Raw genomic sequence first — 144,179 nt, forward strand, 5'->3', positions numbered from 1 at the left:
ACCTACACTGTAACCACTTCTTGTAATCTGAACAGTATTTACAGTAATATTTTGTATGTGGTGCATACAGTATGTTATTGTAAATAGCAAAGCATATACAAAGGGGGCTTTTCCACTATGATTGACAGCCGTGACAGCCAATCTGTGTGCTCCCACTCAATGGAGCTGCTTGCGATTGGTTGGACAGGAGCTTTGGCCGTAAGTTCCCACACCGCAAATATCGCTACGGCTCTCAATGACATCACCCTCACAAGATGTACATGCCTGCATCTCGGATATTTTAACCTTGTTTCAGCACAGCGGGGGTCAGTGAGGGCGTGTCGTCCATCTTTGTATACAGTCTATGGTTTGTCCCAGTGAGCGAAGGGGACAGGCTTAGCAAGACGTAACTTATTCATCCTTCTTGATAAACTGAAGCAGAGTAGAAATGTAAGCATGTACGTACCATCTGCCATATGAGGTTCTTGAGCTTCTTGTTTTCCTTTTCACACCGAAGCTGTTGGTCCATGGCTGCCACGTCCTCTTCTCTCCTCTTCCTCAACTCCTCGGCCTGCTCTTGTAACCTGAACACAAAATCAACCACCACATGAAATACATGGGCCAACATAGCATGTCCACTTAACCCCTTGAAACTTGTTTAATGTCTTTGAAAAACATAGAAGACAACAAGCCAAAAAATTTATTTTCTAATAATACTCTGTTTTGCACTCTGTTTTAATCTTTTAAAAACATATTTTCCGTTGATGTTCTTTCAGCTTTTCCTTATTTTCTTGGACATCTCTTGTCACATTGTCTTTTTTAGCCATGTCATTTCAAGAAATCAAAACAATTTTTTTCAAAGGTTGAAATGCTTGTGAGAGGCAAGAAACATTTTGTTGATCTAGATTTCAAAGGGTTAAGAGAAGTATGAATGAATGTTATTCTCTTATTCACAGCGTGTATTCACTCAGTTGTCCTGATATGACAGAAAAACAGTTGTGATTAAGGTGGCATACCTCCTTAGTTTGATGGAGAGGAACTTGTTCTGAGCCTCCGTCTGGTTCAGCTCTGCCTCGCGGTTGTATCCGTGCTCTATATACTTTTGATGGAGCTCCCTCTGCTCTCGGTGCTTGATTTTCATCTTCTGCAGCGTCTTCCAGAGCTCTTCTCTCTCCCTACAGACACACCACAATGTTAAGTTTTCATATTGACGTGTCTTCATCACATATTACCAAACAACACTTAAAAACAATTTATATTTTGCCTTTGATTAACTTACTCGTTGTCTTCCTGCTCCTCTGGGCTTCTTTCAGACACGTCCACTATGTCCTCAAGACCTATAAACTTCACTCCCCCCATCTGTTTTCTGTCTATTGAGCCCTTTCTAATTTAAACATTTCCTGATGCTGATGATGATGCCCTGTTGCTGTGTGATACCTAATTTGATTTTTTTTTAAAATAAATGAATAAAATAAATCTTCCTTGTAAGAATCTAAGGTCTACCTACTGACTGACTGCATCCTGACACATTCCACTCTATTCTGCCTGACATTACACAGGGCAGCATTCATGGAACACACACACACACACACACGTCTACACACACACACACACACACACACACACACACACACACGCACACACACACACACAGTAAAACTGGCAGAACTGTTCTTCTATATTTGTGAGGACACTCATTGACATAATGCATTTCTTTGCTCCTTATCCTGAACCCTATCATCCTCAGCTAAAACCCTAACCCCAACCCCACCCCCCAATATAAAAAAAAATAAATAAATCTACTTGTCCTACTTTAACTCTTTGAAACCTGGATCAACCCCAGTTTTCTTGTGTTGAATTTAGACATCTTTTACAAGCTGTTTAACCCTATGAAACGTGAACAAATTCATTTCTTCTGAAATCATTTAATTTTCAGTTCTATTTTGGATTTTTGGTTTTTTTATTTTTGGGGGGTCTTATTTTCAGGAAATCTTGAAACCTTTTCAGGAATTTCTTGCTAATTTTTGGCCCATATCTTGCTCATTGCCTTCTCTCTGTGTTTTCATAGGAAATCAAACCCGCTCGAGTTACAAAGAGTTAAGTTTCAAAGGTAGGGATATATTCATATCAAGAAATCTGAATTTTAGCTGTATATTTAAATCTTCAGTCGTCCTGACATTCCTGCATGTTTTATTAGAACGGACCAGAAAGCTATTTGACATGGACCAGCTTTAATATCAACTAAAATTTAGTGCATCAAACACTTCATTTTCTAAATCCTGGATTTTTTTTTTGAATGAACTCTATTTTGATGCTTTTTATGCACTCTACCTTATTTAAAATTAGATGTTTTATTTTTTATTTCCAGATTAACCCTTTGAAACCTGAACAAGTTAGTTTGATTTCTTTTAAAATCAAGAAAAGAAGGCACTGAGAAAAAAGAAAATTACATGAAAAACGCATAAAAGAAAGTTAAAAAAAAAATAATAACACCATGGAAATAACCTGTTAAAAGTGCTTAAAATTACAATAATTTTGCAAAATACATAATTATTTATATATATAATATGTAATTATGATAATTCTATAGCTTTTCACTTGCTTTTGCCCCCGCTATATTTTTCACAAGCTTTTTCTAAATCTCATGTTTTTACTCCACTTTTTACACTCACTACATTTATTTGTCTGGTTTAGTTACTTTAAAGACTCAGAATAATAATGCAAAATATAACCAAATAATTAAATATGAAGCATTATCATAGGTTAACTATACTGCCTAAAGTCATTTAATGAGCAACTTGTGTCGCCTACAACATTTAAGTGATGAACACATCAATGCATTGATAATTGTAGCTTACTATGAATCTGGAACGGGCCAGTCTACATAATGAGTACTTTTATTTTGTATTTAAATTATATTTTGAGGCTTTACTTTAACTTATGTAATTAGTTGCTTACTTTTTCCACCACAGTAGCGTCATTAACATTAGTTTATTTGGCATACTTTATGGCTCTCTGTCACCCACAGACACTTTCCAGGCACGGCTTAAAGGGAGAGTGTTTTTCAGCCTGGACACTTATTTTTCCCCATGTTTTTGTGTCCTTTCAACTGACAAAAATAAGATTTTTATCTGTTGAAAGGACACAAAAACATGGGGAAAAATAAGTGTCCAGGCTGAAAAACACTCTCCCTTTAAGCCGATAAATTAACCTATTGCACCATGGTGAAAACCTATGTTTTAACTAATTCAAGCGTAGAGTTGATACTTTCTCTACTGCAGAGATATAAAACACAAATTTAAGAATACACATAAAAGTGAATGGATAAAAGAAGTATTTTCACCACTGGAAAGATGGTCTTTTTATAAAACGAGGCCCCTCTGCAGTACAGACATAAAATTAGTGAAACATGACTAAAGAAAAAAAAAAACAAATGACTAAAAGAGGCAGAAAACATACAACTACCACAATGCATTGCCCCGCAATAGACCAATAAATGCTCCCACAGGTGGATGAGACTAGGTAGCTTTACCACAGTTCAGTTACACATATTACCCAAACTGTTATGATATAGAGCTGGTTAAAAATTGTATCCCTTTGACATTGACTCTGCTAGCCGATACAGCAAAAATTAGATAAGTTAGCCACATTAGGCAAGTTTCCATTACAGATTTGCGCAAAACATAAGCTTTATTTTCAAAATATCGATAAAACACAGTTGTGAGATGAATGCGTTTCCACTGAGTGATGTTCTGTGACTTCTCTGGTGATAACATTCCAAGAAGCAAGATGATGGATGTTAAAACATTAGCAGCTTTATTTCTATCGCAGCCACCACACTAGCTGTCATTATTTCCAATCCAAGGCCACGTAGACCATAATGGAAAGGGGAGCCCCTTATGAGGGATTTCTGGGAGGTGATAGTCCACGATTTCACAGAGGAATTGAGATTTCAAAACAACCGATGATCTGCTCAACTTTCGAAGACCTAAGTGATGCAATAACACCTCTTGTAGCTGCTGCATCATGAGGGAGCCAGTTCCTACTGACAAGCACACAGCCATGGCATCATGTGACCTAGAAAAGACAAAAAAAAAGGTTTTCCATTGCAGTTCTGCAAAATATGGCTTTTTGAAATCGCCTGAAAGACCACCTCATGTGAGTGTATACATTTTTTTTAAATAAATATGTTTTTTCAAAATTGATATGTTTCCATTAGCCGTGTTTTATATTCGCAGCTTCAGTACGCACGTTTTGAAGCTTAATGGAAACCTGCCTGCTGTAATGTTACACACAGAGTGAACACTGTGGACAAACCCAAAGGTGCTCTTTTCCCTTGAATAACGGGTAATTTTATTATTTTTGGTTTATGCATGACCGCTGAAAACGTGGACACTTTTGCAATAAACTCAATTTAGTGGCATTTTTTCTTCCATGTGACTTTCGTATTATCGTATCACATGTAAAGTGTTCATTTGACTTTTTTTTTTTGAAAAGTCATTTTTAACTACTTTCCTCAGTAGCTTTAGTTAATCAAACTAGCTTTCTCCCTCGGGTAGTTATGCTGGAGTTCGACTTCTTCCACTGTGAAGCAGTTTGTAGTTTGCAGAGCAATGCTTTCAAAGCAGCTTCCCCAACATTGGTTGTAGATGTGTTTGGGTACGATGACGTATCCCTCTCCCAACGCTGCTGGCGTTTTGCGGCTGCTCCTTGGCGTCTCACATGCCGCCTTCAGCCTCTTGAGTTGTCTCTCCTGCCGCCGACACTTCTGCTGCGCCGTCTTCAGCCTCTTCTTCAGGCTCCCCAGCTGCTCCAGCAGCTGAGCGATGCGTTTCTTTTGCCGGGCAGAGTCCTCCGCTGTGTAGTTGTGGTCACAGGAGACCGCAGCATTGTCGCACTGGATGTCGGGCAGGCTCCTCCCGGGTTCCTCCTCTTCCTCCACCTCTTCCTCCTGCTGCTCCTCCACCGGGTCAGAGGTCAGAGGCAAAGAGAGAGGGAAGTGGATCTCTGAGGGGAAGTGATCCTCCAGGGACTCCGACTGTCAGACAGAAAACACACAACAGTTCTGATGCTGCTTTTTGAACTAATCCAGGATTACACCAATGTAAATCTGGAACCCAAAAAACCCTTTTCCCACAGACTTTCAATAAAAATAAACGTGACCTGCCTCCAATGCTGAAAGCGGGTCTCTTAATACATCCATGGTACCTGCTCCCTACAGACATTATTGGTTTAACTGTTCAAAAAACTCACTATTTGGTTAGGGGTGGAACAGAGATACCTCAGTTCAGTTCAATTTCGATACATCAGAAAAGTAAAAATGGTAGATATCTTTACTTGATTTTTAAATTGTTTAATTTTATTTTAATTTCTTTATTCATCGACACATTAAAACATCATAAAGCATAATCTTTTTTGACTTAAAGCAATGATGGAGCTATGCCTGAGTAACTCCTCTTCTCAAGTGTCTTCTTGGCAGCATAAAAAAACAAAAACAGCTCTCCTTATAAAATATTTAATGTAGTATTGTAGTTATAAACAAGTAAAATCAAAAGGCACAATTCTGTTTGTGAAATGTCAGAGAAATTTCCTTTTTTTATTTTAAACACATTAAAACTAACATTATTATTTGGACTTTTGTTTTCTGTTTTCATATATTGTCCTGTTTATAAGAACCAAACTCAGTCCTCTTAAAGCGGACCTCATGTGTGCCAGGGCAGCAGATAAATGTAGAATTACACTGAGGGAGAGAGGTGAGACATTTCGTGTTCTAAAGTACTTTTGACAGATTTTTTTGCACCCAACTGAAAAGTGGAGGAAAACCCTCACGTTTCTGTGCGTCGTAGACTGTTTCTGTTTGATGTGTTGATTATATCTGCAGTATCCTCTGCGGATCAAACTCCTCCTCGTCCTCTTCTTTGCTGGCGGTACCAGCCAACAAGGCACTGTCTGTTTGTTTCTTTCGAGCGTTCCAGCACATCTTCACAGAGACATGGTTAACCCCTAACATCCCGGATCAAGCCATTGCTCTGGATGAACGGACCTTGTTGGGAACCATAAGGACACAAGACTGATGCATATTTAAAAGATGCACTGCAGGAATTAAATGATGCCATCAGCAGCAACATGCCCAAACAACCGGATGAAATTAACCTCTCTCCAAAGGAACCATGGGAATCCAATATGGTGTGTAGCATCGATGCTAATCTACTTTTATCATCCAAATATGGATAAAATATAGACGGAAGACACCCAATATAGGATCTATCATTGTGGATTTACTGAACAAGGTCCCGTAAAACCATTTAAATTCCCAGAGTCATCCCTCTGAACGGCACAGTCGGCAGCTTTCACTGGCGAAAAAAGTAAGAAAATAATTAAGATTTTTCTAAATGCTTAAATATTCTGGGTGTTAAGAATAGACTATATTTAGTACATATAGTCTAATATCGATGTTTGGGATTTCTGAATCGATTCTGAATCGTTAAAAACGAGAATTTAGATTCTCCTGCGAATCGATTTTTTCCCACACCCCTAAGTAACATAGTAATAAAAAAAATTTCTGAACAAATTTAGGGGCTATTAATTCAAAATGACTTAATAACCATGTGCCCAAGGTATGTGAGCAGTTTCGGTGTGATCCCAACATGTCCCATGACTTCAGAGAGTTGAAAGTCAAAATGTATTGAAAAGACAAAGATGAAATACATTTCTAAAATTCACAAGATATCTTTATCTAATGAAAATTTCTGCTTCAACCCCATTAAAGCAGAAATAACTATTCCTACCCCTATTTGTTGGTGGTTTCCCTGAAAAAAAAAAGACATTTTCAGTGCAGTCTCTAAGTTTATTGTTCTCTGGCTCGCTGCGCACAGGAAAGACACGCACCTGTATTAACATGGCGATCTCTATAGAACTTTATTAAACTGCTTGTCTCTAAGACAGGCTACATACCAATGCATCACAGCACAAGGCGGCAGGGTTCGGTCTTCAATAATGAAATATTTTCATTATAAACCAAACTCTCAGTCAGCAGCTTTTCAGATGAAAGAATGGAGAAACTGTTCAATGGGCCAGAGAGCAGAGTCGCCCTGTTGCTTGTTTCAATCCAGTTAACAGTGAAAAAAAAACAGTGACGCGTGTTATTGGAAGAGTAATGTCTGAGGAGAAATGATATATGATATGAAGATTTTTTTTTGATTTGCTGTTAATTCATATTTCTTAGGATTTGGCTGGGTGTTCCATCTTCAGATTAAGGTGGTACAGGCACATCAGGGTGCAGCCACTGCTGCTTCTAGGACATTTTTACATTAATTTATAAAATAAGGTGGCTATTGTATCAAAAAACTCTTTACAAATAGTTTTGTTTTACACCAAAAAGAGTCAGATTTATTGTATGTGTAAATGAAATTTGCAATAAAACCCAATTCTGATTCTGGTATATATAGTTTGTTTATTTAAGATTGTTTAGGGTATAACACACCATAAGTCTAATACTAATAGCATGATGATCATGATCAAGATGATCATGATAGCATGATGAGCATGATCAAACATTATGAATAAATAACCATTGTGCACTTTTGCACACTGAAATTTCATACACTACATAGTATTTATTATTATTGGATATTTTTTAGAAGTTATTACTTTTTAATATTTATTATTTAGTATTTATTTTTAAGATTTTTATTTTTCTTTCCTGTGGATAATTACAGATGGGTTTCTATTTTATGTGTGGCTGTGTGCAGTTAACTGTGAATGAACTGCCATCACAAATGTAATTTTCTGTGAGGGATTAATAAAGTATCTATCTATCTATCTTTACTCACATTTGTTTTGCCTCCCCTCAATGTTGAACCAAATCAGCACCAGTGTTTATGTCTAACGTTTGACTTGGTCTGGATCACAATGTGTGTGGACTCTGCAAATAAAAAACACTGAGCTGCTGCACCTTGATGTTGAGGTTGAAGGTGAAGAGCGACGGCACGGCATTCTCCTTCAGCACCCTGTTGTTGCACTCTCTCTTGAAGCAGTCTTTGGTGAAGTGCTGTGAGCAGATGTTGCTGTACTTTGTCGGTTTGAAGTTGTTCCTCCTCATTGCCGCCACCCATTTGCCGCAAACATCTGGGCGTGCCAGAGGAAACCTGAGAAAAGTAAGAAATAAATGTAAAAGTGACCTTCTCTGGATTTGTTAATTTTGTAATCAATATTTTATTAACATCAGAGTTGTAATAATCAGTTACCAGTTTGTTTATCAGTAATCCATATAGGTTATAGGAAGTAAATGTGGTTGCAAATTAGTTAGCTAAAGGCTGGTCCTGTCAGAAATCATTTCCAAGTGAAACACTCGAGAACATGTTGTCCTATACAATGAACTCAGTCCAACACAACAGCAAGTTTACCAGCAGATTGGCCTATAAACTGTCACCTGGATCTCAGCTGGGATTAAAAGGGAACCTCTCACCTCAACAGTTTCAGTAATCAACAGGCTGCAGACTGCTAAATTAAACTAAACAAGTAAACTTCAACGAAATATTAATTGCTCTGTAAGTTAACTTATGTTGTTGTTACACTCAAGTTTGGTTCGTCTCACATGGCCAAACCCACAGGTCTCCACATGTCTGCCCTGTTCCAGAAACGGAGACTTCAGGCTAACCTTAGCCTTAGCTTGACAGCCAACAAGCGCGGATACGTGAGGAAGTGCGACCGAACTCCCATCAGAATTAACGCAGTTTAATATTCCCACATTTGTGCGTGAGGAAGACATGTTGGAGACTTTTATTGTTAGTGTTTTTGCCAGTAAATACAACGTCCTGCTAAATTCGGCATAACAGAATATGCGAACCAACCATTTTGTTAAGTTTTATTAACATCGAAACTGGAATGTTTGTGTATCACCACCATAACCACGCTGTGGGTTAACTTGTTACTTTCAAAGAGGAGGACTGTGCGATTGACAACAAACTTCACACAAGACTTTAAATGTATCAGTCTAAAGCTGTGCTTTGTGAATTCTTTGTGACCCGAATTTACCAGTAAAGCCTGACGACACAAGAAAGCGCTCGCTTTAAATTCTACCACCCGTGTATTATTGACAGCGACCGATTAAGCTTAAATTAGGCAAATAAGTAAATGTAGTCTGGCGAATTCTCTCTTGGTACTTCTAACCGGTACAACATAGTGCTTTTCTGTCATGTCGGGACACTAATGCTAATTAGCTCACACAAAACCTTCAACTGAACTTACTTGTGAAAAGAAATAGCTCTGTCCTTGTGGTAGCGGTTCTTACAGCCGTACGCTGAGCACGTCTGAACCATAGCTGCTGCCCGGACGACACTCACTGAGGCCCGGACTGATACTCCACGAAGCTCCGCTGGTGCTCCTCCTTACCTCCACAAAGGCTTCACTGCCACTAACAAACATGGCGGCGGGGATAGCGTCACGCGAGCTGAGATGTTGTATCTGATTGGCTGAACTCTCTTTCTGTAGTGTTTCACAATGTCCAGCAGGGGGGAGTAAAGGGTTCATTATCTCACAGCTGTCAGTTGATAAATTCAAAGGCTGCTTATTTGATTATTTTGATCATTAAAGGGATTCATATAATGGGCCGAAAACTAGGCCTACTGTAACTATGCTGAACAACAAGAAGCTGTAATTAATTGGATTTTGTATCAAAAACACTACAATAACATGCCTAAATAATAATAATAATAATAAAATAATAATAATAAATAATAATAATAGTAATAATAGCTTTCATTATTATTATTACTAAAACATTTCTTCAAATTGATATAGGGACAAAACATCTTGTTTTACTAGTGCATTTTTAGCAGGAAAATGTGTTTTAACACTGAGATTCTTTCTGAAGACATTAATGTGTAACATTTTGTAAAAACAAAAAATCCACACAACCTTGATGATTATCTATATGAATTTAATATTAATTAATCATTTTATTTTGTACATATACATTTTATATACATAATAAAATTTATATGGCTACTCTGCTTAAAAAAAAAAAAGATTTTAACTTCACTTTTTCTTTTCATAAGATATTTTCATGGATATAGCCATGGCCGGAGGCGGGTGATGAGGCACTGTGTTTCATAATGTCTCTTCATTATTGTCTCATCCTCGTAAACACAATATCTCAAGAACACCTTGAGGGAATTTCTTCAAATTTGGCAAAAATGTCTATTTAGATGCAACAATGAACTGATTACATATTTGTGGTCATAGTTCAAAGGTCAAGGTCACTGTGACTTTGTGTCCATCTCATTCTCAGGAATGCCATATCACGAGAACACCTTGAGGAAATTCCTTTAAATTGGGCACAAATAATCACTAACACTCAGTGATGAACCGGTTTTGGTGGTCAAAGGTCAAGGTCTCTGTGACCTCTGTCTCATTCTTGTGAACATGATTATCAAAAAATGAAGAATGAAAAGCGTGTGAAATGCGCCAAACAGTCCCTGAAGGATATTTATACATTGCGAATGGCATTATGTAGCGGTGTGTTCAAACATAACCTAAAAGAAGTGTCAGTATTCAAACTGGAAGAAATACACATGCATACCAATATATCTCTAATTTCAACAATCTTATGGAAGCAAAAAAATGTGGCACCATTTTTAAAATGTGCAAAAATGCTAATATTTTAAGATTAAGATCGCTGTATGAAGGTGCTGTCAAAGCATCATGGAAGATGTAGTTATGAACCAAACTTTATCATGTTTTTGTCAAATGAGGATTCAGCACTTGGTTTTATTACAGCCAGGGCATAGTGATTCATGGGAAATGTAATAATATACTAATAAAGTAAAGATGTGATGATTTCCAACAAAATTTTTTGGTCAAAAAAAGAAACTTTATTAATAAAAGAGGTGTTGTTAACAGGGTAGGTCGGTCTGCAGAGCTTTATACAGCAATAAAAGACCATGACAACTACGACAGATGTGCATTTAGCATCACTATTCTGTATAATATACTGCGACCACTAAATGACTGAAAAGCAGAAAAGGCCACAAGGCTCTTAAATTCTCTCGGTTCATTTTGAACAGCTGCAGACTGAAAACTGGATAAAAGAACATCTTTTTCAGTTCAGTTTCTCACCAGCTGCCAGCTTATATGCTGAGCTTATGATCAGGGAGTTCTGTTTTCCAGTCTGCACTTTAAACGCACCACTACACAAGAAGGAAGGAAAAAGGGAAGAAAAGTAGGAAATAAAGAAAGGCAACAAGGAATGAAGAATATTTAAAAAGGGCAAACTTTCGATAAGGGACATTATGTGACAAATGTATATATAAATGTAGCACATGAATGCAGCACTGTAACAGACTTTAGGGAGAAATAAATAAATAGAAAAGTACAAAATGAGGTGTTGGGAGGGCTGCCCAAATTAAATCTATATACAGGAAACACTTCTCCTGGTATTTATATGTTAATAACATTAACATAAATGCTTTCAGCAAGTGCAAAAAGCAAACTGCAATCCAGAGAAATGTCGAAAATCTCTGATGACGAGTAAGAAAAATTACTTTTCTTTCAGATCTAATATTATTTTGATAGTTCTGTCCATCTTTCCTGTCAGCTAATATTTCATTGGAAAATATTCAATTTACTGATGCAGACAAAAGTCTTGGGGTTTGTGAAATTGGGTAGTGGCAGCTGCAAAATCAAATGCAAGTTTGTTTTTTTAATAAAAACATGGTCTTTGGTATTTTTCAGAGCTGTCAGCTGCATCTCACTGTCTTTATTCACTAAATGGAACTGGCTCATGGTTTCCCACACATTCATTTGTTTTTGGCAGCCATCAATGTTTAAAACATCTGCTTCAAGGTATTGATTTTTGTTTTGTTAAAGCTGGACCGTTCATTGGCGGAAAATATAAAACCATTTGGTTGTGTATTGCACCACACTCTTGGAGCGCAGCGCGCACTCTGGGCACAGATGGAGCAGCAGAACGCTGGGAGAAGTGAAAATGAAACTTAACCATTCATTCTGCTGTGTCTCAAAGTTTGCATTCGCTCGCCTCCATTTTCCTCTTCTCATCCATCAATCTGATCTGATCAGATCGACTGATCCCAGACTCCTAAAGCTGCTGCTGCGGGAAAAAAAGGACTCATGAAGAGCTCCGCCAGCTCCATTATTAACCAAACTGAGAAGGAGCCAAAAGTAATCCACCAAGAGTCAGTGGACATTCACAAGAGACTTCCTCTCAACAATGACCACACTTAAATACTTACAGTAGGTCGCGCAATAACAACCAAACCAGCTCCATTCATTCAAGACTGTGAGATGCAGTAGAAAGCTCTGGATAAAAGAAATAAGTGGACCTTTAAGCTTCACTTTTTTTTACCATCTATTTCTATCAAAGCTTCAAGTCAAACACAGACCCTGGATGTTTATTCAGGGCAGTTTTTGTAATAACTAGGGTTGCAAATCGTTAGCATTATCCTTAATTGGTAATATGAACGTTATTTGAAAAGAAACATAAAAACTTATGCAAACTGCTTATTACAAACAATACCAATACATTTTTGCCTCAATCAAAGCTTACAGTAAGATATTGCATATATTTCAACAGCCTATCGATTGAGCAATTAAATTTCACATGTTCGATTAAACTCTTAACGACTGTTAAATCGATTGTGATTAATTATTATCATCTCTTGTAATAACATAAGCCTGCAACAAATGATTATTCTCTTGATCAATTCACCTACAAATTATTCTTTTAACAAACTGTTGCTACTAAATGTTAGAAAATAGTGAAAATGTCAATGATCCTATGTCCAAGGTGACATCTTCAAATATTGTCTTTTGTCCAACCAATAGTCCAAAACCCAAAGATACTCAGTGAACAATAATATAAGACACAGCTAAGCAGCAAATCCTTTCATTGCTGTGAGCGGCTAATATATCAGATGTACCTTTAACTTAGAAAAGAAAGGGACAAAACTACCAAAAAGTACAGACATCTCTGCAAACATCACCTTTTTAAAAAAATCAAATTAACTGTCTGCTTTGCAGGAAAAGAGTCGCATTTGAACTCATGTTTAAAATTTAAAGTAAAGGAAAGTGCAACAAAGAAGAAGTGTGCTGTCAGCTGGGTATAGTCAATGTCTCTGAATACTACAGTACCCAGAAGCCTCAGCAGCCACTGTCCATCCAGACCTGCGAAATCACTTTTAGCATTTTCAGGACACTTCACTGCAGTCAGGAAATAACCAAAAACCTGAATTGGATGGGTTTTTTTTACAGCAATGCTCTCTGGGACTTGTAGTGACTTCTCTCCCAGAAGTGTCACAGACACAGTCTGTTGCCTTTTGACTTTTTAACAATCAAAGGAAATCTCTTGAGCTCAGGGTTCTCAGATTTTGTACTGATATGTCAGCCTTCACGTCCCACCACTGACACTGATAAAGCAGAAACATAAGACACACTTCACACAAACCCTCTGCAGCAGCCCTGACATTAAAAAGTGAGCGCTGGCATGCCACTCGCATTTCAGTATCGTCTGAAAATTCAGTACCACGGTTGAGTATTAGAAGGTTCTGCTGATCTCCTGACACATACACCCACTTGTCCCTCCTTAACTCAAGGTCCACATATGAGCTGTCTGTGGAGCTTTCAGCCACAAATGTTTTGTAGTTCTCAATGTTTCCAAAACCATGAGATGAGGTACAAAGGTCCAGAAAGAGCCAGTAAGTGGACCTTGAGTTAAAATGATTTTATTCACACAAGTGATGAATGTCCACTGTGTTATAAAACCTCTTAGCACAATTTTAGAAGAATCATGATGTTAGAGTGAAATAAATACTGGATATTTGACACAATGCAGACATCTGGCTAGCATAAACCAAAAATATGCTGACATTCTGCTCATGTAAAGGGTAACTTCTGTATTTCCTAACCTGGACCCTATTTTCAATAGAGCATTGTGAATTCACGTCCATTAAAAAATATTGTTTTTGTCACTGACAGGCTCAGGAAGATCCCAACAGAGGTTAACCTCTTTGATTAAGACTGAGATTCTTTTTGTTAAACTAGAAACAGCCCTGAAATCACCATTTCCCAAATTACCAGACTTCATTATATAAATAGTGATTTTACATGTGTGGAGTCAGCATATTTTCACATTTAACCGGGTGAATTATAGGTTCATTTCAAAGTTGGTTAGTGTTCGACCACTGGAGAGACGAACCACGACAGCTTTTGTGAGTTTTATTTTTTTTTTCTTGGTATCATTTTGCTTCTGTTGACTTTGAATTAAAAGTGTTTTAAGGTGATAAAAATACAGTTTATTTAAATGGAGTCTGGCATGTTTGACGATCACGATTTTTGAGCTGTTTCTGGTTGAACAAAAAGGACCCTACTAAGTCTATCTCTATAGGGATCCTTCCCATCAGGTTTTCAGACACTTCAAAAAATTTGAGCCTGTTAGTGGCGAAAACACAGTTAGAGGACGTAAGTTGATGGTGCTCAATTGCCAGCAGGAATTACACTGCAGCCTGTTTTGTCTCTTTCAGGACTGGACTAATTTCTAATATAGTTGTTCCCATTAGTCAATTAGATGCAAAAACATGGGAAAATAAGGTCCCTTTGGGGAAAAAATACGTAAGTTACCTTTAACCCTTTGAAACCCAATCAAACTGATTTCTTTCAAAAAGATGGCAAGACAGCAACAAGAAACTTGCCCCAAAAAAGAAAACAAAAACAAAAAAGAAAATTTTTGCAATTTTTGAAAAGTTGCAAGAAAATTACCAGAAAATTAGTACAAAAAAGAAATCAAAAACCCCACAAAAAAATTGCTCAGAAAATTGAACAATATGTAAATATGTAATTTTTTTTGGAAGAATAATTATACAAATATATTTTTCTGGACATTTTTCACTTTTTGGATAATTTCTAATAAAACTAATGGGTAGGCAATTTCAGGGACATTTCTTGCCAAGTTGCCCTCCCATCCCTTCTTTTTTTTTTTTAAAGAAATCAAATCAATCTGCTCAGGTTTCAAAAGGACAAACATCTTGTGAAAGGCATCTTGAATGCAGCACAAGAAAACTTAACTTGCTCTAGGTCTCAAAGGGTTAACACTGCTGCTAAATTTTATTAAATAATACAGGTTAACACTTTCAGGGTTTTGCGGTTTAAATGATGTCCAATAGGCTGCACTTGCTATGCAAGCTGTGTGGGAATGAAACATTAAAACGACCAAATTCACATTATCACCTGTTTAACACCTGCAGATAGATCGCACCTGTCAGTGCAACATGGGTGTCACGACATCTAACTGGGATCACCAACTGGGATGATTTACTTTGGGATGTAAATAAAACTGACATGACATGCAGTACGTCAGCAGATCAGCAGGCGTGGACCAATCAGAATGATCATTTGACACTGAGTGACATATCAATGAGCCACTTTTCTCAGCATCCGTCTAAAGCTGTGCCCCAATTCAAGCTCCACCTCCTTCACCAAATTCCTAACGGGTCAGTGAGGTTGTCTAAATCATCTGAACATCTTTTTGTGTCATTTCACAAATGTCTGTTTCTATTGCGACAAAAAACCTGGAGAAAATGTTGTAACTCCAGGACTTAGTGTCTTTGTTTTCCACTTTAAATGCCGTGGGAGAAAGAAAAGCTGTACAAACTAACAGTTATGAGTCTGTTTCAGATGGTTTAAGGATTTAGTCCTTCACATTCAAACTCGTTCTCTGTTCTCCATCACTGAGTGGATCTACTTCTCCTCCTCCTCCTCCTCCTCCTCCTCGCCTTCTTTCTCCTCCTCTGTGTCTTTCTTCTCCTCCTGACCTCCCTCATCACCTTCTGCAGCCTGTTTATTGTCGCCGTTTTCTCCTCCGCCTCCTTCTTTCCCACCTCTGGCTTCGTCCTCACCGTCTTTGGACTCTTCCTCATCGACCACATCCTGAACATACAAACACATTTCAGACAATGACGTGATAGTCTAACAGAAAAATCAGACACAGAATAAATACTATCTGATGAAGGTTAAATAAACAGGTGAGGTGGTCAGAGAAAACCTTCAGAAAGAGCATTGGAGATTTGGGGTGTATGTTGTGTCTGTTGCTTAACTCTTTGAAACTTAAGCAAATTGGCTTAATTTCTTTCAAAAACATGGGCAAAGGGCAACAAGCAACTTAACAAAAAATTGCTGCAAAAAAAGCTAGAAATTAGCAAAAAGTTACAAGAGAGTTACCTGAAAATATGTTAAATAAAAAAAAGAAAGAAAACTTAAAAAAGAAAGGCAAAAAAACAAGGAAATTATCTGGAGGAAGTGCTAAAAAATTTTTTTTTCTTCTTTTTTTTCACCACAATTTTTAAGACATAAATAGGATAATTATAACTACAGTTTTCTGGACATTTTTCTCTCATTGAGAGATCGCAAATTAGCTTGATTTCTTTCAAAAAAATGGGAGGAGGTCAACGGGCAACTTAAAAAATAGTATAAAAATGAGCAAAACATTTGCGCAAAGTTACAAGAAAATAATATAAAACTAAAGTAAAAGTTTTAAAAAAGCAAAAAACAAGTCTTAATACCCTTTTATGAAAATGACCTTATGAAAGTGCTAAAAAATGTACATGTATATTTTCCTTTTCTGTAACACAACTTTAAAGACACAATTAACAGAATTATACAGATTTCTGAACATTTTCCTCTTGCTGAGAGAAAGCAAATTGGCGCGATTTCTTTCAAAAACAGGGGAAGAGGGCAACGAGCAACTTTACAAAAAATGCCCATAAAAGTAGCAAGAAATTAGTAAAACGTTACAAGAAAATTACCTGACATCAAGTTGTTTTTTTTTAAAGACAGAAAGTTAAAAACAAAAACACATACACAAAAAAAGACAATGACCTCAAGAAAGGGCTAATACACACACACACACACACACACATACACACCGTTAAAAATAATTATAAATACAGTTTAAGACATTTTTCTCAGTTTGCATACCATTTCTTTCCAAATTGCTTATTATGTTCCCATGTTACTGAAAGAAACCAAACCAATTTTCCTGCTAAAATTTCCTGTTAAAATAACAGGAAAAGGCATCTAAGCTTTGCTTTCAATCATTAAAAATCAATACCTATTATTATTTATTTGCCCAACCTTTGTTCAGAAAGTTCAAACCCTGCTGGATAATATCAGCGCATCATCACTATTGGCAGATATTGGTCTTTAAAATGACCTATCGAATCAGCCAATATTATGATTTCTGCTCATATTATGCACAATGTTGGATTTTTTGGTGATATCTGATATAATATGCTCTTATTATTGTGAAGGCCCACCAGCAGATGGAAACTTGAAATACAATGCTTTTCTGTGTATGTTTTATTTTCCGATATTAAAATCAATACTTATTGTGCAAAGCAAGAAAAATATTTCATCTTGTGTTTGATGTTTTGTACATGTTCATTTTGTCAGTGATAATAAAAGCATACGTTTGTCATATTGACAGGTGTCAACATGTTGGCCGATTCCTATATATCATTATAATCTATATCTATCCGATACCGATGACATGCCGATATTTTGTGAATACCTTTTTATTATGATTAATATATGCACATTTGATCTCATCGGGGGTCTTAAGTGTTAAAGGGCTGTGTGTGATGGGGGTCCTGCAGAGGTGCAGCTACCTGCTTGAGGCGGCTCCTCCTCCGGTTGGGGACCCGGGCCTTCATCCTCCGGGACAGCGCCAGCAGCTTGTTGTGTCTCTGCTTCCTCTTCGCCTTCTCCGCCTCCTCTGTCCGCTTCTCCTCCGCGTGTTCCGAGTCCGACTCGTCCGGCCGCTGCAGCCTGCTCCGCTTCCTCGGCTGCACCGTCCTCTTGGGCTGGCTCCTGTCCTTCTCCTCCTCATCGTTTGTCGAGTCCTCCTCCCCGGGACTGGAGGACGAGGAGCTGTCGTCGCCTCCCAGGAACGAGCGCTTTCTGCGTGTCACGGAGCGGCTGTCGTCGCTGGAAGTCGCCCCGGAGTCGCTCCGGTCTCGGTCCTCCTGCTCCTGCTCGCTGTCCTCTTCCGGGGAGCTCTGGAAGTCGGACTGGGATCCGGAGGAGGAGGAGGAGGAGGTGAAGGAGCCTTCGTCACTGTCGTCTAGGATTGAGGCGGGCAGGCCGATCTGCCGCTTCTTCGACGCGTCCACTTTGGTTTTCCGCATCGACGCGAACATTTTCCGCTTGTACAAGCTCTCCATGTCTGCGCGCGGAGTCGGATCCCAGTGACATTAACGGAGAGAGGAGCAGAGGAGCGGGCTGGCTGGAAACAAGCTAACGGAGCAGCTAGTTAGCTTCTGCTGCCTGCGCGTCACAACAGCCACAGCATGTTATTTCTGTTAACAACACAACGTGGAGCCTCAATTCACCTCCGTGCAGATGTATTTTTGATTACTCACGGAAACGTTCTGCGTATTGGTGTTAAAATTGAACTTACGAGCTAAAAACGGGACATTCAGCAGATGTTCTTGCCAGTGGTGCTAGCTGTGTGTTATTGTTGTGGCTCCCGCTTCTTCTTCGTTGACAGAAAGTACAGCACAGACTGTTAGAGCTCCCCCTGTGGTCGACGGCAGTTACTGCTGCTGCAGACCGAAATTGGAAGCCGGTCCCAGGCATGGGTGCAGGGGGACATTACAAGGGTTTTAGCACGTTTCTACAATTTTTGGGCATTTCTGGGATTTGAGGACGTTTCTACGATCTCTAGGATTTTAGCATGTTTCTAGGATTGCAGGACATTTCTAGCATTATAGCACATGTCTAGGATTTTAGCATGTTTCTAGGATTTCAGGACATTTGTAGGATTTTGGGACGTTTCTAGGATTTTAGCATGTTTCTAGGATTTTAGGACATCTTTTAAGCATTCTATGATTTTAGGACGTTTCCGGGATTTTAGGACATTGCTAGGATTTCAGGACATTCTATGATTTTAGGACATTTCTAAGGTTTAAGCCATTTCTAGGATTTTAGTACATATGTAGGATTTTAGCATGTTACTATGTTTCAGGACATTTGTAGGATTTTTGGGCGTTTCTATGACTTTAGGACATCTGCAGGATTTTAGCACATTTTTAGGAGAAAAATCAATTAATGCGGCTTTAAGAAAGACACTTGCTCTCCGACTGAATTTAAAGTGGGATTTTAATATGGTTTTATAACAAGTTGGTGAGTTTTAACTGCATGACATAATGAAACAGATGGCATATTGTGATTATCAGATTCTGGAATAATCTCCATCAGTGAGCAAAATGAATCAGTTTATTGTGACCTCTGACCCCTCATCAGTCAGGACTTCTGTGCCAGGAGCGTGCTCAGTTTAATCTTCCCATCCATGGAGGCGGTCAGACAGGTGCCGCAGTCCACCGCCGAGCACCAATCGACTGTCACCACCGGCGCTTTGTGCCCGCCCAGTGACAGCACGCTCTCCAGAGCTGGCTCTCCATTGGTCAGCTGAAAGAAGGGAGGAGAAAGAGAGACACGTTAGAAACTCAAAATAGAAAACATAATTTGAACAAAAATACTTATTTTGATTAAGTACAGGGAAACAAAACACAACAAAAACATTTCAATTAAATTGTCTTAATGAAAATATTCATGGTTTAACAAAGAGAAACTTCACTGATATGCAATCAACTTCTTATCTTAGAAAAGTTTGGTAAAAAAAAAACATCAAAATCATACAAAAAGATTCTTACAAAAAGTGAAATAATAAAAATAATGATACACATCAAATATTACACACAAATACCAACACTAAAAGTAAATACAAATTTGACAAAATTCATAATTATTAAAAATAACAAAACATAAAAAAATTAAAGAAAATTTCAAGAAGCTGAGATATAAATGTGAAAATGAATTTCATCTGCTGCACAGTAATTTCCCTCAGGACTAATGGAGTTACTGTTATCTTATGAAGTATATACCCTGTATATGAGTCCTCCGGTGCTGGAGCAGGTCAGGATGTGTTGGCCTTCAGAGTCAAAGGTAAAGAGTCGACCTCGAGGAACCTGAACCTGAAAAAGAGTCACACATTTAGACATCAATTTATCATTAAATTTATTTATTTTTAATCATTTCATTTTTTATTTTACAACTGTGATGTCATCTTGACTTTCTAGTGTTTTAGTAAGTGAGAAGTAAATGATGAAAACTACGATTGGTTAACAGATGAATATGACCCTGAGGCTGTCCACAGGGTCGTATGCCTCCTCAAACAAGTCAAGCTGCACTTAGAGTTTGCATCCATCTCTGTGAAAACACCTGATACATCTTCCTCCCGGCAGCACAGATGATCTATCAAATCAGTTTCAAGGTGGACACCTGAGATTAGTGTCACTGAATGTCTGAACAAATGTCTTCCCTTCTGTTCCTGAGTTATAATGTTGGAAATGGTCAGAAAAGTGTTGTTCTCTTTGCGGAAAATTATAATGTCACAGCAAATTGGACCTCTTGGAAATGCAGAACGTCATCACTTCACCATTATATCTCATTATGCCCGGTAAACACTGTGTGATTTTGGGCTGTCTCAGACGAAAGCTGACTAACATGAAAGAAACATGGTGATATCTTTGGTTGCGGCTCTAAAACAGTGGTCCCTCGTTGCACAGTGAGAGAGGTTCAAGGATGGCTGTTCTCACGGTCATGTGATCAAAGATAGCACAACACTGCTAAATGCTAACAGATACTAGTAAATACTTTGAGTTCTTGTTGCAAAACTGGCGTTCCAAGTTGGCCTCTTTTTTTCCAGCCACGACAGCGTCCACATCCTCCTCCTCTTCAGACTTTTCCCGACACACATAAATGCAACTATGGTGAGGGCTGGATTTGTTTGTTTACATTTCTTTCTGACCACTATCAGCATAGATTGATTACGCACGCCAGTAAGGTTTTGTTCTTGCATACTGACGGTGATGGACATAGGTCGTAGCCTGTGATTAAGTGGGTGATGTCACTGTACAATCTACACCAGCATTGGAAATAAGCACCAGCCACCAGTTGAACGCTGGTAAAATGTGCAAGTAGCTGCTGGATTTGCGTCACTCACAAGCCAAAAATAAAAAAAAGAAAATGGAAATTTATTGAGTGGCTGGTTAGATTTTTTGGCCTCCAAAAGCCACAATGGCAGGTGGACAAAAAAGTTAATTTCCAACCCTGGTCTGCGTACATCAAACCTGATGTCATATACAAGTATATTAAACTTGTAAGATTAGAAAAGTCTCACAGTCTGCAGCAGACTTTAGGCATTTGTGTGAAATTTGAGCGTATGAATTCTTGAGTTATGGCCAAAAACATATTATATGAGGTCACAGTGACCTTGGCCTTTGACCTTCAACCACCAGATTATAATTAGTACACTCTTGAGTCCAAGTGGACGCTTGTGCTAAATTTGAAGAAATTCCCACAAGGTGGTTGCGAGATGTCATACTCACGAAAACTGGACGTACAGGCAGAGGGTTGGTTGGATGGACAGAAAAATAATGCCTGCAACCTGTGCTATCAGTGTCACGGAGGCATAATAACTAAATAGACAAAAGGTGCTGTAGTCTGCTAGGTACACCTGTTTCCATGGTAACAGTGCTTACCTGCTTGTATCCACTGTACCCTGACAGGATGAAGGGCCCTGTGGCATCCTGAGGTAAAGCCTGCTCCGACTGCTTCACGCCACACCGATGGATGTTCCACTGGATGAACTGAACACACACATTTATTCAGTTACCTGAAAACTGTTCTGGCAGTGTCTGTCCTGACATGCAACATGCTCTGCAACATTAAAACTTGTTTTAAAACATCCAAGATTAGATTAAACAAAAAAACAACAGTTTGGCTTTTCCACAGAATCAACACCTTTCCGTCTTCTCCGATGCTGAAGACGGTGTTTTCATCGTAGCTGAACTCCACGCTGTAAACTTCTCCGTCGTGAGCTCTCCAGCTCATAGCGCTCTCATACCGCTGCATATCTACAGCACAGATTCATATGGAAGTGTTACAGAAAGTACCCCAAAAAGTAGAATTATGTTCACACACAGCAACTAAAGGTAACTACACATCATAATAGTGGACTGAACATGTGCTGTTTTCTGTATTCAGCTGGTTCAGTTAAGATATATAAGTGCTCAGGACTGATTTAAAAGTCTTTAACAAGGAGAATGAATCCAATCTCTGACTGTTATTTAGAAAAAGAAACATATCTTGAATGATGTCAAGCCATTAACCCTTTGAAACTTGAGCAACTTGGCTTGAAGTCTTTCAAGAACATGGGAAGAGGGTGACAAGCAACTTCAAAAGAAATGGCCAAAAAATTAGCAAGCAATGAGTAAAGTTACAAGAAAATTACAGGAAAATAAGAAAAAAAGATAAATAAAAAAGCTTAACAAGTAAAATAAAAAACAAACAAGAAAGTGATCCAAAAAAAGAATTTTTAAATATATAAGAATGACAAAAAATAGTTTTCTAGACATTTTTCTCTCGACATTCGTCTGCTAGTTTTTGAATTAATTCCTTCTCAACTATACAATTTTTTTGCAGTTTGCCGGACATTTCTTGCCAAGTTGCTCATTATGCTTTTCCCATGTTTATGAAATAAATCAATCCAATTTTCTCAGGTTTCAGAGGCAGCAGAATGCAACACGAGTGAACTGATGTCAATCCAGGTGTTAAAGGGTTAAGATCATCTGTCCTTATTTCTGAGGTCTGACACTGAAAGTGAATGTAAAATCTCATCAGAGGAATCTGCAGCGTAAATAGTCTTTAGTGGTGTCGCTGAGAAACACTGACCGAACAGTCTGATGACGCCGTCAGCAGCTCCCGTCACCAGCAGGTTTCCATTGTGGTTGAAGGCTGTGCAGTTAATGGCTACTGGTTCAGGCTCTAAAGAGAACTGGAGCTGAGAGACAGACAGAATACTGACTGACACCACACAGACATTTTAAGCCCTATGGAGTTATGATGGACACTTGTGAATCTGCTCCTGTGGAGCTTAAATGTGCACAGGTACAAGTCACCCTGTGTACAGATTAATGACATCTGTTCTATGTTTCTGCATCATGTTGTTTGTGCTTTATGTCAGAGTTCATACGTCTTTTCCAAGGTCAAATTCAAGCACATTTCAAGCACTTTCAAGATCTGTTTTCAAGCTTTTCCAGCATCCTACAGCTGTGATAAATGACACATTAATAAAATTGCATATATACTTAAAATTACTTTTTTTTTACTACTTTATCACATTTAAAGAGATGTTGTTGTGCTATAAACAACCAAATTGTGTCTGTATTAGCAGACGGATAAGAAATTAAAGGAAAACACAAGTTTTAGATTACAAAATGTGTCATCTGTCTGTGAGTATACTTTGATCGCTACCTAACCTGGATGAGTCAATATAAAACAGTCCCCCCCCCCCCCCCCAAAAAAATCACTTTAGAAGTAACTTCACTTTCAATAAATTATTTAATGAAAATATTAAAAACAAAAACATTTATCTTTGAGGTAGGCATTCAATCAGCTCATAGTCTGCACACTTACTGCAACACAAATTGCCCTCTGGGACAAATATTAAAATTGAATTGAACTGAACTGAACTGAACTGAACTGATTATATCACCAGTTGCTGGTTGCTGGGCTGATGGTGGCCTGTTGAAACATTTTAATATGTCATTCAGCCTCTGCAGGTGACAGACATTGACAAAGAAGAACCATGTGTGGGACTTTTTAAAACTGTTTTCAATCATTTTTGAATCTGTCCATTGTGAATCTGACAGTACTATTCAACCACTACAGAGTACTCTCTTAGCTGCTGCCATTGGCCTGATGCATCAGCTTATTAGCAAAATAACTGTTACTGAATGTGCTGCTCAATTACCTGTTGTTTGACGGTCTTCGTGTCCCAGAGCAGCAGCTGTCCCGACACTGGTATGGGAAGTCGAGGTGTGGATTCGACACTTCCAGATCGACTGAGAGCTGCAGCTGAACAGACGAACGAGGAACCGCTGGGACTGCAGGCTAAAGACAAGATACTGGGAGACAGAGGACGGTCAATCAGCATCACAATCTGTATCTCTGCATCAAACAGTCATTGCTAAGTGACAAAATATTATTAATATTTATAAATTTTCAGAATTGTAACCCTTTATATGCCAGGTTTTTGTCACGATGTCAGTATGTTATTGAGTAAAAAAAAAAAAAAAAATTTTTTTTAAATTCATTATTTTTAATGTACTCCAAAAAACAAGCAAAAAATGAATTATCTTCAATATACTACATGCAAAGTAGATTTTTTTGGACTATCACAGTCTGTGACAGTGCACCTAGTGGTAAAAGCATGTATTTTCTTCATATGCCAAATATGGTAAAAAAAAAATAAAAATAAAAAAATAACCACCATCGGGTGGAAAATAGAAAAAATGACAAATTCCAAGACAAAAGCCCAGAATGACACCCAAAAATAATACAATGCATGAGTTTATGCTTTGATGGCTGTGGGATCAAAAATTGTTTGGATGAGTTTCAATGGAGCATTTTTGCACTTAACAGTGCAATTTGAAAGAGTGAACTTAATATAGAAAAATGAGTGTTCACAGTATTAATAAAAAAACAAATTTAAAAAAACGTTTAATATACTTTTAATACAATACGTGTAATACAACACAGTGGACAGGAAAGCAGGTTTACCGTGGATGACTTTCATCAATGTTCATCTCATAAAGATTCTTCTTGGCGTCCGTATCGTACAGCCGCACTGTGCCAACGCCGCTGCCTAGCAACAACTGACCACACACACACACACACACACACACACACACACACACACACACACAAACACAAAGTTTGTCTCACTTAGAGGACTTAGACGGTATCTTTCACTAGCTGGGTTTCCATTAACCCTAAAACTGCGCAAACTGGAATTACGAATATAAAATACACCTAATGGAAACTTGCCAATTTTGAAAAACTCCCATTTAGTGCAAAAAAGTTGAAAAACTACAATGGAAAAACTTTTTGTCTTTTCTAGGTCACATGTTGCTATGGCTATGTGTTTGTCAGGAGAAACTGGCTCCATCATGATGCAGCAGGAGCTACAAGAGGTGTTATTGCATTGCATAACTCTTCAGAAGTTGAGCGGTTCATCCGGAAATTTTGAATCCACAAATCCTCTGTGAAATTGTGGACTATCATCTCCCAGAAATCCCTCATACGTGGCCACACCCACGTATAAGGGGCTCGCCTTTCCATTATGGCGCCATGACACACCTATGTCTAAGTGCGGTGGCTGCAATAGAAATAAAGCTGCTAATGTTTTGAACATCAATCACCATGGTTACTGGGATGTTATTACCAGAGAAGAAGTCACAGAATATCACTCAATGGAAATGCAGTCATCTCTTGTTTTTTATCAACATTTCAAAAATATCGCATACATTTTGCGCAAATCTGTGATGGAAACTTGCCTACTAACTTGCATACATTCTCCTGATCCTCATGCTAACCTCCACTATAATCTGCTACATGTCTAAACTAACCAAATCCAGCCCATAATGGCCTTATAATGTGACTTTTGTCCCCAAAATTGCACTTATTACACTAACTTAGTGTCTGTAACATTCAGTACCAATTTTCCATTACCAACGTTTCAACTGTATGTGTGGGATCTTGTGTGTTACATGGTATTTATACTCTTACTTCATTTGATCTTTCTGTCCTTGCATGTTGTTTATTGAGCTCAGCACTTTATTAATGACTGAATGTCATCAATGATCATATATACAGTAAGTATCAATAGAGACCTGATCCATGTTTTTAATGTAACGTTACTCAGTTTATGTGCAGTCTGTGTTCGTACCAGTCTGTCTGGTTTGGTGGCCCACTCCAAAGACAGCAGAGGAGACTTGGACATGATGGTGGCTTTCGTCTGCATGATGGGGTTGAATGACCACACCTGAGGAAAAAGAGAATTTTAACTACATTGTGTGTTTTTATGTAGTAATATGCATGTTTTTTTCCCCTCTTTTCTATGTTTGTACAGCCCCCCCCCCCCCCCCAAAAATGTTACATATTCACCTTAATGACTCCATCTACGTCCAAACTGGCAACCCGGCGACCAGAACAGTCAACTCTGGAAAACAGAAGGAGAAATGGATGAAAGAGAGAAGACTTAAGTTTCAGCGAGTGAGATTTGACCAGGTACACCAAACTGTGGTGTGTTGGAGGCCGACCTGCAGTGCATGATGGAGGAGTGGTGTTCTCCGTACTCCTCCTGGCTGAGTTTGATGAACGGCTGTTCGGCTGACAGTCCTCCTCCCTCTGTTCCTGCTCCTCCTCCACTCCGGCTGTTTGAGGAGGAGTCAGAAGGTTCGCTGGAGGTCTCAGCAGGAGGCTCTACCTCTCCCACTTCAGCTTTCTTCTCAGGTGTCTGAAGGTAACACATGGAAGGATGCTGTTAGTGTAAACAGATTCAATGTCATGTCCTAGGAAGCTTTTCCAGCAGCTAAACTTCAAACATAATGCGCTTCATTTGAATGGAGCAGCTGCTGTGTGTCATCAAGGCCGGGTAATATTCAGAATGCCATTCAGCACCAAATTCAGACGCTATGTGTCCTCATCGCAGTGGCTCCTGGTTTGAGTCCGACCAGCGGCCCATTGCTGCATGTTATGGGTTGAGCAGCTTTGACTTTTCTTTTTTAAATGACTAATAAATCTAGCCTCTTCTAAAGAGCTCAATGGAGTACAGAAAAAATCATACCTAATATAACACCTTTGTTTCAATCTCACTCGCTCTTGACTTGACTGCTTTCCTGACTTCCGTGTCTGTACTCATGCACTGAGCTGAACTGCCAATCACAGCTAGACTGAGTAAAAATATAGCAGAGTTCAAGATGAGACCTTCAGAAAATGGTCTTGAAACCAAGACCGATCTCGAGTACTACAACACTGATAATGTACGGAAAGGAGAGCTTTGTCATCCTCTCATCATCTTATTAGCAAGAATATGAATAGATGCTTTTCCCAACATGTCACAGTGTTCTTTCACAAAAAACTGACTGAACAAGGAAAGCAGATTTTGTCAAAAAATGCATCAGACGGCTGTGACCTGAGTTCTACTGCCAAACCTCCCTCAGTGACCCCTCTCAGGTACCTGCTGTGGTGGTGGTTTAGAGAAAAGCTCCTTCCTCTCTTTCTCGTGGTCCTGGATTCTCTTGTGTCTGTTGTGTGACGGCTGGTTTGTTGACTGGTTTGTTGACTGTTGGGACTGGGAGCTCGCAGGTTCATTGGTCGATACCTGGCTGGAAACTGGCTTCACCTCCTTAGCTTGGACTGCCTCTTTGGACTTTGTAGGCTAAAAAAGACAAATTGTTTGATACAGAAGATGATCTCAGTTCAGAATTCACGATGTTGAGGACCTACAAATACGTCTTCCAGAGTTTACAGCCATAATTTGTAGAAAATGATGACTGGAACATCTGTGTAGGACCCTAAAAGTCCTCAAATATTTTGAAGCGAAAGAGGTGTGATAGCAGTGTGATTAAGTGAGACATTCAAAACAAGGTAATTATCCAATAAGACCAGACTTGCAGAATAACAAGCAAAATGATCTCTTGGAAGATGAAGTTGTGCACAGTCTTCATATTTTGGTTTGAAAGTTAGTGGTTTTCCCATACAATTTAATACAATTAGTATTTTCTTGAAGCTGCAACTAGTGGACATCAGAGGAACTGCACCTGGACAAGCCTTAACACTGTGGGCATTGATGGTAAGGGTGGACAGATTACCTGTCATTTTGCAGATTATCTGTGTCAGCGTTGTATTTTAATGATCGCAGATAAAATTAATTAATTAAAAAGTACAAAGCAAGTGCCAGCATTGAAGGAACTTTTAATTTGGGAGCTATTTTTATTTATTTTCTTACTTAAATTTTCCCTTTAGAAAAAAGGGTTTTGATTAAACATTTGCTAAAGGCATTTAAACTAAATTTTGTGTTGGAGTTTGTTTTGTTCCAAATTCTAAATATTGACAGATTTTCATTTTTATTTTAAATGCACATGGGTTCCAAATATCTGTTTTAATCTGTATACATCCTGAAAAGAATAACTCGGCAGAACACCTGAACAGTATTTTTTCAAACATCTATCCAACTGTAGAGTCAAAGTTAGAAATTTTTGGTATTCAGCTGCTGTGGTCACCTGCTCTCAAATCCCACCAAACTTTTGAACTTTTCAAATCCTGCTCCGCTCTTACCTGATTGTTTGGTAGCTCCTTCCTGCCCACAGCTACCTGGCTTGGCGAGGACCCCGTGGTGGGCTGAGGAGGTTTCCCCGGAGTGCGTCTGCCCTGCGGCAGGAATGTAGAGAAGAAGTTTCTGGAGGGAGTGGTGGCGGTGCTGATAGGGCGCTGGCTCGACACCAAGTCCCTGATAGGGTGAGGGGAGAGGAAAAAAGTGACAAAGTTTAACTGCAAAGAACTAAACGAGTACAAAGAGAATCAAAGCTGTAATAAAGCAAAGCCATGTCCTATTAGCACTTTTATCTTCATTTTCATTTTCATTTTCAATATAATGTTCCAGTGTATGTCATTGATGAAGACTTTGTACGGTACATTTGCCAATATTTGACTATTGCCCAAATTCTATGCTAAAGACCAGCTGTTATGGATTTGTTTTGCCATTGACCAAATTTTCACAAAATCTACGAGAGAAAATGTGAATTACTGTGCATTTCCACTGACTTCACTGTTATGTGAATATTGTAAGTTGGCTGAGATAAACAGCTGGTGAGGTAATTCTCTAGTACAGTGCCATTAACCCTTTGACACCTGAGCAAATAGGCTTGATTTCTTTCAAACGGCTATGGGCAACCTAAGAAGAAACTAGCCCAAAATTTGCAGAAAAATAATTAAGAACTTAAAGAAAAATAACTAAAATTAAACAAAGAAAATGATATGGGAAAAGGGTGCTTGAAAAGAATTACAACTCTGCAAAATAATTTTAAATATAAAATTCTGATAATTATAAAAGCATTTGTGGAGATTTTTTCCTTACTTCAGTACACATAATATCTGTTCACAAATCTGTCTCCCTTGTACTGCACCTCAGCCAATCTTAAAAATGTTTTTGCAATATTTTGATTTTTTTTTTCCTTTTAATATCCAGTATTTCCATCCACCTGTCTCCATGTACCTTTTTGATTTGCAAACAGGTGTATAGAATTTAACCTACTGATGCTATTACTGTTACTGTTAAGTTCTGCTCACACCTGAAAGTGTGAAGCACAAAGAGAAGTTCAGATGATGTCGTGAACACCCTGAAATGCGTTCAGAGTGTTCACTACACCCTGAACACAAGGTGCAAGCTAATACGCGTTGGTGTATATTCAATGTTTGTAGTCCTATGAATTAAAGGTCTTTCATGCTTTAACAAAACTGGACCTGGATCTTTTAAGCCACAGTTTTTTGGTTATAAGTTCCTGTCTTTTTTTTTTTAAGTATTCCCTTCCAGGAGCATCAGTGGATTCAGGGACACCAAAAACGCTCCTGTTGTCTTCCTTTTTCACTTGAGTCAAGTTTTCAAGCTGTATTATGCTTGAAGAATGTTGTCTCTGTTATTTTAGGTCAGATCCTTCTCACACTTCCCAGAGGCTCGACTGAAAAGGTAGAGCAACTCTTTTGTTCATCAGTCTGTTAACCCATCAAATCATAGTATAACCTCTAAGCCCCCTCAGTGTACCCGGGTCAAACACTGAATGCAATAAAATGCTTGGTTGGTATTACAGTATTACAGTATACCAGGGTATTTAGAAATGCCATACATAATAAATAAATACAGGCACTCCTCTTTCTATTAAACTCAATGTATGTGGTGCACAGCATGCACCACTAGAGCTCAGTCTGTTTTCTACTGGTGGAACAGACAGCTGAGCTGAAAGGCACCATGACACCTAGTGGTGGAAGGAGAAGTTACAGGACTGTAAACTGCTGGTGGCAGAGAGACTGTGGGGAATAAAATGGGTTTTTTTGGGTTTTTTTTTACATCTAACTTGTGGAATTCACGATTTATTTCGACCAAACCGGAGCTGTAGATTGTTGAAACAGTGGACTTACTAACTAGATTACTAACAAGAGTAAACAAGACAGTTTGGATGAGTTTTATTTTGTTTCTGTCAAGTTTGACTGTGGTGTTTTATGATGAATTAATGATGCAATTAAGCCTCTTCAGTCTTCTGTGACTGAGAGAAAGTTGAATTCAAAAGATGAACAGTTGTATTTCCTCATTAGAGCTGAGGAAGGCAGGGTTGTGTTTAATGGAATTTCTGATTATCGTTTTGCTTGGATATACATAAAGTCAAGGTAATGTCATTGTGCATGTGAGAATCTGAGGTTGACTTTTTAAAAATCTCCCCCTCTAGATTTTTTTTAAGATTGGTTTGATGTTCAGTTCCAGATTTTTTATTTATTTTTAAAATGTATTTCTTGATCACTAAGAGTTTGATATTCAGTGATTCGGATTTATTGATTTATTTAGGGTTTATTACTTTGAATTAGACATTTAGTCTAACAGTTATCCCATTTCTAATGACGTCAGTTAACTGGCTATTGGCTTTTTGCTGTTCCACACTATCATTTATATCAGGTCTCAAAGTTGCTCTCCCCTCAATGACTTGTGCACAGCCTGAGGTCTTCACACAAGAACGTGCTGGCTGTTCCCATGACTACATTCAAGATTAAAACATGATCTATGAGGAGGCGGCAACCGTGCCGCTGCTGTCAGGAGCTACAGTTCTATCACTGTTCCTTTAAATCACTTCTTACAACTAACCTTTATTTATTTATTTATTTATTTATTTTAAGATTCATTCAAAACTGTGACATTCATAAGTGCAAAACCCATTCAAACTGCAATTATTCATCTCACGGCCATCAAAGCATAAAAACGTATTATATTGAAAACATTTCATTTTTTGTGTTTTTTTCATCTAGAAACATGGTGGCATCATGACAAAAAGCTGGCATTTAATGGGTTAAAATTCTGAAAATTAATGAATATTTGATATTTATGATTATGATTAATGTTGGTTAAAGTAAAAAATAATTTTAATGTGTACTATTTTTTTAAAGCTTGATTTTGAAAAGCGTATTTTGTGCGCAGAACAAAATACGTGTGATATTAACGTGGACCCTAAGGGTTCAAATTTCTCACTAGAGGCATTCATTTTAGAGTTTATATTTGTCAGCCCAGGAAACGATGAAAACATTAAGTAAGAATTTTTAAAAATGGATCGTATTGACAAGAAACAACAATTCATCAGGTGAATTGTTTATTTGGCAACATCAACTGCATCACAGCACACAGTGTAAAACAGCATAAATACTGTATCATTAACAATAAGTTAGTTAAAACTCTTTAAATATATATTTTATATGAATAAAAAGAAAATATTTCAGCAGTTTTGTCTGCTTTAAAGTGCCTCAAAATCCTTATAAAAGTGACTTACGATATATGAATAACAGCCTCTTACAACTTCACTTGTCTGAAAATTAAAACCTCTCACATTCCTCCATCCTCATCACATTTTATTATCATAACACCGCTGTTGTATGGAAGATATTTCATCCCCAAAACATTAGCAATTACGTTAATTTAAAACTTGTGATAATTAAGTAATTAATTATTTATTTTGTCACTATTTTAGTTCTGATTGTGACTTCTCTACCATTACACAGAATTTCACACTTATCCTAAAAAAATCTTTTATCCTCATATTTCGGAGATAAATCTAAAACCTCAAATCATACTTTTAAATTTTGAGTAGCACTGGCAAAAATCTTTAGCGCCCTTCATTTAGCAAGAGGTCGGACATGTTATGTTCTTAAGTTTAAAAAAAAAAACTTCACAATTAAAATATCAGACTTGGTAAAAATTTGAAATAAAATACCAGTAAAACAAATGCATTCACTCAACGCACTGAGGTAAAACTTAACAACAAGCTAGCATGCTAACATCAGAAACATTTCAAGTGTCTTTCCTGTGTTTGTAAGTTTGAAATAAAACAAAAGAAAAGAGTGAAAAATACAAAAGTGCGATGACGGAAGGACATTACAAAAAGAAAATTCAAGATGGCTGCCACCTGCAACAACACATCATACAGTTTTTTGTTTTTCATTCAACTGCTTAAACTGGTGCAAAAGCAGAACTTAGTTTATACCTATTAGTCTAGTTATTTTAAGCAATTTATACCCAGAGAAATGTCACAAAAATAATACTTTAATTTTATTTAAAGTATGGCAGCCATCTTGGATACTTTGGACAGTCCCTCTCGGGGTCAGCCGTGTTAAAAAAACAAATCGGCAAACAAATCGACCAATAAATGACTTTGGTTAAAAGCATTATACTGTCGACTGTGTTTTCCATCAACACGATGAACACTAACAAAACTGACAGAGTGGCAGCCATCTAAGTTGTGGTCAGTCATCAGTAAAGACAGTGATGTTAGTGTCTCACAGCTCTGTGTCTCCCAGGCGGTCCATGTTCTGGACGTACACCGGCAGCTTGTGGTGGATCATCTCGTCCCCGTCTCTATGGTCCCGACTCTCAGTCTGCAGGGCGAACAGCTGGACGAGACGAGACAGACAGGTCAGGTACATCATTACAAAAACGAATAAACAACACCATCATACAATACAAAGGCCTGCACGCTGACTCCACGAGAACAATTAATCCACCTGCTTTTTCAGTCCACAAGATACATTTTGATGCAATAAAAATATTGTGAGGAAAAAATAAAGTGAGAAACTTTATTTTATTTGACAAATGTTTTCACTAGGGACTTTATTTGCATTGAAAAAGGTAATAAATTGGAATATATCTACAAATATGTTTTATACTCAATATGTTGCAAAATTTTTAAAATGGAAATAAATAATGTGTTGTCACCTAAGTATCGTGATGATATAGGATCTTGGTGTCTGATTCCTACCCCAACTAAATTATGGAATTTTTTGAATGAATGATTTATGTTTTTTTTTTTTTAAATAAAGCAAAGTATGTTATTGTTTTACAGGTTCTGCATGCAACATTCAGAGCGCTGATTCAGCAACAAAAAACAATTTGCTATGTAACGATACAAGAAAGTAATGGCGTCCTAAACAGAGAATGAATGCTCTCTCTGGGTGTTGTAATATCAATTTTTTTTTGTTGTTTTTTTGTTCTTTGCCTTTGCAGATGTCATAATCATAAATATCAAATACTCACTAAGTGAGTAATTACCTCATTATGAAAAAAATATGAATGAAAAGCATGTAAAATGAGCCAAATAGTCTCTTAGGGTTAATAACTGATGGACCTTCTTAAACTGAGTGATGGGACATTTTTAATGGATGATGGGACTTTTTTGAAGCCAAATAGCAGAGTTAATGCTCGGCCTTTAATCTAATGAACTGGAGTTTCAACTAAATGATGAGATATTTTTAAAGCAAATGATGAGACTTTATTAACTGAATAAGGTGACGTTTTAACATACACTATGGACCTTTGAAAATTCCCATAAGGCCAATGTTGGGATTATCGGAATTTCACGACAATGTCCATGAAACTAATAACAGAAATATTTTCACTTAAAGAACTAATGGAACTTTTTGAACCACTTCAAGGAACTACTTAAACCACAACACTAGTAGTTTTTAGATTGTTTTTAGGTTTGGCTTCATAGTCTAGTGTTTTTATTACATATTTAAGATTCTGATTAGCACTGGGGAACTTTAATTGTTTTATCTTTTATCTTCTACCTACAGGTACAAATAAAGTAACCTGAACCTGAACCTGAACCAGACACATAAAGCATGATTACATTTTTTTAACTCAATTTTACAAAAATGTTAAGTGTTAAAACACTTTTTAGAAAGACTTTAATTATGTTTCTATGCTCACCAGCTGGCGGAGCTGTTCGTTCTCTTCTGTCAGGCTAGTCATCTTTTGGACTTCAGCATCAAAACTCAACAGGACCGGCTGGGGTGAAAACCAGTTAAGGACTAGAAACCAGCAAATCCAGAGTTTAAATGACAGACACAGTGGACCAGTGTGGGGCCCTTTGGACATGTGCAACAACATCTCTATGAAATCTAATGTACAGTTGATCTAAAGGGGACGTTACAGTGCAAACCTGAAACATCACGCCTGTGTTTTCAGCTGAAGGATATGCATGCACTGGAAGAGGACTGACAGGAAGTTGTGCAGTGACACCAGGAAGGTGTCGGCCCACTGGCGGGAGAAGTATGGAGCGAAGGCAGGGTTCTGCTCGGGGGTGGGGATAAATGGCAGAATGAACCAATCCCGCCACTCGACCTGACTCTGCAGCTCCAGCCCCTGCTTTTGGAAGAACTCCTGAGTCTTCTCCAGGTTTCCTTTCTATGGAGAGAAGAAACAACCAAGGCGTGGCTTTAGAAGAGAGATTTCTAACTGTACGTACAGTCTGGTGTGTTCGATTTCTCTGCGGGCTGTTACCTGGATAGTGTTGATGACGTAGTATCTGTACAGGCTGGTTCTCAGTTTATTCACTGTGGATCTGTAAACGTCCTCCAGTCTGCAAAACAGACGTCTGTCCAGGTACAGCCAGTACTCCTTCAGACCAAACAGGTCGAAGCTCTGGACGAACTGCTGCAGCTGATCAATAATCTTATCCACCTGCACACACAAGGTGCCTCAGATTAAAGACAAACTGAAAAAGAGTCTGCATCATTAAACAAACCCTCGAGACAAAAGTTTCTACATTTCCATTAGTCATACCCTGAAGCCTTTCTCTTTATCGGCCTTGATCTCGCTGTCCAAGTGTTTCAGAGTGCTGGTGAAACCGCGGTAGATCAGATACTCTCTCACGTGTTCGTCCGTCCTCTCAACCGCCGACCCCATGGTGACCTCTGACCCTGAAAGGTACAGTATAAAACATTACAGTTACACAATGCTGTTTTTCTGCTATTTTACAACACAAAAACACTCTTTTTTTTGTTTGTGACTCTGTGACTTCTGTAACAGTTCAGTTAAACTGTTTGGAACAAGTGTTGGTGATGATAAATGTCTGTAAAGTTTTATAAACCACTGGACAACAAAGATGTCTATTCTATTTAAATGTTTCTTTGTTTTGGGAGAGTTTATTCATGCAGTAAGATACATTTTAGAGGAACTGTATTATAAAGTCTCATCTGGAAAATTGGTTAGAATTTATTTCACTTTTAAAATAACGTCACATCAAGAGCAGCAAAACAGCAGAATTAAACTTGCACCGCAAAACTTGTCTCTCTGACCAAGTCTTTCCATCTTTTTCTGCAATTGATCCTTTATATTCCTTGTTTTCTGCAATACAGAGCAATAAGAATGGTTGTACATATACATTTTTTCCCAATGCAGTTTCTTTTTATCACTTCTATGAATGTATGGATAACTGAATGGATCTACAATGCACAGACCCCGGGGCCCAAAGTGTCAGGGGGCCTCAAGGCCTTCACCTTCAGTAAATGATTCTGAGTGAAAGCAAAGAGAACAAAAAAGGAGATGCAAAGGTACTGCAAAAGACTGCAAAAAGATATTAAATAACTACATAGAGGGGCAAAACAACAGCAAAGGGACACAAAATTACCTCAAAGAGACACCAAACAACTACAAAGGGACATGTAGTTATCCTAAAGAGACACAAAACAACTACGAAGGGACTAACAGTTATCTCAGAGACATAAAAACAACTACCAAGACATAAAAAACCTACAGACAAAACAACAACTACATAGAGACACAAAACAACTGCATAGAGATGCACAATTATCCCAAAAGAGATGCAAAACAACTACAAAGAGACACAAAAAACTACAGAGACAAAACAACAACTACATACAATTATCCCAAAGAGACATAAAACAACTGCAAAGGGACACACAATAATCTCAAACTGACATACTTATTGGGTATCGAAAGGCAGTCCAATTTGATAATCCGACTAGAATTTCTGTTTTTCCAGTTTCTGGCTGTGATTGATTTACTTTGGTTGATTCTTAAATAAAAAAGGCCTTTGAAACCCACTACCAACAAATTCTACCATCTTAAGTTGTAAGTCCCACCCTTAAAGCCAAAAATCAAAAACACAAGTCTCTCCCCAGTGCTTAAAAGTGTATTTGACATGTAGCCCCCTATTTTGCAGCACCCCACACCCCAGCACAAATAACACAGTCCCTTAGTGAGAAATGTGTAGCCCACTTGGTTCACCTGTACTGTTGATGGTGCCTTTTCTTTTGTAAAATATTTGTTGTAAACAATTGCTCTAACTATCAAAAGAAAATAATTCATTTAAAACATTACTAACAGAATAAATCATATATCAATTTATCATACCAACACTGATAATTAGTCAAAATTACAAAAAATTACATTGAAAATGTCATAAATAATCAACCACATAAACCATGTAAAAATACTTAAATTTGTCTATAAATCCTTTGAAACCTGGATCAACATCATTTTTTTTGCGCATACAAACATTTCACAAGTAACTGAACCTTTGAACCCAGAGCAAACTGCTTTGATTTCTCTCAAAAAGGTGAAAAAGCCAATGAGCAGCTTGGCAAGAAATGTCCTGTAAATTGCAAAAATAAAGTACATTTAGAAAATTATTTAAATGAGCGAGGGGAAAATGTCCAGAAAACTAAATTTAGAATGGTCATAAAATAGGAACTTTTTCCCTAATAATTTCCAAGTTCTTTTATATTTATTACTTCCCCCTTTCCCTCTCTTTTTCAGTTGATTTCCTTGTATCTTTGTGTAACTTTATTTTTACATTTTCATGGGGGTATTTGGTAATTATGTTATGGAATTATTATTTTTAGGCACTTTTGCCTAAAATTAATTTCCTTGTTTTTTACTTCACCTTTTTTTCTCTCTTTTTCAGTTACTTTTTTGTATCTTCAGGTAACTTCATTCTTCCTCTTCTTTTTTAAATTCATTTCTTTTTGGGGTAATTTTGGTAATTATGTTATGGAAATATTATTTCAGGCATTTTTCCCTATTATTTTCTTGTTGTTTTTTACTTTACCCTTTTTTTCTCTCTTTTTCAGTTACTTTTTTGTACCTTCGGGTAACTTTATTCTTCCTATTCTTCCTCTTTTAAATAATTTATTTTTGGGGGTAATTTCCTCTCAAGTTGCTCAGTGCCTTTTCCCATATTTTTAAAAGAAATCCACCAAATGAGCTTATGTTTCAAAGGATTACATCATCTTTTGATGTAATATTTTAGTCATATATACACAGCTAAAACACGCATTTTGTGGTAAAGTCTGGTGATGGAACATCCCAACACACTTCAGCGCGACTCTTAAATACATACTGTGCAAACACACTCGTCCTGCTGATAGATTAGCATTAGCCTTACATATACTGCAGTACAGCTTAAATTACGTTTTAACGATGCATGAGACTAGTCTAACTTCGTTAAAGGCGTGAAGTCTAAATTAAACTGTCAGTTTGAATGTAACAGTTTCTGTCATGCGTAATTTTGATTCCTTCCGCTCTGCTCAAGCCAAACTCCACTCAAAAATCTCATTTAACTCAACATATGTATAGTTAAGGCAACTATCGCATTCATTTTACACCCCAGCAAACAACAAACATTGGTAAGGGAACTAAAATACATAAATTCAAATTACTGGTACATTTGAAGTGTTCCACAAGCTCTAGTTAGTTCCTACCGACCACAGCGACGTGTGCCGCCATAACAGACGAGTTAGTTATTATTCTTTATATTCTGACGAATTTCAATCATGCTCGGACGGTTAAATATGTGCCGAAACAATGTACAGGGTTGTGTTTACACAAAAAAGGCACTGTCGTGTCTTTATATTAACATACCTTGGTTAGTAATCGAGATTATCTTCAATTAGGCAGGTTTTTAGTGGCGTTCTGTTTCTTCGTTGCAGGACAGCAGCGCGAGCCGCCGGGAAACAAAACCGTCGACCCGCGAAAACGGAATCAACTTTAATTAGATCTCAGTGACACCTGGAGCTCAGGGCTGCTCTTATGTCATCTTCTAAACGTAATTAAAAGTGAAATATTTACAACAACAACAAAGAGAAAACTCTCTTCCTGTTGTGTTTGCTCCTGACAGTCATGTGACGAGTTCATGTGACGCAGACAGCGAGGGGGAGCCCCACAGCGCCATCACGCGGCCAACATTTCACACTACACTGAGAAAAACACTGAGAAACGCTCACAGGTTTAACTTAAAGATCCCAAACTATTTTGCACTCAGTAGATATATTTCTGTAATTTTTGTCATATTAAAAAAAATTCCATGTAAGTGAGCACTTCTCCTTTTAGCTATATATCAACATGCTGATTAAACCATGTACCCCCGACTGCAGGCCGGAGACCGCCGTATGGGCGAGGTCAAATGTTTTACTCCGCCCACATTGCGATTTACAAGATACGCCCTCTTATTTTTAATAATAATTAAAAATAAAAATAATCTATCTATCTATCTATCTATCTATCTATCTCTCTCTCTCTCTCTCTCTCTCTCTATATATATCTCTCTCTCTCTTTCTCTCTCTCTCTCTCTCTCTATATATATATATATATACAGCAACTATTACTATTCCACAATTAATATGGCATTGGAAAACTAAATTATTTGAAAAAAAATATATAAAAAAATATAAATATACAGCAACTAATAAAATTTTTATCATGACAACCTAACCAATGTAAAATGAGTACCTCCATCTCCACCTTCACAGGAGTGACTGTGAGCAACTGTGTCAAACCAATGATGCCTGTAAATAAAGACAAGTCAAAATTTGCTTGTTTGGTTCATTTTATTAGAGTCTTTTTAAAAACTCCTTAGAAACCAAGGCTCTCTTGAGTTTTTCCTCGTAGTCCCTCAATCTTTGTTGTGCGTCTTCTCCCAAATTCTTGCTCAGGTAATGAGCAGTCAGTTCAGTTCCTTTTCACTGATGAGACAAAATAGTAAGAAGAAGTGATTAACAAGTAATTTAAGAAATTCACATGCATCAGGGGTTGCAAACTTTTATGTCAATTATATTAACACTCTCCTCATGTTTCCAACTAACCTCCAGCCGTACTCTGGTCCGCATTTATACAGTTCCTTGGCTTTTTCAAGGTAAATGGAGCACACAGCTGCAAGGGCGTGGACTGTTGCCTGTGTTATAGGTGATAACTTGGCAAGACCTGATATGAGTAAATGACATTCTACGATTCTACCGGATACTGACCATGTGTTTACGTGAGAGATATGATCCTAACTATGTAGACCACAAATCAAAAATGTAATGTGTCTCTATACATAACAAAGCATAAACATGATAGGTATGATGATTAAAAAGCCATACAATAACGAATGTGCATTCAATTTCATTCTTGTACTCAGACTCTTTAAATAACTTAGTATTATGTATCGTTATAGTGAATATACCACCACATGTACTGCATTATTAGTGCCTTGGTGTGAACAAGCGAGTGCACACAAACACGTGCCCAACATGTATAATTACGATGTTAGAATAGCTAGTTAGAATAGATTGCACGTGAACTAACACTGTTTGACTGTACACCCTTGCGTATGTATTAAGACATTAGTTTTAAAAGTATGTGAGCTCATGCAATTAATTCTCACATGTATAATCACAATATAGCATAGTTAAATAGAGATATATATAGTCAAACGTTTGACTCCGCCCACATTGCGGTCTCTGGTCTGCAGTCAGGGGCCTCGATTAAACAGCATCAGAGCCCTTTAAGAGATTATTCTAGTGCACTAAACAGCATCATTACTACACAGGTGTGCCTTTGGATATCCCCTCTCTCTCCCCCTTTCACCCAAGCATTTTGTTCTGTCAAATAAAGGCAAAATAACAAAAAACAAAAATGGTCACAATAAAAGGCCACTTTAAAATGCGCAGTTTGATCACACAGTTTGGACAGAAAGTCAAAAAGTCAAAAAGTTTAGAAGAATGTCCCAGCTTTATCTTAATGTTGTATGCAACATGCAAAATTTACTATTCATTTCCAGATTCTGTGAATAGTGTGGGTTATATGCTTTTATTACATTATTAATACACACACACACATATATATATATATATATATATATATATATATATATATATATATATATATATATATATATATATATATATATATATAATATATATATGTATATAAGAATCAAAAGCAAAAGCAATTTGCAATTTTATTATATTAAATGTATTGAAGTATAGTATTGAAAGTAAAAGTACAAAAATTCCCTACAAAACAGATTTCAGATGAGAAAAAATAAAAACAAAGCAGAGTCGCTATGGTAACAGGGTAAACAACACAGTGAAGAAAGAACTCAACTGCCATGCACACAGTTACCATAGTAACGGTAAACAAGACTCTCAGAGACTGGGAGATAACATGTCAGCTAGACGAAAAGAAAGAGCAGAGGAGGTGATGAGGGAGGTTTCCTCAGAGGAGGAGAGGAGGAGTGTTGAGGACAACTCTGAGGAGGTGATGAGGGAGGCTGCCTCCTTTTCTGCCTCCTGGAGATCACCTAGACCATCCAAACAACAAATCATCCCCAGAATCCCTGAGGCAGTGGACGACTTCCTGAGGAACTTCCTGCGTAGGGTCGGTCTGAGCCGGACTCTGAGCAGCTTTGAGGCAGAGTGGTTCAGCTCAGCGCAGAAACGCCTCACTGAGACTCTGAAGATGGCAGCGACGGGCGTCCTGTTCATTCCTGATGCTCTCACACACAGACAGCTCCTCCATAGTGAGCTGGAGACAGTCCGCAGAGAGACAGAGCAGCTGGGGCAGGAGGTGCTGGTAGCAGGGGAGAGCCTGGTGAGGATGCAGAGGGAGAGGGATTTCCATCGGCTGCAGTACAGACGAGTGGCTGAGGACAAAAACCGGCTGATCGAGGACTTCAAACAGCTCAAGAAACATCTGGAGTCCTACGAGCCAGCACTGAGACAGCTGGAGGACAAATATCAAGCAGCTCTGAGACACAAAATGCTTATCAGTTTAGAGAAAGAAAGAGCTCAAAACACCACAGATGCAAGACTAACTCAAGAAAACTCCCAAATGAAGAGAGAGACAAGCATCAAAAGGAGCGAGAGCACTGATGCATCATCAGCAAAAAGCAGCAGCAGACACCCAAAGGACACAGAGTTTCCTGTCTGCAGGCTGGTGAACCCTCAAACGGATCAGGTGAAATGTCAAAAATATAAAAGCCCCAGCTCCTTCAGCCTGTCCTACTCCATCAGAGCCCATAAACTTCCCATCAGCTGCATCCACCTCCACCCACAAAATCTGATCCTCGCTTCAGCCAGTGACGACCGCAGCTGGAGGCTGTGGATGCTGCACGCCAACGGAGAGAAGGTGAGAGTTAATTTCTGAGATGGATGAGGCCGGACAATAAATGAGATAAAATGGGTTGACATGTGACATGTGACATGTGACATGGGATGACGACATATTGTATGAGATGAGACATACAATGAGATGAAAGTAAATTGGGTGACATATAAGATAGACATCTTAACTAATATATGAATTCTTGAGTTAAAAAAAACATGTTTTGCATTTACCTTTGACCTTCAACCACACAATTCTAATAAGTTTATTTTTGAGTCCAAATGGACATTTGTACCAAATTTGAAGAAGGTCATCTGGGTGTTCTTGAGATATTACATTCATGAGAATAAGACAGATGTTAAGTCACAGTAACCTTGACCTTTGACAACCAAAATCTAATCAGTTCATTCTCGAGTCCCGAGTTGACATTTGTGCCAAATTCGGGGAAATTCCCTCAATGCTCGCTTTAGATATTGCATTCATGTGGATGAGACAGACATTTCACTTGGTACACAGGTTAAACAGACAAGATACACTGTGTGAGCAACAGCTTTAGTCTTGTTTCACTGCCTGGCTGACTTTCGGTCTATATGCTGTCTTTATGCTGTTTATGTTGACATTCAAATCCATCTTTTCATCTTACTCTGGCAGAGTGAATGTGTGTTTTTCCATGTCTATTTCTGTAAAATCTGTGGGATACAAAAAACAGTACCAAGGGATGTAAAATGCCACATACAATTGCCACCTTCACACAGTCTTCTGAAAGTCATTACAGTCAGATCTTCATTTTCTACTCGTCGTCAGCTTTGAGTCCAAGTTGACGTTTGTGCCAAATCTGAGGAAAGTCCCTCAATGACGTCTTGAGATATTGCACAGATAAGAATGAGGTGGATGCAAGGTCACACTGACGTTGACCTATGACCAAAAAATTGCTCATCATTGTCCAAGTGGATGTTTGTGCCAAATTTGAAGAGCTTGTCTTGAGGCATTCTTAAGATATTGTGTTCAGGAGAATGAGACAAATGGACAACCCAAAAACATATTGCGTCTGGCCACAGGCACGGAGGCATAAAACAGGGGTCAATTAAATCATGTAATATTGCTGATGGGTGAGGTTTGCTCTGATTAGCTGATGTACTGAGATGTAATGTCATGTAATGTGCGTTGTCAGGTAGGTGAGATGGTGCTGACAGGTGAGGGTCACTCTGATTGGCTGTCTGGCTGCTGCTTTCACCCTGACGGAGCAAAACTGGCAACAACCAGTGGAGACTCTACGGTGAGTTCATCTTTGTTACACTACGATACACGACAGCAGTAGCGTACAGTTGCTTTTCGGTTCTCTTGATCTTCTTCTGTGGTTAACTGTCTGATTGGCCATCCTGCAGGTGCGGCTCTGGGATTTCTCTCGTGGTTGCTGCGTGTTGGTGCTGTCCGGTCACAGCCAGCCCACCTGGGGCTGCTCCTTTCACTCGTGCGGTCATTTCCTGGCGTCCTGCTCTGCTGACAGAACCGCCAAGCTGTGGGACCTGAACAGCCAGCGCTGCAGGCACACACTACGTCGCCACACCGCCTCCGTCAACAGCGTCTGCTTCCTGCCCCTCTCCAACTTCCTTCTCACCTGCTCTGCTGACAAAACCCTTGCCATGTGGGACACCAGACTGGGAGTCTGCACCACGACCTTCCATGGACACCAGCACCCCTGTAACCATGCCACCTTCAGCCCGGCAGGCACCGCCCTGGCCTCCTGTGACACCCATGGCATCATCAGCCTGTGGGACTACAGGAATCCTGCACTGGCTCTGGCTACGGTAGATGCCGGACCACTGGCCGCCAACCAGGTGACGTTCAGCCCATCAGGGAAGACGCTGGCTGTTGCCTGCTCCGACGGTCTGGTCAGAATGGTGGAAATCGATTCTGGTGTGGTGAGCAGCCTGCTGGGGCACAGCGATGTTGTGCAGAGCGTCACATTCGACCGTGAGGGGGAGATGGTGATGTCAGCAGGGAGTGACGGGATGATTAATGTCTGGGCGTGACTGAATGTGAATGAGAGGCTGAAGTGACACCAGCTGATTATCACATTTTAAAATGTTTTCTTTTGGTAATTAAAAGAATTTAAATATTTTTTTATACTAGCACAGGTACAAGATCAGAGTTTTGATTTTATCGTAAAACTTTCTTTTGATAGCTTACCTCTATGTTGAGCACCTTTCATTGAACAAAAGAAGCCAAGATTCCTAAATGTAAAAACATTTAATATTTAGGAATCTTGGCTTCTTTTGTTCAATGATGAGTTGAATAACACTATGTGGGCTTCTCTTAAACATCAATTGCACAAATTGAAATTGTGAATATAAAATGTATGTCTAAAGGAAACATGTCAATTTTGAAGTTTTAAACTGGCCTCCGAATTCCCCCTAGATTATAATCGGATTGGCTCTGACCTGTTGAGGCATGGACGTAGGACCTCCAGGTGTCCTGTGGTATTTGGTATTGGGGATCTGGAGATTTTAGAGGCCAGGTTGATACCTTGAGCTCTTTGTCATGTTCATGAGGCCATTCCTAAGCAGTTTTTGTGGTCTGTTAGCGGTTTAAAAGTTTTTGCTGATCAATGTTTAAGACTTTTGTCTACATAAAAAATGGTAGATTTAAATCAGGACCTCTTTGACCCCACAAGGCAAAGTAAAAACTTAAGGCCGAGCAGCAATTCCACTGTTACATAACAAAATTACAAGTTGGCAGAGGTGGGACCAAGTCATTGTTTTACGAGTCCAAAGTCAAGTCCTAAACTTTGAGTTTCAAATCCGAAACAATTGATGATGTGCTCTTTACCAAACAGAAAACCACTTTTATAGCAGGGTCATGATATATATTACATTCACAAATATAATGGATGCTTTTTAAAAGGTGTATTTATCCATTAAACAACTTTGTTGGAAGTTTTTGGGTGTTCTGTAATTTTCAAACTGCACGTTTTGCATATTGCAATTTGCTTTTTGGTCACCGTATAGTTTCTGTACGTGAAGAAAACTGTCTCTGGCATAATTTCTCTAACTGGCACTCAGAAACTTAACTTCTCAGTTCTTTTCTGAAACTTTATCGTATACTGTCTTATTGGACTCGACTTACTGGAAACAAACATTATAGGTGCATCTCAAAAAATTTGAATATTGTGGAAAAATTTCAATATTTTCCATCAGTTATTTAAGAAAGTGAAAATTTAATATATTCTAGACACAATACATAAACTAAAATGTTTTAGACATTTTTCCTATTTAGTATTGATAATCATAGCCTTTAGCTAAAAAATGTAAAAAAAAAAATCCAAAAAAATCAAAACATATTTCAAAATATTAGAAACATCCGACCCAAAAATACAGATGAGCTAAAGGTCAAGTAGTATTAAGTATAATATTGAGTAAATAAAAAAAAAACACTTTTCAGAAGTAGGACATTTCTCTTCTGTAAATCATTTTTGAATACTCTTAGGCAATATTGTAATAATTTGAGACACTAGATTTCTGATTATCATGAGCTATAAGCCATAATCTTGGTCTAATATTTAAATTTAAGTGTAATAAATATACAACATATGAAAGTTAACCTTTTTGAATCAAATTTTGAAGAAAAATGAACTTTCTTCACAAATGTTTTTGAGATGCCCCTGTATGGTTAATTTGGGAAATGAATGGGGAATTAATTGATTCGTGGCACTTAGTAAAGTAACATACTTTATACTTTGGGGGTTTCAAATATTATCAAGTCAAAACGCTCACGTCCAAGTGAAGTCACGAGTCGTTGGTGAATCTGAGTCGAGTCTATGTCGAGTCATAACCACACTGACAGGAGATGCCTGTCCTCTTTCGCTTCCCTAAAATGACAAATATTTCCCCTCACTTCAAAAAGAAAAAACTCATCCTTTTGTTTTGGAATGTTTTTAAAGACACTAGTTTAAAGGGAATCTGTTAAAGAGGTCCAATTCCTGTTAATGTCTAAAAGATCGGAAAATAAAATTAAAAATGAGCTGACTCCATGAAGGTATAAACTAAAGAGCTGTTTTAATATGAACTGTTTGAGGACAAATCATCTCAGAGCAGCTGGACACAAAACTGCTACATAGAAACAAACACATTGTGTTAATAATTGAACACAGATCTGTTACAAAATAAATATCTGTTCATGTTCTGCTCAGCTGTCTGCATGAACGCTGAGTTGGCACTTGAATGGTTCCCACTATGAGGAAAGAGAGAAAACATTGACAGTCTGTCTTCATCAGCTGAAAGACAAAGAGTGAATAAAAATACTGCTGGATCAAAAAATGTGATTTTATGTTTTCCCTCCAAGCATATGAAGTAAATTTATGAAGAAGGACAAAACTGAAAGTCTGTAAGCAAACAAATGTGAGATGTTGTCATGTTGAGGTTTGTCCAGAGGATGGAGCTAAAAGAGCGTTTATGCTGCGTTCGCATCCTATTGGATGGATGGTAGAGATGGAAAAGATTCACATGTTTACTGACTGTAAATTATACAACAGTAAAAAAGAGCACTAACAATACTGCCATATTCAATTCAGCCTATTCTTTTTAGGTGTACTAATTTTGAACCACAGATTTTGGCTGACATGAGGCGCCCGTGTTAGTTTTTTCCAGGCACTTTTTCTGTGTTATTAAGCTCCAAATTATACATAACTAAGCTTTCAAAAAAATCTGACTACAAATTAGAAAGTCCCCCACAATGTGAACGCAGCCTAATCCTCTGCACAGTCAGCGTTTAGCAGCTCTCAGACTCCATTGTAACGCTGGGTTCAACATCCATCAGGCTAAACTGGACTTTGTAAGATTTATCTGAACTGGCTTCCAACACTGCTTTGGGCTTAATGCTAAATAGTATTGTGCTAATTATAGCTCATTTGCATGCCAGCACTTAGGAGAGCTGGGTACCGTTTGAAACTTAGGATACTGCTCTACTGCTCTAACCCTTGTTTTTGAAATGATTCAAGCCAATTTGCTCAGGTTTCAAAAAGCTGATTTCGGTCTCTCATCTGGTGGATAAAAACTGTGTTCAGTTTCACAGCTTCCTTCAATGGAACACTTCACGACTTCAACACACACTTCTCTGTTGGTGTTTAGACGAATTGCACCTTTTCATCTAAAATATAGCTCTAGAGTAGACTTCAACCCGAGCTGTTTTCTGTTTCTGCTGGATGTGACAGGAAACAGAAACAAGGGGACAGTGAGGACACTGACCGATGGCAGCGCTGACAGGATGTCTCTTTGCTCTGGTTAACAGGCCTTTAGCTTCAAGAGGGTTTCTGCTGAGCGCAGGTAAGTCCGTCAGTAGAAGAGGAGGAGTAGCGTCCTTCGTCTTCGTCCTTCTCCTCTTCTTCCTCTTTGTGTTTCTCTTTAGGTTCTTCCACCAGCACCTTCAGACGGCTCAGGTGATGCAGAGCTCTGAGGATTGAAACATTCATTGAATATAATTCTTAACTCCAGTCTACAGCCATGCTAGTGACTTTGTGAGGTTGCACAAAGGCAGAACAGTTAAGTCAAGCTTAACATCCGCATGCTAATATGCTCACAACGATGGTAGAAGGCTGATGTTTAGCTGGAATCATTTTTATCGTGTTCACCATCTAAGGGGCCGTTCTCAGTTCTCGTGCGTGCGTTTGCAATCATCTTGTTCTTTTATACTCGCTGCTCTGTAGAAGAATGCCTTTATGTGCAGGTGCATGGTGCATGTTCTTCTTTGATGTGTCATTTCAAAGTTACACCGCCAACTACTGGCCTGGCATGCATACTACAGCATTTTTAGTTGTTTATGCGGATCCATGTACATGAGGATCATTTTCACAATGTTATCATCTGAATGCAAACTTTTTTTTAAAACTCAAAGGAACAATTTCTCTGTTTTTAGTAGGCCATAATTATCTAAGCGTGGCCTTAGTTTATCAGTGCAGCTGGAACACAACAAAATATAGCGGAGGCTATACAGAAGTTTGGTGCTAATCCGTTTGAAATATGTCGAGATATATTTAGAAGTGACAACATCACAGAAACTCTCTCTGATGTTAATCCCAATGTGTGATGTGTTCAGTGTCAGTTACCTCTGTAGTGACGGTCCAGCAGGAAAACTCTCCAGCTCTGCCTCACCCTCAGGCCTCTGCAACACAAACACAACTCTGTTTGACCTGAGGCTCTTAAACCTTCCCGCCATAACACAGAGATAGGTTCATTTCTCACAGCACAGGTGAATGTTGACAGCAGAGTTTCAATGTGTGTTCAACAACTCTGTGTGAATGATGAACGCATGAAATAAGCCATATTCAGAGTGTGTTTAATCTCAAACACAAGCTATATTTTTCCATTAGCGCTTAGTGAGCACACTTGTACTAAGGCTGGTGAGCAGTGCTGGTTCAGACCTGTGCGACTGCAGCCTCCTCTGTCTGCAGCCCGTCAAGTTTTGGAGCTGCTGATGCCTGCTGTCGTCTCTGTATCTCTGCCTCCACCGCCTGCAGTCTGAACAGCATCTGTTTCAGAGCCTCCACTGGACCAGGCTGCTTAAGGACTCCGTCTCCATCTGATCTCCAAGCCTGTAACAGCAGACAGAAGGGGGCGCTGTCAGGGGATTACTGAGTAGTGGAGCACCATTTCATTAGCTGAACCTTGATATCAGTCGATATTCCCCTTGTTTACTGCCACTGACCCATCTAAAAATAAGATGACACTGATGGCAGTGGCCGATGTTTGTCTTTTGTGTTGCATCAATGTTGCGCCAGCTGTGGACTCGGAGAAGAGGCCACTTGCTAGATGCGACTCTGGCATGATGTAAGAGGGCAACAGGTGCTATTCTCATGTGTGGTTTGTTTTCAAATAAAATTTAAAGAAAATGACGGTTGTGTATAAGTATTACACAGGATCTTGGAGAAAGATCAGCAACACAGTTTGTGTGAGACATGTTTCTTTCTTTGCAGAGGCCTCATTCCAGAAAAGAGATTGCAATCAGCACTGGCACAAGAACCTCTGTGCTCCATGCACCAGCAGGGACAGCAGGTGGCTTGAGAGATGAGAAGACGGGCTTTGAAACAGCATCTAGCAATGTTTGCACCAAGCCCACCACAAAGTGCTCCAGGCTCTAAAGCAAAATTTACACAGTGGCCAAAAGTAGAATTACACCGTCCGGGTCAGTACGTGATGTCCACGGGCCCAGAAAGAACTTTTCCCATTGACTTACATTGAGAAAGAGGCGTCTGTAAATCAGTTAATAATTTTCAGTGAGCGTCAAAACTCCAACGAAATGACTTGTAACGCTATCTAGATTTAAGCCATCCAGTTCGATAACATTTGCAAAGTCTAAAAGAGACGCAAAATTGCATTTTTTAGACCACCATTCAAGCTAGTGAAGTGCTAAACTAGAGGTCAGTTGCTCCATTGGCGGAAGCTCCCTGCTGTATCCAGATGTTCTTAATACATCCATGGGTTGCACCAAAAGTAATGTGGCAATTTGCCGCTTTGTTAGCTTGCAGGTTGCAGTAGTATTAACCATAATATCTAGAAAAAACTTACAACACGGCTGAGCTATTCCAGTTTCCATGTGATGTGCCAAACTGTTTGTAGATTTGTGATTTGGTAGTTTTCTGTTGGCATATCTGACTCTCAAGTTTTTGGGGCCATCTTTGTAAAACTTGAAGTTTGCCTTTTTCAACAATTTGCCACCGCATCTGTCAAAGGTGGTCAAACTGCTAAGAGTCACAAAACTTGGCATTACTAATTTTAAAGGTTCTTGATATAATTAATTTTGATGCCTGATAAACTAGTTGGATTCCTTTTTCTTAATTTATGGGCTACTCGAGATTTTTGGGATAGTTGTATGAAAAATGGAGGACATGAATAATGATTTGGACATTGATTACCGTGGCAATGATCAAAGCTTCATGCCTGCAGGTCAGCCTGACTACATTTAACACCCAGCTGAGGTCTCCATTTAATGATCCACTGTTTGTATATCTGAACACAAAATTGTACACAAAACATGGATTATGCTACTGCACAGGCTAACCATGGCCCTGCAGCTTTATTTAAAGTCTGGAAAAGAGAAAAAATGTCAAGCTCTCCTAGAGGTGGTGATGTGTGGACCTTTTCAACCGCAGAAAATAAACCACCCTAAGCTTAACAGGCATCAAATTTGGGCACTGCTAAGGAGGTGGCACTAGATGTAAATAATACAACAAGCTAGTTTGACACAAGGAAGTGGAGAGAGTGGGACTTTGTGTGTCTTTGGGGCATGTCGGCAGGAGTGTGTTACTAGGTAAGTGTTTTACCTGAGCTCTTCTGTCAGTGAGGGTCTCTGTGGCCCCCCCACCTGTGGCCGCTGCTGCTGAGTCCCTGCAGGTTTAATTCCATCACATATCATTCAGAGTGTTTAGTCGTAGTACATCAGAATTGAGAATGGAGGGGGTGTAAGTAAGTCTTACCTAAAGAATGGACAACAGTGAGAGGAAGAGCAGCGCAGCAGCTCCTCAGTGCTCACTGGACTGACAGCTTCTTCAGCAACAAGCAGCTTTTCAGAAAATGTTACTGCTGCAAACAGACACATTAGGTGGAGATGGGATGGAGAACAAACTACAAGCAAACCTTTCTAGCAACCTGTTTGTGATTTATGCTGTCTGAGCTGAGTGTGTGCTCATTTAGTGCCACCTGTGTCTTTGTATCATGAACATTAGCTTTGCTGTTTACAACTACAGGAGGGGAAACTGAGAATTCTCATCTTTGTGTTGAGTCCTGGTCTCACCTGAAGGTGCAGCACTGTCTGCTCCTCCATAACTTTGAGACAGACGGTTCAACACCTGATCCGCCTTCTGGATCAGAGACTCAATCCTGTTGTCTGTCAGGAGGAAAACATAAACATAATTATGGGTCTATAAAACCCATTTCATGTAGTTTAACAACAGTGTGTCTTTTTACCTCTGAGCGGAGTTTCCATGACGTCAGAGCTGTTCCTCTCTGCAGCGAGGAGAGAAATCTGTTCAGCAAACTGAAGCCTCAGATCTCTGACAGTCTGCCAGCTGTCAACCTGATAACAAACAAACACATGCACACATGCACGCACGCACACACACACACACACACACACACACACACAGATAGTCTCTTTAATATCTGGACAAACATTGAAAGATCATTCTTGACCCTGGGAAAAGTATGCGTGGCAAAATAATTGTCTCAAACGTACTTCCTTGTCATTTCAGTCAGTACATTTATGCATTCGAAAAATTTCGAAATACTGTGTGAGTCCAACTAAAACTAGACTTGTTAACATGTTAGTCTGACTGAAATCTGACTAACACACCCAGATAATCTGATTGGAAGTTGAGCTATTCCTTCATGTAAACACCTTAGGCAAACTTTAACTAGACTAGGTGTTTTGCGTGTGCTCCTCATGGAGGCGCTGGCCTCCCTCTGTGTTTACGGATATGGACGGTTCATCACTTATGAGGGAGGAAGGATTGCTGCAAAAGGGGTCATGCAGTTTAGAAAAATGTAAGCGCTGAGGAGGGACTTGTGTTTTTAATTTCAGCACAGGTGAGGGACATACAATGTGAAAAGGTAGCATTTTAGATTTATTTGAAATAAAAAAGTCCTAAAAAAATCAATATCAGCTAAAGTGTACACTATATTTGAATACTTGCTCCTCTTTTTCTGAATCAGAAAACTGTAAAACCCATTTTCTGGTCTCAGGACCATTCTGCCATCCTTTTTCAGCTCAGATAGAGTTCATCAGACAGCATGAGCTGCTGGCTGATCACACTCAAAGCTCCAAAGCAGTTTGATTGGCTTCTCTCACCTGTGAAGGGGTTTGGTCAGGATCATCGTCCTCCAGCTCTGCCACCCAGGACGGAGCTCTGTGTCTGGGAGCTGACAGAGAAACACAGAATAACTTGTTGAAGCTGAGTAATATTCAACATCAGACTCTTTTATCAATTTATCTAGGTAATATTATGGTTTGTGGAGAAAACAAACTGTTTTTAATGATGATTTTATACTTGCATTAGACTGTTAGTTGAGCCCTTTGTCCTTATTTCTTGTTACACCTGTCAGGACTTTCTATTCTAGCACAGCTCATATGCAGTTAAGAAGATGAATTTACTTTACAGACATGTAATGTCATAAACAGATTGTGGGAAAATTCAATAAATGAAATCACTAAAATCTTTGGCACCTTCATACCAAAAACACACTGTGTTTACTTTTAGGGAAAATACCAGAAGAAATCGAAAGGAAAGAATCAAATTTACTTTTAATGATAAGGGTAGCAAAACTGGTTTAAAATGACAACTTATTATATCATCATATCAATCATAAATGTGAATAAAATATATATAACAAAATAGTTTGTTATTATGCATATCTATATATTTATTCTTATTTGTCTGTTAACCATTTTTTGAACATTATTGACTTTGTTTACTCAACTAAAATAAAGCTAAAAAAAGAAAAGATAATTTACTACCCACAATTCACAGTAATTAAAAAAATACATTCTTAATTTCAATCAGGAGACAAAAGCAGCTTTTCATTTCAGCCCTAAACAGTTCAAAATGTTTTTCAAACAAGCTTCAAAGAACCCAAAAATATCCAGACTCATGTCAACATCTGGATCTGAATAACTGGGTAGAAAGATGGTGGTAAGTTTTGTTTCTGTGGACTTTGAATGAAGTGTGTTGGAGAGACTAAAGAAGGAACATTGTAGAGAACACGCTAAGCAGCGGTGAGGACCAGCCTGCAGTGAGCTGCCATGCAATAACTGCAAAAAACTGCAGCTGCTACTCTAAGCTGTGTCTGTTTGATTCTGCAGCAAAATGCAGCCAAATTAAAAATTGGGCATCGTTTCACTTTTAGCAGAAAATTGCAGCCAGAGAGCACCAGCAGCTGAGTCCTGTGACTTGACCTGCAACATGCTGACCTATGAACTTCCTCCTGCCTGAAACACATTAACACACCTCCCTGCCACAGAAAAATTTAATTATTGCAGTGAGCTGATCTCGGCTGCTGCTGGGTGTTTTCGGTGCAATATACATGTGATATGTGTCATGGAGGAAATTAAACCGTGGAATCTGGCAGTGTTTGTGCTGTGCAGGCAGGTTTAATACCGTGGTCATCCCACAGCTCAGACTCTGCTGGCAGCGGCAGCTGGCTGAGATCACAGCGTTGTATCCAGGCTGGGTACTTCAGGTCCGGCACGCTGGTGATTCCAGAACAGTCCATGTCAGTCTTGTTACTGGTGAGCCAGTGAGGGAGGTGGAGGGACGAAGACGGCTCGGCCCACTCTGACCCTGCTGCTCTGTGTGCAGACTGCTGTGGACAGAAAGAGGGAACAGAGACTTTCACTACCATCTGACTCAGAGTCAGATCCAAAAACACTCAGTTTGTTTCCATGATGTTAGAAAAAGTTGAAATATTGTGTTTTTGATGTAACGATGTCAAGTTCTGATCAGTAAGGGCTGTTTCACAGCAAGCTAAAACGGCAAAAATATCCTAAATATAACAAAGGCTACTTTTAACCTGATATAGATATTTGAACATGGCTTAAACTAATCACGTAATACCCCAAAGTTATTGTAAATAAACAGTTATGATTGTGATTCCATTCCTTCCAACAATAGATGGATTCTCCCCTGCTGCTTGTATACTGGGACAGGGACAGTAGTCGAATTAAATGGCCTAATCGAGCTGTAACTGCAGCTCCACTAAACTGTGCATGAACATGTACTGACTGATAAAAATGTATAGTCACCCTGTAGCAGCTGACTGAGGGGATGTCAATATCTGGATTCAACACGGCTGCCTCGGGTCTTTCTCTGCACCTGGAGAAGAAGAGATAGTCATAAAATGTAAAATATGATGTAGACTTTCTAAAGAATAGAGCAAAGATCATGAGACAAAGAAGAGCAAACAGCATGAACCGGGAGCTCCTGTGCGTCCTGGTTGGATGAGAGTGGTGGTGGTTCAGTCGGGGGGCAGGAAGGCTGCTGCTGAGTCTGTCCCAGGTTCTGGGTGCTGGTCTAGATGAGGAGGTGCAGCGCTGGGAGGCTCCAGACTGAGACAGGAGGCCTGGATGAGCAGATGGGACGAGTCAAGAATTGAGACACACAGACTGACATAAGGCCTGGGGACTGAGGGGAAGATATGGCCGATGTATTTAAAGACATTTGATGAAGGCGGAGGCGGGTGTGACATGTTTAACCCTTTGAAGCCTGAGCTAAGTTGTTTGATTTTGTTCTAAAACATGGGGAGCAACTTGACAAGAAATGGCCCAAAAGTTAGCAAATAATTATTAAAAAAGTTCTTTTCTGTAGCATAATTTGAAATATAATATTATCATAATCAGAATTATTTTTTGGGACATTTTTATTATTATTATTTTTTGATTTTTTTAAAATTATCTTTCCTTTTAAAAAAATGTTTATGTAGTTTTCTTGTGACCTTTTACTAATTTCTTGCAACTTTTGGAACATTTCTTGCCAAGTTGGTCATTTCAAGAAATCAAAACAATTTGCTAGGCCTTCAAAAAGCTTGTGAAAGGCATCTGAACGCAGCACAAAAAAACTGATGTTGATCCAGGTTTCAAAGGGTTAAAAACTTCAGATGAAGGTATAGGTGTGAGTGTGTTTCTGAACCTTGGATGAAGGCGGATGTGTGAGTGATAGGCATCGAGCCGTCGTAGGGGATAGACAGCAGCTCGTCTGTTGTCATGGAGAGTCTGTCTCGGTTGCTGCGGTGATGAAGGGAGCTGACGGGGAGGTTCAGGAAGTCCAGCTCCCTGTCCGTCAAACGCTCCCTGAGAACTGGTAGACAAAAGCACATAAAGGCAATAATATAAATAGAAACTGATACAGATTTTCATGAAACTACTTAATGAATGTGGTGACCTACCATCTTTGTTTCTGAGTGTGCTCACTCGGGGTCTGCTTGGAGTGGAAGGAAGACCGTGCGGCAGAACCAGCCCTCCTGTTAACGACTCGCTGTTCGGACGACTCCTCTCAAAGTCTGCAATGTAGGCATCCAGCGCCGCCGAGGCGGAGTCATAGTCCTGCAATCAGTCGATCAACAAACATGGGTGATTTATTTTTGTAAGCCCAGCCAGCAGCTTGTCTTGAAATTTATACCTGACATTTACGGTGGCCATGAGGGTCAAAACACTACATTTTCTCAAACATTTCTCAAAACACTACAACATTAACCCAACCAGTACATACAGAAAACAAAATGGCATTTCCCAAAAAACTAAAACATTTCCCAAAACAAAACAAGTTGAGGTGTTTCTGAAATGGTGTGGTGTTTTGACCCTAAGGGGCCACTATAGATATCAGAAAGCAACACCTGAATCCTGGAGGAGTCCCTGCAGAGAGTTTTAATTCTGAAGCAGTTGGAGTCATTTTAACTTGAAGCACAGAAAGGATTCAGAAAAAAAATTGCTCAAAGATTTCCTGATTTAAAGAAAAACATATATGCTTATAAAATAAAATAAAAAGGTTTCTTCCACATACTGAGGAGGGGCAGGGGAAGGATCAGTTATGTAGCTCCTATGGCTCACCATTGTTTTAGTGTATTACTCAAAGTTATAGTGTTAAAAAGACTATCTAAAATAATATAGCCTATAATACAGCATATGATATAAAATATCTAATATTAACATTTCATTAAAAAAAAGAGGGAAGAGTGGAGAGAAATGGAAGAAATATTAAAAACATAAGCAAATAAAAATATAAATATAAATACAGAATAGATCAATACAAAATATAAATAATTTAGAACAGAATTATGTGAGTTGCTCAAGTAAAAAAAAAATGTGATAAAATCATTAAAATGTACTAAAACACACTTGGGTTTGTAATAAAACCACAAGTATCAAACCATAAAATACTAAGGCTTTGGGTATGGTTTAGAAAGGGGGAACACATATTGACGGGGGAAGCAGTCTTTGACTGTAGTCAATAGAAGCAGAGTGAACCTTGTGTCTGTATCTGAAGGTGGTGTTGTGTTTCGGAGTCAGCAGGCTGCTCCTCAGGTGACCTGAGCTCGACAGCAGGGAGGTCACCGTTGACTCAGGAGACAGAAATTCACCAACCAGGGACTCCATGCTGAAAAAAAACAACAATCAGGACATTCTGATGTTATACACAAATCACAAAGGCAATCCTGTAAGGGGTGTGTTTAAAATCGAAATGCATGGGTTTTTTCCACACGCAACATTTATAAAGCATAACATAAACATAACTAAACACAAGCAAATTGGAGATATATAGGGCCACAATATGGTGACTTTATCTATAGCCCCGAGTGATCAAAACTTACAACAAGGGACATTCCTGATCAGGTCAGACAGGCTGATGGGCAACAGATTTCTGTGTAGCTATACAGCTAGCATTAGCATCGAGAAGCATCTCTGTGATTTTAGCATTATTTATTTGGATGTTTGGATTGAAATTTAGACACAAAGTGGTATGCTAGCTAACCATAAACTGACAGCCACTCAGAGTAGGTCACGGTGTGTTATCAAGTGATTTGGGCCCGTTTGTTTGTGTATCAGTGTCGAGTTCATGTTGTTTTTATGTTAGAAAAACTTACTAACGTTCGTTTGCTAACTTAGCTTTAGCCTAGCCAGTAACTAACGTTAGCTAACGCTAGCTTCCTCAAAAAGGACCAAGATAGAAGCAAAGCAAACAATAACGTTACCGGAAAAAGACTAAACTAAAACCAGAAAATAGAAACAATAACTTTAATCGTTTCACGTGACGGAAATGTACCGTTAGTGTATATAAATGTTTATAAGACCTCCACAACTTTGCTAACTTTATTTACAAAATCTCAAAAGTTCACTTAGCAGCGCTGCGAGGCTAAAACAGGAATATGAATGTTTCTCTCAGACCCGAGATTCTACATCAAATGATAATAATTCACTTACATTTTTACTCCATAATGTTTCCTTCTTCCTTCAGTGATCTGTATTTCGTGTCCAGCTCTTTGTTTACATTGACAGTTCAAGTAGAAAATTCAAGACTCCCGGGGAACGTCAAAGCTAACTCAGTTAGCTGGTCTGGAATCAGTTTATCACAGAGGGCTTCCGCCAGAGACGTCACGGCCAAACACCATCCACATATCCGGCAATAAAGTATGTTAATATTTATCATCGGAGACACTCGCGGCTCTTACAGCAAGCGTACATGACGGACTTTTAACGTTACGATCTTCAAGAGCTTTCGAAGGATGTTCAGTTTCAACAGAGGTGACAGGTTAACTATTGCCCCCCATGGTATAGTATGGAAACATCATATGGGGAACAGAAAATAAAATTGAAATTGCATTAAAACGCATTATATTTCATGTATCTGACTCATACCGAATTAAAGAATGCTATTTACCGGATGAGAAAACAATAATATGTCTTGTTCTCAAACCAGTTTTATTTTCCAAACAGCACGCAAACTTTAGATTTTCATTTTTTAAAGAGAGCTTTGGCATGTGCAGAATCAAATCATTTTCCAAAGATGCCTTACAGAATACGACACAGAGCTGTGGTGTGACACACTGCTGTCAGCCAAGAGAGAATCATTTTGTTAACTGGAAAGCCATCCAGGAACTTTTAAGTGACACTGAGTAAAAATCCCACTTTTCCATGTTAAATGAAGAGCCACACTTTTTTGTTCCATCGTTTGATACATTTTGCTTTTGAAAAGTTACTTTTATTTTGAGTAGAGTTTTAGCCAAAACATGATCTTTGTGCTTAAACGGAACCACCCGTTCACAGCATTGTTGAAAGGTAAAGTTTCAAAGTATCCACTCCATGTACAAATGTAACATATATATGGGTTGCAGAAAGGTACAATTGCAATATATTCTCTGACAAATGGGTTGCTGCATTTCAACTTGAGAAATTGTTGTTTTGTAATTGTTTCTCTCCTTTGTCTGGCCATAATTTGGCACTATTGTTTATTATTATTATTATTATTATTATTATTATTATTATTATTATTATGATTACAGTACAGTAGCATCTTTCTCTTGCCACTCCTTTCAGGATTAGATTTGACCTAAAATGTTGCATTTATCATCTTTGGTATAATTGTAACCACTTTCTACATTTTTTTGTTGTGCTGCTGTGTGTACTTTGTTAATTTCTTCCTGCTGCTCTTTATAATAATAATAATAATAATAATAATTACTATTATTATTATTATTATTATTGTTATTATTGTCCAGGCGTCTGGGCTGCCTCTGGATCATAAAACCTTCACTCTCATCTTTCACACCTCCACCTCTCGTCTCAACACTTCACAGCATCACTGTTATCAGTATTAGAATCAGAATCGGGTTTTAATGTACACTTACATATACAAGAAATTTGACTTGGTGTCAAACTGTTTACACAGAGGGGAAAAAAGTAATTTTTAAATAGAATAAAATATAAAAGCAATATAAAAATATAAAATGAAAAATAGAATATACAGAACACAGAACATACAAAAAGTGCAATGGAGAATCAATCAATGGCCATGGCTAGTCTCAGCACCTCCTCCCACTCCCTCCCGCTCCTCTCTCATCCCTGCAGTTTCCCTCTGTCTCATTAAACTCCATGGTGATGCTGTCACCATCTGTTTCCTTCCTTGCTCCTGTCACAGTTTGTGAGGAACTGCAAGAGTACCCAGACCTATACAGACATCTGTTGATGTCACTACCAAGCGTTCCCTCAAAACACCCACTCCTATCACCATGAAGTCCCAATCCAAAGTCAAAGCCATTTAATCAATTTAAGCCTCACACAACAATTCAAACCATCCGCCATGATGACCACTTCCGCCACCCAAGGTCACTCCCTCCAGTGTTGATGAGTGCTGCAGGCCCCTTTAACTAACCGAGAGCCTGTGACGTCACTCGTAGATTGAAACAGAGCAGTATGAGGTGAAAAAAAGGAGGAGTGATCACTCTGTCTTATATTCATGCATCAAGAACACACGAGACACTATCACTGGAATTACACCCATCAGAGCAGCCTCCCTATAAAAAGCAACAATATACATGCACGTGTACCTTACATGTATTTTGGGACCACATTACAAAACTGGTTTGCAGCTGTCTGAAAAGTCAAAATTGCTGCTATCCACTGAATTAATTAATTTATAACTTATATACTTCTTTTTACATCAATAAATTATCAATTGACACAATCTTATATTTCAGTTTGTAAAATCCTATAGACATACAAGCTCTAACTGTTAAGTATATTTAAAATGAAAATATACTACTCTTGTAAAGTAGTTATACTCTGTTTATGTGGGACACTTTCTTATATTTTCTATGAGAAAATTGTTAGATTTTTTTTAACATTGGTTCATTTCAATAACATTTTGACTGAATAACAGTTTGCCTTAATGTGGCCATTTGTATATTTAAAAAATTAGGCCAAGCAATATAAAAACAAGATAGATCTACTTAACCTATGATCTCAACTGAAAATAACATTTGAGTATTTTTTTTTTGTTTTGTTTATTTTTATAATTTTTCATTTTTCATCAAAACCCAACTAAGTTAAGACATGAAATTGCTAAGTATCAAGTTAAAAGAAGCCCAAATTTAAAAGTAATTTTTGTACTTTGTTTATGTGGGCCATTTTTAATATTTTCTCTTCTATAAGTAAATTTGAGGCCTACTTTTTCCCCCATACTGGTCAATTTTAATAATATTTTGACTGAATTAATTTTGTTAAGTCAAGATGTTGTAGTGTTGTACTCTGTTTATGTGGGGCATTTTATTTATTATCTATATACATTAATTCACAGTTTACCTTTTCAATATTGGTTAATTAAAAAAAAAAATTTTGACTGGCTTAAATGTGTTTTGATTATCTAGTTTTTATATCTGAAATTTTATGTACAGCAATTTAAAACAAGGTAGGACTGCTTAAATTATAAATCTCAAGATATTAATGAATCTATTACTTCTATTTATAAATAAATGATCAATTTAATGGTCTTATAATTTAAATATCAGCCCAAATCAATATCGATAATACAATTGTTAATACATTTTTTCCTGAATTGAATTTGTTTAAATTTTCTGCTTTTTATAGTTCAAATTGTGTATGAATCAATTTAAGAACAAGACAAGACTATTTAACTTATAATCTCAAGATTAAATAAATAAATAAATAAATAAATAAATAAATAAATAAATAAATAAATAAATAAATAAATAAATAAATAAATAAATAAATAAATCATCCTCGACACCTTTCGCTCCCCTAAACTTGGAATTTGGGTTAGTTTTTCTCGGACCACCACTGAGTGAGTCATCTGTCATAGTAGACGATCTCTGGGAGCGTGTGAGCGCGTGTGTGAGTGCGTGCAGGGTGTCTGTGTGATATCGCAGACGTCACAGCCTGCCGTTGGTCCAGTTCACTTCAGATCTGATGAGCCTTTGGTCCTCTTTAGGGGTAAACTAAACTGAGTCCGGAACCGAAGAGTTGGCCCCGGGACCTCCCAGCGCTCACTCTGACCCGGGACACTTTTTATTTGGACTTAACCCAAAATAACCCGCACAAACAGCCGGGGCGGAGGGAGGGAGAGCCGCCGTTAACGTAACCTCTGTGACGTCGGTCCGCCCGGGCTGCTGCTCCGCTGGCTTTACTACCACGCCGTTTGTCTGGAGGCTCCTTATTGCTGTTTACGGAGTGATCGATCGATCTGATCGGAGCCTGATCGCAGGATACATCGGTGTGTGAGGATGGAGAGGAAGAGGACGGACTGTCCCGCACTGCCGCCCGGCTGGAAGAAAGAAGAAGTGATCAGGAAGTCCGGACTGAGCGCTGGGAAGAGCGACGTCTACTACTACAGGTATTCCGTCACACTCATCGATCATTCCCCGATCAGTCCGCGCCCACACTGAAACGGTGATCGATAAGTCAGCCGAAGTTTCCTGTTGCCATCTGTGGCTGTCATCGTCAGTTCCGAGCAAAGCGCAGCTCAGAAAAGTTGATGTGAAAGTGCAAAATGACAGTTTGTGTCAGAGAAGTTACAATGTAGCTTCCAATCTGTCATGTTGCAGTAGCAGTTTGTAGGGGGGCTCTGTGGTGCCAAACACAGTGTTAGCTAATATTTAATAACAACTCTACATTTTGAATATTTAAATTATATATCTGTAGATGTTTGCACAGTGGCTTGGTGGTTGTCAACAAGCTGTTCACTAATAGTTGATTCCGGGCCAGGCCTGGTTCCCTACATCACTTATTTCTGGTTGAAAAATGAATGAAATTGTAATTGAGAAGTGGCTCATGATTTGCATTTTCGTAGTGTGATATTCCAATTTTGAGTGGTTTATCACTGGCAGTGGCCTCATTAGGCCTGCACGTCTGAGACTTCAGCCCTGAATGCTTTATAAATAGCCCCAGATCTACGGTACGTCTATATCTATATTTACATCAAAGTCTCTATCTATCTATCTAGCTATCTATCTCTCTCTATTTCTGTTTATCTAAAGAGCAGTCTTAAGTGGCTGTTAATATAAAATTAATATAAAAAAACCCCTGAAAAAGTAAAGAAAAAAAATCTGAAAAAAATGTAAAAGAAAAGAAGTGCCCCAAACAAACAAACAAACAAAAATCATAATTTTTTAAACAAACAAATAAAAAAATTACAAAAAACAAATAAAAAACAAATAAAGTAAAAAAGTAAAGAAAAATGTAAAGAAAAAAATAGCAAAAAATTTAAAAGAAAAAAAAACATATGGATTTGGAAGGCATATTTTCCTTAAAAAAACCCAGCTATTTCTTTTTTTTTTTGTTCCAAGAAGTACAGGCTGAGCCCTGAGTCTCCTCTAATCCCAAAAATGCCCCTGGTCACTGGTATGCTGCTGCCAGTCTGTTAGCATATGCCACTCACTGATGGTATATCACTTAAATCTAATGACAGAAACCTTTTCACTGGTATATAGTGATGAAACGCTGCTGCAGTGTTAGTGTCACGTGCCAATATGAAGAGACTTTTTCAGCAGAATAAAATATTTATGAGGAACTTTAATAAAATGAGCTCAACTTTACCAGAGTCAACCTGCTGTCACTGTTAGCTGTTGCCCCTGATGGTATATTATGGGTATATTATGGTAACATAATGAGGGGAACAGAAAAGAAAATTAAAATTGTATTACATTTAGTGCACGTGATTAATGCCGAATTAAAGAATGCACTCCCCCAAATTAGGACACAATGATCGGTCCTGCTGTTTTACCAGTTTTATTTTCTAAACAGCAGGCAAACTGTACATTGCCTTTATGAAAGACAGCTTTGGCGCAGGGGTCGACAGATTATCGGCCCGGACAATTATTGGAGCCAATATTTGCTGATTACCTGTATTGACATTTTATTTATATATATTTTTTTTAAAACAAATTATTTTCAGAACACTAGGCTCACAGTGTTACAAAACAAATCCATTGTGTATATACATGAGTTAAAAAGTATTACCAGTCAGAGTAATAATTATGATGTTATAAAATAAAAAGAAGAAGAAAAAGGCAACATAAATAATAATAATAATAATAACAAAAATAAACAAATAAATGAAAATATTGACAATGACTGTATCCTGAGAGGAGTACATTGTCCTCTGACTCTCATCAGTAGCGTGCGGTAAAACATGGTCTCAGAAATCTCATGTGGCCCGTTTTGCTTTGTTTTATTTTAATTATCGCCGATAAAACAATTTCATTAAAAAGTGCAAGGAGAAAGCATGGGAGGCAGTTTTAGTTTGCAAAACCTCAGGAAGCCATTTTTATTTTTTTAAATTTTTTTATTGTTTTTAGCATTTAATATCATTCAATCTTTATTTTTTTATTTTTTTTATTTGTGAATTTTACAACCACATCTCAAAAATGCAGTCTTTTGCCACACTTACAATCATAAAACTGTACAATGCAGATGCAACATAATTTACAGGAAAATTGCACTTAGCTATTTTTATTAATTCATTTTTTTATTTAAATGTTCGCCTGACTTTATAAAAAAAGTGAGAACTTGCTGCATGTGATGTAGAAAGCCTCATTTTTGATTTGCTAAAGGCATTTAAACAAAGTTTTGTGTTGGAGTTTGTTCTATTCAAATTTCTAAATATTGACAGAAAGATTTTTCATTTTTATCGTAAATGCATATAGGCTCCAAATATTGGTTATCGGTCTCAATAAATACCAATAATTGGTATCGGCCCCGTATCGGTCGACCCCTGCTTTGGCGTGTGCAGAATCAGATTATTTTCCAAAGATTCCTCACAGAGTGCGACACAGAGCTGAAGTTATGTGAGACATCTCTGTGTTGTTTGCTCAGGTTTTAAAGGGTTAACCACCGTCTGTGCGTCTGTGCTTTTCTGCCTCAGTAACCATCATATTTCAGTTCTCTAAAGCAGATCAAAATTCGCTCTCAAGTCTCAGCTTTACATTTCTTCCGGTTCCGTCTCTGCGCTAACAGCTGCTGCGTTAGATCGCAGAGGAAACCGCGTCACTGCCAGAGCAGCTTTGTGGTGAGGCCGTGACGCTGCAGAGCCGCCGGCTGCTCGCTTCCTGTTGATCAGCGGCGACGGCGGAGGCATGGCTTGATCACATCAACAGCTCCGAGTCAGAAAACAGCCGTCACATCCTGAAGCGTCCACATGTAGGAGAGGAGAGCTGAGACTGGCCTTTACTTTCAGTTTGCTCTGTAATGTGACTCATCAGTTCCAGTAAGGAAACCAGTCAGCGACTCTGCTTTACTGGAAGAGCAGCACCACCCTGCTGGGCCCTCCGACAGCTCCGTCCTTACACTCATGTTATTTGTCAGCAGCTCTTCATTCAAAGCCACATTTTATTTTTCAGCTGGCACTCACACGATGTCAGCAGCCATGAAAACATAGTCTGAATATTTCCCTCAGTGTCAGCAGCATATAGCTGCATGAAAGAGCTACAGCGAGGTTAACCCTTTACAACCTGGGTGGACATCGGTTGTGTTGTGTTGCGTTCAGACGCCTTTAGCAAGCTTTAAAACTCCTGAGAGCTGACAAAACTGGTTTGATTTCTCCTGAAAACATAACTCGGCAAGAATATCCTGCAAAAATAGTTAAAGGTGACGAGAGAATTACTAGTTTATTAGATATTAAGAAACAAATACATATGAAATTTTATTTAATTTTTTTAAATTTAAGCTCTTTCTAAAAATTTTTGATTTTTAAAATAATTTTCAGGTGACTTTCTCGTAAATTTTTACTGATTACGTTTTCAAATTTTTGAGCTTTTTCTTATTAAGTTGCTCATTGCCTTCAAAATGTATTTGATACTCTGCATATTTGTTTTCCCATAAAAGTACATTTCAGGCTGCTTGTTCTGATGGAACCAATCAGACATCCAAAATTAACCAAATTCTGATTATACAAACACACACACACACACACACACACACACACACACACACACACACACTCAGAGCGTCTGATCTTTGCTTTGTGGCTGCTGACCTACATGTCAGACACAGCTGAGCGACTGTGTGTCTGCTCTTGTGTTTCTGTCTTTGTGAGGGTATTTGGTCCGTCCCTCGCTCTGTCTCAGGGCTGTCAGAGGCTTAGGGCTCAGTTTGAGAGTTTTGGTGTGTTAGTGCGGAGCAGATGAATGAGGAAGTGTTCCCGCTGGTGTCAGATGTGATGTCATAGCTCAGCCGTTGTCAACGCAGTGGACGCCAAGTTTGAACTGGCGCCCATGGGAGTTTAAAGTTGGCAAGCAGAGCGAGAACTTCCTGGAGTGTCCCCCTGGACGCCTGACATCTGCTCAGAGCCAAAAACTGGTGTGGTTGCACTTTGGTTTTTGCATGGAACGAACGAGAGAGAGTAGAATATGTTAATTAGTAAGCTTTAGAGATGCTTGTAGATACATTTTGCGATGGTCATACAGCGCCAGGCTGGCTGTCTCTTCTTGAATCTCATCTTTGTGCTAAGCTAAGCTAATCAGTTGACAGTAGGCTGGTTTCCATTTAAGATTTGTGCAAAACTTCAGCAATTTTTGAAATACAATTAAATAAAACATGAATAAAACACAATTTCGAGATAACTGTGTTTCCATTGAGCGATATTGTGCGACTCTTCGTCTGTGATAACATTCCAAGAAGCATGGTGATGGATGTTCAGAACATCAGCAGCTGTATTTCTATTGCAGCCACCACACTAGCCGTCATTATTTCCAATCCAAGGCCACATAGGCGTGTTATGGAGCCATAATGGAAAGACAAGCCCCTTATACCTGGGAGCGTCCTCGAGATCAACCCCCCCCCCCCCCCATCATGTAGTATATTGAAAATAATTCTTTTTTTTCATCTTAAAACATCATAACAAAAACCTGACATTTAAAGGGTTAAAATCCTGAAAAATCAATGAATATTTAATATTCAATATATTTCATATTTATTTAACAATTTAACCCAATTAAAGGAGAATATAATATGAATGTATAATATTTTTTATAGCCTGATTTTGAAAGTGCATTTTGTGTGCAGAGCACTATGAGTGTGTGTATTTGACACTTCTCAAGTATAAAACTCAATATTGCTGCAAATCATTGACATATCCCAGGCTGTGATAATAATAATAAAAAAAAAATCTGCTGAGCATGTTTTATATTAAATATATATATATTTTTTTAAAAGTTTTTTTTTCATCTAAAACATAGTGGCATCATGACAAAAACCTGACATGTAAAGGGTTAACAATTCTGAAAACTAATGAATATGTGATATTTTTGATAAGGACTGATGCTGGTTAAAAAAAGAACTCTGTTAAATTAGAAAATAATATTATTGTCTAATATTTTTTCATGCTTGATTTTGAAAAGCTCATTTTCTGCGCAGGGCAATATGAGTGTGTAATATTAATAGCGGCCCCTAAGGGTTCAAATCTGTAACCATATTATCCTTATCTGTCTGACTCTTCTCCTTCCTTCCTCTCGTTTCTCTCCTTCAGTCCCTCAGGGAAGAAGTTCAGGAGTAAGCCTCAGTTGTCCCGTTACCTTGGAAACAAAGTAGATCTGGGATGTTTCGACTTCCGGACAGGGAAGATGATGCCTGGAAAGCTGCAGAAGAGCAAACAAAGACTGCGACATGACCAGCTCAGCTTGGCTAAGGTAACGCGGCGGTCGTGTTGTCGCTTATCAGATTATCAGATTAACGCAGCTCTTCCTGCAACAGGTCGACAGTTCAGCAGGTCAGTTGACAAACACTAAACCATATCATTCACCGTGAGGGACTTGTCCAATTGACTCTGTCTTGTGTGTGTTTTGACCCTGACTTCTGTCCTTGTGGGTTTTCACTCATCGTTGTCTGACTGATGCTTTGACTCAGACTCGTCTCAGACTGTTTTCTGGCCATTTTGACTGTCTCAGATTTATGGGTGTTTTGAATAGAGTTTAGCAATATATTGACATTATATCGATATTGTGATATGAGACTAGAGGCCTCATGCAGCAATATTCTCTCAAATTTCTTTTAATGTTCTGGTAAGAGAAAAAATAAGAGAAGTCAACTCCAGACGCACCAAACATTCATAATCACCATTTGATTCGATTTCGATTTGATTCGATATTGATCCAGTTGCTTCGATATTGATTCAGTTATGTGTGTTGATGTCAGAAATACCCAGATAATTCATTCGAATACCTTCTGATATGTGTTCAATAAAGTGTGCATTATCTGTATTGATTTAGAACAAACGGACACCAAAACTTATTTTACCATTACATTATTATTTATTAAACAAAAATTAAAACTAAAATAAATTTTAAGTACAGAAAAGTGCACATTTTTGCCTGAGCTGAACTCAACAAAAGTAATAAACATTTATGCAGGATTTATCTACCTGCATTTGTGTGTGATCCACAGCCTCAGCGTTAGCAACAGGTTGCAAAACATCTGCGTGGTGTCGACTCAAATGGTTGCGTCGTCGTATTGTTGCAGTGTTTTAACACTGACTCACAAGGCTCACACAAGACGTAAATACTATCGTCTTCGTGTATCGGCTTTCAATGTTGTTGGTGCTGACTTTAACACACTGCTACCTCGCACCAATGTCAACATTTTAATGAATAAATAACAGACGTTGTTTGGGGGTTAAGTGGGGCCTCTGAACATGTCAACCACACTCTGGTGGCACACACTGCCCCCACAGGAGCGAGGCGTCATTACAATGCAAATAATCGTTTTCCGGATTTTATGAATCGATATTGAATTTGGAAAAAACATATTGCAATGCACTAATGAATTGATTTTTTTTACCCAGCCCTATTCTGCAAGTATAGTAGTATACCTTTAGCCCTGAAATGTAATAATTCAGTCATTATAATTACTCTGAATCATTATCTAAATTTGATTCAATGCTATTCATGCATTTTTTAAAAATGTTTCTCAGATATAAAACTTATTTTTCCTTGAGTTGGACAAAAACTTGTGGCCTGTAAAAATCGAGCTGTTTTGCTCTTACCTTGGTGCTCTGACCACTCGTAAACTTTTCTCTTACCTAGAGAAAAGCAAAAACAAGAAAACATCTGTACTAACAAAAAATAATTAAATTCATGGATACGAGCAAAAAATAGAGAAAATTTGTGTGTATACTGTTTCTTGCATGTCACCCTATTACTTTTTCCTAAAATTCTGCTGGTTCTGTGGTGTTTGCATTTAAATTCTGATATCAGCAGTGCGCATCAAGCATGCGCGTCTAATGAGGCTTGTCAATTATCGCTTTCAGAGACTTTGGGCCTCAGACTTGTCTTGTTGGTGGTTTGACGCCAACTTATCTCGGTCTCGTGGGTGTTTTGACTCTGACTTTCCTCTGTCTCCTGGCTGCTTGACTCAGACGTGTCTTGGTCTCGTCTTGGATGTGACTTCAGTGGTCTCGCCTTCAGCCCTGGGTGTTTTAGTCGTGAACATCTGTCTGCAGATTTTCAGTCTCCTGCGTCACACTTAGAATTTTCTGCTGAACTTTAACAACTTCTGCTAACAAACATTACTATGAGCAGAGCAGACTCATTTTTTTCCGTAGTCCTTTGAATTAAATTTGAATGATCATCCAACCTTTGGTCAGCTCACACACACACACACGCACGCACGCACGCACGCACACTCACACACACACACACACACACACACACACACACACAGAGAGAGAGAGTGGGGAAAATCCTGGATTTATCCTTTCAAAGTCAAGTGGTTGTGTGTGTGTGTGTGTGTGTGTGTGTGTGTGTGTGTGTGTGTGTGTGCGCGCGCGCCTCTGTACACTATATGTTTGTTTATGACTCCCAATCGGCCCAGATGGAAGACGTGGCTTGAATTGAAGCAAAGGGATCAACAAATCAAACAAGCATGCAGATTTCCTTGCCAAATTAAGCTGAAGTAAAAAAAAGAAAATTGTTATGTAGTTTATTAAACACTGTTTTTGTCTCTTTGCAGCCAAAGAAAGTCTTTGTGGTAAAGAAACACTCATTAGTTGAGAGAGTAGGGACAGACAGTTTCACTGCGGTATATGGAGGTCCCCTCTCGGATAGACACACGTCGTTCAAGGATGCAAGCCCCCTCTTGGCAATTTCTTTAAAAGATAAATAAAAAACACATTTTCAGTAATATTATGAAAGAATGCTTCAAAAGCATTATATATATATATATGTTTTTGCAAAATGACCACAAACGGACGTCCACACCTGGATAGGGTTCCAGGACAGTCCCCCGTTAGGGATATTGTAATGCCGTTCAGTGTGTGCGTGTGTGTGTGCGGTCAAGCGTGCGTGCTGGCATGCCTCTGTGCACGTATGCATGTTTGTGTTGTTCTGTGTTTGTGTGGTGCAGTGTTTGTACCACAGATAACAGCAGCACCGACTCCTCCCAAACAGCAGAGCGTAGAAAAACAGAAACTTCTCGGGGTTCCTTTTTGTAAGCACACACACACACTCACACACACACACACACACACACACACAGTTAAAAAACGGAGGTATAGCTTTCTGTTTAAAGATTCTCATGTGACCCTGATGACCTAAAGTAACCTGGAGAACCAGTGGAAAGTCCTGCTGGTGTCCCATAAAGGCTGCAGTGTTCATTACAGCCACAGTATGTTCATGTCAGCAGAAGAGCTAAAGATGTACAGTCCCTTCTGTTGCTGCTGCTAGAGGAGCGGTTCATCCTCTGGGGAGCAGGAAGAGGATCAGAGCTTGTGTGTGCCAAGTGTCACAGAGAGAGATATCAGGACAAAACGTCTCAGAGTGATGCTGTTGAGAGTAAGCACATTTTTTAGACTTTGGAAACCAGCGAAATGGTTCCTACATGTGCTGATATTTAGCTCCAGAGATTGATTGACTGACTTTTTGTAGGAGGAGAGATTTTTTTGGAATGCTTTATAAGAAATGAGCCTCTCTTTATATATGGACTCATTATCTAAAGCTATGCAGTTATGTTAATGTTTTCTGTTACAGCTGTTGCAAACGCTTTATTAAAGGAGGGACCATGTTAACCGAAGTGCTTTTCCTGAAGCCAGCGCATTTTTCAAATTCTTTGCAATTGGAGCGTCACGAATTTAAGCTACACTACAAACGGCAGCAGTGTGGCGAGGCGTTTATGCTGAATGTTGCCTGGTTGGCTTTTATTCAGAGCAGGGAGAGTTGAAAAATGTTCAGCTTTGGGTAAAACCATGCACTTATCGCTGTCACAATGGTGGAGGACGTGCGAGATAAATACACAAAGAGCAACAATTTACAGGTTCCAAGGCTGAACAAAAATTGGACTGGAGTAGGATTCACATATCAGCATTTACAACAGAAGGACTAAACAAAAAAGCAGCAAGTGGTTATTGCATGTTCTTCCGTTCTTCAGTTGTATAATATTGAATTAAATTATAATAATGAAGGCGCTGACTCAGGGCCCAGGTCTGTGTCCACACGTCCAGCTGACGGCACACCTGATGCCGTCTCTCCAATGATGGCCCCGACGGTCTAGGTCAGACAGGTCTTTGCCTGCTGTCCCCCCTCGAGCGCTCTGCATCTCTTGTTTGAAATTTGCAATGATTCTTTTGGTGTCAGATTTCAAATCAAACCACGTCTTTTTGACCTCATCAGTACTGCGCCCCTCTCCAGATACAGAACTCACAGAGTGTGTGAGTGCATTTTCTTTGTGTGTGATTTTATATCCAGACTTAACACGACGAAATATCACCACTCGTTTGCGGTTCACTTCCTGCAGCAGCACCCCCTCTTCACAAGTCTGCTAAAAGGTGTCAGAATGGGAGGAACTTTTACTTATTTTCAGTTTTCTTGTAAATTTTTTCTAATTTCTCTCTTTTTTTTGGTCCATTTCTTCTTAAGCTGCTCATTGCCTTGTTCTCATGTTTTTGAGAGAAAACCAATTTGCTCAGTTTACAAATGGTAAAGCATCAGTGTATGCTTTATTATTATGTTCTTGGATGTGCTTCGTGTTTTCCAGAGCTGTCTTACCCTCATCTTGTACATATGTGGAATGTATTTTATGGATGCAGATGGGTGGAAGCCCAGTCCAAATATTCCACAATGTGGGGCAATAAAGTGAACTTTGAATCTTTTGACAAAAAGAAAACATTCTTCCTACAAGTTAAAAGTTGGATTCCTCTTTGTCTGTGGACAGGTTGCCAGGATCTTTTAAGTTTGAATTCATGAGCAATAAAATGCATCCTTTGCTCAGTTCAGCACACACTTTGGCTGCTGCAGCCATACTTGACCTGTTGTGTCCCAGCATAATCTCTGTGGTTAAAAAGTTAGTAAAAGGCAAGTTTCCATTACAGATTCGCACAAAACCTCAGAGATATTTCCAGTATGTCAATAATACACAGTTGTAAGATGACTGCGTCTCCACTGAGAGATGTTCTGTGACTTCTCCTCTGATAACATTCCAAGAAGCATGATGATGGATGTTTAAAACATCAGCACCTTAATTACTATTGCAGCCACCACACTAGCCGTCATTATTTGAAATCCAAGGCGACGTAGTCTTGTTATGCAAGTGGTAATGGAAAAGCGAGACCATTATAAGTAGGATCATCCACATATGAGGGATTTCTGGGAGGTGATAGTCCACGATTTCACAGAGGAATTGTGAATTCAAAACTTCTGGATGATCCGCTCAACTTTTGAAGAGTTATGCGATGCAATACCACCTCTTGTAACTCCTGCTGCATCATGAGGGAGCCAGTTCCTATTGACAAGCACATAGCCATAGCATCATGTGACCTAGAAAAGACAAAAAAGTGTTTTCATTGCAGTTTTGCCAAATATGGCTTTTTTTAAATCACCTGAAATACCACCTTGTGCGAGCTAAAAACGTTTTTGCGATAAATGGATGTTTTTTTCAAAATTGACGCATTTCCATGAGGTGTATTTTATATTCGCAATTTCAATTTGTGCAATTTGAGGTTAATGGAAACGCACCTACTGATTCGAAGGTCCAGATTAAGTTTCCACGCTCAAGTGTTGTTCACTGACTTTCTGACTTTATGCCCATCTGTTACTCATATCACAGTTTTTAACTTGTTTGTTGGTACTTTCTTGTTATCACATTCCACTTAAGTTAAGCTGCTCAGTGATGATGTCTTTAAAGAATACGGTTCAAGAGAATCTTGGAAAAATTAGGGGAAATTCAAAGACTGTTCCCTAAATCACTATAGTCAGGTTTGGAAATGAACTCTTTAGTCCACTTGCCACTGTGGCTGCTGGACTCAAAAATCTATCAGCCTCTCAGTTGTTTTTTTTTGTCTGGTAAATGAAGCAAATCAAGCAGCCACTTGTATATTTTACCAACATGTAACTGGAGCTAATTCCCAACCATGTCATAGTACACTTGAATCATCCTCCACCCTTTTGTTTCTTAGTGTTAAAATTCTGAGTTTGAAATGTATACAGGTCCAGCACCCTAAAAATCCTGTGAAAATATAGTGGCTACTTTTTTACTAACATCTGCATCTAAGTGCTGACAGTAACCAGGCTTGTTTTCGGGTTGTTGTTTTTGCATGATATTTTTGCATGTATATCCTCAATCAGCGATTCCCAAGCTTTTTAGGCCACGCACCTTTCTACAGTCCGATCAGGTCGACGCACTCGAGTGTTGGGTCAGGTTTTGCCGGTCCTGTCTGAGCTGAAACTGGTTTGATTGTAGGAGCTGAACCAGCATTTGTCATGACATGTTCTGGCAAATTAAAAAATAGCCTTCATCAACAAGCAGTGCCGACAGCGTTACGCTGCTAAAGCCAACTTGTATTTCATAAGTAATAAGAAATAAGTGACAAACTTGATATTATGCCTGTTTATAGTATACTGACTAACAGAGCCGCTCGTATCTGACAGGTCCTGTGCAATTTACTGCCAAACGGAGGCCGCTGTTATTGCTGTTGTTTGATTCAGTAGGTAGTTACCTAACCTACCTTATTGATGATAGATCTGCAAAGTTTTCCCCCTAACTGCTGCAGCAATTTGAATTCATCCAACAAATGTTTATGCAAACAGATAAACACGGCGCGGCACACATGTGGATGGACAAAGGAGGCGGAGGGGCATTGAAACCCAACGTCCTGCCGCTCAGTAGGGGGTTGAGAGAGGGTGGAGTTCCTCAGTGTTTTTTGGACAGGTTGGTTCAACCATCAGTTGACACCCGCGCTTTTTCTGCTGTCACATGTCAAAATGTCCCCCCTGTGAAAAAGGCTCGTCCCAGGTCTGTGTGCAGCTGCGTCAAGTCTTTATTGTAAGGTAAATTAATGAAATCACTGTTTGGCACGGTGGCTGCGTGCTACTGGTGTGTTTTTTTCAGTACAGTCAACGAACATCAACATCCTTCAGCATGTAATAATGTGTGTGTGTGTGTGTGTGTGTGTGTGCATGCGTTCATGTGCGCTGCATTGTCATGGTTTGTAACTCTCTGCTGCAGCTCTTCACACATCATTACTTGGGAGTACACACACACACACACACACACACACACACACACACACATGCTTCCTGTTGTTGTCTGTGAAACCTCAACTTAGAATTAACCCTTTTGCAACCTGAGCAAATTTGCTTTATTTAGTTCAGAAACGCTGGCCGAAGGCAATGACCATCAAAATAAGATATGACTCAAAAATTTGAAAAAAAGTTAGAAAGTAAAAGAAAATTTTCCATAAATTAAAAAAAAGATGAGAAGAAAGTGGAAAAATAAGGAAATTACCTGGAAGAAGTCCTTTAAAAAAATGATAATACTGTAATTACAATTATGTCATTTTTATAAAAAATATAAATATAGTTTTTTCTTATCCCATAGTTTTTTTTTTTTTGTTTGTTTGGCTTTTTTTGTTTTGTTTTTTTTTGTTACAGTTTTTTTTCCTTTTTTCCTGAGACATTTTTCATTTAAAAAAAGTCTCCCCCTTTTTGGCAAGTATATATTTAAAGAAATGAATAATTCTAAACCCTCTGAGCAAATTAGCATGATTCTTATAAAAACATGGGGAGAAAGTGGTGACCAAAGACAAAAGAAATGACCCAAATTTTTTGCAAAATGTAAGTGAAAAGTAAAAGAAAATACCTGAAAATTAGGGAAAAAAATTAGTTTAAAAAACAACAAGGAAATGAGCTGTAAAAAATGCTTAAAAATAATTTTGCAACATAATTTTAATTAATCATTATAAATACAATTTTTAAGCTTTTCTCCCAAGACATTTTCCCTAGCTTTTTAAAAATAATTTGCTAAATCTGCTAAATTCTTGCAATTACCAAGTTGCTCACAGCCTTTTTTCCTGTTTCTGAAAGAAATCTCACCAGTTTGCTTCAAGGTCAAAGCTTTAAATGCTTGTTAAATGCATCTTACAGCAGCATGAAAAATGATGTCACTCCAGGTTTTTAAGGGTTAACCCTTTAAGCCCAGCTGACACACACATATGCACACACACGTGAACAAACACACAGGTTGCAGGTTAATTATAACTCTGTCTCACATTAAGGAAGATAAACCAGAATGAGATGAAGAATGATGAGAGGGAGGGAAGGTGGGAAAAAAGAGAGGAAAGAAGAAAGAAAAAGAACATGTGTCCATTAATACACTCTGTCTATCCAGGGAGGGAAACCAGACCTGAACACAGCACTGCCAATCAGACAGACGGCGTCCATCTTTAAACAGCCTGTTACCAAGGTTACAAATCATCCCGGCAACAAGGTGAAGACAGACCTGCAGCGAGCGAGCGAGCAGCCCAGACAGGTGAGGGGGTCACACACACACGCACACACACATTGTGGTGTCGCCATGGTAATGCCTGAGGGTGAGCCCTGGCTGGTACACAAGTGACGCTGGAGGAAACCAGGTTGTCAAGGTGACAGAGGCCACTAGAGGGTGCTGAGGTATCATGGTATAAAAGCAGCATGACACACAGGTTGTGTGCTCTGCAGTGAGAATGAAAGATGGTGTGATGACAGGCAGAGGAGGAGGGATGAAAGTGTAGGATAAGGAGGAGGAAAGTGATGAATGAGAAGAGAGGAAGAGAAATAAGGTGGGAGGAAGAGGAGCTGGATGCTGTGGGAAACAGTGAAACAAATTGAGAGAGGAGAGAAAGAAGCAAAATAGAAAACATGCGTGAGAGAAATGTTTAATTATCTAATTTGTTCTTGTATGTTTTTCGTTCATTACAGTGGACTATGTATTGATATGGTGTACAAAAAAAGGAGTATTGTGTATACAGTGGGGGTCGACTCAGTGGCCTGGACAATTATTGGGGCCGATATTTGTCATTTTGGCCTTTATCCGTATCAGCTTGTTATTTTAATGATTGCTGATGAAATCCATTCATTAAAAAGAGCAAAGAAAGTGTCAGCATGGGAGGAACTTTTACTTTGATAAGCCTCAGGGAAGCTATTTTCATTCATTTATTTGTTATTTATATTTTCTTGAGCTTTATATAAAAGTTGCTGGGAACTTGCTATATATGATGTTGAAAGTTTCAGTTGTGTGGGTGTTATTATTGGAGAGCTCATGAGTGTTTGGTTGGTGTGAACAGCATCTTAAACACAGCAGCAGCATCCAGCTCGGGTAAGAATCAGAAAACAGTGAGACTGAAATGAAGGAGACTAAACTGAAAGTACAGAGATCCTTCAGATATTCATCTCTGTGAGCTCTTCTTTGTCTCTCCGTCTGTCTGCAGCTGTTCTGGGAGCGGAGATTGAAAGGTCTGCGGTCATCAGACGTCACAGAGGAAGTCCTGCGCACTATGGACCTGCCTAAAGGCCTGCAGAGTGAGTCTCCATCATGAAGCTCAACACACACCATGCTCCGGTCTTGACCTTTGACCTCTGACCTCTCTCTCTCTCTCTCTCTGTCTCTCTCTGCAGGTGTGGGTCCAGACTCCAGCGATGACACTCTGCTGTCGGCCATCGCCAGCGCTCTGCACATGACGTCTGCTCCAATAACGGGACAGACGTCTGTGGCTGCAGAGAAGAATCCGGCCATCTGGCTCAACACGTCTCAGCCGCTGTGCAAGGCCTTCACCGTCACCGACGAACACATCCGGTGAGACACACTGCACTGCACATGAGCAGAGGCACTGAGCAAGGTTCAGGGTTTGTCTGGAAAGGTTTTGGAAAATTAAATATTCCATGAAAGTTCTGAAAAAGTCATGGAAAACTATTTTACAAACCGATTAAAACAACCAATGTGTCAGAGGACCATTGGAAATGTGAAAAACCAGACCATAATTTCTGTTTTTATAGTATTTGTCAAAGATAAAAATATTTTCTTCAAAAATCAGCAAAAATAAGAATAAAATAGTTGCTCAAATATTGTGTTTAAAAATGACCAAACATTTTTAAAGAAAAAGAAAAGCCAAAATGTTTCCTATAAAAAAATCGCCAGAAATTTGTAAAAAGAAAAATCACTAAACTGTTTTCTTTAAAAACACCTAAAAAAACTGCTGCGTAAATGTTTTCTTTAGAAATGTCCACAAAATAATAATAAAAATGTTGCTTAAATATTTTCTTTAAAAATCACCTTTTTTTAAAGATCAAAATCACCAAAATGCATCCTTAAAAAAATTGTTAGAAATAAAAAAAGGAAAAATTGCCAAAATGTTTTTTTGTAAAATGCCCAAAATATTTTCAAGAAAAGAAAACCTAAAATTAAAATTAGAAAAAGGCCAAAATGTTTTAAAGAAGCAAAACCAAAATACACCGTAATTGGACATTACTCCCCCTTTTTGCACCTCCTTCTCCCCCCTCATAAATAACCAACAGTCCCTACGTTATATTTAAATACTTCTGAATTCATTATTTTTTTAAATGATATATTTTCTAAAAAGCTATTGAATAGGAATGAAAAAGAACTGATAAGGAGTATCAGTGGTCATTTCAGAGAATGTATGGTCTTTAATTTGTCTCAAAGTCATGGAAATCTATATCTATAAACCCTGCAGGTTAAAAAAGGACAGACTCATGCTGATTATCTAATAGCAACAGGAAGTCTCACAAATAAACACAGACAGCTCGTCGAGCCAATTTAGGTACTTTAAGCCCTTAATGTCTGATTGCCCCAATTTGAGTCAAAATTTGCACTCTTTCTTTAGAATCTAACTAGGTCAAATGTAAACAAACAGACGTGATACACATCTTTTAGAGTCAGTGGGACTTTAACTTTCCGTTAATATGTCTGATGGCTGTCGTGGATAAACATCAGTGTGGAAATTTGAGGAAAAAAAGAGACTCCTACCAACAGCAAATTCTGTGCACTTTTAATGGTACCAATTTGATGATAATGATGACTCTCTGGTGTGTGCACACATGCTGGTTAACATGGCTGCAGCTGCTGACCCTGTACCCTCTGAACCAAAAAAAAGTTCATTATTATTGTATTTCAATAGTTTTGGTTTTTTTTTGCCACCAGTGCTGCTAAAAATCACAAGAGAGTTCCCATTCATGCCGAGCTCTGGTTTGAGCAGTATCTTCAGTGTCACCAGTCATCTTTTTCTGAAAATACTGCCTTTACTTTCTTTCTTCACTGAAGAAGAGTCTGTATTTGTGTTTTTTATTCAGCATTAACTGCATGTTTCTTACTTGACATTCTCACTTCACTCTGCAACCTTTTGCAGTGTGTATTATGAATTGGGAAATATTCATCATGATTCATTCTGTCTCGTTGCATCAGATGGCTTTGGAGCTCATAGCTGATTAAAATGTGAACTCAATTTAGAAGTAATGTAATCTTTTTTTATGCAGCACACGCCCAAATCGTAATTGGATGATATGAGCATTAGCGCACGTTGGCTAATGTTAGTTAATGTTAGCAAACTTTATATAGATTTTGCTTTGTAATTGACATTACTGAGTGAGCACTGGGTCTGTGCTACTGTTGCATTATTAGCATAAGCTGTTGCATTCCCCAATAAATTAGCCCATGTATACAGGTTTTTTAAAATGTGGGAAAACTGCTTTCCCTGATAGGCAATGCAAACATGGGGGTAGATGGAGACGGAACTTTAGACAAAACAGGACTAACAAACAAAAAAACAACAAACAAACAAACAAAATGATCAGGCATGATGGTATGCTTACTGTTGTTGATATACAAACTGGTTATTTATTATGCTTTGGGTGGTTATTGAGGTCACTCATGTGTATGTGTTTAGGTGCATGCATGTCTGCACCTGAGAAAAGAAGAGAGAGAGATGGACTGAGCAAATAATACTAAGAGGAAATCTATCGATCTATAGATAGATGTAGATGTATATAGATACAGTAGATAGATAGATATGTAGAGAGAGACAGAGATAGATAGAGAGCTGTTGCAGTGCACAACAGCAGCTGGATATAAACCAGCTGCTGTGACCACTGCAGGCTCTTCCTTAAACTCTGTTGTCTTCTCCGTCCTCTCTGTCCAGCCTGTAGAGTATGACATGCACACTGATGTCATCACGGCTCTCACTCCAGGTCGAGGAAAACCTGCTATTTCTTGGTTCCAGCCGAGCCAGTGTTTTTGGATTCTCAACCAATTTATTTTTGGCAAAAATGCTCTCAACTGGTCAAATGTAGGTGCATGAACTGGAATGGATCTATGTTGGTGGAAAAGCGGTAAACCCAGTCAGCAGGGAACATTTCCCACAACATTGGCTAACGTGACCTACAAGTTATAATAATGTTTTAAAGAAAACGTTTCAATCTACAACAAAGAAAGAAGGATGTTTATTGTTTCAAATTATGTTCCTTTAAGGTTAAATGCTGACTAAGATGAAACGTTTTAGTGACAGATCAGCAGAACTTTTTTTTTATGAAACGTTCCTGTAATGTGATATGTTAACAACAATAAACAAATATATATATATTTTTTTCTTTTTTTTTTTTTTTTTTGATGTTCATAGAGAACGTTACCCGAACTTTAAGATCACTCTTGGAACTAAAGGAAACTTGCCGCTGAAAACATGACTGAAACATTGCACTGTACCGTTCTAAGAATGTTTTTGGAAAGTTGCTTGCAGGGTTGGCAGTAATAGTTAATGTGCTATTTAGTTGTCGTTTTTACTAAAATATCTGGAATGTAACAGCTCTGATGCCCCAAAATCTTATCACTTAGTGTCATTACATGGAGTTTTAGGGTGTGTGCTCAAAAATACTTGTGTTTCACTTTAAGATCTCATCTTCATTCGCATTGTTAAGTTTTAAATATCATAGAAACATGTTAGACGTGTTAAAATATAATTTCTTTTTTTTTTTTTCTCATGCTCTGATGAACCCTGACGAGCGTTTCCAGCGTTTCCACTCAAGCCTTAGCCAGATAAGATGAGTCCGGATGACTGATGCATGCTGGGTAGACAGAGTTGTAAGTCGTAGGGAGAGAGGAGAATGAGAGGGTGATGAGAGAGGAGGAATAATGAAGCATGAAAGAGGAGGTGGAGGGTCGCGTGGGGGGGCGGTGAAGGCTGGGAAATTAACACCAAACACCCAGGTAGCTGCTGAAAGAGCTGCTGAGGCAGTGATCAGCTGAAAACAATCACCGATTCACCTGCTTAAACCGACTCCTAACATCCGCTGTTTTAAGGACAATCACATCAGCACATTAGCCACAGCAGGTCACTTTTATTTACCTCCACCATCCAGTCAGTTAGATTGATTTCCCCTTTCACGGCAGCCATTTATTTCACTGGTAGAAGGAAGGCAAAACACATTATAATCTCAAAAATTTAAACTTAATTGTGTACAAGTCATATGGATAAAGTCTAAACCCTGGGACATCAGCATGGTGCTGGTTCATGGGGGACATCCGGGCTCTCTTTAGTTCAGAAATTCGGAAGAAATTGGTTGAAACTTTCCACAAACTTGATTTTTAGATTTCCAGCTAGTGAGTTAAAGTTGGTCTAATAAAGTGTCTGTGTGTGTGTGTGTGTGTGTGTGTGTGTGTGTGTGTGTAAGCATGCATGTGTGCCTATATTCTACTATTACTACTACTACCATCAAAATACTACTACTACTAATACTACTACTAATAATAATAATACAGGGTGAGTGACGACCTGATCGTCTGCAGCAAAGTGTAGCCGGGACACAGTCAGGAAACTCCAGAATTGGTCAGCAGGGTCACTCACGGTTTGATTTTATAGCTATCGATATAAAATTCTTTTGTTTTGCATTTTGTTGACCCCTAGTACTATGCACTCATCTTGTTGTCGAGAATATGGTGAAGAATGACCATATCACGTTTCTACATCTCTGTAGACCAGTACACATGTTTTTAGCACTAGCGAAAACCTTAAATCTTAAATGTGCATTGGGCAGTAGTAGCGAAGGCTGACTTGGTTTGGGAACCGGAGGGTCCTTGCTTCAAGACCCTGTGTAGAGAAGGTTTAGAGTGTGGACTGGCAGCAGGAGAGACAGCAGTCTGCCTCCAGGACATTGTTGAGGTGCTCTTAAAGCAAGACAATGACCCTCTAAACTGAACGGCTGTGATATGTCTGACTCTGAATGAGCATTTGTGTGCAAACGAGCACTATGAAAAGAGTAACATTTCAGCTGTATTGTGTGAAACTGCCCTGTGTAAAATTGCTTTTTGTAATGAGGGCTTTATGCACTGCAACCCCACTATAATATCCCTCTCTGTGTAATAGTGGACGCACTGTTCTTGCTGACGCAGCCTGATCACTTCCTGCAGTGACTGTCTGTCCCTGAGGAAGAGCTGCTCCTCTGCTTTTCCTCACATTTCACACTAACGCACCAGCCAGCAACACGCTCATCAAATATGGCTGTTTATCAACAATTTGTGACCCAGTAACTGATGTCTTTCCAATAAATCTGAATGCAGATTTCACTCTTGTCACTGTTGCTTTTGAACTTGAGCAAATTGGCTTGGTGTCTTTAAAAAACATGGGACAAAGGCAAACAGAAACTTCACAAAAAATGTACTAAAATTAACAAGAAATTAGCTTTAAAAAAAAGTACAAGAAAATTACCTGAATATTAGCAAAAACCTCAAACAGAAATATATGTAAAATATATGTAATTATTGCAATTATGACTGACTGTCAAGTTTTACTCTTTCTTTTGTCAATTTCATTTTCATTGGCAACCATGAGATTTACAGAAGGGAAATGAAAAATGATTTTAAAAAATCTTAGCCTTTTTTGGCAAGTATATTCAAAGAAAATAATAAATGCTTAACCCTTTGCAGCTGAGCAAACTGGCCTAATTTTTAAAAAAATATGGAAAGAAGGCAGTGGCCAACAAAAAAAGAAATAACCCAAAAATTAGCTAGAAATTAGAGAAAAGTACAAGAAAATTAGTAAAATAAATAAAAAAATAATTTAAAGAAAAAAAGAAAAAAAGCTAAGAAATGACCTGAATACAAAGTGCTCAAAAATTATAATAATTTTGCAAATTACAAAAAAACCCAGGCCAGGGTGTTGAGGGGGTCCGGTTCGGTGACCTCAGGATTGGGTCCCTGCTTTTTGCAGATGATGTGGTCCTGTTGGCTTCATCAGGCCGTGACCTCCAGCTCTAACTGGATCGGTTCGCAGCCGAGTGTGAAGCGGCCGGGATGAAAATCAGCGCCTCCAAATCCGAGACCATGGTTCTCAGCCGGAAAAGGGTGGAGTGCCCATTCCAGATCGGGGATGAGATCCTGCCAAGTGGAGGAGTTTAAGTACCTCGGGGTCTTGTTCACGAGTGAGGGAAGGATGGTGCTAGAGAGATCGACAGGCGGATCGGTGCAGCATCTGCAGTAATGCGGACTCTGCACGGTCTGTCGTGGTGAAGAGGGAGCTGAGCCGAAAGACAAAGCTCTCGATTTACCGGTCGATCTTCGTTCCTACCCTCACTATGGTCACGAGCTTTGGGTAGTGACCGAAAGAACAAGATCACGGGTACAAGCGGCCAAAATGAGCTTCCTCCGTAGGGTGGCTGGGCTCTCCCTTAGAGATAGGGTGAGAAGCTCGGTCATCCGGGAGGAGCTCGGAGTAGAGCCGCTGCTCCTCTGTGTTGAGAAGAGCCAGATGAGGTGGTTCGGGCATCTAATTAGGATGCCTCCAGACGCCTCCCTGGTGAGGTGTTCAGGGCACGTCCCATCGGTAGGAGGCCCCGGGAAGACCCAGGACACGCTGGAGAGACTATGTCTCTCAGCTGGCCTGGGAACGCCTCGGGGTCCCCCGGGAAGAGCTGGACGAAGTGGCCGGGGAGAGGGAAGTCTGGGCTTCCCTGCTTAGGCTGCTGCCTCCCCGCGACCTGACCCCGGATAAGTGGAGAAGAAGAACAAAAAACCCAAAGCAAAAAAAAAAAAAAAAAAAAGCGTCACTCCTTTTTGACAAGTATATATTCAAAGAAATTAATAAATGCTTCATACTTATACTTCACTTGATTCATGGCGAGAAGGCAAGAACCAAAAAAAAAGACTTAAAAATTAGCTAGAAATGAGAGAAAAAGTACAAGAAAATTAGTGAAATGACTAAATTTAATAAAGATTAAAAAAAAAAACAAAAAAACAAGGAAATGATCTGGGAAAAGTGCTTAGAAATTATAATAATTTTGCAACATAACTTTAACTAGTCATAAATCAATAGAAATACATTTTTTTCCCTAGCTTGTCTCTCTAGAATTTTCCCCTAGCTTTAAAAATAATAATAATAAAGAAACATAATAATAATAATAATAATAATAATAATAATAATAATAATAATAATAATAATAATTTCTAAATCTACTAATGTCAATTACAATTTGTGGAATATTTCTTGCTCAAGTTGCTCACTGCCTTTTCCCCCATGTTTTTAGAAGAAATCGCAACAATTTCCTGAAGGTTCAAAGCAATGTTGCTCCAAGGGTTAAACACATTTAAAAAGAAGAAGAAAAAGATCAGTCTCTGTAAACCATATAGACAGTTCATGCATCCTGACAGGAGGGGGCAATGTGGGGACACACGCTGACTGACTGTGTTTATGAGTGTGTGTGCATGTGTGTGTGTGTGTGTTGTGTGTGTATGTCTGTCCAGTCGAAAATGGAGCAGAGAACAGCTGGCCGAAGCCATTACAGCAGAATCACTGGAATACATCACTACATCCTCTCCAGTCCCTCCTTATATATCCTTCTCTCCTTTTTTGCTCGATCACTCTTTCTCCCATCCTCCATCCTTCCCACGATTTCTCTTCTCCATTTTTACCTTTTACCTTTTTCACTCCCTCCATCCGTTCCTTCAATCCCTCTCATCACCCTTTCACATTTTATCTCCTATTTCTTACTCTCCCTTTTTATCTGCTGTTTCATTCTCTCCCAATTTATCTCCTATATCCGCCCCTCCCATTATCTCCTATTCCTTTTCTCCTTAACTCCCCTTATTTCCATTCCTCCTTCCATTTTTCCTCATTCATTCTTTCAATTTCTTCATTCCATCCTTTATTTTTTCCTTCCATCCCTCCTTCACCCTCATCTTTCCCATCTCTCTTTTATTGCTCCATCCTTCCAAAAATGCATTCTTCTCTCTTTCTTATTCCTTTGTTTTCCTGTATCTATCTCTCCTTTTACATTTCACCCCCTCCTCCTCCTCATCTTCCTCTCTCTATCTCCTCTCCTATTATATATCCTCTCTCCCTCCAGCTTTCCTCCCTCCTCTCCTCCTCCTCCTCCTCCTCCTCCTTCTTCTTTTCTTATCTCTCCCCTCCATTAATTTCCAATTCTCTCCCTCTTCCCTCCTCTCCCTCTCTTCAGTTGAATGTGCTTGTCATCCTAAATCGCTCTCATTCCTCTCCTCTCCCTCCTCCTTCTCATCTTCATCTCCTGTCCTCCTCTACATCAAACGCACACATCTCTCCTTCTCCTCTCATCTCTTTTTTCTGTATTATAAATTTTCTTTTTGTCACATGCAGTTCTATCTCATAGCATCCCTGCATTTTTCTTTAATTTAGTTTTTAATTATACTTTCTAACTGTATTCATTTTTCATTATTCATCCTTTGCATTTTTCTGTTTTGTAATATTTTTTTTTCCTTTAACAGAAGCAAATAGCATTGTATTCCATGGCCGTGTATCTCCGGCTGTTTATTAATCCAGATTCAGTCTGAGACGATGGAGCTGATTCTGTCTCTCCTCCGTGTTTCTTTACGTCTTTTGTTGGTTTTGACAAAAGGCAGTGGGAAATCTCTGTGTCTGCGTCTGTGACAGCAAAGACACACAAACACATGTCGACTTTTAAGAGCTGATGTGGAATCTGAGGGGGGGGCTGTCTGAGTTCAACATGACCTGCCAGCATTCTTCATGGCTCAGCATGTGTAAACACTGTTTTTAATCACTGAGGTCAACGTGCTTCTTTAATTTATATTTATTTTTGGCCAGTTAGAGGAGGAGCCTCAGGATGGTGACGTCAGTCAAACTATACCAATTTAGTTCTGTTCTATACCAACAGGTCCATAAAACACGCTCATGTTTGTTCACAGGAAAAACGGCACCGGGTCCTATATGGGGGCTAAATAGCCATAGGAAATAGCAACAGGTCCCTAAAAATCACCTACATTGGTGCATAAAAAGCTAGAGGAAAACTGGCAACAGTTCCCTATAAAATACCCACTATGGTGCCTAAAAAGCCACTAAAAAATAGCCAGAGGTCCCCAAGAATCACCAACATTGGTGCCTAAAAAGCCGCTTGAAATGAACCATGGATCCCTAAAAACCACCCACAATAGATGTCTAAAAAGCTGCTGGAAAAACAGCACTAAAAAATTCAGTGGAAACAGCTGTTTTTTTTTTTGTTTTTTGGTCTCGAACAGTGCTCACTACACTGCATCACTGTAAATGTTGATATGAAACAAGCAATAAGGTGCTTTAAAAGGACCCATAATAAGACATCATCTCTTGTGTGTGTGTGTGTGTGTGTGTGTGTGTGTGTGTGTGTGTGTGTGCGCGCAGGGAGCAGGAGCTGAAAGTGTACCAGGCCAGGAGAAGTCTGGAGGAGGCGCTGATGGCTGATGGTTTGGCGCGGGCCGCCGAAAACACCCGAGAGCTGCTGGAGGGGAAGACGGCCTGAAGACAGACAGGTAAGGCAGATGAAGTGTGTTATTAATAATCCTTTCTTTACCTTCTTTCTTTCTGTTCTACTGCAGTTTATTTTTTCAGACAGAGGCTGCACAAGATGAGTGCATTTCTCTGTTGAGCAAGTTTAATAACATTTCATCCCATTTAAAACAAACATTTTTTTAATATTACACTGTCCAATACGTCGAAGCGTGAGAACTAAGCATCAAACACGTTTAAGACTCCTTCTCCAATGTGCAGACGAGCTGCAAATAGGATCGCAGAGATGATAGCTAACATTAGCCAGTTGTCATGGTAACCCAACCTGCTTTCAGGCAGATGAGATGAGGTGCACATCAGTCAGAAACAGAATATAAGAAAAAGAGATGAAGTATCTTGTCAGGGAAAAGAGGGGAAAGAAAAGTCAGCGAGATGTAAAGAGTTGCTTTAAAACAGTTGCAAACATCATTGCATGCTGAAAAAAGGTACAAAACACAAGAGTAGATTTTTTTAATTTACATCATCACAATAACACAGCTGATAAGGAACCACACACTTTTTTCAACCTCAACACACAGAAACTTACTAGTCAGACTGAGTGTGTGGATATTTGAAGCAGGGGACATTTGTGTATTGTGTGTGTGTGTGGATGTACAAGGTGAACTTCTAAACTACTTCAAGCTCTACTAAACTACTATATTAACTTAAACTATTTCACTACAGTGTCACTGTTACTGCCATTTTATCGAAATACTAAACAACTAAACTATTACAGAGCTAAAAACTAAACTACTAAGGTATGTAACGACTAAACTAGTAAACTATGAAACTATTGATCACCTAAACTACTGAAGTATGTTACTAAACAACCAGACTTGTTAAGTAGGTAACCACTGAACTAGTACATATCTGAAACACTAAAAAAACTCATCTATTAAAGAATGTCATTACTAAGCCTGTAAACTACAGAACTATTGATCAATTAAACTACTAAAATATGTAACTACTGAATAACCAAACTAGTTAAGTAGGTAACCACTGAACTAGTAAACTAACTAACTATTGAAAAGCTACTTAAGTATGTCACTACTAATTAAGCAACATCAAATGAGAGGCTGTGATGTTATACTGTATATCATTGCAGTGGTGATTATCTTTGGCACTCGGCCTGCGGCCTACGACCGAATCACAGCTGTGATGATATACAGTACAACATCACGACCTCGAGTGTAATATTGCTTTTATACAACAGTTCTACAAGCATCATTTATTAACAGTAATAAGCAACAACAGACTATGATTTGTTTGTTAATTTAATTATTTTTTAATTATCTATTTTTTTTAAGATTATTTTTTGGCATTTTAGCCTTCATTAGGACAGACTGATAGCGTGAAAGGGGGAGAGAGAGAGGAGACGACATACAGCAAAGGGCCTCGCCTTTGTGTGCGTCGGTGTCTCTCAGGCTGTGGATAGTGTCAGACGATTGTGTCCCTGTCTCACTGCACATCCGTGTAACATCTGTAACAGCTGGTTTACTCCGAGTGAACAGCAGCTTACCAAAACCGGTCCGTCACAACTGCTTCCCTCCTGGGCTGCAGGACAAGGGCTTTTGCAACAGGCAGGATTTTGCTCAGGTATTTTTTGAGCAATGATACCGGTCAGGGTTTTCCTTGCTCTTCAGACATTGATACAATCTACGATAACGTTAGATAACTACAGACTGTTAGTGTGAGCCTAACAGTTTAAAACAGCTGTGAAGCAGAGTGATACATGCAGAGTTAAAAACTCCAGTGCATATACAGCGCTGCACTGTATATCAGCAGTCACTGATGCCTTTCGACCAGTCAAATTGCTTGGTCAGAACTAACTGTTGTATAATCTATGATAAGGTAGAAGATGGTAGACAGTAGATTTATGAGTCATTTTTTAAACAAAGTTTAAAAAACAAAATTACATTTGTCCTTGAGCCAGCTACATCTTTGGAGGTGAAGGATGACTTGAGTAAAATCACCATTGAAGGCTCCCAACAGTAAAATCACCATTGTCGCCTCCCAACAAGGTCCGCCCATCAAGTGCAACAGCCCAATCCGGGATGTTAGGGGTTAACCATGTCTCTGTGAAGATGTGTGCAGAGCAGTCTCTGATCTCCCATTGCTGAGTGAGCCTCAATCACATCTTATCCACTTTATTCACCTGTGACCGGACATTAGTCAGAAGAAGGCTTGGAAGAGGAATAGCTCTCGGTCCAAGTCGGGTCAGCCTCGCCCTGATGCCGGCTCTCCTCCCTTTCTTTATCCGGTGCTTTCAGTTTGGTTTCTCCCCTCTGGTCTGACTGGCTGCTCGGTGTATGCTGTTGGGGGAGATCCTCTCACGACCTGCTGCATTCAGTCCAAACCCCTCTCAACTTTTTCCAATGTTAATAAGTACTTTTCTATTGTAGAAAAGGACCCTGACAAATGGACTGACAACTGAACTACTAAAGTATTTAGCTACTATTTAAGTAGAGTACTAAAAACTAATAAAACTAAACTAATTAACCGCAGAACTGCTGAACCACTTAACTACAAAATAACTGAACTATGAAACCATAGAATGAGTGAACAAGTAAACTGATGAACTACTAAATGGTACACAAATACATTACTAAAATAAATGAAGTACTGAGCTACTTCAGGACAGAACTACAGAACTGGTAACTGAGTTATTCTTTGTAATACTTTAGTGTTACTGTTAAAGTACAGCCGACATGATATAAATGAGTCTGTGCTGCAGTTTAAACATGAGGAAAGTTACAGATCACAGCTTTAGATGTTGTGAACGATGCAGAAGGAGAACCAATCCGTCAGAAACCCTGTCTGTGTGTGTGTGTGTGTGTGTGTGTGTGTGTGTGTGGGGGGGGGGGGGGCTTGTTGTGAATGCTGATGGGATTCTCGGCGTCTGATTGAAACTCAGCCATGCAGCAGGCTTGCACACTTTCTGTGTGTGTGTATGTGTGTGCCCGCGTGCGTATGTGGGTGATTGATGGGCTGTGGGCTTGTTGTTGGAGTGTGTGTTAATGGTTAATGTAATACACGCGCGTGTGTGTGTGTGTGTGTGTTTGTGTGTGTTATATCACACTTTGTTTGGTTATTGGTTATATTTCACTCTGCAGAGCCTGTAAACAAAACCAAATTAAAAAACATTTACTTTTAGAAGTTCACACATCCATCCATCATCCCTCTATTTCCTGACTGCTTATCCAGGTCAGGGTCGCCGTGGCAACAGGGCAGCACAGCAGACCAGAGACTGATTTCAGTGTGAAAAGGTTTTGCTGCAGAGTTTGAGTTCAGAGGGTTTTCAATGAAAGGGGAAAGGTCTCATCTGATGACTGCAGCCTGGATCAGTTGGATTTCTGGTCATATCAATGAACCCTTTGAAACCTGGACTGGCATTGCTTGAGCTACATTCAGATGCCTTTTACAAGTATTTAATACTTTTACTTTTCAGTTTTTATTTTATTTTATTTAATAATTAATTTATTTACTAATTTACAGGTTATCTACTTGTACTTTCACTTTTGAATAATTTCTTGCAAATTTTTGGGTAATTTCTTCTTTTGTTGCTCATTGGCTTTTTCCCATGTTTTTGAAAGAAATCACACCAATTTTCTCAGGGTTCAAGGTTTTAAAAACTTGGGAAAGGAGTCTGAGTGTAGCACATGAAAAGTGATGTCAAACGGTTAAGATCAGCTTTTGTTGTCATATAATTTAACAGCAGAGTGCAGGTTGTCTTGAGAGTGGCAATAAAGGAAAGGTCATGGGGCCACTGAGTAACACAGGTTCACCCTCTGGGGAACAGGAGTCTGATCATCATACGTCATTGAAATCTGTTGTGGGCCCCAATCTTCAATCTTCATATGTAAATGTTTTAACTGATTCAGCGTAATTTGATTCAGCGAAAAGGATCCTTTTGATTCTCATCCAGCTACACTCGCATCTTCAAACATTTTGGAGGACTGATTTGTTTATCATTGTTTTGCCAAATAACAAAGAATTCTTATTTTAAAATAAAGGCAAAATGTTGATTCACTTATGTCTAAAAATGCCTTCAACACTGAGTAAGCTAGCCTGATTTTTCTGGCTTAAAATGATAAGGAGGTGTTACCTTTCTGATCATGTGCAAACACGTTTATTAACAATAAACAACTATTAATTAATTGTTACATGGATAGTATGCCTGGAAGGTATATAATATTTCGTACCTCCCTGAAATTTCACCAGTGTATAAAATGTTATGAGTAATACCCCAAACCCCCTGACAACAAGTGTGCTACTAATAAATACACAATATAAACCTACAAAACGTCAAAAAAAAGTAATATTCGCACAGTTATTTTCATTATTAAACAGAGAAATACAACTGTACACCTTTTGAATTCAACTTTTTTGGGGTCAGAGAAGAGTGACAAAGCTTAATTGCCTCGTTAAGTAATTGCAAGAGAAACTTCATTCAACCTCAACACAAACAAAATAAAACTCATCCAACCATCTTGGTTACTGTTAGTAATCTAGTCAGTAAGTCTAATGTTTCAACAATCACCACCTCCGGTTTGATAGAAATAAATTCTTAATTCACCAGGTCAGATGTAAAAAAAAAAACAAAAAAAAAAACGTGTTATTCCCCACGGTCTCTTTCTGCTTGCTGGTAGCCAGCTGATTACAGTCCTGTAACTTCTCCCTACACCACTAGGTGTCATGCGGTCTTTCAGCTCAGCTGCCTGTTCCGCCAATAGAAACCAGAGACCAAGCTTTGGTTGGGCATGCTGTGCACTGCATACAGCGAGTTTAATTAAATATGTATTTATGATGGTACTGAAAAACATAACCTTGGAATTTCTAAATACCCTGGTATACTGTTATATCGTGATACCAGCCAAGCCTGATGGAAAGTCAGTTGCGTCTATAATGTGAATTCCAAGATATTAAATGTTCATCTGCAATTTTCTTTCTAATATAGTTTGTGCACTAAAGAGGGATATCACATAAACTAAGTTAAGCTATGACTGAGACTGGGAACATGAGGACAAATACTCATATATAGAATTTGAAAATAATTTTAAAAGTTATTGTAATCCCCTCTCATACACTTTACAAGGCACTTTTTAAGACAGTTTATCCTTTTTTAGATAATTTATTTAGATTATTTTACTACCCAATGAATATTTTTTGCTTTTATGAGTATATGTGGCAATCATGTTGTCATTTATTGTAATGAACTGATTTCATGTTTTACAGATGTCTGTTTTTGATAAACAACGGAAAAAGTTGATTTATAAAACTACTATATTTCCTTACATTTCAGCAGTGTAGACATTTCCTCTAGTGCCACCCTCAGGACAATCTTTATATTTTTAGCTCCACTACCAGTCAGAATCTACGATATCAGCAGCATTTGTTTGTCAAATCCAAAACACATTCTGCTTGGGTTCTAAGTGTCACTGTGGTCATACATCTGTCATGATATATCTGTTGTTAATAGAAGCTGCATTTGTGTGTGCACGTCATCAGATGAATGGTGTGTGTATCTGCGCTCTGTGTTTCGTCTAAAAGCTGACAGATAAGGAAGCGTTTTTAAAGCACATTTGTTTTCTGTGGAGGGAAAATCATCCATTAATGCAGATTTATGCAGATTGGCTGGATGGAAGTCGTTTGGGCGAAAAGAGCCGCTGAGAGTCGAGGAGTGATTACTAATGGGTTTTTATAGCTGGACCAGAGAGAGAGGGCAGTGGCCAGCCTGTGTGTGTGTGTGTGTGTGTGTGTGTGTGTGTGTGTGTGTGTGTGTGGGTGTCTGTCTCCTGGGCTGCTGTTGAAACAACCATTTTAAATCTTTGCAGAAACCTCAGACTGTTGGGTTTGTTTCCCGCTGCTGTGAGTCTTTTTGCTGCTTCTCGCTAATTTATTTATGTTGGTTTTATGGCTGAGTCGCTTTCTTCCGTTCTCTTTCTCCTCTGCGGCTCTTCATGTTCTGCTCTTTCTTGGAATCCTGGTACAGCAGGCAGGAGTCACACACCAACACTGCTGCTACGCTGCACAAATCAACAGGAAGGGGGAACAAGAACAAAACTTTTTTCTTTTGTTGTTACATTCTGTTTCCATCAGTTTTCAGTTTTAGTATAAGCAGAAGTGTTCAGATCCTTTACTGATAGAAAAGTTGCAGAACAAATGTGTTGTGGTTTTTAAGGACTGATAAAGATTTTTAGTAGATAATGAGACCAATAACCAATATTTGGAATAAATAAATAAAATTAGATAAGCATTGACAACAAAAATTAAAATCTTTCTGTGAATATTTTGAATGGATGAATGAATTTGGAACATGACAAACTCCAATACAAAACTTTGTTTAAATGCCTTTAGCAAATGTTTCATCATAACTTTCATCAGACTTTCAACATCATATACAGCAAAATCCCTGCAATTTTGTTTGTAAAGTCAAGTGAAAATTTATTTGATTAATAAAATAAAATGCTGATTCAGATAATCGGCAAAAAGCCAAATATTGGATCTGATAAGAGGCCAGCCCGATAATCCGTCAACCCCTTGTTGAAATACTCATGAAAGTCCTGCTTTCAAAAGTTTACTTTAAATGTAAGTAAAAATATAGAACTACTATGAGATAAATTCTAAAAGTCAGTATTCACTTTTAACATAAACACATAGCATAAACATTATTTTAAATGATCTATTCAATTGATTTACTTTGTGCCTTGTTAATTTAAAAAATGTGACCAACATATGTAGTGTGGGGACATTTGAAATAAAAAAAAAAAAATGTATTAGTTCTCTCTGGCCAACATAGACATACTTTAACTCACATTTCCACGTTTCAGGACAACACGTGCTGATGGTAATAAATATGTGAGAAGATATCAGGATGGTCAATGCATTTTCTCTCGTATGCCAATATGATAAGTAATGTAACTAGAGGTGTTATGTAATTGAGTTGGAAAAGAGCGTTCGATTTAGTTAAACCACTTATTCTTAACATAAAATATAAGTCAAGTTGAAGTACAACTAAACAGTACAGTACCTGAGTAAATGCATTTAGTCAATGTTGCAAGATTTATTGCCCAACAATAGCCATTTTTTAGGCATGTCTATAGGAAACTCATTCATCAGAATAAATGCTGGTATTGTATGTTTCTGCAAACTATAAACTAGTTACATTTCAATATTGTGTATCTTTTATATTTATGTCTATGTTTATGTTTATGTATGTGTGGTTAGGTTTAGGAACGTAACCCACTTGGTTATGGTTAGAAAAAGATCATGTCATGGCTTTACGTGCTTGTGGTGGCACAATCTCCACTGAAAAAGTTACAACGTCTCAACCACATTTCATGCCTCAAAGACTGTCCTGTCCAATGAAGCTGAAAAGCCTCAAAAACAATCTTAAAAAGCTGCTGTAAACACAGCGATGTCTCATTAAATCACAGCTGGTTTTGTTGTTTGTTGGTCTTGAGCAGCAGGCGTCTTGCATCGTTGTTGCACCGTCCACCATCTCATCAAACTCCAGATGTCAGCTTATATACTGCGTAATTTTAGAAATGTTATTATGATACATATAAAATATGCAAATGTAATATATTTGTGGTTTGCGAAAAATGAACAATCCAATAATAAAATCCAATTTTCTTCTGATGACAGAGCTGCTCTAGCAATCACAATATTAGTTGGTCAATCCACCACTTTGGCCAAAGCTTAGTCCCCAGAGGATGAATCCTACTGACGACTCCTTCAATTTGATCAATGCTTTGGTTTATGATCAAATGCCTGCCTGCAAAACTAATATTCCCATTAACAAATGTCAGCAGCTGAAATACTGAGCACAGATAGGGAACATGGTAAATATTACACCTGCTGAACATCAGCATGTTAGCACGTTCAGTGTAGCATTTAGCTCAACCCAAGTCTCTAAATAGTTATTTTGATCTTAAGTAGAATTTATTAAATTATTAGCACACATGTACAGCTAGGTCAGAAATATCCCTTAATGTAGACTTTAGCAAATGTTCACCAGCATTTGATTGTAACTAAGTACATTTAGTTAAGCACAGTGCTTCGGCACATTCCCGAGGAACAGATGGTACTGTTTACTTCCATGCATTTATCTGACAGCTTTAGTCACTAGTTACTTTACAAAATATTTTTGCATAAAAAGCATGATAAAATTTTAGAAAATTATGTTTTGTTTTAAATTAAACAGCTGATACAATTAGTCAGTTTATTAATTAGCTGATTGACCAAAACAAAAAACAAACAAACAAAAAGCACAAATTGGCAACTATTTTTTGATAAACATTTAATTAATTTTCTCCTTTACTTTGAATGAGTTTTTTGCACCCCCACTTTTAATACTGAACATGTACATGTTCCTGATTACACTTACTTTTAATCAAGTTCCATTTTCAATGCACTTTGTGCAGAGAATTATTACAATATGGTAGTAGTAATGTTACTTGAATAAACTGCACTTACCTCAATAACAATATTAAGTACTTATCAATAATTGGTTTTGATGTATTGTGCTCCCTTTTAACTCTGTGGTTGGATACCTGAACACGAGTGCAAAATTAGAGATAAAAGGTTCAGTCCTAAAACCTCCACTTTCCTCCACCTCCTCTCTGTCTTATAAGGTTAGGTCTTTTGCGGAGATGAAACTGATATCTACGTTCCCATCTGACTCTGGGCATGACAAAGAAGAATTTACTAAATGGATTTCACTAAATGCTGCACTGTTCCTTTAAATGTGCAGACTGGTGTTCTTATCTGATCGAGACTAAAGATTCACACTGCTGACTGAGAAAAGACTGTGTGTGTGTGTGTGTGTGTGTGTGTGTGTGTGTGTGTGATTATTAGCTGTGTATCTTGTAATTTCCAGAGTAGCTGATTCAGACTCCTGCAGCATTTTTCAGCTGCTGGTAATTAGTGGATGTTGAGACACAGAGAATTATCTGCTTCAAAGTCATTCACAAGGCTGATAACTGCTGAGTGTGTGTGTGCGTGCGCTGTCAGTCAGCTGAATTGCCTCGATTAAGCAGCAGATTATCAGGATTTTCTAATTATTAGGGAGTAATTAAGACTGAGCTAGGGATTATCAGACTGAAACATGAAAATACTGAAGCAGTGAAGGAAGAAAACATCCAGATACAGACGCATTAATGCGCTGAAACAGTAAAACAAAGAAACACTAAAAGTGTGAAACAAAGAGTTTATTATTAAGTCTATTTGGTGGTTTTAGCAATCTGCATTCTCTTTGATTGGAAGACAGAGGGATTCACAATGGCACAATAAGGCATCCAGACATGCCAGAATTTAAAATAACACAACGAGGGACTGGAAAAAGGATGGATTCAAATTAGTGAGATATTCAAAATAGTAAGAAACCATTTTAAAGCTAAACTTTGCTGATTTACAACCAGCTCTGTGTCACTGAATGTGGCCAGTATATGCAGATGAACAGGTCTGGCATCCCCCCTATGCCGTCAGCGCCCTAGCTCTTCGCCCATCTGCTGATAAAGGTCCAACAGGTCATGTGAAAACACATTATTATGCATCCTTGATGACACAGAGCTGGTTAATAATTAGCAATGTTTCACTTTACATGGAAAGAGTGGGACCAAAATGGCACATTAAAGGGGTATTAATGGAAAGGTGGCATTCAAAATGGCAAAATAAGGGACTCAAAATGGTAACAAATGAGCAGGACTAAAGGGAGGACTAAAAGTGGTGCAATGAAATAATCAGAATGGGAAGGAGAGGGATTCAAAATAGCTCAATGATGTATTTAAAATGGCAAAATGGAAGATTTAAAATTCAAATGAAATAAAGTTTTAAAATGGAAAAGAGGAATGATTCAAAATGGTGCAACAAAGGAATCAAATGGCACAATATTTGATTAATCATGTCAGAATCAGGTATTCAAATTAAAAAGGCGGGACTATATTGCACAATGGAGGATTCTAAATAAATAGGACGATTAAAAATGCAAAATGATTCAAAATACAAATGGCACAATAATGGATTAAAAATGTCACAATTTTGTATTAGAAAATGAAAGGAGAGACTATAAATGTCACCATGAAGGATTCAAAATCGCACATTCGGAGATTCAAAATTCCAATGACATAATACAGATTTAAAAAAGAAAAGAGGAAGGATTCAAAATGGCACATAAATTCTAATTAGAAGAAGGGGGGTTCAAATGGCGCAATAATTTATTCAAAAATTGTTTTTTGGGGGATCAAAATGGAAAGGGGGAATATATATGGCCCAATGTAAAAATCAAAATGAAAAGGAGGGAATCAAAATGGCACAATGAAAATGGTGAGACAAGTTCATAAAATCACAGTGGACGGCTGTAAAACCAGGAGTCGGTCTGTATTAGTTTGGAGGAAACCTCACTTGTTATTTCTCTGGAAATTTTGACATTTTGTTAATGGTGGCATTTGCTCTAAAAATGGGAGTCAGAATGTGCTGTACGGGGAGGCGCAGCAGGAGGAGGAGTACATGGTAATATTTGATATCACTCCTGCCCCCCTGCTGTGTGAGCACTTCACTCTGGTGTTTTATGTATAATTAAAATGTTTTCTGTGCAGGCAAAAGGCCTTGGCAGACGAGCAGCGGCCCTTACTGTGGCCCCGCCCCCCTCGTTAATGCGGCAGGAGGGAGGAGGTGTCGAGGGGTTAATGGAGAAGCTAATGATTAGCACGGAGGCTCTCCACATTAATTGGACATGTTTTTTTTGTGTGTGCAGGGGGTTGATGTTTGTTATTTCAGCAGGAGGTGGAAGAAAGGCGGCACAGAGATGGTTTGTTCCGTAGATTGTTTTTATTAAGTGGGTTTTATTAAGACAAGCTTAACGAGTCGATTTGGGTTTAATAGAGGACGGAGGCGGGGGGGCGGAGTTTTGTTCAGAGGTGTCTGCAGAAAGCCCCGCAATTATATTCACACTTTATCTGTTAGGAGAAGACATTACTATAGACCTGAGTGCTCATTAGCACACGCACGCACACACACACACACACACACACACACACACACACACACACACACTACAAGTGAGGGCCCTTTCTCAAATAATCTATTCACCTTATTCTACTTATTCTAAACCTGAAAAACGTCCTCTTTTTTCTATGAATGTCACAATACAGCTTAAGGTTGGACAAAAAAAGGTAAGACGGCTACATGAGGTGAAAGAAAAAACTTTACATAATTAAAAGGGGAATTACACTAAGACATACCAAATACAACAAAACATAAATATTGGAAGCTAAAATAGAGCTGCACTTGGGGCAGGTTAGCTGGATTCTCTTGATGAGATCACAGCTCAATCAAAAAAAAAAGTCAACACTATAAACATGTTCCCACACTCCAAACATTACCTCATTTTCCAAAATGTCCTCACATTTATACAAAAGATCTCAATCTCTAACCTCTGCCTACAAAAATGTACCCATCTTCCAAAATTGTCCTGCACTTATCAAAAATGTCCTTCCTTTTTTTATCCCATCTTTGCCAAAAGATGTTTTTTGTCAAATGTTAGAACTTTATGTTCCATATTTCTTTCAGTAGTCTGTGATCACATATTTCCTGACACTGAGTCTTACAAGGACAACTGTCTCACTTTATGTGGAGCTTTCAACTGTCTCACATCAGGTGTTTCCATCCATTACTTTTTAGTGCAGATTCAGCAAATAGAAGGTGACTTGCCATCATAGCATAAACCATTTATATCATGTAGATATTCTTATTGTACTTAATTCATCCTATGCCTGCTTGATCTTATTTCTTAAGATTGTAGGATTCTTCATTTGCTTTTGTAATTTATTTTGGGGACATTTGACATTCTCTTATAAACCTTTAGGGGTTTTCTGTATCTCACCTGCACAATCTACTTCTATTTTGTTGATGTTTTGCTGTTTATTTTTTACCGTGCAAATAAATAAATACAAAAAAAAATCTGTCCTCTCTTATGTCTTTAACGCTCCTGACACGTCTTCCAGCTCGTCACACAGTGCTGTTCTGTCAGTGACCTTCTGCCTCTGCTTAAAATGTTATAGGTATCATTCTGCATCAGCTATTAACTCTGTTCGCATATGGCTGTACCCACATATAGTAGCTGTGCGCCAGCATATAGTAACAACGCCATCAGTTCTGTCCGAGCATGTTCTCATCTAATGCCGTCCAGCCGTATTCCAGTTGGCGTATTTTATCCATTCAGCATATTTTACATTCGCAATTTTAATTTGTGCAATTTGAGGGTTAATGGAAACACAACTAAGAAAACTACATGTGATGTTCTGAAAGCTCTGGAACAAGCTAGTAAGTGGACCTTGAGGGTTTTTGTTTTGTTGAACTGAAACAGAAAGCTGTTGAAGACCACTTCAGACAGCTGAGAGTGAACATCAGGTTGGAAAAAGTGTCTCGTGTGTTTTCTGCGGCAACAAACTACAATCTGCAAATTAAACTGTTAGCAGCTACAATAACTGTTTGTCTTTCTCTGTTTCTCTCCACAGTTCCTCCCTTCATCAGCCTCAGGTTTACTATCGTTTTTCCCTCTTAATCCAGACAGCAAACCAAAAACCGACCGCCCACAGACCGACACTCACCCGCACTGATCCTTTTGTCTCAGTGGGCGATTACTTCAACCTTCACCCGTTAAGGAAACCGTTTTCAGGATGACATCACACCGGACTTCTGTCAGCATCTGGAGATTTTCCAGAGCAACAGCAGCAATAATGGGAGCAAAAAAAAAAAAAAAATCAGCCATGACAAAAACACCAGCAACAAACAACTGCAACAACAAAAAACTGCAACAGAAGAACACCAGCAGCAGCAATACGTTGAGAATCCTCCAGCTCAAAGCAGCGACCGAAGCCTTTAATCCTCTCAGTGATTCATCATCTGCACACACTTTACAGCCAGCGCTTATCTTCTCACACTTTTCAAATCCAGATATTTCTTTCTTTTTGATATGAAGCCGCTAAAGATATAAAATAAAAAACTATATATACTGAAGAGCAACGCCCTCATGGAATCCAAAGTCAGACTGCAAACTGCTGGACGGCTTTTGCTAACTCTACTAACTCTCGTTGTGCTCTTTGATGATTTTTGGCTGTTTGTGGTGTCAGAAGCGTCGTCAGTTTTTAAAGAAGTCTTCAGGGGTTTTAATGAAATGATAAGAATTTACATGAATATGACATAGAACAATTGCTTATTTAAGACAAATTTTATACCTTCAGAGAACATGTGTGTACATTTCTTGGACTGGAGTAAATAAATGATTATATTCACAATTTCTTTTGTTGGAGCTTTTTTTTTTGGAAATGTGCCAATAGATTACAATCAGAATTGTATACACTGCAGACAGCTCAGCCTTTTAATGAATAGTAAAACATTTAGGGAAATACTGTACAACCAATCAAAGCTTTCTTTCTGACAGTGAGATGAGATTATTAATATTAGCCTCATGTTTGTGTTGGAGTCAGGATGACGTTAGACCATATTCTTTACATTAGGGATGGGGATTAATCTGATTTTATTCTCAGCTACAATTTTGGTTTCTATTTATTTTCAAAACAAGAGAATCAAGACAAAACGATTTTGAGCTGCAATGATGAGTCCACCAATGCTGCTCCTGTTTTGTCTTTTATTTTGTTAATCAAGTACAGGGTTTAACCTTTTGAAACCGAGATCGTCATCGCTTTTATTGTGCTGCATTCAGACGCCTTCGCAAGTATTTAAAGCTCTGAAATGGGCAAACTGGCTTGCTTTCTTTTGTAAACATGGGGAAAAATAAGTAATGAGCAACTTGGCAAGATCTGTTCCACAAATTGCAAGAAATAAAGGAGGCTTTGGGAAACTTTTTATTACTATTTAAAACAATTTATTTTCTTTTTGACAATTTTTTAAGGCCATTTCCTTGTTTGCTTTTTTCTTTTTTACTCCTATTCAACAACATGTAGGTCTGTACTTTTAACATAAAAGTGTGTTGTTTTTTTTTTTGTTTGTTTGTTTTTTTACAATCTTATCAAAATCAAGAGTCACTTGTGGTTCAGTCAGAATGGACCTGTCACCCTGTTTTGGATCGTGACCCAGCACTTGGGAACCACAGTTCTAGAGTATGGATTGTATTCTTCAGAGACAATAATAGCATCATCCAGGCAGAAGACAAATAATATTAGAGATGACTGTGGGTGAGGTGGAAAATACGTTTGGTAACCTCAGCAGTCGTGTTACAAACTAAAGGTTTATTTTTTGTGTGGCAACATGTTGCTGAGTTCCTCCATCAGGACATTCCCTTAGATTCTGAAAAAGTAGGGTTCAAGCAAAGAACTGCCTTGAATCCAAGCTTGGAAGTCTCTCTGCCACTGGTGGGGACATAAGCACTTGGAACGCTCAGGGCTAGTGTGTGGCATTATTTCTGAGAATGAAGGAGACACTGACCTGGCTGAGACCATGGATCAACACAATATAGCAATAAAACAGAGTTTTACCTTTGGGGTTGTCCATTGTTTGGATGTTGAAACTTAATACTAGGCTTGGGCTTAAGGGTATGTAATATTTCATATCTTTATACCTTTATAAAAGTAACACCGGGGCATATGGTTTATGACAGTACCAGTGAGCTTTTCAGCTTTTTTATTGTCTTGTTAACTCATCATAAATCAAACTATATTCAAACTTGACAGAAACAAATTAAAACTGACCCAAACCATCTTGGTTACTCTTGCTGGTAGCCTAATCTAATCTGTAAGTTTACTGTTTCAACACTCACCAGCTCCAGTTTTGGGGTTAGGGTTATCCTGAGATAGATGTGTAAATATACTGTTTTAACCCTGTGATCTCTACCTGCTGGCTGCTGGCTGTTTACAGTCCTGTAGTTTCTCCCTCTAACACTAGGTGTCACTGTGTCTTTCACCACAGCTGCCTGCTCCACCAGTAGAGACCACAGACTGGTGGTGCGTGCTGTGCACTACGCACAATGAGTCTAATAAAAAGTATTGAAAAACATACCTTCGGGACTGTAAAATACCCTGGTATATTGTAATGCCATGATACTGCCCAAGCCTACTCTATACGCACTTTTTTTTCCATGTCTTCATGTTGTTTTCTCTCTCTTCTACCTCCTATTCTTTTTTCTTTTTCATTTGTATTTTGAAAAGTGCTGTATGAGTTTGCTTGTTCGCTAATGGCATCAGATTAACCCTTTGGAACCTGAGCAAATTGGCTTAATTTCTTTCAAGAACACTGAAAAAGGCAATGAGCAATTTAAGAAGAAATGACCAGAAAATTTTGTGAAAATTGGCACCCCTCCCCCAAAAAATCTGACATTTGGATAGAAAATCAGTCCAATTTGTTTAGGGTTCAAAAGTTTGAATAGCTGTGAAAGGCGTCGATCCATATTGATCCATGTTTCAAAGGGTTAATGCCCATGGTTTTGAGATGATGTTCAACAGTCATATATAGCTGGGATGATTGAGCGTACTTCTGGCCATGAAGTCTCACCATCTACTGTCTAGATTGTCTTGAAATTTCCTGATCGCATTCCTTCTCCCCAGAGGATGAACCCTTTAGACTCAATGATCCCACCGCCTGTCCTTTAGCACCACCTTTATGTTTCATTTTGAGCTCCAGTGGTGATTAGACTCTAAGAATGGCTAAATCATCTGCGAGTTGTTTGTTCTGTCAGCTACTTGGCACAAAGTGTTCCCAGTCCAGATGTTGGACTTTATCTGTATGTGTGACGACGTGTTGTGTGTGGCGCTTTGTGTGTGTTAAAGACAGAGTGAGACAAACCAGCCTGCCAGCTCTGCCCTCATTTGCATCTGCTAATGGCTCTATGATGCCAGTTTCTGATCACTGCAACTACACATTTAAATTCCTGCTTCACTGCCAGATGCTCCCCTCTCTCTTTCTCTTACACACTCTCTCTCTGTCTCTCTCTCTCTCTCTTTCTCTCTCTCTCTCTCGTCCAGGGATTTCTGTTTCCATCCTGTAACAGCAGCTCTGTTCGTGCTCTGCATCAGAAAACACTAGCTAAGGTTAAAGCAGAGACACGAAGGTGCTGCTGGTCGTGATAAAGCTTATATATTTACAGCCAAACATTACAGTGATGAACATGGTATTCCAAAACCATGGGCACAATCTGCTGCTATATCAGCCTTCACTCCTCTGGTTTCAGGCTTTTCCACCACATTTTGGAACCTGGCTGCAGGGATTTGCTCCCATTCAATACACTTCAGCTGGAGAAAGTTGCATTAAGGAAACGGACAATTTATAGCAAATGGTCATAGTTAGATTTAGTTAAAAGGCTCCGCTCTGAGGGTGCTCTCACAGTCCGAGCAGCAACAAGGATTCTGCAAAACTACTGCAAGCTTAATACATACAGATGTGTTTGGGGTGGTCAGGGGTAAAAAGTCTCAACTACATATATATATATATATATATATATATATATATATATATATATATATATATATATATATATATATATATGTAATAATCTAATACATTTCTTTTATTACTTTTGCAGGACACTTCTACATAATTAATTTATTTTTAATTTTTTAACCATTTCATGTTAAGGTGCTCATTGCCATCCTCCAAATACATTCTTCAATATCTCACTACTGCAAAAATAGTTAAAGGTGACAAGAAGATTACTTGAACATGATTAGATCATTACAAAATATGATCTATGAAAATAAGAAATATGTATATATATATATATATATATATATATATATATGTGTGTGTGTGTGTGTGTGTGTGTGTGTGTGTGTGTGTGTGTGTGAGAGAGAGAGAGAGAGAGACGTTTATATATAAATATATGCCTACCATAGCCTCATACTGACAGTAAAGGCCTCCGGTTATTTCATTTATTAGGCCCATAGCTATACTTTTTTTTTTTTTTTTTTTAAAAAGTGATTGCTTAACTTAAAATATCCTTTCTTTAGCTGCTAAATGCACCACTGTGTTTACCAGCTAGTCTCTAACTGTGTCTAATCTTTGCTGCTCAATGTCCAGCCACTTTATCACCACCTTATATCAAGTTATGTCGTGAGAGAGGTAAAAATGAGCCAAAACACTCAAACTGTGGGCCATAAAGCCAAAGCAATGTGCCAAAGCAATGTGCTGAAATACATACACTACACATACAAACTGAGAGGTAGTGCAGAGTGTAATTATTTCACTATGAGCAACCCCTTTCACATGCCATTTCATCCATTGTCAGTATACAAATATTAATCAGAGCAGCTTTAAGGATAAGGCTAGTGGTTAGATTATATCAACACACTGTGTGTGTGTGTGTGTGTGTGTGTGTGTGTGTGTGTGTGTGTGTGTTTGTATAATCACAGTTTGGTTAATTTTGGATGTCACATCTGATTGGTTCCATCAGAACAAGCAGCCTGAAATGTACTTTTATGGGAAAACAAATATGCAGAAGCAGCAGCTTTTGTTCCCTCTGCTGCTTTACACCACTTCCTGTTTGTTTCTGCCTGTGACACAATGACATGCCATTAAACTAAATGGAGTTCTGGCTTTTGCTGTATTTTTTTTATTTTTTTTTTAAAAAGGGATAAAAAAAAAAAAAAACAGCCAACATGGCATTTATCCTCAGAAACACCTGTTGTTCTTTTAGAGCAAACATCTCAACAAATCATGTGACTTCAATCAGTGTAAACATCTGATTTGTTATCAGTTAGCTGACAGACTTACAATATTGTTTTCCTTCCAAGTCTTTACAGATGGACATTTTTAAATGAATGCTGCATATGTTTACTGACATGTTAGATCTCTCTTACCTGAGTTTAGCTGAGAAACTGTGTCATGTGATCAGTCTGAACAAGACAAGGACAACTGAAAGTGAAAATTGCCCAGACTAAAAAAACAGCACAAATAAATCATGTGCACATATGCACATGACCCTCTCTGCTTTGCATGAATTTAACAGATATAATCAAGGAATATGTCATTTTTAGGTCAGAAAGAGGAACCCTACTGAGAGAAAAAAGTGTACAAAGTGTTAAACTCTGAAGTTTTAGGGAGAGAATATTAATGTAACCCTTAGGGACTGTCTCACTCATTACGTTTCACATGATGTTAGAAAAAGTCAAATAGTGTTATTGTCTTAGTGTGGCTAAAACTGGACTTTTAAATAACATGTAAACATGTTAGTCCGACTGAAATCGAATTTCTCATTTATAATTGTATTCTCCCCCAGTGCTTGTATACCGGGACAAGGACAGTAGTCCTAAATTGTGCATATAAATGTACTGATTGTCTTGTTTTCCTGTTTAATTTTAATAATACTAATAATAATAATAATAATAATAATAAATAATAATAATAATAATAATACAATTTATTTATAAAGTACTTTTAAAAGGCACTCAAAGATGGTGAAAATTTTGATGCTCACCTCTTGTCTCATATCAGGTCCTCCACTTCCTGCCCTCCTGTGTTTCCCTCCTGAGTGATGACCTGCCTCCCCTTAAAGAATTGCACCTCTGTGCCGTTGTCTCCCCTCCGAGTATTTAGTGTCTTTGTTCTCTTCCCTCTGTGCCAGTTTGTCTTGTACCCTTGTAACAGTGCCGCCATCTGCGAGTCAGATCCACCCCTTGCTCCTCCACAGCATCAGTCCCTTCTGGCTAGAAACCCCCAAGATGGCAACGGGTGAAACTCAAAGCTTAACCATTGGCTGATGTCATTATATCTATATCCATTATTTTATACAGTCTATGCTGTTAAACTATAAGTTGTGTCAGTTGCAAAGGAGAATGAGACATCTGAGGCATCTGTAAGAGTGAGAGTTGCCATGGTGAAATATGAACATAATTAATAATAGAGTAGTAAATAAAAACAACAAACATGGCTGAACCCTTATTGAGCCTCTTAGTAAATTGGCAACAGCATAAAAATTAAGCATTAAGTTTATTTTTGTTTTTTAATATTAGTTGATATGGGAAAACATTGTGCAACTCTAAATTCTTTCAAATTAAGGCACATTTGTACCTAAGAGAAACAACTGTTAGGGACTATTTGATACATTATATGTGCTTTTCATTTGTCATTTTTTGATAATGTTGGCTATGATAATAAAAAAAAAAACCTTTACGTGTAGTATACTGAAAATATTTTTTTGTGTTTTTTCACATCTAAAAACATAGTGGCATCATGAAAAAAAAAAAATAACCCTGGCATTTAAAGGGTAAAAATTCTGAGATGTATCACTATTCAATATTTATAACTACGACTGATGTTGGTTTAAGAAAAACTCATTGAAAGTTGAAAATTATGTTAATGTATAATATTTTTAATTTTTTTTGTGCAGAGTGGTCTGAGTGTGAGTATTTGACACTACACAAAAAATAATAATATTTAAAAATAAATGTTGCTGCCAGTCATTGTGACATCCTAGGCTGTGATGATGATGATAGTAATAATAATAATAATAATAATAATAAATCTACTTTGCGTGCAGTATATTGAAAATTGTTAAGTTCGTTGTGTGTTTTTTTAATCTAAAAACATAGTGACATTATGACAAAAACCTGGCACTTTAAGGGTTAAAATTCTGAAAATAAATGAATATTTGACATTTAGGACTGATGTTGGTAAAAAAAAAAAAATTAATCAATAAAAGTAGAAAATCATATTAATGTACAATATTTTTTAAAGCTTGATTTTGAGAGGTGCATTGTGTGTGCAGAATGATATAAGTGCATGTAATATTAAAGGGAGCCAAAGGGTTAGAGCGTTCATGCCACTTAAGAGGAAAACTTGTTGGTAATGTTGTTTTTTGTATGAGGCCCAATGTTTAAATTTGCCTTTGCCACCTGATGTGGCATTCGTTCACTGCGTTTGGGGTGCGGTCATCATTACACCAGTAGCGACTGTTGATCTGGAAGATGCCGTAGTCAGTGGATCCATCGTAGTTGTGGTAGGTGGCTTTAGTGTTGTAATCCGACTCCCACTTGCTCAGACAAACCCCTGCAGAGAAAAAAGAACAGACCCATGTGTTACGCCATACGTGGTGTTGCACAATAATAATAAAATGCATGTAGATAAAGAAAAAATTGCTGCAGACTGACAGGCTCATACTCACAGTTAGCCAGGCTGTGGCCATAATAGCCGTCCATCCCATAAGCCTTCAGCACCCGTGCCCATTCACAGCGACTGTAGATTTTAGCACTGGCCAAAGCCACCAAGAGCAGGAACACTAGACTTTTCATGATGGACTCTCTGCTGGACCCAGCAGCTGCTGGTAAATGTCCTTTTATAGTTGAGAAGCTCCACTGAAAATGCTGTGGCTGCTTTACAACAAAGTCCTTGTTGTCTTTGAATTTCATCCAACTTTAACAAAGTAGCTTACAAAGGTGGAATTTCACTTTCGCTCATATGGAAACTTCAAAGACACTGTTTATTTTTCGGGGAGTGCATTATCAGTGTGATAAGAAAGACTGACGTAAAGGATAAGGACAAGGTGAAAACTTAGGTGCAGCTCTGGCACATATATATCTGCAAATGAAAATTACAATCAAGTGGCAGCCATGAGAACTTTTCTTCTTCAAATTCTTTGATCCAAGATCTTTTGTCCATGAAGGCAGGAGTTCAAAGTAATGTCACTGTACAAGCAGGTATGATTAAAGTGGCTGAAAAGCTTAGTGAAGAGTACATAAGACGATCTGGCCATGAACAGGTGAAAATATACTGGTATATACCTGCAGGGCTGTTGAGGACAGTGGGAACATATGAGTTGGTTGGAGGGGACATCAGGATTGGCAAGAAAGTCTGAAATCATCTCGTGGACAAATTACTGTTTCTTATCAGTTACATTCACTAACTGTCCATCAGTCGAACTGCATTAAACTAAAGCCCTGCTCATGTTCTCTACGGTTCTGTTTAACCTCTTGGTGTTGCCATTCCCCATGGGATGATAAGGTGTTGTTCTTGACTTTGACATGCCAGCAATCTGCATCTGAAGATGCAAAAATATCTCCTCCACAGCTGATGTGCTACTTGTTTTGCTGACTGGTCAGAGCATTTGAGGGGATGAGCCATCTTAGTGAAATGGTCTGTCGCCACCATAACATCCACACTCCCTCTGAAGACAAAAATTCCAGGCAGACCAGACCTAAGGAACTTATGATCTTAATACTTTCAAACTGGGCTCTTCCCTTAGGATCCAGTGTCTTGCTGACAAAACAGTAGCGATGCACCAATACCACTTTTTTGGGACTGAGTACGAGTACCAGTACTCACATTTGTGTACTTGCCGATACTGAGTACCGACATGAGTACTTAATGATACCATTATAGTCTGACAGTAGCTTTGAAAACATTATTTATTTTCTTAGATATGTAACACATTAAATATGCAGCATGATACTGTTGCTGACATTTTAGCATTCAGTATTGTGTTTTCATGAACAAACATGACAGTGGCACACATTTTACTTCAGTGTAAAATGTTACACCATCAGTAGATATCAGCACCACACAAGATACCACTAACTTTAGCAAAACAACTTAATTATGTTATTATACGCTAGTGTGGGGGCTATGCCCTTTTATGAAAAAGTGACAGGAACATTTTAACATTAAACTGTGTTTTTCTGAACAAACATGGCACAGCCACACATTTCACTTTCCAATTTAAATGTTGTGTTGTAATGTGGTGTTTGTGAGGTCTAAGCCTTTTTCTGAAAAGTAAGAGGCAGGTTCTTTTTGATGAAGAGAAGCTTCTCTGCATTATCAGCCAGGAGCCTGTTTCTGTTTTCATCTACAATGTAACACTGAGCTAAAGAGCCTTTTACAGTCCACACTACTGCACGGTGCTGAGAGGTATCTGTGTGACATTTGGGCCAGAGTGGGAAACTGCACTTTGTTAACCCCCCAGTACTGCAGCAGTTTGTCTTCCCGTGAAATTTTGGCCTCTCCAAGGAACGTCTCTAACTGAATGGTAGCACCCACTGGTTTACTGCTCAGTGATGCTGATGCTTGCTCTTCTGCTATCTCATCAAACACACTGTCCAAACTGCTTCTGGCCTGGACCTTTTGTAGCTTTCTGGCAGGTGGACACCCCAAATCCTCCTGCTTGTCAGCCTCTCCTTCAGACACCTTCTGTACCTCCACCATCACCATCTCCTTGGCCTCTGTAGCAATGTTGATGTTTGAGGAAAAAGTGATCTTTATACCTAAAACAGGAAAAAAATTATCTTATCTGGCAACAGACATGCTCATCTGAAATTGTCAAAATGAATGCCATTTTATTGCCTTTATATCACATAAAGTAAATAAATCCTGAAATATTTAAATTGTAAACATTGTTTTTTTTCATCATAGGCTACCTCTCTTTCTCATATGCTTAGCAAACACACAAATGCATACAGATATGCACACATACTTTACCTTGGATCAAGTACAGTTGCAGTGCTGTAGAAAGGGTTTTTTTTTCCGTGTCTGTGAAGCATCTCTTAATGGCTGCAGCCAACATTCCCTTCATTGTTTTTATACCTTGGTCCTCCTCTGTTTCTTTGGTCAAGAGTCTCTGAAACACAGTCACAGCAGGAATCACATCTGATGCCAAAGCATTAGAAGAGCTCACTTTCTGGGTTAACTCCTTGCCAGAACAGATAAAGTCTTTTCCATAAGTGTCCACTGGTGAGCGGTGAGATTGTTGGGGAGCTCATACTCGGACCCATATATTCCCAGAGTCCATTTCTGCTCGATGAGAGACTGCACCCTGTAATACGTGCTATTCAAGCGGGTCTGCACATCTTGCTGTAGTGGTCTTATGCGCTGGCTGAGCTGCACCTGGACCAAGTTTTGAATCCACAATTCCTCTGTAAAAATCATAGACTATCATCTCCCAGAAATCCCTCATATGTGGCGGCTCACGTATAAGGGGCTTGCCTTTCCATTATGGCTCCATAACATGCCTATGTGGCCTATGATTGGAAATAATGACGGCTAGTGTGGTGGCTGCGATAGAAATGAAGCTGCTAATGTTTTGAACATCCATCACCATGCTTCTTGGAATGTTATCACCAGAGAGGAAGTCACAGAACATCTCTTATGGGAATCACAGTCATCGCGCAATTGGAAAACTACCTTATTATATATCTCTCTTGTGGATTTGAGCTTTTGATGGTTCAACCAAAATTGTGTTGAAACTGAGTTGCAGAGCACATAATAGTCAAGAGTAACTCGTTGCCTGCTTGTGTACAAGGTCAAGGACCAACACAGTCCACAATTATGTGCTCAAATGGCTCATTGGCTGTTCAAGATTAAACTTAATTATGGAGATATATTGAGAAGTATTTTACAAATTCTGACCACAAAAAGAAAAACAGGCCTTTTACAGCGTCATTTAAAACACAGCCCCAAAAAGGGTCAGTGACTTAGACAAACAGCGCAACCAAAATCAATTGTATTCAACACACGTGTGCACAAAACTTTGCCTAACATTACACATGCAGGCACTCTACAACAAATAAGAAATGACACTAGGCATCAAAAATGCACGCTGCAATGACAAACTACAAATCAGTTAACGCATAGAGAAAAGAGTTACAATGACACAATTGTATACGTGAGTAACTATGCTGGAAAAACGTGCGGCTGCAATACTGAGGCAATCAAGTCCATCTTTTGAGTTTCAAGTTCTCGAAAAGTCATAGTTTTCTTTTCACCAATAGTAATACCATTATAACCACCAGAGTAATAATAATAATCATTGAACAAAAGTTATTGCATCTCCATCTGTAATTTTTGACCCACACATTTTGCATTCTGCAGTTCATTTTTTTTGTTGGCCTTCTTGTAGTTTCTGTACACAAACAAAATTATATTTACTATTATTTTTCAAACTGTTGCTCAGTAACAAAGTAATAATGTTAGTTCTTGGTTCTCCTCTGCAACTTGATTGGATGCATTTGGATTGGTCCAAACAAAGTGGATCTTGGGAATTAGTGTTGACTTTTAAAAATAGCTGTATTTTTATTCTGTGAGCTTGGAGGAAGGTCTCAAATACAGTATTTTCAAGTTAAAAGTTCAAGTCCAATTGGAGTCAGGATGCATTGGTGTTGAAGTCCATTTTCTGTCTTTCTTGATTTTGTCAAGTGAGTCTGAAATCATCAGAGTCTGACTCAAGTCCAAGTCGTGTCACTTGATTCCACACTTCTGGATCATGTGAGAGTTTTTATTTTGCTGAGGTTAAATGTGATTGGGAATCAATCAATAAATTAACACATTTGCCTTTTCTGTGAAGGTATGCAAGTAAAAGGTATTTTTTTCACAAATTCAAGGTAACACGGAAAGACTTATTGTTATACAAATGGTCATTTTGTGGGTACAATATTCCTTTACATTTATTTTTGCTATATATTTATTCATGAGTTGATTTTGGTAACATAATTCAACTCAAAATTCAGTCAGCCTAAGGCACAAACAAGTGTTTTTTCCACATAGAGAGAGACAGACAGCTCAACACTCGTATGACAGGTCTAATCCAATCAAGGTTTTTTTTTCATTTGTACCTAAAAGAAAACCAGTAAATGCCGAAACTTCTTTTTTTAAAAAAAAGAAATCTGTTCACTGGGCAGTGTCTGCATGAGACCCAATGTCTTTTTATTTTACTAAGACATGTCAATGACTTTTCAAAGACCAGAGCAGTTTAATCTTTAATGTCTGTACACCTCCAAAGAAGAAGACATGAAGAAATGACCTCATCATTGATTTACCATTGCTGTTTATTCAGCCACTGTCATTGATGAAAATCAACATTTTAATCTGGTTTTCAAATGAGAACAAATTGAAATTGCCATATTTTTCGTCACTGATCAGATCTGTCACATCATGTAAATATGAATTCAATACTGTGGAAGTAAAGATTCGAATTGTCTTGATTCGATAAGGGTCGTCTGTAGCTCCAGTAACTCTCTGTTTTACTTCTGTCAGATCAAACATACAAACAGTAGAGAAGCTTTAATCTACTGCTGCTTCAGATTGGCGTCTTTCATTACATCGATGACAGTGTCCTGGTTCGTTGATTAAACACCACATCCTGCCACATAGCCACTCAGGTCACGGCCCTGGCAGTGAACGCGCCAGGCCACCCTGAAACCAGACAGAGAGACATCAGCCATCTCTCCACATGTGAATGTTTGTGCAGATAGCTCATCATTGTCACATGATCAGGTCTTACCAGGCTGCGATGCCATTGGGATCCTGCACGATACGTTTGGCACAATTGATCGCCACACCAACATCATCAGTCAGAAGCTCTGCAAAAAAATAAAATCCAGATTTAAATGTTAATTTAAACAGTGACAGTAATGTAACTGTAACTCAGTATATGTGCTACGTTTATTTAGTGCTTTCATGCAAAGCACTTTAAAATCTGCTCATTCATTCATCCTCAAAAGTCCTTTTTTTCTTTCTGAACCTTTTGCATCTTTACTATAAAAAGCTCTACCCTTTATTGTCATATGCTTGATTTGTGCAATTATAGCATCTAAGACCTAAGAGATCTTCCTCTGGACTACAGAATTGCCAGAAAATCTCCACCCAAATGAGTAGGCAGCAGTGTAGCCTGAGAAGTCAAACTAGGGCATCGAAGTGCACAAAGTCCTCGCTGATGCTCTTTCAAAGTATACTGTGCAGGATTTTCCCAAAAAAGGAAAAGAAAAAAATCTATAGGGTCATACCAAAGAAATCTCAGTATTGTAATAACTGAAGGTGAGTCAAATGAGTATAATTTAATCAAATGGCCAGAAAAAAATGTAGGCATTGTCTGTTTTTACACATACCCATGTGCCTCCTTCTCTAACCTTTAGACTTTGTTGCTTAATCCTAACCGGCATGTGTATTTGTCGACATCCCAGCCTTGGTTGCCATGTACTGTCAGTCAGTCAGTCAGTCATTTTCTGTAACCGCTTGTCCTCGTAAGGGTCGCGGGGGGGCTGGAGCCAATCCCAGCTGTCATCGGGCGGAAAGCGGGGTACACCCCGGACATTTCACCAGACTATTGCATTGCCGACACACATAGACAGACAACCATACACGCTTACAGTCACACCTAAGGGCAATTTAGAGTCACCAATCAACCTGAGCTGCATGTCTTTGGACTGTGGGAGGAAGCCAGAAACCCCGGAGAGAACCCACGCAGACACGGGGAGAACATGCAAACTCTGCACAGAAGGGCCCCCGCGCCATGTACTGTTGTTGCCTAAATATGACCTTGTGCAGCCACATCCCATTGAGTGCTTGTATTGAAATCTGTATCTGAAAGAATGTAAAGAGCAAATGGAAAAGGATACCTAAAACATAATATTTAGTCACAGGAGTCCACTAACAAAGCTACAATATGTGACGACTTGGTATGAGAATATGTTGAGTTACTTTGGAAATGTTGATATGATACCATATGAAGTACACAAAGATAATGTATTTGTGGTTTGCAGAAATGTACAATGGCAACATTTTCTTATGGCAAGTGAGCTGTATAATTAACATTTTTATCGACTCAGATGTCAGACAATGGTGGCTGGTCATTAAGAGAACATCCAGAAAGATTTTCGTGAAAATAAGAAACAAAAAAACCCTAAAGTCCCTCCCAATCCCAGTGTAAATTTTGCCCTTGCATACACTCAAACATAAATAGTGGCCATGCAGGGCACTGGCTTACTGTTGGGAGTTTTAGGAGAGGTTCAGCATCTTGAAATACAGTTATGACTTTTGGTTTAGGTGTGGCCCCATCCACCCCTATGAAATATTCCTAAAAAAACATTACAACATGGCGTGTATTAAAATAGGATTAAAGTAGTTAAAGTTTTGGCTGTGGTGGTGCACTGACCGCTGCAACTGATGTGGCATGCATTCGATGAGGGAGTGCGGCCATCGTAACACCACCAGCGGCTGTTGATCTGGAAGATGCCGTAGTCAGCGGATCCATCACTGTCATAGTCGATGGCATCAGTGTTAAAATCCGACTCCCATTGGGTCAGACAAACCCCTGCAGTGGAAACAGAACAGACTCACATGTAGACACCCTGAAAGATCATCATTGGGCATTAAATTCCTGTTTGAAGGTCAATATCAGGCATCAAGTCACTGTTTTATGAGATGTTAGTTGATTGGGACCAGTAATTTTATTTGAGTCTCCACTGGTCACTAGGAAATGGTTCCCAGCCAGGGTAGCTGTTTCCCCCTGTATCCAGTGTTTGTGCTATGCGAAGTTACCATACATACAGAAAGGAATGGCATCAATCATTTCATCTTACTATTTGAATTTTTTTCCCCAAAATGGTGAACTTTGTCTTTAGGCTAGCCATAAAGGTCTAAAAAGTAAATACCCTGAAATTTCTAATGTAACGAAACATTATTTGGTACATCAAGCTCTTCAAATTTGTAGCATTTTTTTGGGGGTGAAAAGTATATATGCAATGTTCAGCATGGCCCTTAAAACTGAAGTTATGTTACACTGTTATAATAAAAATGCATGTAAATAAGTAACACTTTTTGGTCGGGACACAGTAACGGCAGAGTGACAGGCTAATACTCACAGTTGGCCAAGCTGTAGCCATAGTAGCCATCCATCCCATAAGCCTGGAGAATTCGGGCCCATTCACAGCGATCGTATACTGTAGCATTGGCCAAAGCCACCAAGAGCAGGAACACGAGACTCTTCATGATGGATTCTCCGCTGGACCGAATGTCTCCGCAGCTGCCGCCAAATGTTCTTTTATAGTCGAGAAGCTCAGCTGAAACTGCTGTGGTTGCTTTATTTCACACGAACACCTTGTTTTCTTTGAATTTCATCCAACTTTGACAAAGCTTATGAAAGAGGCTGAATTTACATTTTTACTGAATTTGAATGCGGGATTTGGTGTTTGATCTTTGAGGAGACTTGTTTCAGGTGGAGTGTGTTATCAGTGTGATAAAAAAGACTGATATGAAGGACAAGGACAAGGTGAAGTCCAGGCGGAGCTCTGGCACATATATATCTACCAATGAAAATTACAGTGGAGTGGTAGCCATGGCAAAATATTGTTGGTCTAAGTGTCAAAACTTTAGCAAGTTTAGCAAGAAAGCAGGATTCTGAAGATAAGGCACGGTACAGGCAGGTTTTTGAAAAACTTTGAGAAGAGCACATAAGACTATTAGCAGGTTTCCATTACAGCGTTGTGCAAAACTTTAGCAATAATTTTTAAATGTCGATAAAGCACAGTTGCAAGATGACTGCGTTTCCATTAAGTGATGTTCTGCAACTTCTCCTCTCGTAATAACATTCCAAGAAGCATGCCGATGGATGTTCAAGACATTAGCAGCTTTATATCTAATACAGCTACTGCACTACCTGTCATTTTTGACAATTGAAGGCGACTTAGGCGTGTTATGGAGCCATAACCATAAGCCTTGTGTCAGCAACTTTTCTTCCTTTGCTTGATTATGGTGATGTACTGTAGATGCATGCACCAGTCACATGTTTACGTTCACTGGATACTGTGTATTATTATGCTTTGAGGTTTGTCACTGAATGCAAGTATCAGACTCATCATCGCACTTTATACAAAAAAGTTGAATGGTCATCCCTGTCTGTCAGAAGCTCCACTCATTGGTTGATTTTTATTTATAAGGCTCTACTTGGTCTGGTCCCATCCTATCTTGAATTTCACCTCGTTAGGAATCAAGGACATTATAGTTTATGACCCAATGACTGCCTTCTTCTGACTGTCCCTTGTGCCCTCACAGAGCTTGGAAAAGAGGCATTTCGTTATGCTGCACCCTTTGCATGGAACTCCCTGCAAGCTGAACTAAAATTGTCAGGTCTGATCCCACTTGACATCTTCGTTGAACTTCTTAGAACCAAAGAACTCGATAGCATTGTCAATGTTTTTAAAACAGACAAAACACTTTTTTTTTTTTTTTTTACTTTTTCAATAAAAGGTTAAATAAAATAAAATAAAATAAAATAAAATGAAATAAAATAACGGAAAGAGAAGCCCCTTAAATGTGGGAGTGGCCATGTATGAGGTGATAGTCCATGATTTCACAGAGGAATTGTAGATTCAAAACTTCCAGATGATCTGCTTAACTTTTGAAGAGTTATGTGATGTAATAACACTTCTTGCAGTGCTTGCTGCGTCATGCCCAAGGGAGCCAGTTCCTACCGTCAAGCGCATAGCAGAATATAACAGTCTCTTCTTCTGTCCGCACATACAGCGCCATGTTTTTTACAATGTCATGTGACTCTTTGTTGAGCATCATGTGACCATAGACTGTGTATAAAGATGGAAGACGCACCCCCACTTACCCCTTCTATGCTTAAGTGAGGCTAATTTATCCTGGAAACTGCGGCTTGCCAATTTCTTCTGTGTTGCGTGCGTGGTTGTCAACAGAATTAGACAGTGAAAATATTCTGGTAATTTTTACTCAAAGATCAGACTTTGGCTTGGAATGACCCCTCTCAAGGTCATTGCACTGCATGTGATGTAACTTTCCAGAGCTGCTAAAATAAAGTTATTGCTTGGGACAATTCATTACTCATTAGATACTGATAGGGACTACCAGACTGTACATTATTGCGGCCAGGGGAGTGATGAGAGAAAATTACACAGCAGAGGGGCTATTATACTGTCAGGTATAAAGGAGAATGTTTCCTTCCTGACAGCAGACCCTGAGGCATCTGTTTGAGTGAAACTTGTCCTAAAATCTAGCGTTGCCATATCAAAATATGAAAATTAAATCCTAAACTTAAAAAAAAAAAAAAAAAAAAAAAAAAAGTTATACCTTCATTGAACCCCTTTGTAAATTGGCAAAAATTAATGATCTGGTGAACAGAATGTATATTCTGCATTATAAAGGTCCAGTGTATTGGATCTGTTCAATCATTACGCCTCCAAAAAAGATGACATGAAGAAATGACCCCAGACACCTTGTTGTTGATTTGCCATTCATGTTAATGAAGCAACAGTCAATATTGAAAACGCAAGCATTTTGATCTGGTTTTAAAACAAGCACAACTGATACAAGCTGAAATCACTACATATCTCTTAACCAATCAGATCACATCATGTACATATAAACTAAATAGACTGAAAGTAAAGATTTGAACTCTGTTTTAACAGGAGTCATCTATAGCCGTCTGACTTACTTTTGTTAGATCAAACATACAAACAGTGCAAATGCTTTAATTTCCTGCAACTGACAAATGAAAGATTATGTCGATGACAGCGTCCTGGTTCCACGCTTTGACTAAACACCACATCCTTCCACAAAGGAGCTAATGTCATGGTTTTTGCAGTTATTTTTCCAGGCCACCCTGAAACCAGACAGAAAGACATCACCCATCTCTTCATGTGCAGATTCGTGAAGTTAAGACATCACAATCACATGATCAGATCTTACCAGGCTTCAATGCCCTGGGGATCCCTAACGACACGTTTGGCGCATGTGATCGCCACGCTGATATCATCTGTCAGAACCTCTGCGGAAAAAAAGAAAATAAAATCTGGATGTGAATGATCATTTAAAAAATGGACATTAATATAACTGAAAGTACAACACAATGTGCTACATAATAAGTAAGTGATGAATCATCCATTATAATAACTTAAAAATAACTTTTATGCCAAGCACTTTAAAATTTGCCTCTCATTCACTCATCCACATTCTAGTATTATATTTGAATCTTTACTACAAAGAGCTCTGTGCTTTACTGTTCCTACAGTAATGCTTTTTTGGGGGGGTGGGGGGTGGCAGAGAAATTAAGACTCATAGAAAAGAGATCTCTCAGTTGTCTCTTCTCTGCCGCCCCCCTCCCTGCATTGTTAAAGTTTATGGTGTGGTGGCTCATCACTGACCACTGCAGCTGATGTGGCATCCGTTCTTTGAGCCGGGGGTTTGGCCGTCATCACACCACCAATAGCTGTTGATCTGGAAGATGCCATAGTCAGTGGATCCGCCGCGGTTGTGGTTGATGGCTGTGGTTTTGTAACGTGACTCATAGTAGCTCAGACAAACCCCTGCAGTGGAAACAACAGTTAAGACCCCTTGAAAGATCAGCGTTGAGCATTTAGACCCACAAGCGACCCTTGTCTGAAAGGTCTATCATGCATTAAATCACAGTTTTATGGGGAGTTATCTTCCTTGGTTGTAAACGGTAATTTCCTTCGGTCTCAACTGGGGGCCTGGAAATGGTTCAAAGAAAGGCTAGCTGTTTCATGCTGGGCCCAAGAGTGAGGCAACAATCATCTTCTCTTACTCTCACCAAACATATTTCCCAAAATGATTACCTTTTTCTTTAACTCACTGAGTGCCATTGACGTTTATATACGTCATTCAAAAGCCAACGCTTGAATGCCATTGACGTATATATATATCAAAGTGTGTTTTCGGCTGGCACAAGGGGACACTTTCACACTCCCTGTGTGTAATTTTGGGGCTGCTGGGATTCGTAGATGTACTACAAAAGACAGTAGATCAAAACATGAAGTGGAGTAGCCGGGATCAGAGAGCAGAGTGATCTGTACAGAGGTGATTTGAAACTATAGCAACAAAGCTACACCAAGTCAATATCAGTATAAAATGCCCCCCAAAAAACAGAGAGGGTCAAGTGGCCACCAGCGAACACTGGAAGAAACTCTCATGCCCCCCATGCTCTTGACTGATCTGGCTTTTCTCAACGCAGAGGAGCAGCAGCTCTACTCCGAGCTCCTCCCAGATGACCGAGCTTCTCACCCTATCTCTAAGGGAGAGCCCAGCCACTCTACGGAGGAGGCTCATTTCGGCCGCTTACACCCGCGATCTTGTTCTTTCGGTCACTTTGCATATTCATTTTACAATTTTGTACAAATTTGTACAAAACATTCTGTGGGTCTTGAAAGATGACTCATAAGGACCAGAAAGCTGGCACAAGCCACTTTCCATTATATAATAGGGCTGGCACTCAATGAGTTAAGAGCTCTTTCCCTCATGGAAAATTTATATTAGATAATTAGGGATGTCAAAGCTAACGCATAAAATAACTTGTTGACAGAAATTCATTTTAATGCCACCATTTTTTTTGGCATGCAATTAATGCTCACATGTTCTGTAATAATAACCCTCAGCCCACCAAGTAGTTTGGGAAATCAGAAAGCGATGCAGCAGCAACGTTGTGGATGGCAGCAGAAACATACCTCCTGGCACAGAAATGGATAAAGAAAATGGTCTACTGAATGGAAAGTTCTGCTATAAAACCCGGCCAGCTGATGCACAAGGCCCTCCCCCTTGCCACAGGCAGACAACAGTGGATAGTTTGCAGCTGACCTGTCCTTTAGGGCATTGAACATAAAGTCAGCAAACTTACCACTGATGCAACATGACTGCAGTAGCCAGGCAGCTCCTGTTCATGTATATGCCCTGCGTCGCACACAGCCTCCAACTAGCCATCACAGTTTCTCTACAGAAATATGCTGATGTTTCTCTTTCAGCATATTTTTGAGCATGCAGTACCTTTTAGGTTATTCTGGAGTAACTGTCATTGTTCTGGATTGTTGCAATATACGTACATCCATTTGCACAAAGCAAGCATATTTGTACACTCCCATATTGATAAGAATACTAAAAACATTTAGAACGGATAAAAAATAATCAGTTAATTTGCATTAATCGTGAGTTAACTATGGACAATCGTGTGATTGATCACGAGTAAATATTTTAATCGACTGACGGCCCTGGAGTTAATATTAACATGCAACAATAGTAAAAGGTAGTGAATAGGCTGGTGTGGTGCACAGTATCTGCAGACGGACAGGCTCATACTCACAGTCGGCCAGGCTGGTGCCGTAGTAGCCATGCATTCCATGAGCCTTCAGCACTCTGGCCAATTCACAGCGCTCATACTCTTTGGCGCTGGCCAAAGCCACCAAGAGCAGAAACGCTAGACTCCTCATGATGAACGTTTCCACAGCTGCTGCTAAATGTCCTTTGATAGTTGAGAAGATCAGCTGAAACCACTGTGGCTGCTTAATTTAACACAAACTTCTTGTTTTCCTTGATGTTTTGTTTGAATTTTGTCCAACTTCAACAAATCTGTTAAAAGAAGTGAAATGTCACTTTTTACTCAGTTTGAATCAATGTTTTTAGGTTTGAGCTTTGAGCAGGTGTTTGTTTTCAGGCAGTGTGTTATCAGTGTGATAAGAAAGACCAATGTGAAGGACAAGGACAAGGTGAAGTCCAGGCAATTTGCACAAATTTCTCTCTAAATGAAAATTAAGCAATGGTGTGGCTGTGAATCAAACTGACTTAAAAAAAAGCTGTACATGGCCAATCCAGGTTTGGACCCAAAAGTTTGTTTAGAGCCTAGCATTAGCTTTTTACTTCTGGGTATCGCATTTAGGCTTCAAAGACCAGAAAGGTTGGTGTTGATTTGTGACAATTATTTTGCTGAACAAAACCTGTAAGTATCATAAATGTTTGTTTACCCCAGAGCTTATTTTCTGCAATGATCAGAAATCCAATGGAAAAATCCCATAGGCTTTGTGACGCCAGAACGCTAATTTCAGCATCGACCTACAGAAAAACATTGATCTGTACCCTTCTGGCAGGGACTGATGATGTAGTGAGGTGATTAGCCTCTAAAAAAGAAGTGCAAACACCAGTGACTCCAAAGTTTGAATGCTGTCTGTTCATAGTTGGCCTGCTAACATTATAAATGCCATGCCATTGTTCCGATGGCTCCATCTCTCCAATAAATGAGCCACTGGACGGAAAGCCTGTTTCTCAGACAGCCCATTATACCACAAACAAACACCCCTTGCCCCAAAGTCCTGTTTCTTCAAAGGTGCACACACCTGTTGAGTTTTGCCTTTTTTGCTTTGCTATATTTATTTGAGAATCTGAGAATCTAATTGCCTTTGGTACTTTTTATTTCCTGGACTGGTTACACACAGAGTCACACAGAGTTTATAGCTTCTTTCTTGGAATAATAAAGCAACCGTCCTCAGAAATCCTGCAATCCGACAGTGCTGTCTGTTTGAGGTTTGGTCCATTACTTTTGTCCAGACAGAAATATCTAATTATTGGGTTAAATTGGTGGAACTCTGTGCAGACATTCACAGTTTTAATATATTCTAGTGAGTGATCCCTTATCTTTCATAGGGCCATCATTACATGTATCGAATACTTTGGTTTATGGCCAAATATCTACAAAATTTATGACGATCCCAACAGCCTCAGCTGCACTTTATGTTAACTTTTGGTTCTATAAGCATTCTGAGAATGGTACAATGCAACCACTGAATGTTTTCGTAACATTTTCAGTGGCGGGTTTACTTTATGTTCCTAGAATCTTCTCTTTAAAGTTTAGGCCACATTCTCTATACATTTTTTTTTAATGTTTCATTTTATTGTTAATATATCACAATACATTACATTACATTAGGGTGAAATGTTTTCCTCAAAACGTTATTGCAACTTGTAATTAACGTTAGGAAATGTGGGAACTCTTCCTGCTAGCTGGGTATTTGCCAATGCTTACTAACATGCCTCAGCACTGCAGGTTAATTTTCATAGAAATGATGAGAAACCAATGGCTGCCGGGCCAAAAACAGATGTTTACAGGATTTACAGTACATGGGTTAAAGCATGCACAAAACACTAATATGATCCTTTAAACTTGTTTTGACAGATTGTTAGGGTAAGTCATATCACCGCAGTGATTGAGACTGAGACAAAAGTGAAGGCTTCCCTGTTTCATAATGTTTGTTCAGACTGGCCGACAGTCAAAACAAACAACATACTGATAAAAAGAGACATTTCTCGTAAACTCTGCAGAACAGGAAACTGATTCTGTTTTGACCTCAACTCTCTCAACTCAGATGTCTCTTCACGTTGCCAATCAGTACTATGGCATTGAAAATCTGAAAATCTCCCCTCAGGCTCACATTGGAAAAAATATAGTTGATCTCCTGAGAGCTGAAATGGTCATGGTAAAACTGTACTGATTTGTATTTGTGGAGAGAAGTTGGGAGTTTCCCATTCCTTTGAATACAGAGAGTTTATTAGGCCAGCATCCAGTGGGCATTAGAGGAACTGCAGATTTGTGGGGACCAGTTTTGAACCTCAAAAGTTAAAAATATTTTGTAAAAAATTGTTGGCATTTTTTGACAAAGAGGAGTATAGAATTTGAAATTGTAAAAATGTTTGAATTTGAGAAAATGTCTTTGGAATGTGAGGACATCTACTGCACATCTGACCTTTGTGGGTTTTTTTTTTTTTTTTACCTTTTCCCCCGCTCACTTATTAAAAGCTTTTTTAGGGCGTTTTTCTTATCTGCTGTGAGGGTCCAAGGATGGAGAGATGTTGTATGCCATAAAGCCCTCTAAAGCAATTATTATTATTTTTTTGAGTGAGGACTTCTTTTAAAATGACATTTTGACAAATGAGCATGTTTTTGAAAGGCAGGACCTTTATTAAAAGCAAGGTGATCTTTAGAAATTGAAATTTTTTTGGTAAGTGAAGACTGGTACATTTTCAAAAAAGGAGTTTTTTTAAAATGAGGATGTGATGACATTTTATAAAATGTGATGACGTGTTTTTTGCTGATGAAAGTATTTTTTAAATTAAATGAATTTTTTAGAAAATGAAGAATTGACCTTCACCCTTACATGGCTTTTCTAGTCATTTTTGACCACTCAAAGCACCTTCACACTATGAATCACATTTCCGTATTCACACACACATACACTAGTGGCCAAGACTGCCTAAGTTGGAAGTGAGGTCATTTTTTTTAAACATTTTTTTGGATGAGCATAATGTGGAGGAATAGACATTTCAGAATTTAGATTTAGAAGTTTGCTCCAAAAAGTAAAAAAAAAACAAAAAACTTGTCTTTACCAATCAACCTTAGACTGAAGACTGAATTTATTATTTTGTTATTTGGGACTTACACTGCTAATGACACCAACACTTTATACAAAAGTTAGAAAAGCAGAGGAGCTGTCTGTCACCGCCGCTTCCATTCTGAGACATTTTATCATAGGGAGCTGTAATCACACTCATAATGGAGTTCCTGAACTCCATTTACTGCACTAACTTTCTCTATTTTCTCACTGCGCTGTGTTTTCAGTCTCTCCTCCCTCTCTGTCTCATCTCAAACCTGAAACACTGGCGCAGAGCGCAATTAATCAGCGGGCCGAGTGAAGGCAGTCGGATCAATTAAGCTGCACACTGAGTGGGGAGACTAGAATGGATCCATCTGAGGGAAGAGAGGGAGCCTGAGGAGATGTTGAAAACTGTGTAAACAATGATGCAGCTTGGAGATACAGCTGTACATTTCTAAACAGCTATTGTTGATTTTTTACTTGCCTCTGTTATTTAATTCATCTCATCTTCTTAAGTTTCCTGTATAAATATAGCAACTCAGGTCAGTTTGAGATCCTTTGTTCAGATAAGTAAAAACCCTTTGGTAAATGGATGGATTTGTACTTGTATAGCCCTTTTTTAGTCTTTTGACCACTCAACATGCTTTCACACTACTTGTCACATTCACCCATTCACACACACATTCATACATTGCTGACCAAGGCTACCGTGCAAGGTGTTATCTGCTACACTATTTTCAAACGCACTCATTTTTGGTTTCAGTATCTTGCTCTTGCTTACTTTGATAGGCAGACTAGAAGAACAAGGGATTGAACTCCTGATCTTCCAATTAGTGGATGACCAGCTCCACATCCTGAGCCACTGGCCTGTTCTTATTCTGAAGTCATCAATACTGCAGCTTTTGCAGTGCTTTCAATGTTAGATTGGGATGCCAAAAGCCACCTTTCGTGTGCACATGATGCATGGACAGGCGGCATCAGATGAGAATGCAGCCGGACGGAACCTGTCACGTCCACGTAATATGCCACTGCACTGTGTCTGGCTGAAACACTGCTGGTATTGATGTAAAATAAGGAGCATGAAGGTCCCTATGGGGTGGTTGGAAGGGTCCATGGATGGATCCAACAAATCCCGAACTTTCATGATGAGTCCGATGTTTACTTTGTTTACTTCCTGTCGGAGTGTGATGTTTTTTCTACACCTAACCATCTGTGCCAGCATGTACATTTGTTGATGTCGCAGTGTTGGTTGCCATGTGCTTTTGTTGCCTAATCATAACCACATGCAGCGTAATTCCACCATGTGATTTTGTTGACATCACAGTAGCTGCATCCTGGAACATGAAGAGCAGATGCAAATGCTGTTTTTATGTACTGTTATGACATAACTTAGATAATTTTGTCCCATGTTAAACCAATAGTCAGTTTTGTTTTTTATTGTAATGCTATGTCAGTTGTGTACCTATGCGTTGTGTAAAACCATAATTCACCACTGTTTTGACATAACGTTAAGTAATTTATGTACAGTCCATGTGCACTGATGTTACATTTAATTACAAGTATGATTTTTTTGGTAAACCGAAGTAAGTAGTTTTGTTGCCTAAACATGACTGCTATTGTTTTACAACAATACACGTATTATAGTGAGTTTCAGCTGTTTGGCACATAGCTATGCTCATGGTTGTCATATAATATATATAACAATATAATAATGCTATTTCTAAGACAGTCCCCTCAAATGCACAAAGAGGAGGTTGACCAACACATTCTCATTGCAACTGGTCAAATGTTGCAGCTTTGTCTGTAGATTTCCATGTCTACATATTATGAGTAAGACATCCTTCTGTCTGTTCATTATGCTCCAATATGCCACTACCGCAATGTCATCAATGCACATGGTGGAATGATGTGGCACCTGGTTGTGTTTAGGCAACACAAGCACAAGCAATAAAGTCATGGAAAGTTCGGTTTAGGGCTAGGAGACACATGGTAAGGTGTAGAAAAAAACAAACTTCCGAATAGGAAGCATACACTGGACTCAAAGTCCAGGTTTGTGGGAACCATCCACCTCCACTCCTGCCAGCCTTATATGTGCCCTTGCACTCCTTATATTATATTACGTCATCACCCGCAGCACAACAATCTGACGCCGTTCATGTAAACATGAAAGGTTTTGTTCGTCCACATTCTCAAGTCATGCCACCCATGCACAAATCAGACTGATACAGCAGGTGTCTTCTAGCCATCCATGACCGGTTTTATCTGGTGGCGTTCTCACGAAGGGTGCCTTTTGGCGTTGCACACATATCGCTGTAAGGCTGAGACAACAAAATGTTGAATTGTATTCTAAATGACAGCTGTTCATTTCCCTTTCCTCACAACTTAAGCAAATCATTATTTCAAACAGGACGATGATGCAGTAACAAAATTGTTATTTAACTCAAACCACAATTTTTTCTTAAATTCTTTTAGTTATTTTTGTGCCTAACCCTTACCAACATTAACTGTACTGCAGCTCTGTGAAAGTAGAAACCAGTTTTATTTTCCAGCAGTAACAGTTTTGAAAGGTACAGACACTTTTTTTGTACTGCTGATAGGAGCTTCAGACCAGGAAAAGCCTGTGTGCCTTTCGAAAAGGAAGTTACAAACAACAATATTTTTATGGTTTGAAAAGTCTAAGCGGATCTAGTGGATGGATGCAGGGGGCTGGGGAAGTGAGAGTTTGGCTGAATAAAGGGACAGAGAGGCAGAATGGGCAGGATCTGTGACAGTGGTTTAACCTGTTATAGAATATATAAAACATTTTAAATTGTATTTTAAATATTTTTTCGTTACAGTAATTGCACATGGAAACTACAGTACAATTATGGTTATTAAAACCGTGGTTATGGCAACAACTTTTGTTGTCCACACCCTCACTTTCTACCTCACTATACAGAGGACATACCCCTGCTCTGTCAGTGCTTTTTGAGTACAAGCATAACACCAAATGCCACCTTTAGCATCCAACCAGAATGTGACTGGATGGCATCAGGTGAGAATGTCTTTGGACAGAAATGTTGGTATTGTTATGACACGCTGGTGGACGGTCGGAGGGCACCAAGTGCGTTCCCATGTCACATATTAAAAGAGGCTCAGGTATTGTTACCGTTGTGCAAGTGAAGACAACCTAAAATAAATTGTTTATTAATATTGATGGATTGTGGTATTCTGCAATTCAGTCCATGCGTTCATCAAACTTCATGTCGTGCCCAAGTTTAGACCCATGTCATACAGTGAAGCTTGCACTAAACTGATAAGATTGCTAAAATCTCAGAGTCTGTAGGAGGCTTAATGGTCTCTAGCACCTAGGATTCCACATCTAGACCTATTTAGGAGATTAACCGCTAACCACCACAGGAAGGGGGTCTTACCTTAAGATACGGAGGAGGACCAAGCCTGGTCAGCCAGTGAGAAAGACCCAGAAAGAAAAATGACTCTTCTCGTTAAACAAGTTGTGATCTTTTTCATTTAAAACAAAGTCAGCAAAAAATTCTGAAGCCCAGTACAGCAAACGCCCAAAAAGATTAAAAAACACCCTGAAGAGTGGCTACAACTGTGAAAACCCCTGAAAGAAGTCCAGAGCTTTGAGTCTGTCCACCCTTATATTTGTTCTGTACTGGGACTTCCTGATTTGATGAGTAGGTGGTTTCATTTTCACTTGGTGAAAGTCTCGCTTGCTCAGACAGAAACAGAAATATAGGTTTCAAATATTTATGACAACTTCAAAAAACAATGCAGAAAAGATGATTATAGAGGATACAGAAAAGGGCATTTAAGAGTGGGTACATGAGATTATACACTATATATGGAGTATAAAGAAAAATACTTGTGTGGCCACAAAAGGAATGATTTGATTAAATGTATACCTGTAAAAATGAACGTTTACATGAGATTATAGGTGAGCAGCATAGTACATCAATTTAAGTTCACATAAGAATCAAGATTCTAGCAGAACAATTACAAGACCGCACCCTGTCACCATGTCTGTGTTGTACATTTCCTGTTTTTGCACCTTCCCTTCACATTTCCTATGCTGCAAGTTCCCCTTTTTCTCCCTTCACTTTTCACTTAACTTTCCAGCACAGATACAAAGTTGAGGTGCAAAAGGATTCATTTTGTGTACAGTATGACAGAGTAAATCAATGTAAATTCGATACATGAGGATGAGTGCAACAAAAATGATTATATGTATGAATCAAAAGGATGTGCTAAACAGAGTGAAGGAAACAAATTAAAACTTGATTTAGCTTGGGTTAAGAGCATAGCTGATGCCCCCCACAGCTTGGGAGCATCATATTTATATGAGCACAAACCGAGGCAAAGTCATTGAATACCTCCGCTTAGACAGTGCTTTTGGCACCTTTATTGCCACTGCATAATATGGCACGGGACGGTGTCATGATATGCAAATATGCCGGGAAAGACTTGGTCGCTATATTACCATATGCCACTGGACAGCTGGATACGCTAATGAGCAGCATGACCTGAGAATGTGGCTGGATGGAACTTGTGTTTCCATGATAGGTGGCAGGAGGGGTGTAGGTTGAAACGCTACAAGTAATGACTTGATTTGAGGATCACAAGGGCGGGAGTGGTGGTGGATGTGTTCAGCCTTGGAGTGCATTGTTCGCTTTCTGTCTAAATGTGATTTTTTTTTTCTTACACCGTACCATGGGCCTCCTTCCCCTAATCCTAACCATCAGTGGCAGCGTACCAATTTGTTGGGTGCCATGTGCCTTTTTTGTCTAAACATTACCATGTGCAGCATCATCCCACCATGTGCTTGTGTTGACATCACAGTAGCAGCATCCCAGAACGTAAAGACAAGATGCAGAAGGATAACTAAGGTGTAATATGTAGACGCAGAAGTCCACTGCAAAGTGGCAAAATGTGATGACTGGGGATGAGAGCATGTTTGGACATGAGGATAATATGAAATTAAAAATTGTAAAATATGAAAAAATAAAACTTCGAAATACTGACTTTATCGATTTTGTTCTCTCACACAAATTCAACAAGCAATTTTAGGAACAAGCTGAGGTGGCTAGAGGATGTAAGAGCCAAAAGTTCATATACCTCTCTTTTTACCTCCTTCAATAGGAGATGGAAATTTGTGACATGTAACTGCACTGTGACTGCAGTTTGTCAGCCCTGGAGGTCAGAGGTTTTCTATGAATTCTATAAGTTGTGAAGAAGACATCATTTTTGTGGTCAATTACAAGTGTAATGTCTGCTCCATTTTTAAGGTGGTTTATTCATTAAGAAGAAATAAACTTCATAATCCTCTGAATTGTCACTGAAATATCTCCAAATCTTAGATAGAAACCACTTAATGATCATTCAGTAGATGAACTCAGTGCACCTACAATATGATTGTATCTGTTGAAATCACTGGAACAACCCTTTTTTTGTTGCTGTCATGAGACAGGGGGAACAACATATTTCAGCATCACTTCAGCTGACATTTTCACAGGGGAAAAATAGGGAAGTAGTTATTTCCAATGAGTGCTTAATGCCATGGTTACATTTGGGAGCAGTACAGATAATGTATGTGTCTTTAAGAAAGGGATGTATTTACACCTTTTCAACATCTTGCAGAATAGTGTCTCGGGTGGTTTGAGCAATCATATTTCAGTCTATCTAGAATGCATCTTGGATTAATTTCCTTGGATTTGACTCTTTGAATATTCGATAGCCATGCTTCCTGCCCAAGTTGCATGCTGGGCTCTATTTTCTCTTCTGATGAAGCTAGGCTAGAAGTCTCCCTTAATTCCAGTCTTTATACTAAGCTATTCTTAACATTACCTCCCTCTATACTGGACCCACCAACACATTCTCAACCCAACTCTTCATATGTTGCCGCTTTGCAGTGGACTTCTGCATCTACATATTAGGTATTCTTCTGCACCTGCTGTTTACATTCCAGGATGCCCATACTGTGACAACACAAGCACATGATGAGATGAGACAGCACATGACACCGGGACATCAACTAAGGCACATGCTGCCATTCATGGTTAGGATTAGGGGAAGGGGCACATGGTAAGGTGTACAAAAAAACCCCATCACATTTAGATGGGAAGTGAACACTCGACTCCCGCGTGAAAGTCCGGGTTTGTGGGCCCTCTGCCACCCACCCTATAGGCACCCTTACACTCCTTATATTACCTGCAGCATTCTGTCATGTTTCATGCATGCGTGCTGCACGTGCTGTCCAGCCATCCTCTGGCATATAATAATAGGACTAATTTTGTCCATACATGTACATGTTGGCCAGATATGCGGAAAGGTGATATGACTTGAGAATCCGTCTGTACGGAACCTGCTCAGTTTGTATGATATGTCACAGAATAGTGTGAATGCTACTGATAATGTAATAGAAGGAGTGCAGTGAGGGTCCAAGGATAAAGGATGTATGCTGTAAAGCCCTCTGAGGCAACCCTTACCATGTGCCTCCTTTCCCCTAATCCTAACCATCTGTGCCAGCATGTGCACTGGTTGATGTTCCAGCATTGGCTGCCATGTGCTTGGGTTGCCTAAACCAAACCATGTGCATTTGTTGACATAATGGTAGCAGCATCCCTGAAACAGCAGACACAGGAGGAGAGCTGGGTGTTTGGTCATGCAAAAGAAAAAATCAGGTGACCAGGAATGTAGAAATGTGATGAAAGCTGAACTAACTAATGGTTGTTTTAAGGTTTCTTACTGCAGCAGCTGAAAGACATGCAAGAAAAAAGTCTTCAATTTCTAATTTGTTAATTTTGAGCCAACAGTCCTGCTAATCACAGATTATGAAGCAAACACTGATATTTTTTTAGACAAACAATACACCACCATCTCTGTCCATGTGTTTATTCTCACTCTTGATCAGTGGAGAGAGATTTTGTTTATGTGTGAGAGTCCCTGCTGAACGTCTGAGTCATTCTTTAAACAGACTGATTGTTCTGTCAGATGGTGTTTTAGCTTCAGCACACCTGAGAGTTGCTGGACTCACAGACCACCTGTGTCTCCAATAAAATTGACAAAGGTGTACGCTGTCAAACCTTCAAAGGACTGTTCACCCCAAGTCAAAAAACAACATTTTTCCTCTAACTTGCAGTGCTTTATATCAATCTAGATTGTTTTGGTGTGAGTTGCCGACTGTTGGAGATATCAGTAGTAGAGATGTCCGTCCTCTCACCAATATCATGGAACTAGATTGCACTCAGCTTGTGGTGAACTCAACAGCAATGTCTCTTTCCAGATATGATCACCTGGTTACTCAAGATAATCCATAGACCTTGTTGTAAGAAGTTTCATGTAGGAACTATTTTCTTTCTACTGCAGGTGGATGAGCTACCGCTAAATAAACCTTTGCTTCTGCAAAGTCAGTACATTAACATAATCTTAGAAAAAGTCACATTTTTGTGTTAAACTAAATGTGTCAAATTCAGAGTACCACACCTTGGTAATGCGGTTGTGAGTTGATTAACTCTTTCGTGTATATGCGTCGACCAGACCTGAACTGTTCTATGCATTCTGCACATGCTCCATAGCTTTGACCCAGAAGTCAAGCAGCATAAATTCTTAGATAAAAGCCAGAAACAAAAGCTGGGAAGAAAACAAAAAAAGACAACGGTAGGTATCAAATCAGACAGGCTAAACATAGCCTTACTTTTCAACTTCTATTGTTGGGCTAATTTAGGACCAGAGCTGATGGGCTAAACACAGAGAAATAGTCAACATATTTTCAACATTTGGGCTAAATTAGGACCAAGTCAGACAGGCTTAACATGGACCAATTTTCAGTTACGATTTTTTTGGCTAAATTAGGACCAAGTCAGATGGTCTAAACATAGACCAGTTTCAATCAAGGCTATGACCAAAAAAAAAAAGACATCTAAATAACGTCCGATGCGCGGTGGGAAATACTGATGACATGTACATGTTTCATTGTTCCACATGCAACCTGTTTGTGGCTTGCTAACTTGTTTAATATATGATGTAAAAGGTATAAAGATTAAGGTCCAATATTAATGAATAGAAAGTGGGCATATACCATGGCGGAGGCTGAAATACTTCCGTCAATAAATGATTCTTCCCCACGACTTGTCTACTGGGCCAAGGACAGTAGTCCAGTAAGTTACAGCTGCAGCTTTAGTAAACTGTGCATGTAAATGTACTGAGTAATACGGTTGGCAGGCATAGTTCAGTTGACAGAAAATAGTTCCTACACGCAACGCTAAATTTAAATTGGAAACAATAAAGTCAGTAGGCGGGTTTCCATCACAGATTTGCACAAAACTTAAGTGATATTTTTGAATAGCTGATAAAACACAATTGCGAGATAACTGTGTTATTACCAATCCAAGGTAATGTAGGTGTGTTATGCAAGTGTTAACGGAAATGTAAGTCCGTTATACCTGGGAGTGGCCATGTATGAGGGATTTATGGGAGGTGATAGTCCACGAGTTCACAGAGGAATTGTGGAATCAAAAATTCCAAATGATCTGCTCAACTTTTGAAGAGTTATGCAATGTAATAATAACTCATATGGCGCCTGCTGCATAATGCCTGAGGGAGCCAGTTCCTACTGACAAGCACATAGCTATGGCATCATGACAAAAAAAGGGTTTCCATTGCAGTTTTGCAAAATATGGTTGTTTTGGAATCGCCTGAAATACCACTTTTTTTGAGTATAAAAACTATCTTAAAAATATATAAATGGGACTTTTTTCAAAACCATAACATGTAATGAGCAGGAATAGACATGGCTAAATTAACACTAGAGTGGTAACTTGATTGTCGTAAGGCTGGTTTCCATTACAGATCTGCATGAAACTTGAGGGATATTTTTTATATGTTGATAAAAGAAATTGCTAGATAACTGTGTTTCCATTAAGTGATGTTTCCTCTGGTGCAACCTTTCCTCTGTTGATAATATACCAAAAAGCATGTTGATGGACGTTCAAAACATTAGCATCTTTATTTCTATTGCAGCCATCATTATTTTCAATCCAAGGACACGTAGGCGTGTTATGGAACAATAATGGAAAGGCAAGCCCCTTATACGTGGGAGCAGCCACGTATGACATATTTCTGGGAGGTGATAGTCCACGATTTCACAGTGGCTTCAAAACTTGTGGATCATAATGCCACTTAGAAAATCCAACAAAAAAAGTGTTAACATTGACTAAATGAATTAAAAATGAATAAATAAAATAAAATAATAAAAAAAATAATAAGATAAAGAAATTTAAAAAAAGGATATGACCTGGGGAAAGGGCTTAGAAAATCCAATAATTTTTTGACCTAATTTCAAATGATAATTATAAATATAGTTTTCTCTAACATTTTCCTCTTTTCCTCTGGACATTTTTCCCTAGCTGTTTTTTTTTTTTCAATTTCTTGCAATTTGTGAAACATTCTTAGCAAGTTGCTCATGGCCTTTTTTCACATATTTTGGAAAGAACTTGCACTAATTGGCTCAAAGTTCAAAGGTTTAAATACTTGTGATAGGCCTCTGAAAGCAACACTAGAAAAGTGATGTCACTCCAGGTTAAAAAGGGTTAACCTAACATCAATATCTAACTAAATAGACAGACAATGAGGCAATCATCAGACGGCAACCCACATGTATCCATGCATTACATAAGCAGGAAACACATTACAGCCAATTATATACGGTCTGACTCATGTAATGAGTGACTGATTCGCTCAGGTTTGCAAGAACAATGTTTGACGCTGTAAATATAATTGATCACTCACAGACACGTCACTGCTGTGAATACAAACCCTGGGGGTTTTTATTTATACTTCAATATGTGAGGATGCCTCAGACTTATACTGAGATAGAAACGTTTAAATAATGACTCCAGTATTCAGCAGAGACACACACTGACCTCCCTCTCCGTGTCACTGATTGGTTAGAGTAGCAGGATGAAGAGAAGGAGAGAGCGAGGCGAGACACAAATGATGTCTGGGATGATGAGTTTTGTTCCAGAGGGCTGAGCTGAGAAAAGTGAAGTGCAATTCAACCCCCACAGCTCATCTGTATGTGTGTGTGTGTGTGTGTGTGTGTTCAGTCCAAACCAGTTCTTCATTAGAAACTTTGTTGAGTCGCCTTTGCTGGTAATAAAACTATAAACCATTAGTCTGGCTAGAAACACAACAACTTGACATTAAAAAATTTTCTGTACCCCTCTGCATCTCATGGGGAAGCACAAGGCACACTTTAGCATCTCTATGTGACACACAACAACTAGGGATGCTAATACTCTTACTACTGCTTAGCAATCTGGTACTTTAACAGTGCACTTATCTGTTCTTTTTGGGGGTTTTAAGAAAAGAAACAGTACTGTTTCTGTGCAGTACTGTGCAGATGTCCTAGGCCACCATAGGTTTTGATTTTCAGCACCTCAGCATATATATATATATATATATATATATATATATATACACACACTATACACACACACACACACACACACACACACATAGGATTATATGTACATATACACACACTAAGGTCATGTAACACTTAGATTGCACTTTATTTAACAAATTATGTGACTATTGAGGTCTTAACAAAAGGGCATGAATAGATATGCACCCAACATTTTTCAGTATTTTATTTTTCAGAATTAAAAAAAGAAAAAAAAAATTATTTCACTTTACCAATTTTGACTGTTCTGTGTAGGTCCAGTGCAAAACAAATTCCTTATTAGTCTTGGGAAATGAGATTGTGGAATTAAATGACTTTTCCAGGTTTTCCATGACCATGGGAACCCTGGAACGCAAGTAAAAAGGTCAGATTTCAGCTGATTGTTGTAACATTGGCTCTCATGTATAGTGATAAAAGTTATCCTACAGTGCGTACAATGTGGAGCTCCCAGCAAAACAAGGTGTTTACAGCAGGAGAGAACACTCCCTGTTTATAGTTGAAGATAAATCATCTGAGGGAGGAGGAGAGAGGAGAGCAGGAAGGCCAAAAGGTTGATGACAAAAAGTGATGAAGAAGAAAACAAGAGAAGGAAAAAAATGAGCAGAAGGCCAGGCAAGTTTAAGTTAAAAACAAAATGAAGAGGGGAAGAGGAAGAGGAGGAGAGGGAGGAAGAGAATGAATAATGATGGGTGGAAGAAATGACGAGGAATATCAACAGAAGACAGAAAGAAGGCATGATAAAAGATAAAAGGGGGCAGGGCAAGGGGAAAGGAGGGGAGGAGGAGGAGGAGGAGGAGAGGAGTAGAGGAGGAGGGTAGGTTGTTAATTTCAGGGCTGGTATCTCAGAGGCAGCAGAACCTCCAGGGTCACAGGGCTGCCTGCAGGACTTTCATACTGAAATAGACAGACTGACCCTGGGACACAGGCTGGTGGAGGGAGGGCTGGGGGTGGTGGCTGTTTAAGCTGTTGTCTTCAACCAATTAAATCTCTGCTTTCTCAGCTTTTGCCAGAATTTTACAGCATCTTTGCATTTTATCCAGATGATGATGTGTGCTATGGCATTACAACACTGTCTTGTCCAAAACACCACATACTAATGTAATTAGATGATGTCATGCAATATATAAAAACATAAAATTATCACAAATAATGTTGCATCGCAATTGTGTTTTATCAACATTTTGAAAACATGGCTCAAGTTTTGCGCAAGTCTGTAATGGAATCCTGCTTACTAACTGATGACCAACCATCTACTTGGTGTGTCAGAGCCTTAACAAAACAATTACTTACCCACAGTTACTTTTTGTAACTTGTAACGTCATGTGATGTCTCGTAAAAAATTGCAAAGTGCCGGGAACTGACTGACATAACTTGACAAAACAATGTAACGTAACAAAAGAGTAACCAAACATTTAACTTAACTGAAAAATTACATGGAACAGTGGTAACAACATGCCAAAATGTGACATAACAAGATAATATGCTGCTTCTTCTACAAAATATAATACATTTAACCCCTTGAAATCTGAGTATATACATGGGAAAATGGTAACAAGCAGCTTAACAAGAAATGGCCCAAATATAGCAAGAAATTAGTAAAAAGGAAAAATAAAATTACCTAAAAATAAGCTAAAATAAAACAGAATAAAATTATGTTAAGAAAGACATATGTAGGGCCTATATATTTATGGTCATTTTCCCTAATAATCCCAAACCCTATCCAATGCCAATTTATTTTTATATAGTATAGTCATACTTTTTTGCACTTTTTGGGACATTTATTGCAAAGGTACTCATTCCTTTTTTCTTCATGTTTTTACAAGAAATCAAACTAATTTTCTCAAGTTTGAATACTTGTGAGAGGAATGCAGCGCAACAAAACCGAAAAAAATCGATCCAGGTGTTGAAGGGTTAATAATGATGTGCGCCATGCAGGAGTTTCATACAGAAACAAACAAGCTGAAATATGAATCAGACAGTCAGTGAGCATCATGTTATTATTAACCTTCGTTTGGTTCAGGTTAAAGGAAGATGAGAGCTCTGAGAGAATAAATACAAACCCTGCAGGCGATAGACGAAGCCTGAAGGAATCTTTCTAAAAACACCCCCAGCCTCAAACCAGAGGAAAATAACGAGAAAAACAACATCAAAAACCAGAAGCACACAAAACAGCAAACAATAAATAAAGATGACAGCGAGAGAGAAGAGAGAAACAGGAGGGTGCAGAGCTATTTAATAATAACATCAACATCGTTCACAAATAATTATCATGTTGTTAGTGCCACTGTGATCAAACTGCTGATCTCTGACACACTTTTTGTTATGGTTACTGTTATTCGGGGTGTATTCTGGGAGTAAAATGGTGCTGACATTAACAGAATAATTTTAAAAGTCTTTAATGGAGTGTGTTCTTCAAATTTAAAGCCATTCTAAGTCACATTTTTATACGATAACTGCATCAAGTGTTCAGATGACTGAAATTGGCAAGAAAATTAAACACTTCAGTTAAAACCTGGAGAAGCCAATTTTCTTGCTTTCAGCCAATTCGTTTGAGACTAAGCTGGCTTAATCTGGAAATGCTGTTAATGCGTGAAAAAATGTGGAAAGTGTTTTTTTATAAAGATTTCTTTCCCCACTGAAACTCCTGAACAAAAGGAGAAAGGAGAAGCTGAGCATCCTAATATACAGATGAGGACCATGAGATGTTACAGAAAAACCAGAAAAAAAACGAGCACATGGATCTTAAATTGAGATTATTTTATCATGCATAGAGTTTGAAAGATGAAGGGTGAGTTTCCAATCACAAGTCTTGACTCCACAAATCCATAAAAAAATGTCTGGTTTTGATGGGTCCAGTGAGCTGCTCCAGAACTTGAGTAAAGTCAGGCTTTACCTTTACGGCGCCAATTATCAAATCATGTTTTTTTTTTCACTAAAAGTTGAATCTCTAAAAGTGACATGTGACCTTAAATGTTTTCTTGTGGTGTTCTTTCTTTTGCAGAGCCATTTTAATGACATCGCTTGCTTCTCAAAGTGCAAATGTTTTGCGAAACCAAACCCTGTCACTATTTTTGCAAGAGCCTGGTCACTGCGTCCTGTGTTTAGTGCTGCCCAAGACAATTGTGATTGGTTTAAAGAAACTCAAACAAGCCAGAAAGGTTTGCTCCTTTAACAGAACAACATGTTTTCATCCCAACTCGTCACATGTGCCGTTCTGTCAGTAACCTTCTGTGTCTACTCATAACGTTTAAGGTATCCTTTTGGGCGCTGTTACCGTAATGTCAACAAATGCACATGTTGGGATGAAGCAGCATGGTCCTTATGTTTACACAACGGTACACACACAACCAAGCAGACCATCATTATGGTTAGGATTAGGCAGCAAAGTCACTGATGGTTTGGGTAAAACAGGCACATGGTAAACTGAGTGCACTTATGCACCTTATATCACGCTGTTATTGGCAGCATTATTAGGTGGCGCTGTCCTTCTGTGTTTCATGCCGCCTGTGCGAGTTGCATGTTTATGCGACTGGTGCCATTCATCCGTCCACCAGTGTACAAATACAATACCATCAGTTCTCTCCGAGCACTTTCTCATCTGACGCCATCCAGCCGCATTCCGGTCGGAGGCGGAAGGTGGCTTTTGGCAGCTTTTGGCGTTAAGCTTATACACTGAAAGCAATGACAGAGCAGACGTATTTGATGAGTTCGGAGTGAGAACGGGGTGTACAGAAAGATAATCTGTGATTTTAGACCTTTCTCTGTGGAGATCTGGTTACCCATGAGTAAATCTTTGCTGATATCACAGGAATCCACAGTAAATGGGGGTCAAAGTTCAGGCTGGAGCTTAAGGGTCTGGGGTCAGTGCAATGCGGCTTGCACAGGTTCCACAGCACACAGCAATAACATGTGAGGGAGAATAGTTTAAAAAAAAAAAACCAGTACATTTCTGTCCAACCTTTCTCCCCGCCTAGGCTGGTCCTGGTCTGCACAGGAAGGTTTAGCTCTAGACCTGCTGGCTACCTCCCACCTTGAAGCTCCCAGGGCTCCTTTTTTGGCTTAAATCGACAACCTCAAAGATAATGAATCCATTGCACATTCCAGTTCCACTCATCCAGTAGTTAATTCTTTCACTGGCTGACTTTAAAAGTCCATTCTTCCATTTAAAGTCACTTTAGTTAAAAACCAGGCCAAGCTTTGCTGTTTAATTGCTCACGCACAACACTGGAATCCTAATCAGAAGGAAAAAGGTGAGAGGGAGGATGTGATACAACCTCGAAAACCAAGTAAAAAGACAAAAACGCAGTTAGCTGTGTCGAGGTTATGCCTCAATTAACCATCCCCATTAAAGCATTTCTTACCAGTGGAAGCCAATAGGAAAAGAATGGCTTGGATACTGGTTGGCAACACCAGACATGAATCTTTGAAAAAGTCAGAGCTGCTGGCTGTGATTCAGAGGTCTGAAACCAAACTCAGTTCTCCTAAACTCTTTCTGTATATTTTAGCACCTTGCCCTGTCTTTAAAGGTAACGTGTGTAAGATTTAAGGGGATTTGGTGAGCTGTGACGCTGAGACTTCTCCCAGCTAGAATTCTTGCCATGCTTCTTGTTCAGGAAGCTTCTAACAGAAGGCCAAATTACTCACAGAGGTGTCTTCATCTCCAAAACAAATGGACCAGATGATTAAAACAGCTAAAAACACTGAATAAAGCAGTTTCACATTACAAATCCAGCCTGTTAAAATTCAAAAGCGTCATATACTGCTGTTTTGTCAGTGATTCAGGTACCAATGCCAAAAGCCACCTTTCAAGGCGGTATGATATGCCACTGGGTGGCATCAGTTTGTAACGCCTGATGGAACCTTTGTGTGACGCAACCTTCCACTGTGTAATGATACACTGGCGGTCGGCTGTACAACACCTAGCATGGCTATATGATATGTGGATGGACAGCGCCAGTTGGTAACAGGGCCAGACAGAACCTGCCACAACCATATGATGCACCGTCCATAAAAGTCATAGAGTGAACTTTAACCTAGAAGCATAGTGTTTGCTTGCCATCTGACCATAGTGCGAAACAATTACAGTGCCTTGCAAAAGTGTTTTTTTCTATTTTGTTGCATTGCGACCTGTAATTTAAATGGATTTTTAATGATATTTTTTGTAATGGACTTACACAGAATGGCCAAAATTATGTTTTTCTTATACCCGATCATGTGCTTTTGTTGCCTAATCCTAACCACGTGTGTTTGTTGACATTCTGGTGTTGGTTGCGGCATCCCGTAACAGTAGACGCAAGAAGATATCTAGCACATGACATGTTGACGTGGAAGTCCACTGATAAAGCAGCGATATGTAAAGGCATGGGATGAGAATATTGTTTACAAATCAGTGTAATTCCATTGCTGCTCATCGCAGATTGGCTTATAAGTACAGTGGTCAATGCAAAAATGCAACTGTCCCTATCTAGAGTAAGTGTTTCTATTCTAGATTAATGTAGTAACATGGTGGTGCAAAATGGAGATCTCCATAGACAAGGACTTGCTCCTTATGTAGATATGAACGGCTCATTCTAAGATGATAAAAACACAGCAGATCTTATTTTCAGTTGATTATACACTAAAGAAAACATACTTATTATATTGTATTCCATTTCTGCCAATATATTCCCCTAAATCCTACACACTAGACCTTCAAGGCTGAGTCAGACTCTCTGACAAGAAAACTCATTTCAGCTTCAAAGTGAAGTTGACCTCTAGCAGTGTTAAAAATGTTGAGGTGTCATATTATTCTTTACTTTTTATGGCGAGAAGTCACAGTCTCCAGACTGTTTGCAGACAGCCAAAAAATGTTTTTTACTTATGACATTTTCTTTTTCCATTGGTATCTTACTTACATTCAAAAGCAAAGTTATCCACAACACCTGCTGTTTTCTCCCAGTGCACCGACTGACTGTATCAGTCCTTGGTGCAGAAAAATAGTTGGAGCACAGACACAGACATTATGCCTTAAATAATGTGTAGTATTGATGCCTACAGCTAGAAATCATTTGTGATATAACAAATACGACTCAGAGCTGTCTGGACGATGGATTCTGTAACATTCCCTCTCACACTGATGTGTCTCTGTTGCTGTAAACTTAGACTGAGATTCAGACGGGAAGAATGTCAATGATGGCATGTGCTGATTTAACGTGTGGGGAATGATGCTGAAAATCTGCACACACTGTCTGCCCTGGCACCGCCGCCCTCCCTCCCTGGGGTTTTGCATGAGAAAGTTGCGGTAATATGGGTTGTCACGGCAACGGGAGAGATTCCGGTCAGGTTAAACAGCTGACACTTTGGTCTGGGAATGTTCACTCAGACCTTCGTGCAGGATGCAGAGATACTTCGTGTTATTAATTAGAATTCTGTGTGGTCTCACATGTCAGAGAAGAGCACGCTTTTGCACACCGATGCCAGGGAAGTGGCCTGTGGTCTGACATCATCGAACCAAATCACAAATGCAGGTTAGTGGAGATCCTCTCAGTTCACATTTGATCCCCAAGGGGCTGTGAGGGAGCTCAAGTCACTCCCTCACCAGCTGAGATCAGTTGAATGATTTGTTTTGGTTATGTGGCATGTGTTTATCATCTAAACTTGGGATCCAGTTTGGTTGATTGACACCACGATTTGGTAATGTGAAGTGTACCACATAGGGCCTTGGGGAGGGGGTAGGTAGCAATGGATTTTCTTTTTGGGTGTCATTTCTTAGCCTTGGCAAAATTACCTCTTGCTTTAATTGTGAGTGTATAGTTACTGTACATTTTTAAGTCATTCATAGAAAGATTTATGTAAATTAAAGATGGAGTACTATTTATTGTTTGTTTAATTTCACCCCAATGATCAAAGTATGGTCTGACCCAGCAGTATTTAAAGCCCTTGTTTGGATATATTCGGGCTTTGGTCTGTGGGCTGGGGACCCCTTCTTCATGGCAGTGAGTTCTTTGTTTTTGGATGATGCCATATGTTTCATATATATCAATGCTAAAAGACAGTAAAACCAGAGCTCTGAATCAGGTTCTTGGACTGTTGTGCTCATTTTGGTTCTCCAAACCTCACAGAACTGCTGGCTTACAACATGAACAACAGGGTTTTTCATTCACACCCTAACAGGGGCATATCAACAGCTGTAGATTCTAATGTCTCTGGAAGCAACTGCATAGACAAGACCTGACATAGTGCTGCGTGACAGACAAATGCACGAAGAGATAAACTGTGATGGTGTAGCATCACTATGTGTTACAGTTTTTGCCATCATACTATAAAAATAGTACCTCAACAGAGAGTTCCATGTCAGCTGCAGCCATTTTGGATGTTTTTGAGAAATGTCTCAATGGCGCCCCCTCTACTGAGCTAGGTTTATGCTAGAAATTGATGTTACCACATATTTTGCTTAAAGGGCAGGTTTTCAGTCATTGTCTGAAATCCAGTCCTATATTAAATAAAGAGTTGTGATTGGCCTGATCCGAGCCAGGTTGGCTGGAAACCTGTCTGAACCAGAAAGGGACCAGATGCATTTACCAGACAAGGCTGGACTGGTCTGATAAGCTTTTATTTTTGACTGACCAGCTCATTAAACAAGTATATTGGCCAATTGCTTATTTTCTTGAGTGACACAGTGCTGGGCCAATCACATCAATGACCCATAGCTCTGATGCCACAATAGTTTGAAAAATGTCTCATTTGAATAAGACGCCATTTGTACAACAGCTTGTTATCCAAAAACCCATTACTCTAAAAAAAAAAAATACAGCACACTCTCCCAAACAGAGGCACATGGCTAATTATTATGCAGACTGATGTCATCAGATTGTTTTACCCTGATATTCTTATCCTGACCTTAACCAATCTCACTTCTTATGCCCAAACCTTACCGACCCAATCAATGAAGGCAACCAATACCAGATTCAAAGGTAGAGTAGAGTGCGTCATGCCTTCGCCACGTCTGATGATGTTGCAAATTAATTTACACACACACACACAAACACACACACAACAAGGAGTTTTTCAAAAGCTATGTATCCAGCTTGCCCCGTGCTTTAAGCATCCAGGCCACCAGTAGGCAGAAAGCTGGGATTCTCATGTTGCTTCCTGCAGGGTATTCCTTGCCTCCCCTGCCAGCCAGATGCGATAGGATTAATGCAGACTGGCTTTGAACAGCTGATTCCATATGACAGCAGGGTCTGAAAGTATTTTGTACAACCTCCCATTATGACAGCCACGGTTATGTTGCCTTGTTTGAGTTCCGCTGTGGTAGCAGTGCTGATATGACATCAATAAGAATTCCAGGCAAGGAAATGAAGTCTGAAGGTAAATTTCTCCAAAACTTTTTGCAGCTCTTAGATCATTGTTCGTCCAGCCATTTTTGGAGGGGGCCACCACCACCTCACTGATTGCCTTGACTTTCCTGATACCCCCTTTCAACTCCACTACCACATTCAAACTACTGAATAACAAAGCTGTGTTCATCGGGGAGTCCTTTCAGAGGGTAAGTGTGTGGGAGAAGCAAATCAAAGACAAAAACAACAGACGCCTCTCTCCAGTTGGATCGACACAATCGTGGGCTGAGCACGGCCCTTTGAAAATAGTGTTTAGACATTTTGGTTAACTGAAGTACAGCCTCTTCATTGACACAGTGCTAATTCTTGCAGCCATAGAACTGCAGGCAAAAAAACCCAACTATTCATCCCAAAGCAGGAGGCTTTAGAGAGGGTGCCTTCTCAAGTGTGAAACAGTGTTAACAGCACAGGTATTCCTGAGAGCATTTGACCAAACCACTTCACTCCCCAAGTACCTCCAGACAAAAGGGATTGACATCCTCTCTGCCCTCCGCATTGTTATTGCCACACAAGAGAGACTCACTAGGGATTTCATAACTGTGAAGGCAGCATTTATCAAATGGACTAATGAACACTCGAAAAGCCGGAAGGAGAAGATGCTGAAGTGGAAGCAACACTAATTCAGAGAACAAAGAAGAAACAAAGCAGAGATGAAGAACCAAGATAAGAACCTAAGTTATGCTGAGAAAGTATCACAGGTGAATGTACAGAACACAATTCTGGACACAGCTATCAAAGTGATCCCCGGAAGAACATGGCACTCTGGCTGAACCCCAGGAACTATCATCACATTAGGACCACTTCTCTTCCTAATAATACATTTCAAGACCCCAGTAAATGTCTGATCAAGATGGACAGTAATGATGGACAAGCTACAGTCAGAACAGTGGAACAGGCTTTAAGCTAGACATGTTTATGAATGCAAGACAAGAGTGGTGGAAGATGGATGTGCAGAAAAGGAATATGACTTAAGAAATTATGGGTATTCCCTTAAATACTGAGGAATTTCTACTCCTGCATTATTGGGAGCATCCTGACAGAGAACATCACTGCCTGGTATTGAAACGGCACCAAACAGGACCACAAGGCCCTGCAAAGAGTGGTTTGTCAAGGTCAACCAACACATTGTCATCCCAAGTCCATCCCAAGTGGACTTCCGTTTCTTCATATTAGGCTCTCGGTATTCTTTTGTATCTGTTGTTGACATTCTGAGATCAGTCAACTCAAGCACATGGTGGGATGACACTGCATGTGGTTATCTTTAGGCAACAAGAGCACGAGATACCTGACGCCACGGCATCAACAAACATACAAGCTTCTATGGATGGTTAGGATTAAGGGTAGGAGGCACAGAGTAAGGTATAGAAAAAAAGACATTCAGATGGGAAGCGAACACCAGACTCCTGCATGAAAGTCCAGGGTTTGTTGAATCAATCCACCCCACCTCCCAACCGATCAATAGGCACCCTTGTGCTCCTGATATTATGTCATTACCAGCAGTGTTTCAACCTGATGCTGTCTGGCAGCATATAATAACACTGTGACAGGTTCTCTTCGGCTGCATTTTCAGCTGACGCCGTCCAGCAGTGTATCATGCAGGCACAAAAAGTGGCTTTTGGCATCAGGATCATACGGCAAAAGTACTGCAAAAGCAGCAGTATATAATGACTTCAGAATGAAAATGGGCTCTCTGAACACACCATAGGTGCTGCTTTAGACTGCAAAAAGGACGCTTATACCAGGTGCTGCCAAAATAAGGCCATTAAGGATCCCAGACCCCCAGATAACTGCCTTCTCATCCTGTTGTGATCTGGAAGAAGGAACTGGGTACATCAGGCCAGCACTGCGAGGCTCAGTAAGAGCTTCTACCCTACAAGGATCCTAAATGCAGACCCTGCCTAAGACACCCCTACCCCCATATTCATTACTGTTACACTGTTTTAAATGCACAGATTGAAGAGACTGGCAGATTACATTTCTCTGGAATTGTCCTCATATTATTTCATGTGACAAATGTATTGAATTGAATATTGTGAATAAAAGCTGTGTCTCTTATTGCTGCTATGAAGTACTCCTGTTTTTCAAAATGTTGTCAGAAGTGTATCATCTTCTTAGGCTTGTGTACACTTCCTTTCTCAAGTAGCCACTGAAAGAGCGTTCTCAAGGCTTAAGGTCAACAAGCTTTAGAAGTTTGTATTGATAGCCACACTCAGGGCTTTGGACTCTGACATGATCATTGATAGGGTAACTGAGAAGTCTAAGCTATTATGAAATCTGCTCTTGTAGCTCAATAGGTGAGATGAAAAGATTATGAAAATATTCACTGTACTGCAGCAGCTTTCTATGTTTTCTACAAGCCTGACTTGGTGAGTTTGCAGTCGATGCAATGTTAGTTTATCTAGAAGAAACTGCATCTGATCAATCATTTATCTACATTCTCTCTCTTTTACACACACCCATCCACACACATGCATGTGCGCACACACACACACACACAGGATGTCATCATTTGTTTTTAAGAATTCATCCAAGGAGTTCAACCACATCTTTTTGCACTTGTTGAGTTTACTGCTTATGCAATGCTACTTTTATCTGGAAGTCGCTGATCGTCTAATCAATCATTCATCATCTCTCTTTCTGCCTCTCTCCCATATACATATGGTGATTTTCTTATTTGTTTTTCAAGAGAAATACATATTACCTAATATATGTCATGATCTCACATTTTGTCTTTTATCTTAAGGACTTTGTTTTTTGGTTTTCTGTAATGTTTTTCCTTGTTTCATATTCATCAATGTTATTCATTTTTGTTCCGTTTCCTGTTTTATTTTGTAAATTCACTCCACATGTGTCATGTCTGGTTGAACTTCCTGTCTTTGTATGGTTTCCCTCCTTAGTGTTTGTCTGCCTCGCCCTGATGAGTTTCACCTGTGTGAAAAACTGAAGAGACCTTGGTGAAATCGATCCCCAGAGGGCTGAGCAAGCGAGTGAACAAATATGGTCACTCCAGAGTTGAGTATTACCCACAATGCATTGCATGTGATACAAGAAAATCCATCCGTGGTTAGGTTGCAGTAATAGTAAAACTCAAGCTGCACCACAGAAGAAGAAGAATCTGAATAAACTGGTAAATAAATTAAAATTTCATAGTTTCACTATCTGACATGCTTTTTCTGTTTCTGTTTTCTAATACATCTTATAGATCTGTTCAGGTAAGTTTCAAGGTGTACAGGTTTACTAATCTATGCCCCAAATAGCTGCTTTTTAAAAACTGCCAAATAAATAATTGCAGTAAGTATTTATGTATGTTGTTGATCTGTTCAGATTGTGTGATTTCTGTATTCCCAAGCTTATCTGTATATCCTGCCAGGCCTGCAACTGGTGGTTGATCAGTGATAGTCAGGCTGAAAATGAGTGAGGGCAGGTGTGTTTTATTTCAGTTCCCCATCTGTTTTCCCTCCAGTCTCCCAGTTGTCTCCGTGCAACATCATACCGCATTACCAAGAGCTGAGGGGAAGTGAAGGAGGGGAAGTAATGACATACAGTGTAACAGTCCTCTCACGTGGGGTACGTTTAATCTCAAAACAGTATGCATTGTTTTTCTACTGTGTCCAGGTTGAACGATGTGTTTCCTCAATTTGGTGTGAAACGCTGTGTAACGGGCTTTGAGTTATGTTTACTCCTGTTTTGTAGGCATGTCACTGGTGTACCAATTAGCAGCAAAGTTAACTATAACTGTCAACTATAAACTATAAACCAAATTCCTGTATATTTACTTATTGTAAATAGATTTTTTTTTAAATGTTTAGTTCACAAATGCTTTGGCAGTGAAGATATAACTTTTCCCACTTTTCCTGATAAAGCCTTTTTTGAAATAAACTAAATAACAGTGTTAAAAGTCACTGCAGCTACATAACACAACAAAGTTTTCAATGTATCACATTTTTTACTTAACTAAATGTTTTGCTATGTTTTATTGGGGCTGGACACAGCCCTGTTCTCACTTTCCCTTGTGGTTTCCTGTGTCTTTAGTTTTTCCTGTTTCCCGCCTGTTTTTTTGTCACAGCTGTCCTGAGTCAGCCTTGTTAGTCCTTCTTGCTCCTCATTGTGTTCCAGCCAATCAGCTCCCTGCCTGCTCTTCCGCCTCATCACCTTAATCCCCTCACTTGAGCTTCTCCGCCTTTTTTTCTCCACCTGCATTTCATCCTCTCGTCAGTTTAGTTTGTATTTAAGTCCTGGATCTCACTTCAGTCTCTGTTTGATCCCTGTTTTGGTCTTGTGATGAGCACTTTCTGTTCCTTACAGAGTGATCTTTTTTAGTTCCTGTTGTCTCTGCTTGTGGATTCACCTGCACCACATGACAATATTTAAGCTTTAATTTTTTTCCATTCTAGCCTGTATTTTATTTTGAACTGCTGCAGTACTTTGACATAAACTTTATTTTCCCTTAATATTTTGTAAGTTTATTGTATGCACTAAACACCAAGGCAAACTACTTGACACTAAAAAAGCTACTTGGTAATACAATTAATTCTGATTATGATTATAAGTGCTAGAACAATGTCGCAAATAACTAGCACTGAGTCTTTTAGCTTGATGCTAACACATAATGGGAATCCCCATTTACACACAAGCATAAATTAGCATGATGATTGCAATTGTATTATCTTAACTAACAATCCATTTTACTTGACATGCTTAACATTATGTGCTTTTGCATAGATTTACAATGGTCTTTGGAAACCAGGGTTTTTAAAATAAAGCCTTGATTTCAATTAATCAATCACAGAAAAAATAACGTGTTAAAAAAAATAACAGATTGTTGACACAAGGGATTTTATTTTGAAATATTTGCAGGACTGTGTTGATGACAATGCAGGAGCTGGTGCAACTGCATAAATGAGCGGAATTTGTGCTTACAAATGTGAACTGAATTTCTAAAGATATTTTCACAGCAAAAATGAATGTATGTGATTAATTCAGAATAATTAATCACAGAGCATGTAATTAATTAGATTTTTTTTAATCCCTTGACAGCCCTAGTGGTAAAAAAAACATTAATAGCTGCTGACTTCATATAGCTTGGTCCCGCGAGCTCCCGTCCAACTTTTTTTCCTTTTTTTCCCCCATTCACGCTAAGATTTCAGCCTCTAACAGGGACACATTACATCACACACCAGCAGGGAGCATTTATTGATCTGGTGCAGAGCAGTGCAGTTTGCTCCCTCTTGAGCAAAAACGTCCTGTTTCTCTGGCCTTGTAGCATCAATATCAAAAGTATTTGTGTCTTTCGCCTGCAAAGACATCCTACTTATATTAAAAGACTATCTTCCCAGGGCGCCTGATGACTCAGTGGATCGAGTGGCGCCCCATATGCAGAGTCTGTATCCTCGCTGCAGCGTCTGTGGTTTCGGTTCCATCCTCGACCCTTTGCTGTGGTTGTGGTGCATGTTGCCCCCTCTCCCTCCCCCTTTCATGCTTAAACAATCCTGTCCATTAAAGGCAA

General features: G+C 38.9%; 8 protein-coding genes across 14 annotated transcripts; 2 read left to right on the forward strand and 6 right to left on the reverse strand.

Moving 5' to 3' along the window:
• Nucleotides 1-4,120: 4,120 nt before the first annotated feature.
• Nucleotides 4,121-9,368, reverse strand: thap1 (THAP domain containing, apoptosis associated protein 1). Its single transcript, XM_042509580.1, has 3 exons — nt 9,229-9,368; nt 7,934-8,126; nt 4,121-5,017 (listed from the first exon to the last, which is right to left on the reverse strand). Exons 1-3 carry the CDS (start codon nt 9,297-9,299, stop codon nt 4,505-4,507), a joined length of 777 nt encoding a protein of 258 aa, XP_042365514.1. The 5' UTR covers nt 9,300-9,368; the 3' UTR covers nt 4,121-4,504.
• Nucleotides 9,369-15,040: 5,672 nt separating this feature from the next.
• ccdc82 (coiled-coil domain containing 82) lies at nt 15,041-18,593 on the reverse strand. 2 transcript variants are annotated; one of them, XM_042509504.1, is made up of 3 exons: nt 18,446-18,593; nt 17,655-18,344; nt 15,041-15,918 (listed from the first exon to the last, which is right to left on the reverse strand). In XM_042509504.1, the coding sequence occupies exons 2-3, from the start codon at nt 18,207-18,209 to the stop codon at nt 15,730-15,732; spliced, it is 744 nt and encodes a 247-aa protein (XP_042365438.1). In that variant the 5' UTR covers nt 18,210-18,344; nt 18,446-18,593; the 3' UTR covers nt 15,041-15,729. The 2 variants fall into 2 exon arrangements, with proteins under 2 accessions (XP_042365438.1, XP_042365437.1); XM_042509503.1 differs by having other exon boundaries at nt 17,655-18,593.
• Nucleotides 18,594-19,128: 535 nt separating this feature from the next.
• Nucleotides 19,129-38,121, reverse strand: wdr91 (WD repeat domain 91). The gene is made up of 18 exons (XM_042509567.1): nt 37,871-38,121; nt 34,769-34,905; nt 34,487-34,666; nt 34,183-34,390; nt 33,914-33,996; nt 32,489-32,598; nt 28,234-28,405; nt 27,134-27,334; nt 26,214-26,410; nt 26,059-26,113; nt 25,841-25,936; nt 24,673-24,767; nt 23,864-24,017; nt 22,783-22,891; nt 21,853-21,965; nt 21,591-21,698; nt 19,932-20,021; nt 19,129-19,455 (listed from the first exon to the last, which is right to left on the reverse strand). The coding sequence occupies exons 2-18, from the start codon at nt 34,889-34,891 to the stop codon at nt 19,291-19,293; spliced, it is 2,259 nt and encodes a 752-aa protein (XP_042365501.1). The 5' UTR covers nt 34,892-34,905; nt 37,871-38,121; the 3' UTR covers nt 19,129-19,290.
• A 2,314-nt stretch (nt 38,122-40,435) lies between these two features.
• On the forward strand, nt 40,436-43,407 carry LOC121959445 (sperm-associated antigen 16 protein). The gene is made up of 3 exons (XM_042508718.1): nt 40,436-41,398; nt 42,546-42,650; nt 42,760-43,407. The coding sequence occupies exons 1-3, from the start codon at nt 40,436-40,438 to the stop codon at nt 43,405-43,407; spliced, it is 1,716 nt and encodes a 571-aa protein (XP_042364652.1).
• A 1,999-nt stretch (nt 43,408-45,406) lies between these two features.
• Nucleotides 45,407-56,637, reverse strand: c20h18orf54 (chromosome 20 C18orf54 homolog). Of its 6 annotated transcripts, none has more exons than XM_042509853.1 (15): nt 56,333-56,637; nt 55,379-55,508; nt 54,301-54,457; nt 54,045-54,212; nt 53,331-53,478; nt 53,162-53,231; nt 52,518-52,719; nt 51,212-51,282; nt 50,332-50,440; nt 50,159-50,251; nt 49,842-49,947; nt 49,689-49,752; nt 47,790-47,960; nt 47,475-47,530; nt 45,407-46,821 (listed from the first exon to the last, which is right to left on the reverse strand). In XM_042509853.1, exons 2-15 carry the CDS (start codon nt 55,505-55,507, stop codon nt 46,671-46,673), a joined length of 1,695 nt encoding a protein of 564 aa, XP_042365787.1. In that variant the 5' UTR covers nt 55,508; nt 56,333-56,637; the 3' UTR covers nt 45,407-46,670. The 6 variants fall into 6 exon arrangements, with proteins under 6 accessions (XP_042365787.1, XP_042365788.1, XP_042365786.1 ...); XM_042509854.1 differs by having other exon boundaries at nt 49,842-49,944; nt 52,518-52,722; XM_042509852.1 differs by having other exon boundaries at nt 52,518-52,722.
• A 3,120-nt stretch (nt 56,638-59,757) lies between these two features.
• mbd2 (methyl-CpG binding domain protein 2) lies at nt 59,758-97,249 on the forward strand. The gene is made up of 7 exons (XM_042509522.1): nt 59,758-60,257; nt 65,388-65,547; nt 73,511-73,651; nt 74,589-74,679; nt 74,776-74,953; nt 83,808-83,935; nt 96,470-97,249. The coding sequence occupies exons 1-6, from the start codon at nt 60,148-60,150 to the stop codon at nt 83,923-83,925; spliced, it is 798 nt and encodes a 265-aa protein (XP_042365456.1). The 5' UTR covers nt 59,758-60,147; the 3' UTR covers nt 83,926-83,935; nt 96,470-97,249.
• Nucleotides 97,250-108,886: 11,637 nt separating this feature from the next.
• Nucleotides 108,887-111,653, reverse strand: LOC121959740 (lysozyme C-like). Its single transcript, XM_042509211.1, is given in 4 exon segments — nt 108,887-109,079; nt 109,168-109,246; nt 110,818-110,976; nt 111,527-111,653. Coding segments are annotated over 4 exon segments (492 nt in total). The 3' UTR covers nt 108,887-108,952.
• Nucleotides 111,654-113,902: 2,249 nt separating this feature from the next.
• Nucleotides 113,903-123,470, reverse strand: LOC121959723 (lysozyme C II-like). Its single transcript, XM_042509192.1, has 5 exons — nt 123,244-123,470; nt 116,773-117,038; nt 114,827-114,988; nt 114,372-114,450; nt 113,903-114,285 (listed from the first exon to the last, which is right to left on the reverse strand). The coding sequence occupies exons 2-5, from the start codon at nt 116,897-116,899 to the stop codon at nt 114,219-114,221; spliced, it is 435 nt and encodes a 144-aa protein (XP_042365126.1). The 5' UTR covers nt 116,900-117,038; nt 123,244-123,470; the 3' UTR covers nt 113,903-114,218.
• Between the last annotated feature and the right edge of the window lie 20,709 nt (nt 123,471-144,179).

This window comes from Plectropomus leopardus, chromosome 20 (assembly GCF_008729295.1).
Source record: "Plectropomus leopardus isolate mb chromosome 20, YSFRI_Pleo_2.0, whole genome shotgun sequence".
Taxonomy (NCBI): domain Eukaryota; kingdom Metazoa; phylum Chordata; class Actinopteri; order Perciformes; family Serranidae; genus Plectropomus; species Plectropomus leopardus.

Bases quoted from the DNA above. Each gene is read 5' to 3' on its own strand.
- thap1 (XM_042509580.1), bottom strand. From the start codon at position 9,299: ATGGTTCAGACGTGCTCAGCGTACGGCTGTAAGAACCGCTACCACAAG. The intron at 8,127-9,228 runs GTAAGTTCAGTT...TACTTTTCTCAG, and splicing joins AGAGCTATTTCTTTTCACAA to GTTTCCTCTGGCACGCCCAG. The intron at 5,018-7,933 runs GTGCAGCAGCTC...TCTGTCTGACAG, and splicing joins CCTTCAACCTCAACATCAAG to TCGGAGTCCCTGGAGGATCA.
- ccdc82 (XM_042509504.1), bottom strand. From the start codon at position 18,209: ATGGAGAGCTTGTACAAGCGGAAAATGTTCGCGTCGATGCGGAAAACC. The intron at 15,919-17,654 runs GTAGCTGCACCT...TTGTATGTTCAG, and splicing joins GGAGGAGCCGCCTCAAGCAG to GATGTGGTCGATGAGGAAGA.
- wdr91 (XM_042509567.1), bottom strand. From the start codon at position 34,891: ATGGGGTCGGCGGTTGAGAGGACGGACGAACACGTGAGAGAGTATCTG. The intron at 24,768-25,840 runs GTACGAACACAG...GTGTGTGGTCAG, and splicing joins CCACCAAACCAGACAGACTG to TTGTTGCTAGGCAGCGGCGT. The intron at 22,892-23,863 runs GTAATTGAGCAG...TCTGTCTCTCAG, and splicing joins CGAAGACCGTCAAACAACAG to CTCCAGTTCTCTTTAGAGCC.
- LOC121959445 (XM_042508718.1), top strand. From the start codon at position 40,436: ATGTCAGCTAGACGAAAAGAAAGAGCAGAGGAGGTGATGAGGGAGGTT. The intron at 41,399-42,545 runs GTGAGAGTTAAT...GTGCGTTGTCAG, and splicing joins TGCACGCCAACGGAGAGAAG to GTAGGTGAGATGGTGCTGAC. The intron at 42,651-42,759 runs GTGAGTTCATCT...GCCATCCTGCAG, and splicing joins CAACCAGTGGAGACTCTACG to GTGCGGCTCTGGGATTTCTC.
- c20h18orf54 (XM_042509848.1), bottom strand. From the start codon at position 55,507: ATGGAGTCCCTGGTTGGTGAATTTCTGTCTCCTGAGTCAACGGTGACC. The intron at 52,723-53,161 runs GTGACTATACAT...TTCTGTCCACAG, and splicing joins CCTCAGTCAGCTGCTACAGG to CAGTCTGCACACAGAGCAGC. The intron at 49,948-50,158 runs GTGAGACCAGGA...GTCTGTTTGCAG, and splicing joins AGACAGTGCTGCACCTTCAG to CAGTAACATTTTCTGAAAAG.
- mbd2 (XM_042509522.1), top strand. From the start codon at position 60,148: ATGGAGAGGAAGAGGACGGACTGTCCCGCACTGCCGCCCGGCTGGAAG. The intron at 60,258-65,387 runs GTATTCCGTCAC...TCTCTCCTTCAG, and splicing joins AGCGACGTCTACTACTACAG to TCCCTCAGGGAAGAAGTTCA. The intron at 65,548-73,510 runs GTAACGCGGCGG...CTGTCTATCCAG, and splicing joins ACCAGCTCAGCTTGGCTAAG to GGAGGGAAACCAGACCTGAA.
- LOC121959723 (XM_042509192.1), bottom strand. From the start codon at position 116,899: ATGAGGAGTCTAGCGTTTCTGCTCTTGGTGGCTTTGGCCAGCGCCAAA. The intron at 114,989-116,772 runs GTGAGTATGAGC...TTTCCACTGCAG, and splicing joins CGGCACCAGCCTGGCCGACT to GGGTTTGTCTGAGCTACTAT. The intron at 114,451-114,826 runs GTCAGTGATGAG...TTTTTTCCGCAG, and splicing joins ATGCCACATCAGCTGCAGTG to AGGTTCTGACAGATGATATC.